We start from the raw sequence: 120,927 nt of genomic DNA, 5'->3' as shown, positions 1-120,927 counted from the left end.
GCAGGCACTGCAGATGTAGTGGCTGAACATACAAGCCAGAAGCCAGACTTGGGGTCAATGGTCAGTTTGCAAAAGATATCAGCAGATTGTTTGCTTTATCCTGTTTCTGCTGCATAGAGGCTGGATGGCTTCAGAAATAGCCAAGCAGTCCTCGCCCGGTGTTGCTGGATAGTTCAAATGATGAACTTTTTTTAAAAAAAAATTTAATTGGTAATTCCTCAGGATTGTGATCCCGGCCCCATTTCGCTTTAATGCAGGTTTGGCAAACACCGTCGAATGTGCTGTTTGGAGTTTGTTACAATTTGTGGAGGAACAGCAGGGATGGATCGAGTATCAGCAATTATATGTATGTTCATATATAAACGTTTTAGTAAATGCTAAAGTGTGAATTTAGTATTGGGCTGGAAGTAGGGCCAGCCTGGCAGCTCCAGAGACCGTCCTTTGTTTCTTCACAGATCAAGCCTGGGACAGGCATTGCCAGGGCAAGTATCTGCCAGTGGGCCTCAGCCATGCCTTGGAAAGACCATGTCTAGGAGTGCAAGTGGTATTCAGCCCTTTGGGCCGCTTAGCCATTGGCCTTGCCCCAGAGACTGCCCAAAGGAACCAGTTGTGGTTACTGTTTTGTGTCTGGGCACCCGTTCCACTAGGAGCCTGAATGACAGCCACCAAGTTGATTCAGCGTTGGACACTTTGATTGAACGACGATCGAAGAGGGATCCATTCCCAGCTGCTACCGCGAATTGCAGTGTAATATCTGTGATGGGCACTGAGCAGACACCACAACTGGTCATCCCAAAGCAGGGAAGGTGGTTCTCCAGGCCTTCCAGGCTGAGTATCCCTGAGATAAACTTTGTAGGGAGAGTGGGGATCCCTCACTGGAGCTTTGGGGAAAGAGTTTGGAAAGAGGCAGGAACTGGATTTTGAAAGGAGGAAAGAGGTGGGTGGGGGGGATTTCTCTTGGCCTGGCCCGCTTTCGTCACCATCTTTCCTCTAGCCTGCTCCATCTCTCACCCTTTCCTACTTGCTGACTTCCAACTTCCTTTCCCCTCCCTGTCACACCCTGTAATTCCCTTCTCTGTATCTCCCTGAGAGGCAGAACAATCAGGAGATATTTTGTTTGTCAGATGGGAGTTTTTTCTGGATCACTGAAAATAGCCAGCCTTTCCCCTGCCAAGTTTCCACCCCCTCTGGGCCTCATGTGTGTGGCTGCAAACTGCAGCATTGCAGAGACGTTCTCCTTGGTTTTGTTTTAAGCTCTTACTATAATTCACTGTTTCTCCTCTTTTGTCAGGGCTGTTTCCATTCCTGTCCTGGCAGTCGAGATCCTCTTTAATTTTTGGCCAACTTGATCCATTTGTGTTGTGTCTCTGCCTAGGTGCCTGGCTCTGATGTGATAACAGCACTGAGAGTGGCCTCCGATCGGATTAACAACCTCCGTGCCAGTTTGGGCAGGAGGAAGGTTGATCCCACGTGGTTTTTTATGCAGTTTCCCAGTAAACCACCAAATTATTCGCTGGAAAATGATATCGGATTAAAAACATCACTGCTCTTCCAAACTGGGTGTGCTGGAAACACCTGCCTTCACAGCAGAAATATACCAAGTACACTAGGCCCATGCCGAAAGCCAAGTGCCAGGCAAAAGGTGGGTACAGCTGCCAAGGCCTATGGGCAAACCTAGTTCACTTTTGCTTCCCCTCTAAACTTCCCTTTTTATTCCCAGAGCTATCTGAAGGTATTTATTTGCTCATTGGTGTAGCGTCCCTTTTGACATTCCCGATTGTACCTCGCTGGCGTTGATTTTTTGCATCCCAGCTCCGTGCAATAAAAGTGTTGTGGGAAAACACAAGGCGTGGAAGGAAGTTCCCGCTGAAGAAGCGCTTTCAATTGTGGCGCGTGTGTTGGAATGAAATGTGCTCTGCTGAGCTACAGCAACGGGGCTGGTGAGCGGAGCCAGCGGCCGCGCCTGTTGCACTGCTCGGCTGTACAAGGTGCCTTTGCTGTGCTGTGACAGCGCCATGCAGCTGTTATTCAGAGGCCTCTCGCAGTGTTTTGACCCCTGCTTGAGAGCAGCAGCATTGATCCCCTTTTCAGCATCATTCCTAGGGTTGGTCTAGTCCGGTCAATATCTGAGGAGCGTTGAAGTAAACACAATCATACTGTGTGTCTACAGCACTCATTTCCTCCCAGGAAATGAAGAGGCTGTGCCAGTTGGTAGGCTACAAGAGACGGGCTGGGGAGGTGGGTCCCAGTTTTAGTAGGATCCCTTGTTGACAGTCTTAGCAGAGAGAACGTGGCTCGAAGGAGCGTGGGGCGTCTGTTGCACCCTCAGGACTCAGAAGGATGAACCAGGCTGTTGTGCTGGAGCGGAAGGTGTGAGCAGAGTCTCTGCGTGGACACAAGGGTAAGGGCTAACCATAGCCCTCTGCACTGAGCAAGCCCAAGCCACTTTCCTCCCTGTTTCCTTGCTCATACGTTTACAAGGTGAAGGAAGGGGCAGGGCGTGAGTGGGGAGTGACATGTCTGAGAAGGCATGGTCCTGAGCATGAGCCTTATCCGGCCAATTCAAACTCAACTGGGCAGGAGGAGGCTCTTAGAAGTACTCCCTCAAGGTCTGGATTGATGCGTACAGATGTGTGTGTGTGTAAATCCTGCCCCCCCCCCCCCCCCCGTGACTGCTGTCTGTTCTGTGGACAATTAGAGGGCTCTGGGCAATAAGGATGGAAATCACTAAATTGGGTTTCTTTTAAAGGGTAGCATCCAAACCGTCCAGCAGTGATCAGCTCAGACAATACTCACTTCCTAAAAGCTTTTGAGCCTTAAAGTGATGGAGCATCCTTAGGATGCTGAAACTGGGAACTGCTTGACTGAATCTGTGTTTACCAAAACAATCTCACCTTTCAGCACACAGGGCCAGGGACTCTCTTCCCTTTTCTCGGTTATTAATCACGGATTACTTTTGTGTGGCGCTGTCCTGACAAAGATTCCCTGAGGGAACGGTACAAAATCTCCATAGCGCCGAAAGCAAAGAGTCCCTGTGCCAAGAACAACCAGGCTGCAAATAGAAAACCAGGACAATGAACAGAAAGCTGAAATAAACAAAAAGGGACAGATGTGACAGCCAGGGTAGAGGAAGCCAAATCAAAGCCATCCGGTAGATGTATAAATGTGGAAGTAATTCCTGGGCGTTAGCTGTATTACAATAGCAATTAGACCAGGGTCCCATTATGCTGACCGCTGTATGTACACACAGTAAGAGATATGGTGGCCAGATAGCAAGTGTGAAAAATCGGGACGGGATGGGGGGTAATAGGTACCTATATAAGAAAAAGCCCCAAATATCGGGACTGTCCCTATAAAATAAGGACATCTGGTCACCCTAGTAAGAGATAGTTCCTGCCCCAGAGAACTTACAGACTAAACAGCCAAGAGGTGGGAGGAGAAAGACAAGCAAAATGATTTGCCCAAGGGCACAAAGCCCATCAGTGGCAGAGCCAGGGTTAGAGCCCAGGAGTCTTGGCTCCCAGGCCAGTGTCCTATATACTATACCAGGTTGCAACATATAGTCTATCCCAGGGGTGGCCAACCTGTGGCTCCGGAGCCACATTTAGCTCTTCAGAAGTTAATATGCGGCTCCTTGTCTAGGCACCGACTCTGGGGCTGGAGCTACAGGTGCGAACTTTCCAACGTGCCAGGGGGTGCTCACTGCACAACCCCTGGCCCTGCCCCCACTCCACCCCTTCCCGCCCCCTCCTCTGTGCCTGCCATGCCCTCGGTCCTCCCCCTTTCCTCCCCCCCAGAGCTTCCTGCACGCCAAAAAACAGCTGATAGGGAGGGAGGGGGAGGCGCTGATTGGTGGGGCTGCTGGTGGGCAGGAGGCACTGGGAGCAGGGGCGTGAGAGCTGATGGGGAGGCTGCTGACTATTCCTGTGGCTCTTTGGAAATGTACATTGGTAAATTCTGGCTCCTTCTCAGGCTCAGGTTGGCCACCTCTGGTCTATCTCTTGAGCTGCGCCCTGGGTTGGAACCTAAACCCAGGATCAGATCCAGCTCCGCAGTTCAAACCTCTTCATATGATTGGCTGAATCTGAATTTGGGAAAGTTCAGACTCAGCATTGAAGCCTGGGGTTTTGGTTCTACCTATTGTGGGGAGGGGGTGGTCTGGATACAGAGTCCAGATCCTGGGGTTTGGCATGGGCTGAACTCTTCTAGTAAGACCACTGGTACCATAGCAGGTCCCAGTTAGAACCATGCAGTATGGGCCCTGGTCTTGATTTCTCTCTCAGGTATTTATCTGGGCCCCTATTACTCAAAATTTTTACTGTGTATATCTTCCCAGCACCCCTGTAAGGTAGGGAAGTGCTGTTATCCCCATGTTACAGCTATAAAGGGGATGTGGGGAGACAGCAAGGAAGGGATGCAAACTCTGGAGCAGTCCCACGCCAGAACCACTCAGCCACCTTGTCTGATAGAAACAGATGTGCCGGCCTTATCGGAATTTGAACTCAGAGCAGTGGGACCGGTCCAGAGTGCTGATCGTTACGCCATGTACTCAGCTGCTGGCTACGCTGGAATGCAGCTGCTGCCTGTTCTCATCGGTATAAAGGCTAGAGCTCTGTGAAACATGCCAGCTTTCACCTTTCATTACAAGCTCAAAGCAGATTTGTCAAAAGACTCCTGCAGGTTGGATAGCCTCGGCCTGGCTTAGTAATACTTAGCAGTATAACAATTTTCATGAGTAGATCTCAAGGCACCTTATAAAGGAGTTCAGTATCATTTTACAGATGGGGAAACAGAGGCACAGAGCCCAAGTGACCTGTCCAAGGCCACCCAGCAGGCCAGTGGCAGAGCCAGGCATAGAACCCTGAGCTCTACCAGTCCAGTTCTGTATCCATTAGTCCACATTGCGTCTCTGACTTCCGGTTTTTCCTTTGGTGACGGGGAAGGTGATAGTTTTGCATGATTTTTGGCACAAAAGCAGGTGAGAGTGGATTTCCCTGAGATTTCTGGTTCATTGGGGGTGTGGTGTTGGCAGATGAGGTGGGAGAGAGCCCATGGAGCTCAAAAGCAAAAAAAAAACCCCAAACAAACAAACAAAAAAAACCCGTGCAAGCCCATGCGAAGCAAACCTGGTGAGTCTGGTGCTACTCTAAAAAACTGCAGGTTATATCCCCAGCCGCTATAAATCTGCGAAGTGCAATGGAACTCAACAGAGCTAAGCTGATCTACCCCAGCTGAGGATCTAGCTCATAAAATCGACAGTTCTAATTAGCACTAGAACTCTCTGTTCTTCTATGTGTATATTTTCAAGTGTCAGTACAAAGGAGCTGCCATTTCTTTGCCAACACCGTGATGTATTTGGCCCCATGATAGGAGCTGGTTGTGAAGCATGGGCTCACTGAGTCAGCTGGGGGCTGTGTACTACCAGCAACCTCGCAGCAAACTGTGACGGAGACACGTAATCCTCAGACATGCTGAGCCAATGTCCACCCTGCGGGAACTTCCTTGACTTCAACTCAGTTATGTCCAGAGGGATTTCCGCCACAGGATGCTGGGCCAAGTTCCTTCCTGGTGTAAGTCAGGAGTGTTTTGAAGGATTAACTTGTCGACGTTTGCAGAGTGCTTTGAGATTCTGAGCTGAAAGGTGCCCCAGAAAGGCAAAGATTATTATTATTTCTTTATTTTTGTGAAGTGCATCCAACCCATTTTATTAAGAGCAACTGTGACTATGGATGGAGAGGTCCAGGATACAGCACGGTAAGTGCCAAAACTCTGTTCTGCAGGCTTTTTCTGTCTCCTGTCAGGCTTTAGACTGATATGGTTCAGCTAATAGAAAGACAAGCTTAGTTTAAGACAGGTGGGTGTGAGTAGAAAGGTCATTCAGCCTTCAGTCAGGGGGGAAGCTGACATTTCCAGATCTTCCAGAGGCTGGACACACGTTCCTTTATAGAACAACTCCCTGTGTCCCTGTTGCATCCATGCCCAGAACCCTCTTAGCACACACAGATCATTCTCCGGAGCATCCTGTGCAGCTGGCTGTGCCCTGCCGGGATTACCAGGGTGCTCATCTCCAAGAAGAGCGAGGCGCAGAAATCTGCAGCCTGAAGCAGGAAGGGTGCAGGGGGCCAGCTGGTGAAGCTGTGGTAGCCGACTGCCAGCTTGTTGGTCCCCCAGCAGGCCACAAACAGAACGACCAAGGCCAGGATGACCTTGGCAGCTCTCTGCTCAGAGACAAACCTGGCCGCCCCATTCTCAGCCTCCATGGCTCTCACGTGCCCCTTCAGTCTGTGTAAGGTGTACACGCTGGCGCCCGGCATCAGGGCTACGGGCACGGTTTTGTGGATGACTAAGGAAGCCGTGGCATAGGCCAACCCACTCTGCTGGGAGGGGAAAGCCCATGTGCAGCCCAGCAAAGGCCTGGTGGTACTGCTCACTAGCTTCAAGGAGAGAGTGCTATTCCCAACCACTGCATGGCTGGAATACACCAAGGCAGGAAGAAAGTACAACACATTCACTATCCAGAGGGCAGATACAGTGATAGCTGCGTCCTTGGCCCCTCTGGCTTCCCTAGCCCCTAGGGGATGCTGCTTCCTTACGATACGGCAATGGAAGATGCTCAGGCAGGAAGTGGCCCAGGTGCTCATAGCTCTCAAGAGCACCCAGGTGAACATGAAGACCTTACACCAAGTGGCAGACAAGGAGAGCTGTAGCCCCAGGTCAGCTGTGAAGATCAGCGTGTTCCACAGCACTGTGAGAAGGAGGTTGATGGCGGAGAGAGTGGCCAGGAGAAGGTCAGAGGCAGCCGTGGTACCATGCTTCACAGTCATGGCAAGGACCGTTAGGAGAACCAGGCTGTTGCTCAGCAGGCAGAGAAGGACCAGAGCACCATACAGAGTCGCCTGCACCATGTTGCCCTGAGACAGCTCATCCGGTGTCATTGCTCTGGCATGCCCCGAAAGCCTTGTGAAAGCAACACAAGGCAGGCCTGTTATATCCAAGTGCCCATGTCAGCAGTGCCTGTGCCAGCCTGAGAAACCCACCTCCTCCCAGAATCGGGGCACCTTGGCTGTGCAGGCATCCAGAGACGATCCCATCATGATGGATGATCCCATCATCATGCCTCCAACCTGTTCTGCTTCTCTGGGATCAAGACAGGGGCTTCACCTTCAACCCACATTAATGGAGACTCCCAACAAGGGACCAGTTGGGTTGGTTTTTTTGATGTGGATGTTATTTCTGGGAACTAGCCCAAGACACACACGGCCAAACTCATTATACGTGGGCCAGTGAATAACCAGAGCAAGGCAACAGCTTTTGCTCACTACTGTCCTAGGGTAGATCCAGAACAGTGATCTAGATACCCTAGTACCCTACCACCAATTCTCAAATCCCAAGAATGTAGATTCCACTTAGATAAAGGGCCTAAGTGATGGCTCATTATTCACTGTCTCAGATCCACTCACCTGTGTGTTGGGGTCCTGGAACCTGCACAGAAAAGCAAAGGCCCCTCTCCTTCAGTACTTACCATCCTTCCAATTCCTCTCTTCTCTGGTCCGCTCACTTGTTTGTGTGAAGTGGTCCTTTTGCCGACTCAGCTAGTTTTCCACTCATTTCATCTGCTCGTCAGATGCTTAGCAACTAAACAAGCATTTATACAACCCACTGATTCACCAGATGGCTACAGCTGGGACTTTAAAGACCTGTGAATACAGATTGATCCTCCTCCCTTGCTAGAATGAGACAGAATAGGCCTACAAAGAATTGCATTGTCTTTCTGTAACACTGGGAGGAGAGTACTAAAAGCCAATCGGTGGGAAGGAGTTTGCCAATCAAATATACGTTGCACCTCTGAGCTGGTGATCTTGGAGAAGTTAAAACCACTGATTCTCCCAATGCCCCCTCTGAAGCAGGTAGGTATGTACCTTTGCATCTACTTTACACCTGGATAGATGGGGAGGCACAGAGGGTGCAGAAATAGAACAGCCCACAGCAAAGCCAGGCCTGGAACCCAAGCATTCTGACTCCTGTTGCTCTGCTTTAAAGGCTAGCTCATGCTGATGACTCATACATTTTGGCATGGGAAGCATTGTCTTTGCAAGAGGGATTTGCTTCTGATGCATTTCAGCAACAGGTTTTATGCACATTTATCCTGAGGGCAGCCTTCCTTTACAGCAGTCTGATCTCCTCCGTGTGTTTCAGAGGAGCCTGATTCCAGGCCCTTTGTTCTCCCCTTCACCTCAACATGGCAGCTGAGGAAGGTTTAGGGAAGATCATGCTGTGATGTTACACCCCATATTCTTCATAGAAATATGGTTAGGATATGAATATGGCATAACTAAGAGGTACTTTATGCAAGATGGGTCTTGTAAGATGTCATTCAAAAGGTTATAATTTACCGAATGTGTTTATCCAATTTGCATGCATGTATCATTTTTGTATCTGAAGCTGGCAGTATTGACCATGTCTCTGGCCTCATCCAACATAGCCCATTTGAAATACAAACAATGTTAGTGGTTTATTGAGGACATGCACACGAGCATAAGGATTACCCTAGGAACGGTGTGCAATAGAAACCTCTCAGAGAGAGCTCTGTACAATGGGCATGGTTTGACTCAGGGCACAGCAAAAAAGCTTTCCAGGAAGAGGGGGGAACATATAAAAGAGGAACAATGACAATTCGAGGTGTCCTCACTCTCCCTACAACAACAACTCCCTGAAATCACCTGAGGAACAAAGACTGAACTGTGGGAAGTGATGGTCCCAGGCTGGAAGGATTTTTAGCCTGTGTAAGAAAACCTGGGAAAGCCAAGGCAGTTAGTGCCTTAAGAATCTGCCAGCCTGTTTATCACTCAGGGTAAGCATTTGCTAATTTGTATCCTATCTATCTAGTGTGTTAAAGCTCAGTTTGCGGCTTTTGTTTATTTACTAAGGTAATCAGCTTTGTTCTGTCTGCTATCCCTTTAACTACTTAAAACCTACCTTTTGTAGTTAATAAACTTATTTTGTTTATTACGAAACCCACTTTATGTGATTTCTAACTGGTTGGGGGGCAAGAAGTCGTGCACATCTCTCTTCACATTGAGGAAGTGGGCGGATTTTTTTGAGCTTGCGCTGTGCAGATTTTTCTATACAGTGCAAGACAGTAGTATTTTGGGTTTGTCTCCCAAAAGGGGTGGGCACATGAGTGCTGGGGGAGTCCTCTCACACACAGCTGACTTGAGTCTGTGTCTGCAGCGGGTGTGGTCCTACCTGTATGTGTGCTGCAAGAGGCTGGAGAGCCTAATTCTTTAAAGCAGGGAGAGGCTCAACCCAGGCTGGTTGAGTAGGAGGGGTCAGTGAAGTCCCAATATATCAGGTGGCATCCCAGAAGGGGGGTCCAACCCGTCACACATGTTTATTCTGCAACATTGGTGGGCTGCCATAATGCTTCTGCCCTACAGCAAAGGAGAGGACGTGGTGTGTGTTGGTATGGAACGCCTCTTCAGCAGACTCCGCTGACTGGATCGCACCATTGCAATCGATCCAGCCTTAAAGGTGATCTGCAAAAGAAAAAGAAACTGGGATTATGTCCCTTTTTTGCTTCTCTTTGATGGATAAAGAACGGCTGAAAGGATTTTTCCTGGTTGTTCTTACGTTAGGAATATGAGCTCTCTTCTCTGCTATTCTTGCTCGAGGACTCCATGGAGGACAGGCAAACTAGGACATGGCAAGAAGTGAGAGACTGAAACCTGATCAGTTCTTATTGTAGAAACCCTTCAGGGCAGCAACTATCTCTTTGTGATGTGATCTAGGATATTGGGGTCTAGCATTGTCTTTTAGGGGATGTCTTCACTGCAAAAACCAGGTGTGGTGTTACCTTGCAACCCTAGGCCCCCCTTGAACTGCTAACCGGAGTTAAAAGCCAAGTTGCCATGTCTTCACTTCTAGTTTAACCCGAGTTAGGTAACCTGAGCTAAGAACACACCCGTGTGCAGTGAAGATCTCCTCTTCGCTTCGCTGACGTTTTTGCTGACTCTCCTAGCCCTTCAGCATCTGCTGCACCTTTTCCTCTCGAATCGTTTTGCTGGTCAGTGGGAATTTCCAAGCATCCCAGCACATTCTGCTCATGACTCGAGCTCAGACAGCCAATCACCACATCCGCTCTATGCGATTCAGCTCCTCCTGGAGTAAAACAACGCTGCCGGCTCCCCTTCTTTGGAAAGACAGAGAGTTTGAATGGCAGCTTGGCTAGTGGAAATGCTGATGGGGATGTGGGGCTGCCCGCTCTGTGAGACCTTACCAAAGCCCTGCTTCTTAGCATGGCCTTACTGCAGCCCCCTGCTAATGCTCCTCTAATTGCTTCATTTGTCTATGTGTTAGCAAAGCTGCAAGGATGTGTTAGCTGGCTTCATGGACGGCAGCTCTTGATAATCACACAGCTTATGGAAGCATCAGCCACTAATTATGCCAGGACTTGCTCTCCCCCATGATCCTCTGGCCTGCAAAGGATGATGGGCTCATCCCACTGGGCCTGATGCAAACTGGGTTGTGTTACCCTACGCTGCTGTCACCCTGCTGCCAACCTTCTCTCAAGCTTTGGCATCTAACTGAAACAAAGCCTGGTCCTTAAATCATGGACGATGTCATCAGCGCAGCTCTAATCCTGGGGGTTTTGTGATTAAATCCAGGACAATATCACTGGTGTGGGCCCGATCCTACAGTTGCAGAGAGGCTGGCTACAATATGGCTGTGGCAAACAGATCCTGTTCCCTCCACGCCTGGGCCCGTGAGATGTTCAGTGCATCAATTCCTGTCTGTCACTGGGTGTCCGAAGTGCTCAGAAGAGGCTCCAGGCCTCCATGGATGTGAGGAGCAGAACTGAGGGTGGCTGTGGTGGAAGCCAGGCTCCCTCGCGAGAAGTCTGCTCCCTTCAGACGGGCACACGAGGAGCCACAGCACAGCCTGCTTCTCAGCAGGTGAATGTTTAATGTCGAGTAGAGGCTGCGTCTGGGCTGCTTTGACCCTTGTTTGTCTCAGTCCTGATGAGATCTGGTGGGCGTTGTGGGCAGGTACGGGGTCCCACCCCCGCCCCTCGGCCTCGCTGCGCACATCAGCGTGGGGACGTGCCTCTCTCTTCCTAGGGAGACAACGGGGCTTACGTGTCTGCTTGTTGACAGGCAAACAGCGCCTGCTCCTATGAGTCACGTCTGAAATCACTTTGTGCCTTTAGATGGCACCGTCCCCAAAGCTGGTCTCCAGGGCCAGCTGTGCTGCTCAGACAAAACAGAGCATCCCTCCAGGGCTGCTGGGTCAGACACCAGAAAACCCTGGCGCTGGTGCGGCCCGGGGCTCTCCCCTCCTTGCGGCCTCTGCTCCATCCCACCTGCAGTGACCCCTTTAGCCCTTTCACTGGCCCCTATACGCTGCTCCCCTGGCGTATAGGGGCAGCAAAGTCGTTTCAACAGCCCTGGGGAGAATTCCCACGGCATGGGGCCGACACACATGGCCCTATGCTGCCCCCACTCCCACTAGACCTAGTGGCTTGCTCTCTGGATACTCTGGACTGCAGTGCAGCTCATAGACAGCGCTGGGCAGGCTGCCATATGTTAGGGCAACCGTGGGGGGCTGCAGCATATTGGGGACAGCAGCATCTGGGAGGCAGAAAGGGGGCTTAAAGCCCCTCTCTCAATCCCTCCTTCTGAGCTGTGACTTCTGCACCTGCCTCCTGAGAGGGGCAGTGTGGGGTCTGACTCGTCCTGGGAACACTGAAGCGAGCTGAGACCGTGCAGGAACGTTTACACTGAGCACAGAGCTGAAGTGTCCAAATCAGTGCTTTTAATAAAGATGTCAGGACACGTTTCTGTTCCTCTTGGGATCGCCCTCAGCTCCAGTCAGGGCATCTCCTGGTTTCGAGCAGAACTGGAAGATCTGGCACTGGCTGGTTAAGGTTTGTGGTTCTCTCTTTTGCAGGTTGGCGAGTTGACAAAAGTGAAACCGTTTCCCTGAGGTTAGGTTGGAAGGTGACGGTCACAGTGTTTTATGTTGAACTAATGGGGTTGGATGTTCAGAACTCTTTCTCCCTCGCTCCCTTCACACACATGCTCCTGCGCTGGGCCTCACTTCGGTGGGAATTCTGTCATCCTCTGCGGGCAAAGGAGCAAGGATCACACATGGAATCAGCTTGGCACACTTCTTTCCTTTAGCTTTGAATAATAATAATACCTAGTTTTATCTAGCGCTTTTCATCAGCGGATCTCAAAGCACTTTACAAAGGACTGTGGTCTCATTATCCCCATTTTACAGATGGGGAAACTGAGGTACAGAGAGGTGAAGTGACTTGCCCAAGGTCACCCAGCAGGCCAGGGTATAGAACCTAGGTCTCCTGAATCTGAGTCAAAAAGCTTTTTCCAGTAGGTCACACTGCCTCCTTGTGTCACCCATACATGATACACCGAAAGCTTATGCTCAGATAAATTTGTTAGTCTCTAAGGTGCCACAAGTCCTCCTTTTCTTTTTGCTGATACAAACTAACACGGCTGCTACTCTGAAACCGTACATGATTGGTGCCCTTTCACCACTAAGGGACTGATTCAGGGTAACAGTTCCATTGGCATAGATTTAATACACCAGCCACCATCTTTGTAAGAGCTGGATTTCCTAACTCTTTCATCCAAGCTGTCTTGGTGCCATTTAAATCCCCACAGCATAAATCCAGCCACCTGTCACCTTCGTTCACTTCCCTGTGTACGGAGAAAACATGTGACAGGCTTTTAATAATTGATGGTCTTTGTTAGCTAGCTGTTTCTCACACAAACTATCCAATATTTATTTTTCTCCTCCAGTTCAGAGTTGCCTTGTTTCGTTTGTGCTCTGGCTGGAAAGCAGAGCTGCTGTTACACAGAGATACATTTGTTAATAGCAATGATTATGTTTGCACAGGTAACATCTAAACAAGTGCTTCACTGCCCTGTGTGTCGCAAACAGCTAATTAATCAGGAAAATATTAACAGCCACTCTTTTTCTTTCTTTGAGCAGCCAGCGCTGTGATGCTGTGCTGCAAAACACAAGAGTTGACTGCGCCCTAAATAATTGATAACACAAGAAATCACGTCTATGAGTGAGAGTGGCACGCGCAGAGTAGGTGGGTCTCTTTCTGAATGGAAGTGGGCTGCAGTTATGCACCTGGAAGCTGAGATCAGGAATGTAGGTGTCAGCTCAGAACTAAGCCCAAGGAATGCTGTTCAGTGAAACCATGCACAAGTAAAGTGTGTAATTGTTTGCAACGACTGGATCTTAGAACCGCGGGATAATGGAGTGCTTTGGGATACTGGAATAAATGCCAGTTATTTTTTGTTCTGTATTGCTAGGAGCTGAGGTTCTGGGGGGCCCATCCTGCAAGCCATGGAGGGCCTGATTCTGTTCCCCTGCAGCATGTGTGTCCTCACACTTACACTAATGCAAAGAGGGTGTCGAATTATTATAGCACTCGGAGACCTCAGCAGAGCTCACAGTCCTGATCTGGCAGGAGCTGTGTGTGCAGCGCCTTCCCCAGGTGACTGCATCCTAAACAGACAGCGGGAAGGTGGCGAGATGAAGGCACAGGGAAGAGAAGCCGCTTCCCCAGCTCACACGGCAAGGAGTGGCCCAATCAGAATGGGGGCATTTTACACCCACTTTGCACTGGGATAAATAACACCAGGAGCTGGGCAATGCAGAATCCGCCCCAGAACATGCCCTGGGAGGCGCTGGGGGCTCTCCACTCCCAGCAGTGGAGGCTCCGGATGTTTAGCACCTTGATTAGCAGGGAAGTTCGCTCTTCACCAGCTCGCGATGCCGTGGCCAGGCAGGCTGTGGCCCAAATCCCACGTTGCTTCTTTCTTCCCTTTCCTACCAGCCACCAGCTGCACGCTCCACTTCCACTTTGAAACTTGCCAAACTTCCCTGCTGGGAGGTGAGGGGTGATTTGGGAGGTGAGGTGATTAAAAGGACAGGACGTGGGGATGGGCGGGGAGGGGGGAAGGGTAGGAGGTACACGGGGGCACTGAGATTGCTAGAGCCCTACTTTGTGGGCTGTTAATTAAAAGTTAAAATAAACTGTCGATGGAGCCTAGGCTTGACTTTGACCAAGTAAATTGAGCGGAAAGGTTTTCCTGTGCATGTCCCCCAGGGGAATATCCATGGTCAGGTCGGGGTTCACTTCAACCTCTTTTTCCTAATCAGGACATACCTACAGAGTCCTCTTCTGGGGTGGTGGTAAGAAGCTCCCCAGAGCTCTGGCTTTTGGCATCAACATACCGCTGACGTGAACAGGGCCGTTCTCCTCTCTCAGAGCTATCGTTTCAGGCTCTCTGCAGATTCAGGCAGGCAGCACTGCATAAATCACAGTCAATTCCTATGTTCAGATTTTTTTTTTCACAACCATGAGAGCTAGAATCTTAATTTTTCTTTCGAACAAAAGCTGAGATTCTGACACATTAATATCTCCAGGAGCTGGAGCCCGAGGCTCAGGCCTATGATGTCAATGCTTTCCTGCGACCAGGCACATCAGGGGCACTCTTTGGGTCGGAGAAGTGCATCCTGTGTGATGAAAGGTGCCATATGCATGGATTAGTAACCAGAGAGAAGTGGTTTGCTGTGTAGGTCGCTCTCCGCACGGTACAGATGCAAAGTCGTCATTCCCTGTGTCGGGAGCCAGTTTGCACTTGGAGTAGTTTTCATTGCTGACTTCAGCCAAGGCACTATTGCAAGTAATTGATTTGCCCATCTGAGGACCTTCTGGGAAGGTCAGAGGCCCCAGGGGGAGGACACAATACCAGGTGACCTTCTTTCTGTGGACAATCCCATCAGTGCTGTAGCGTCTGGCTAGTAAATGAACCGCAACACCTGCCTACCAGCTGCCACTGGAGGTCCTGATGATTGGCTGATCCTTCAGCCCTGTGCTCATTTCCTGTCCCAGGCCAACTCTTCCTGCTTTAGGGACTATTCCGCTTCTCCAGGCAGGTGCCATGTGCCTGCTGCTTGCACTAACAGCTGTTCTGGTTCTCGGGGTATTTAGAGCTGCATCAACAGTACCAAGGCAAGGTTCTCCCTACCCCTGAGTGTCCTCCTTGAGTCCTGCCTTGCATGCAGGGGCCTGGACTAGACGACCTATTGTAGGACTGGACAGGACCTCACTTCTATGATTCTGATCTGGAGGGGCCACTTCAAAGAGGGTGAGACCCGTTTAATCTCGGTGGCTCATTCAGTCCTTACCCCCTCACTGCTGAAAGTGCCAGTTGTCATCGTGACTGAGAAGGGTGCGGTTAATGCACAGGACTGGGCTCAGCAGAGCGGCGTTCAATCCCAGCTCAGCCACACGTTCCCGGCAGCGTGCTAGGGCCAGTGCACTGAACTCTGAACCTTTGCCCCTTCATCGCTCCACACCCCCTCAGTAAAATGGGGATAGTATTAATATTTCCGAGGACAGCTGCAAGGCTAGATTCCTTCATATTAGCGAGGTGTTCAGATTTATGATGGGCTGGGCCATGTAGGTAGAGTATGTGATGTGGGCAGTTGCCAATCAGGAACTGACTGAGACCTGCCAAACTCATTTCACCCACTAGATCTGCTTTTTAAAAAGGAAAGGCTGCGGCAACACGCCGGCTGGGTAAGTATATCAGATGATATGAAGAGAAGCCCAGTGGCAGAAGAAACGATCTGTTACATTTCTCTGGCTGCAAGGTACCAGCAGGAGGATTTATCTGGCTGTAAAAGCTGTGACTTATTGCTTTAATATTTTACCAATGTTGCTGCATATTTAACCCCACTGAGTGGAGGAACCTGTTAATCTTCCTTCCCAGAGTGTTTTACAAGGGACTTCTGCAGAAGGATCTGCAACAACTGTGCTATTTCACAGCAGAGTGTAAGTGGTGCAGGGGAACTCAAAGGGAGTGGCAATGCGTCTCTAGCATCGCAACAGACAAAACGACGCTGGGTCAGTAGGTTTGTTTCTATTCCACTGTGACTATGGGAGAGGAGCACGGACTACCCAGCAACCCACTCGGCCCTTCCTTGCAGGCCAATGTTTAATGCACTTGTCCGAATAGCAGCTCTTATTCATCTGCTGCTCAAAAAGGACCAAGTCCTGTTTCCCTTACTTAGAGGATTAGTCCACTGTGGCCATCAGCTTTCTATCCTGATTAAATTGAGCAGGGCTATCTGTTCATGTAGGGTGAAATGATTGCAAGCTTCTGGGGGCAGGGACTCTCTCTTTATTTTGTTTGCACAGCACCTGGCACCCTGCGGGCCTGGTCCAGGACTGGTGCTCCCAGAGGCATCTGCAATAAAAACAATTAATAATAATATTCCCCTGTGCAGAGGGTCGGCTCCACCCATCCATCCAGCTTTAAGGTCACCATCACCACGGTATCTGTCTCCTCTAGATTCAAAGAGGACTATGCTTTCTTCACCTGCCAGGCGCTGGGTGTTCTGTGTGGGAAGGATGGCAGGCAGGTTTCGCAGATTGCTCTGAGGCTTGTGATTGTTCTCACTTCTTCCAGCCGTGAGTTCCACGTGCCTGGGCCAGCTCCGACAAAGGTTCTGTCTCGTGCCCGTTGGCTGACAGTAGCATTGTTCCAGTGGAACACAGCTGTCATTGGAATTATGGTCACAGAGGCCATCTCTGTGCTAGCCAGGATCAATGCCAAGATAGGGCTTGAGGAGGAGTCAAATGGGTTTGTGATAGCCCTACACAGGGGTGGGTTTTACCCATTGGCTTGGTTTTGGGGTGTCCTTTCCTAAATGGACGTGGGATGGAACTTGAGGGCCCTGCTCTACCCCCGTGTTACTCCAATTTTATGCCACTGAAAACAGTGGAGTTGCACTGACGTAAAACTGGAATTCCATTGACTTCACACTGGAGGTGAATCAACCTTGTTGCAACCTGTTATCCATTGGCTGAGATTTCTTGTGCTCCCTTTGAGTTCCGCTCACCTATGACACTCCTCTGAGAAGTGTCATTGTCGCGGCTAGTCATTGGAGATGCACACAGAGATTTGGGGTTGGCTGGTTTGATTAGCACATTTTTATCAGTCTAAACAAATATCACCCACGGAAATACTGCATTGAAAGAGCCTTATCGAGGTTCCAGTGTCAAGCACTCAAAAGCTACGAAATGCCAGATTTAATGCACCCTTAATGCAGCCCTCGTGTGTAGAAGCATTTTGATACAGCCACTAATTACGTGATCAAATACTGGTTTTCCACCTGCTTCATTCACTGCACAGGATGGAACTGTTCTGGGGATAATTTTTCAGAGGCTTATAACTTGGCCAGAGGGGGGGCAGATTTTCACAGGGATGGCAAAAAGCACGTGCCTGCCCAGTGTCAAGTCCCTGCTCCAAGGCAAAGAGGTTTGTGGACTTTTCAAAGAAACGGGCACCAGAATTTTTAAACATGGAGCAAAGCAAATTATTTCCTCCGGCCTCATTTTTGGAAATGGCCAAACTATTTGGGCTGAAATTTTCCAAATAACGCTTGGCCTGGAACATGCACCCCGCATAGTTTAACATTTGGCAAAGCTATCAGCAACTGAAATCAGGGTCTTTTAAGGGGACCTGTTGGGCAGCCTTAATAACTGGCAATCTCATACCAGCCCCACCCATAATATAATATAGATGGAGCTATAAGTGTTCAGGAATAGAAAGGGTTCCATTTTTTTCAAAAGCAGGCAGGCAAATAACCCCATGCTCATAATTAATTAGCTATGTACAGAAATATTTGCATAGCTTTGGGAGAAAGTCACCAAACCCATGACGTTTGCCGTTTGTTTTGCATGCTCAGTAATTATTATGCCCCACTCCTCCTGTCATGTTCCTGTCCTGTGCAGCTCTAAAATGTGTCTAAATTGGCCTGAGTGCTTCCTTCCAGGTGAAATAGCCTGGAAGAATTGGATGATTTGAGTCCACACTTCCTCATTGGAACATATTTGTTCTGTCTACTGCCATGTGTAAAACATCAAGTGTACTTGGCAGAAACTGCTCGAGACCATTAAAGAGGGAAAATTGACGCTAGGATTTTTTAAAAAAGTAAATAAACATCAAGCATTTCTGCCCCAATTGCAAACGAATTAGTGTGAACTAGAAGCGAGACATGCAAACGTGTAATACAAGTGGAGATAAGGCATTGTATGATCGAGAAGGTATAAGATGGAAGCAAGAAAGACTAATTGCTGGACATTTCGTACAGCATAAAACACCAGGCGAGACACCACTGTGCCAAGGTACCGAATGACATACTGGCTGCAGAATTAGAACAGAGGGAATATATACCAAAGGTGTACGTACACAGACACACCAGTACCAGAATACTAGTTCATACCACCCACTTTATGGTTATTTATTGATTTATACTGGATGTTTGCATGCTTCAGTGAGTTCACCAAGTATTTATGCCGTGACAATGAAAACCAAAGGAATAATAACAAATGAGTCACCATTTAGAACCCCCTACCGTTTTCAAAGTGGTGCTCCGCAGAGTTAGCATAATCCTAATAATAAATAACAAGGAACACGTTATGCATGGAGTACCAGGATTGCAAAGCACTTTAGAAAGGTGCGGGAATGTTATCACTCCTATTTTGCAGATAAGGAAACTGAGGCACGGGATGGTTCAGGTGAATGCTTTCTAACTGGGTGCCCAAAGTAAAAGCACCTGTCTCCATATTTCAGCACTGAAATAAGTGGCCTGATTTGGTTCAGAGCCAGTGTACTCAGCCCCTCTTGCTATCATCAGCCCTTGCCCGAACTCAGCCCTGGCATAGAGATCAGGTAGAGGGTGTGGCCAACTCATGCTGAACTGCAGCTATTCCCAGCTGGTGTACAATCCCTTAGAGACTGTGTCTCAGATGGTAGATGTTAGAGAAGCTCCTGAGACCCTCTCGTCTGCACTGAGGTAGGTGCAGATTCACCTTCTCAGGGCTTAGAGACACACCCACAGAGCAATAGGCAGCTGGAATTTCTGGCCAGGTGTCTCTTTAATCCACTTGGAAGGGACTTAGGGTTGTCCAACAAGAAAATATTCCTGATGAAGAGTGTCTGAATGATTAGATCTGTTCTCTAGCATTCGGTAGATACGTCCCTGGAATCTGGAAAACGGAAAAGATAAGGAACAAATTAGTATTTAAATATAGGAAACCATTCTAGTAGCGGGGGTTATATTTATGAGGACTTGCAAGAAATGGCTTCCCAGCTTTTTCTTTGACATATTTTGTCAACCTAAATGAGTATTGCACATGAAAATCTGCCAGGGAGCTCTGTCTGCGCTGGTGTAACGAGCTAGCAGGGCATACGCCCTGCTGCTTCTTACCTTAGGATTCTAGAGGCTGTGTTCTGGCGTGAATCTGCACTGCATCAGAATGCTAATGCCTGGGAGAGCCTGTGAAATGCACGATCCGGCTGCACTGATCTAACCTTTGAAATGTTCTGGACCAAATTCATCCCTGCCAGGGCTGCCATGAAATCAATTGTGGTTACACCAGGCGTGACTCTGGCCTCTCTGTCTCCTGATAGACTGGGGATCCCACCTTTGTCGCATGCAGGAAAGGCCAACGTGATCTTGCAGCACCCAAACAGGTAATTTTAATAGGCACTCCTGGGGTCCGATTCAGCTCTGGTTTACGCAGGTGCAGTGCACTGAATTTCTGAATTTGCCCCCCTCCCCCAGCCTCTTTGACTCCTTTCTCAAACTGGTTTGATGTATGGACACACGCCAGGGGAAGCAGCCCCTGCCCTTTGCTCTCACTGCACCTGGACACCTTTGATTAATACATGTATGACACCAGGCTAGTCCAGGAGCCCCCACTGAAGCCAAGGGAAGTTTTGTTGCTGACATCTGTGGGGCCAGGATTTCACACTCCCACTGTGGCCCTCCCAAATGCACACAGCTCGGGGATGCAACATGCCCTGGCTCTGTTGGACCAGTGCAGGGAGGGAAGGCCAAAGCAGACAGGCCCTTGTGGAGATACCCCTGACAACTACCTTCTCTCTGTGATGCCAGGGGGTGGAGATGCTCCCATTCGAGTGCCCCTGCTGAGCCCCATGGGGGTAGCATGTGAACAGGTATAAGCTGCTGTTCTGCCCACAATATTCACCCCCTCTTGGGCACTGTCCTCCACATGCCAGACAAGCCTGCTGTAGGGGGAAATGTCAAGAGAGCTTGAGGGATTGATTTAGGGAAGTAGATGCCAGGAGGTAACTGTGCCTGGCATAGAGTAGCTGGGAGCAGGGGCATGCAGCATGTCTGGAGGGATCTGAATATATATAAAGGGATATAAACACCCAGGAGGCAGATGAACTGTCTGGGGCGCAGTAAGGGGCGATAAGTAGGAGAAACTGGATGACCGTCCGAGAAGGAAAACTTGGTCTGAGGATCAGGAAAATGGTTCTATCTGATTGCAAGATGTTTCTCCAAGCCAGGCACCTGACAAAGTCACATTACTTCAGAACCTAAAAGCAGCCTGCACAACTCACTAGCAAAAGTCCCACAGTGAACAATCCTACACTCTCCAGGAGGCGAAGGAAACAGGCCCTCGGGCAAAATTACTTCAAATAGGTTTTTTCCAGTGTCGAAATGACATAAACTGGCCAGGAGAGTCACTTTCCATGAGGTTTGTGGTTTACGTTTGTGTACGACTCAGACTTTATGTGACTGTAATTGCTCCTTGAGATCAGATTTTTCAGGCAGTGCTGGCTAACATGCAATAGTGTGCGAGACAGGAGTGCCTGGTGCCTAGTTGACCACTGGCGTGTGCGAAGGCAGGGTTTGCAGCTCTCTAACACAGGTGCCTTTGTGTATTTTGTCTGACAGTTTCGCCTTTTGCATTTTTGTGGAAGTGAGAGACAAACAATCGCCATTTAAAGCCACTCTTTGACTTTTCCTCTTGAGGCTCTTTTGTGGGTCAGAAGAATTGAGCTTGGAACTTTAGGCCAGTAACCATTTTTCATGTTTAAAGATCTCTGCGTAATTAGCTTAGTGTCAACTTGATCGTTGGCGAGAGAGAGAATTTCTGACAGTGTAATATAGAATGGAGGCTGATTTACATTTCTGTAGCTTCATCTCTTGCAACATAGAGGAACAACTGCCATTTAATGTATCCAGTTGACTTTTTCCAACCACTGGGGATGTATACCTGGACAGAGGCGGCTGAGGGCTATCCACTAGCCACTGGCTCTTTAAAGGAATATTTGAGTGGTTAATGCTATCTTTCTGTCCTTGCTTAGCAAAACATTATAGAGCTCAAAGAGCATAGACTGCACTGCTGTGACAGATATATTTTGAAAGGTTCCCATTAAAAATGTACTGTACAGTAGAAACAAGGCATGGGGTAAAATTTTCAAAAGCACCTAAATGATTGCGGAGCATTAGTCCTTTGGAAAATCAATGGGCCATTTTGAAAACCCCGCTATAAATGACTGACCCATCCAGCTGGCCACAGTTATATCAAACCCCAGCAGAGAAGGAGGGGGTAGGGGAGCTCTTTGATCACTCCTGGGCATGTTGATTTACAAAGTTCTAACTGGACTTCCTTGGCTGACACCCTCATTAGTGACTGGCCAAGGGAGCTAACCAGGGATCTGTCTAGCTCACCACTCAGCGCATTCTGAAAAGCTGCCTCAGGTTTTCATGGCCATCTAGGCAGTGCAAAATATTTGTGTCCAACTTTAGTGAAAGCTTGGCCAATACAAAGGAATGAATGTTCACAGAGAAGCTTGGACTCAGAACCACTAGATTTCAGTACCAGAGTTGAAGATTTCATAGACGTCTACTAACAGTGGGAGCCATCCTGGTATAGTGGAGAACACTAGACTAGGAGCCTGGGGGGCTGTTCCTGGCTCTGCCACTGATTTTCTGAGTGACCTTGGGTGAGTCACTTCCTTTCTCCGTTTCCCCTCCCTCCATTTGTCTGTCTTGTACCCAGGTCACAGACTGTCTCTCTTTATGTGTGTGTAGCAACTAGCATGCTGGGATCCCAATAACTAATAACCCACTCCTATTTTGTCTAGCAACTCTGGATGGACTCTGAGAGTGCAGAGGGAAAGGGTAGGTTGTAGTCAGCTAGGAAAACATTTGTAACCCTGGAGTCACTCAGTGCAGCCAGTAGATTTAGACTGGGTTCAGAGGAGGGGGATGCATGTTTGTTCCCCCAGATCTGCTCTTGCTGCAAGTCAACAGCTTGGTGTTTCTTCTTACTTAGTATCCTGTTTGTGTGCCCTTGGAGTGACAGCGAGTATGCAGCCTACACAGCTCCATCAGCATGCTTAGTGGTGAGCTGCAGCATACTCTACTGGTCCAGGCCTGGTCCAACAAATATTTGTGACAGTGCACCATGCCCACAGTACTGCAGTCATGGGCCACAGCACAGACCAGGTTGCCAGTTGAGGACTAAACTGTACTGGGGTTTGTGGATGCAAACAAAATGCAGTGAGGACCTATGCTGAGGTCAGCAAGTGCCTGCTCACAAGTGGCCTGAACCACGATTTAATAAAACCAAATGGACACCTGGGATGAAAAAGTCAGACACTAGCTAAAGCCACTCAGTCGCCTTGTGGGGGCTACCACGTTCCATCTATAATGGAGCCCACTGGAAAGGGAACCAAACTAAACCTCTGGATTCAAACCCTCCCCACCCTGAGCTTGCAGAAGGTTCAGATCTGTCACTGAACTCTGCGGGTTGCACTGCAAACACTCCTGCAGGTTGCTCCTGCAAACATCTGAAAACCGAGTTTTGAAAAGCAGAGTTCTCCTGCTGCTCAAACAAATCAGCTGTAGAAATCCTGCCCCCCTCCCTCCCCCCCCCCCCCCCGTTGCAATATTTCCCTGTGGTTAAGCAGGGCTTGACTTATGGCCTTGGTCATTGTCTTAACTCCATTTCAAGTTCCTGTGGGTTTCATGACTGGTGCCAGCCTCCAAATCTTTGCCCAGAGCTGCTGCTGCAGGGAGAGAAGGGGCGATTAATGGCACAATTGAAAATCAAATTCACCTCTGCGATTGTGCTTCCTTGGCTCTGCCTGGCTGGGTATGAGACAGGCCGGTATAGAACACTGGGTGGAGGAAACCCAAACCAATTACGACTCGATGCCACAGCAGAGGGAGGAGGGAGCGTGTGAATCCGGCCCCGTTTGGTGGGCTAGCAGGGCTGTGCATTTTCTCCCTTCTGTCACATACAGCTGGGCCAGAGAAAGCATCCAACCTGCAGAGGGCCAGGCACTTGATGCTCCAATAGCCATTGGGCTTCCAAGCCTCCCAGCATTCGCAATGGTCTGTGAATGTGAATTAAACCAGGCTGTGCTCTGTGGCTATCAGGGATGTAAACAGGATGGATTTGGAAACCAAAAAATCCTCAGGAGCCAGAAATAAAAAAACAAAACAAAACTCCAGCACAAAGTGTTCAGCGTGGAACGAATAAATCCATCATTTGCTAGCATCGGTTTCTACTTACTGTGAATCCCTGACTCCCTGCACACCCTTGGCTTCCTCAGATTTTCCCTGCTCTGACGTGAGTGTGGTTGCCAAAGGGCTGTTTGCCTCTCAAGGCAGGGGCTCAGGATTGTCTGCCTCCATGTCGAACACTCTAAGGGCTGTGATTGACCTAAAGCCAGCTGTGGACCAAGCAGAGGACGAGGAGTCAGAAGAGCTGGATTGTATTCTTATTTCTGTCGCTGACTCCCCACAGAAACCTTGGACAAATTACAAGCTCTCTGTTCCCTGATCTCCCTGTCTGTATAAACGGGGGACAGTGCTGCTTACTCCTCTTTGGAAACTATTTGGGACGCTCTCTCTCCATCTGCCATGGGCAGCCCATGTTTGTTGCTCACGCTGGTGGAAATGAAATTAATAGGCAGCTGGTTTAAAACAAGCAAAAGGAAGCATTTTTTCACACAACGCACAGTCAACCTGTGGAACTCCTTGCCAGAGGATGTTGTGAAGACCAAGACTATAACAGGGTTCAAAAAAGAACTAGATAATTTCATGGAGGAAAGGGCCATCAATGGCTATTATCCAGGATAGGCAGGGATGGTGTCCCTCGCCTTCTGATTGCCAGAAGCTGGGAATGAGCGACAGGGGATGGATCACTTGATGATTCCCTGTTCTGTTCATTCCCTCTGGGGCACCTGGCATTGGCCACTGTTGGAAGACAGGACAGTGGGCTTGATGGAACTTTGATCTGACCCGGTATGGCCGTTATTTTGTTGTTCTTATGTCTTCTGTGTGGAGAGCCAACACAATGTCTTTGCACCATTAATGTCTCACTTAAGCTGTCAACATAGAGCTTAAATAGAGCGTAAGTGGTGCACCGTGCCATGTACCTTGTACACAGGGGAAAACTTTGTCCTCTGTTTCAGAGTAGCAGCCGTGTTAGTCTGTATTCGCAAAAAGAAAAGGAGTACTTGTGGCACTCTGTGATATATACACACCCTGCATCCTCTCTTGTAGGCTGCATGATGTTCCACAACCCACCACACAGCTGGAATATGTATGTGATCTCACCTGTGTTCCCTGTTCTCTGCTGCCCATTGGACCAGCAGCCTGGATGCAGGTTGGTCAATAGGATGTATCAATCTTTACAACCTGGACGTAAATCTCTATATGAGCCAATCAGCATCAAGGCTTCCTCTGTGTTCTCAAGCTGTCTGAAAGTCCAGTGTCTTGATTGGTCAGGCTGCTACACAAGTGAGCTTCTCCTCTTGAAACTTTCCATTATCTCAGGGTAATTTTCCCTACTTTTAAAATAATTTAATACAACCAAACAAGCAAATGCCACTTGTCCTGTTCTTCACAGGAGGTACCACAGCTGCTGAACTGTGCTTCAGAGCTCTTTCTGCCGTCATTCAAGGGAGGGACTTGCTTGCTCCAGAAAAGGTCACTTTCTTTCTACAGATGGACCTAAAATTGGATTAATCTTTTGGAATTTCTAAATCCAGATTTGTGCTTTCCAACTGGCCCCATCTCTATAATGGGCTGAAGCAAAATCCCAGATCTGACCAAAGGTTGAATATTGGGAAAGTTTGGATCTGAACACAGATCCAGCCTTTGTGTCCCAGGCCCATTGCTCCTTTTGTCTCTTTTATCCCTGATCAACTTCCAGAGGGTGGTGTTTTTCTTGTCTGGGTCTAAGATCCCCCCATACCACCTGACTTACTTGTTGGGAGCAACTATTTTAAACTGTAGTGATTTAGACAATGACTGTGGTAGAATCCTGCAGTGCGTTCTGCAAGGGGAGTTTTTGTCCTTGTATTTGAAGCCTTTATCTTGTCTGGGTTCTACATGTGACCCTTATTGTCAAGTGGAAGCTTGTCTCCACTGCTAAAGTATGCCAGGAAGTGGATAACTGCTCGTCTCCGAGCAGGGTTTTTTAATATCCAGATTTGAGAAATGGGTTACACCTTGTGTCTCTGATGCAATAAAATACAGTTAACAGGTAGATTAATTTCCATCCACCAGGTTCTGTGCCAGAAGGTGGCTATTAGCTACGGAGATGTATACCTGTGCCTCCAACATTGCCCAATAGCTACTTAATTACCCCACATGGAGATGCAGAGATCTATTTTCAGTCTGCTTCTGCAGGGACACCTGCCTGCTTGGTTTCAACTGGTGCTTCATGTAAGTCGGAAACAAATGAACAAATTCCACAGAGGAGCATGGTTCTGCTCGTACAAGAGTCCTGTAGCTCATGCATGTGAGTCCTTGCTGTTGCAATGCCAGGGGTGCATTTATCCTTTTGCTCTTAGAAGATGGTTATTCTGTTTCATACAAGAAAGAGGAAGGGAAGAAAGAACGTCTTCTTGTGTATTGATAGGATTTAGAGGACCCAAAAGGAAACCCCAGACTCAAAGAAGCTACCTAAGAAGCTTTCTGGAGCATTCATGCTGATTTTTCAATATATCTTGGAACACTGGGGAAGCTGTGTCCAATTCTGGTGTCCACAATTCAAGAAGGATGTCGATAAAATGAGAGGGTTCAGAGAAGACCCATGAGAATGATTAAAGGATTGGAAAACATGCCTTATAGAGACAGGCTCAGGAGCGCAATCTGTTGAGATTATCAAAGAGATTAAGGGGTGAATTGATGGGGATAGCATGAGAAACACGTTTAATAATAGAGGGCTCTTCACTGTAGAAGAAAGAGGTCTAACAAGATCCAGTGGTTGGAAGTTGAAGCCAGACAAATCTCTAACACTGGAAATAAGGTGCACATTTTTAACAGTGAGAGTAGTTAACCATTGGAATAATTTACCAACAGGGACATACTTCAGCCAAAACTTCTTTCAGTTAAAAATAGAACTTTGGCAATGCCATTTATGTTTTTTCAATTTTGTAAATAAAAACAAACAAAATTAAAAACCCAAAACAAAATTCCAAAATAGTCAAAATGTTTCTGATTCAAAATGTGCTTCTATTTTATTCAAAAACATTACAAAACACTTGAAATCTAATCAGAGTGTATAGTTCCACCCAAAACTAAATGGTTTTTTTTTGATCTGCTGAAAAATTTAAAAAAATTCATTTTCAGTTTGACACTAAATAATTTTTTCCCCTGAGTTGTCAGTGAACCGAAAAAGAACCGAAAAAGACATTAGTTGCACAGCTCTACCCAGGAGTAAAAGGGGCATTAGCTTTATGGCAAAGGGGTAATATATATATCGGAGTTGGTGGAGAGAGTTAGTGGCCTCCAGTTTTGCAGCACCTTGGGAAAAAAAACAAACCCTTAGCCTGAGATTTCCATTGTTTTCCTGCTAAATTTTTAAATTACGGCTGGGAGTTGGAATGTTCCCTGGCTCTAATAAAAAGCCATGCTGTCTGCACCTCAGTAGAGCAGTTAAGACTGTGCATATTTTACAGGGAAGCAACTTCCTTTTAAATTACTTCTCCTGCTTTGCAGGCGTTGTACAGAAGAAGGCAAGGGAGTTATAGAGCACTAATTGCACCATGATCAGTTTTCTAAGGAGAATACACTCTTTGTCCCTTTCTGTTTGCAGCTTGTCACTTCAAAACCAATCCTCATTTCCTTTAATTAAAAAGGTACCTGACTTCCACAGAATCACTAGACTTGCCCGTAATAGCTTCTTGTCATGCATGGCCCGGTGCAGTCATTGCAGCAGTATTGCCAACCCTACAGAAAGATCTTGAGTTGGGATTAAAAAACCCAACCCAGGTTATTAAAAAAAATAATAATTGGGGGTTCTCTTTATTTGAATTCTGGTTTCTGAGCTTTAAGGTGAACTCCATTCACATTTTCAAGCTTTTCTTGGCAACCATGATAGAACCTTACTAATTTTTTAAAATGAAATCTGAGATTCTTATCTAATCAGTTGACTCCAGGAGCTGGGGCTTTAAGAAAAAACACCAGCTATCACAGTAAACATCCAAACACCAAATATCATGGGATAAAGTCGTGAGAGTTGGCAACACACTGCAGTGCCTCAGAATAAGAACAGCTGAGCCTGATTGGAAACTGTGATTCAGAGGGCAGAGACTTTGGCTCTGGCTGTTGAGTTTGTCTTTTGAGTGGTGGTGGTGGGGGGCTTGCAGGAATTTGTCTGGGAGTTTCTGCCATCTTGAATGATCACAGAAATCTGGTGAGGTTAGCTATCTTTGAGATCTCAGCCACACTCTACTTGGACTCCTCCTCCCTTCCCGTTTTGGAGCCAACCCAGAACCAAAACCATAGAGGTGGATTTGAATCAGGGGACTCACATGTTAGGTTCCAGCATAGGCCCATCTCTCTCTCTTTTTTTTTTTTTTGCACATTTTTTTTTCTTCCCTGTGCTTCAGAGAGATGTGGTCTGAGTGAAGGACTGGGAACCAGGAATGGCTGAATTCTAACCTTGTTCTCATACTGACTCCCTGTGTGGCCTTGGAAATCACATAACTCCTCTGTGCCTCAGTTTCCCCATAAGTAAAATGGGTCTAATCCTGTTCATTGGGGTGAGGGGTTGTGAGGGTTAATTTGTGTTTGTAAAGTTATCTGAGGATGAAAAGTACTTAGTATTGTTGAGACTGGTGCAGGCTAAAAATCAGATTCTGTTTCTATAAACCATAATGGGAGAGTCCCCTACAGTGTCTTTGTCTCCCTTGAAGGGCTGATACACATAAGATGAGTCTACCTCTACTGCGACTTAGCTAGAGAGTCCATTCGCCCAGGTAGCCAAAGCTCATGCTCTTAGAGCAACGATCGAGATCTAGAATTGCAGCCTGAATGGAGGCAATTATGTTTAGTATCATGGCCACACAGCACCATCTCTCTGCCCACCCCACTCTGGTCTGTAGGATTGTCCCTAAGACATGGCAGAGTCCTGGGGGGATCGGGATCCCAGAGTTCCTGGGGAGTACCACAAGCAGGGTAGCTGTGGGATGACTCAAGGTGCTCATGTGGGCCCAGGAAGTAAAATCAAGGCAACAGACCGAATTTGAGATCAGTCACCAGAGCACCCCCAAAACAACAATAATAATAATAATTTAAACAATATATTTTGAAAAATGGCTTAACCTTATAGCTTCCCCTGAGGCTCCTTCTAATGAAATCTAATTATAAGCCGTCTCTTCTCATTATGGGAATGAGGGAACAGTTCAGCTTCGTAGCCCCCTAAATTTGGTATGTTCCAGAGCCTCTTTTTACTTTAGGTATAAATGCCCCCTGGGAATCGTATAACTGGGGATGGGACACTAGATGGGGAGGCGCTGAGTTACTACACAGAATTATTTCCCAGGTGTTTGGCTGGTGGGTCTTGCCCACAAGCTCAGGGTCTAACCAGTCGGCATATTTGAGGGCTGGGAAGGAATTTCCCTCCAGCTCAGATTGGCAGAGACATGGGGTGGGGGAGGGTTCACTTTCCTCTGCAGCATGGGGCATGAGTTACTTGCTAGTTTGAACTAGAGTAAATGGTGGAATTCTGTGTAACTTGAAGTCTTTAAAAGAACAGTTGAGGACTTCAGTAACTCAGCCAGAGGTGAGGGGTCTATTACAGGAGTGGGTGGGTGAGGTTCTGGGGCCTGCGATGTGCAGGAGGTCAGACTGGATGATCATAATGGTCCCTTCCGGCCTTGGAGTCTAGGAGTCGAAAGCATTTTGACTTGTGTGAGAAAGCAGGTGGAGGAAGAAGCCAGCATGCACTGGGGCCGGCAAATTTTGGAGTGCACATGCAACATAAAAACTTTGTGTTTGTGTGCACAGGTGTGTGTATTGTGTGGGGATCCCTTCCAAAGATTTTCAGCTGACATCAGAAGAACATTAAATGCAGCTAAGAGCAACTGTTGTGAAATTCTTTAACTAAACCACTCTTGAGCAGAGCCCATTAATTGACCCATCGAGGAGAAAGGTTTTGGGATCCATGCCCAGTGAGCCATTAGCTTATCAAAAGTGCCCAAGAGATGCTAGAAATAGAAAGAGTCAGTGAGAAAAATGCAACAATACCTACAATCATTACTGCAGCATTCTAAATGAGAACGAGGGAATTTTTTGACTCAATGTTTTTTTCATCAGAAGATTCCAATTCATCAAAAATTAAACTTTTTGAGGGAACGAATGGGTTGATTCTGATGCATTTTCAACTCAATAAGAAGTTTTGATTAATAACAAGAGTTTTGAAATTGTCATTGTTTTGTTTCAACATTTCCAAAATGAAAACATCCGATTTTTTCATTTTGAAATGACTTTTTGTTTTGAAATTTAAGATGATTTTAGTAATAAAAAAATTAAATGGTCAAAACTGAAACAAAACTGTTCAAAATGAAACCTTTCAGTTGGCCTGAATTGATTTTTTTTCTGCGTTTTTGGTTTGTGAAAATTGTCAGGATTTCGACTTTTCCTCCCAATTCGTAGTAGGATAATTTTGTTGATATCTTGAAAATTTTCAGGGGGGGAAGAAAACTTTGTCCAGCCCAGCTCTGTTTCAGTCACTAGGGCAGAATACTGTAAAATGTAGATGTTGTCAGCACGGCCACTAACCTGCTGTGCCTACTTCCCTCTCTGCCTCACACTCTCGGCCCACCAAGACAAGCGTTGACAAGGTGTAAGAAAGAGACAAGCTGCTTGTGGTATCTGTCAGGGGTGGGTATGGCCCATCCAGGGCTACACGCTGTGTTTATGGATTTCAGCAGTGCTCGCTGCTGTTGTGGGACACTGCTCAAAAGGTGGCTCACGGGCGCTTTCCTGGTGGTCTGCAGAATGAACCACTGCAGCTAGGGTGACCAGACAGCAAGTGTGAAAAATCGGGACTGGGGGTGGGGGGTAATAGGTGCCTATATAAGAAAAAGCTCCAAAAATTGGGACTGTCCCTATAAAATCGGGAAATCTGGTCACCCTAAGGGCAACATCAAATGGCAGGGGACTGGGAGAGATGGGTTGATGGAAGAATCTTTCTCTTGTGAAGTGGCTTTCTGAATGAAAGAGCTGGACAGCTACAGCAATGTAATCTTTCCAAACCTCTTAGGTCTACAGATTTGGGATGGAAACCTCACTAACCCTCGCTTCCTTAAAGTCATCGGGATGTTCCTGTAGGTGGATGATTTGCTGTTTAGGCTACAACTATCCTAAAGGACTCTCTAGTGGTATTTTGGTACCTTCTGGACCAAGGTCAGAACCAGAAGTCCAAGAGGGGGTGAATGGAAAAGCAAGAATAAGATAAGAAAAAAAAAGTATCCACACGTTTTTGAACAGATGTTTGATTGAAGGGAGAAGGGTCATTCAGCATTGTGGGAGTGTTTTAAAGGGGGGAGGGGAAAGGAGGCACATGAAGAAAGAGGAGCACCCAAGTATGCTTGTACAGTGATGCAGTCCCATATTGCATCCTCAATCGCCCCGTACCTTATGCAGTTATGTGCATCCACACAAGTGGGGGTCAAACGCTACCAGATCAGAATTGCCCTCTATGACAATCGATGGCCTGACTGCAGGTCACAGGAAGCAAGCAGAAGGCCCAATAAAACTTCTACTAGTTAGTGATACTTTGTGAGCGAGAAACCCAAATGTTGGAGTTCTTACTCCGGCAAAACTCATTAGAAAAAACCCCCATTTCCCTTTACCCATCTTAGCTCAGAAAACAGAAACAATTCCATAAATTGGTTGTTTCTTGTCTGCTGCAGCGTCAGGCTCTCCTGCACTAGCCCACCACGGCTCCATTGGGAGGGGGGCGGGGGGAGCAGCAGTCCATCAGCCTGTTTCCATTGGATTTCTAGGGGCCTGAAGTGTCAGAGAAACTTGTATTGAAAAAAACAACACCACAAAAATGTCAGTTTGGGAGCAAATGTGACCTGATGAATGTTTAACTCTCAGCTACCTCCACAACACGCAGAAGCTGCAGAGCATGACAAAATTCTCCCTTGCTTCCTTTACAATACTAATGGGACACTGAGCAGCCCCTGGTCCATTAACTGGAGCCGCAGGCACGCATGGTCCCCAGACACTGGGCCAAGGCCAAGCCCTCCATCTTCGGGGGCTTCTGGAGCTTGGAAAAAAACAGCCCACATATAAATATGCTTCCTCATAACAACAGTGACTTATCGATCCTGTCCGCCGGCCCTCGCGTCCTGCCGTTAATGCCTCTGGCACCGCCCCTTCGGCTTATCGACCTGCAGCTGGGCCAGCTTGGTTCTCTCTGGGGTGCGGGGAGAGGAGCAAGAGGCAGAGCCAACCCCCTGCTGCAGACAGCACCTCTGGCTTCTCCCCAGCACCACTTCCACCCCACCCTTGTTACCCCCTCAGACCAGATGCTCCATCCCCAGCCCCTCACCCTCTCTGCAGCCGCATGGTCGCAGTCTCAGCTTCTCCTGCAGCCCAGATACATTATCCCCAGAGCTGCCTCCAGCCCATAGGCCTGGGCCCTGCAGGATCCCTATTATAAGCTGGGCTAGTTTGGACCATTAGCCAAGTGAATCCATGTGCACACTTCTCCCACGCCCACCCCACATTTTCCCCACGCTACACCCCTGCCTGCCCCCTTCTCGGCAACACCCCATCCCCACGCTACAGCCCTGCCTGCCCCCTTCCCGGCAACACCCCAACCCCACGCTACAGCCCTGCCTGCCCCCCCTTCCCAGCAATACCCCATCCCCACGCTACAGCCCTGCCTGCCCCCCCTTCCCGGCAATACCCCATCCCCACGCTACAGCCCTGCCTGCCCCCTTCCCGGCAACACCCCATCCCCACGCTACAGCCCTGCCTGCCCCCCCTTCTCACCAATACCCCATCGCCACGCTACGGCCCTGCCTGCCCCCCCTTCCCGGCAATACCCCATCCCCACGCGACGGCCCTGCCTGCCCCCCTTCTCGCCAATACCCCATCCCCACGCTACGGCCCTGCCTGCCCCCTTCCCGGCAACACCCCATCCCCACGCTACAGCCCTGCCTGCCTCCCCTTCTCGCCAATACCCCAACCCCACGCTACAGCCCTGCCTGCCCCCTTCTCGGCAATACCCCATCCCCACGCTACAGCCCTGCCTGCTCCCCCTTCTCGCCAATACCCCAACCCCACGCTACAGCCCTGCCTGCTCCCCCTTCTCGCCAATACCCCAACCCCACGCTACAGCCCTGCCTGCCCCCTTCTCGCCAATACCCCATCCCCACGCTACGGCCCTGCCTGCCCCCCTTCTCGCCAATACCCCATCCCCACGCTACGGCCCTGCCTGCCCCCCTTCTCGGCAATACCCCAACCCCACGCTACGGCCCTGCCTGCCCCCCCTTCCCGGCAATTCCCCCTGCTCGCTTACATCCATCCAACCTCTTCCTCCCCAAAACCGCCCCAAGCCCCCCTATGCTACTGCAGCCTCCTCCTCCCCACGGCTCGGCCCCTCCTCTTTGATCCTTCCTGGGTCCCGCCGCCCCACGCTTTGCTTCCCCGGCCCAGCTCAGCTCCTCCCCAAATCACGCCCCCCCCCCACAGATCCTCCAGCGCCTCCTAAGAGGGCGGACTCTCTGCAGCAACCGCTCGGGTGCATTGGTCAATTTTCCTGTCAGTCCCCCCCGGAGCCCCCGGGCCGGGGGCTGTGGCTTCCTCTTTGAAATTGTTGCAAGTTTGAGGCCGGGGGGGGGGGCGGAGAGGCAAGGGCCGGAAAGTCGGGAGACTCCCGCAGGAAAGGGGGGGCAGGGCAGGGCAGGGCAGGCCGGGCCGGGCCGGGCCGGGCCGGGCCAAGACGCCTCCATCGCGCCGAGTTCGGATTATTCTTCTTCTTTTTTTTTTTTTTTTTTGCAGCACATGGGAAGCAAAACTTTCCCACGGCCCCCTTCCCCGCGGCTGCCTCCCGCCCCTCGCTCCAGCCGCCCCCAGCCGCCGGCCCCTTCCCCGGGACCCGGCTCGCGCGGGCGCCTCCCTGGGCACTTCGGCGGCGGCGTCTCTGGCCCCCTCGCCTGCGGGCGCTGAGGCGTCGGACCCTCGGGGCTGGGGGCGGGAGGGAAGCAGCCTCGCCCCGCAAGGGGCTGGGGCAGGGGAGAACTTGGGGGATGCGCCGCGGCGCCCGGCGGCTGCTCTAGGGGAAGCAGGGAGGCGGCGCAGCGGCGGGGCCGCTCGGCTCCGGGCTCGTCATGGGCACCGGCATGTGCTCGAGGAGGCAAAAGGGGCTCCTGCAGACCGGCTTCTGCCTGGTGGCGGTGGCGTGTTTGGGCTCCGGGGTTTTCATGTACGGCCACTTGCAGCAGAAGGCGAGGAGCGCCGAAGCCCTGGCGCTGAAATACCGGCAGCAGCAGGAAGCCCTGTCCGCCCAGCTCCAAGGTGGGTGAGCCCCTGTGTGCGCGCCCCTCTCGAGCCCCCTCTCCTCCGCTTCCAGTGCTCTGCTCCAGGCGGCTCCTTCTTTAACCTCCCTGCCTGGCAATGGGCTTGCTACGCGTCTCCGTCTCTGGCTGCGGATAGCGCCAGGGGTCCCCTGTGCCCGGGGTTCACTGTTGAGTTCAGTTACTTCTGATCTTCCTGGGTTTATGCCCTGGTAGTTTCCTTTGGCTCATTAGCACAAGCTTTTATGTGCCTTTAGTTTTTAATTATATCAATTAACTCTTATGTCGCTCGGCAGAATCAGACCCAGCTCCTCTGGGTGAGGGAAGTTAGGTGCCAGGATACCAAATTGTGGGAGGGAAGGCTTTTTTAAGTGATCATAACATCCGGTACAGCTGTTCTGAGCAGAGAAACCCCCTCAATTGAGTGAGAAAATTGATCTGCAGTTCTTGTAGTGCTCCTGCCTGTCTGTTTTGCTGTTGATGGATGCCAATATAATGCCACAGCAGTGAGGCGTGCTGAGGGGGAATTGACTATGCAGGGCCCATTCCTGGAATCCGAGGGGAAATCGCTTTTGTGGGGCTGTATCTCGCTCTCTGTAATTGTTCCAGAAGGACCACCCACTTATACTGGCAGTATAGCAGTAAACTTTTTTTAAAAATTGCCCCCCCCCCCTTCCCTTCAGACAAAATCTCCAAACTTGGGAATATTTAATTTTAGCTCCTGGAGAGATTTCCCAGAACGGTAGGATGGAAGACACGTGTTCTTGTTCTGAACTCTCTTCTTTTTCTGGACTGTGCATTCTAGACTTCTTGTCTTTTTGCTAAAACTAGAGCTCCCAGTATTAACACCAGCATTATCCCAAGGTCCTGAGCCTGTCTGTATCTTTGTTAGCTTTAAGTAAAGGGATTTATTCCTTGGAGTCCAATTCTCTGGAGCCAAGAGCTGTGCATCTGTAGGGTGGACTCAGCTATGGAATGAAGGCCCACAGAACACATTTCATATGGCTGCACGCCACTCTGATTCTGGTATCTGAAGGACAAGAGAATCACTTAAACATATTTCTAGTCATAAATAATAGACTAGTTTCTGGCATGTAAAGACAAGATTGTTCCTCAGGCTCAGAACAATTATGACCTCCATCAGATATAAAATTATATCTTATGGACGGTAGCCTGCATTGCTAAGAAGGTCTACTGGTTCTATCCCTGCAATTGCTTCAGCATAATCCTGCTCAAGGCATTTTCTTTTCTGGGTCAAATCTTCCAAAGTGTGTGCGTGCTGCATTGCATGCCCGCAGGTGCCAGTGTGCATGTGCTGTGCGGAACTTTGCATTCAACTCAGCACGTGCTCTTCTTGCAATGTGGACTCTGTGTTCCCATCTGTAAAATGGGTAGAGTGACTTTTCACCTGCCTCACAGGGGTGTAGCAAAGTGTAAATCTGTGGCGTGCTGTGTATGTGTTCAGTACTTACAGTTCGCTTCCGTTTTTCCTGCTAATCACTTGTGGCGTTAAGGCAGCAGCTACAGGTGGTGCCTCTGGCACCGCCCACCAGAGGCCTCCCACACGGATCTCTGATCAGAGACTGCAGGGTCCAGATAGAAGGATCAGCGGTGTAGATATTCAGTCCACACTATTTCTGCTGACGCTCACCATCGGGGTGGGGTGGATGTTAAAAGAATAAGTTGAGGCCACCGATCTCTGGGACCTGGTTCTGGGAGCAGTACAGAGGAAGTTACGGAAGTCAGGTTCATAATGTTATTCCACTCAGAGAAAGTTTTTGTTTGGATGCGTGAACGGGTAGCAAGTCGCCTGGTCGCTTTCAGCCTTACCGCGAGCAAATACAGGCATTGCCATGGAAACCCTTCATATTTTGGGAACGTTGTGTCCAGTTATTTTAAGAAAGATGAAAGTTTGATTCAAATTTTGTTGGCAAGAGAGGCAGAACAGGCTGGCATCTGCAAAGCTGTCAGCACCGTTCATAGGTACCTTCAGGTACGTTGCACATCTTGCTGTATATCTCATGCTGTCTTCCCATACCCCCACCAGCAGCACTGGTCTGGTGCTTAAAGCCGGGGAGTGGGTGCAGGGCTCCTGGGGGCTGTACCCAGCTCTGCAGCTGTCTTGCTCTAAGCCTTCGAGCATGTCGCTTTACCCACTCTGTGCCTCAGTTTCCCTTGTCTCTCTGTGTAAAACGGGGACAGTGTTTCTCAGGAGGCTGAAGCAGGTAATGTTCACCCAGCACTCTACATACTTCTTCCCATCTCTCAGGTACTTCCTGTTCCCTTCACAGCCAGCATAGCAAGTGGCCAACGCTTCTGGCTCTCCTGTAAATAAAGTTTTCAAGTGGAGCGACAGGCCACAAATTATTGCCAGGGGAAAGGAAAGGGAGGGGAGGAAGTGAGCCTGTTCTCCTTGCGGGGCTGCCCTGGAGCCAGTGACACGTGGCCCAGGTTATGTCCTCTTGTTGGCACAGGCAAATGTATCTTCCCTTGCTCTGCTGTCAAACAGGAGCCAAGCAGCTGCTGAAATTGCTTTGGAATAAAATGGGCGGGCTCTGAACTCTTGCTGCTTGTATCAGAAATGTGAAAGGAAGCGAGGTGGGCTTCCTAAGTGTGTGGGCGCACTCTGTCAGGTTGCAGCCTGGTGTGCCCTGCCTAAGATCTCATTCCCGCTGAGGCTCCAGATTTCCCCCGCCCCAGACTAATGCAGAGCCCTGAAATTTTGTGGCAAGTGGCTTTAAAAATGCCTCCCTTTTGCCTCTACTCTTTCCTCACAGGGTCAGGGAAGAGGGTTGTGTGTGTGTGTGTTGGAAGGTTTTAGATGCTCTTTGCCAATGACCGTATTGACTGTGGAGACTGAGACAGGTGTGATCTTATTTCAGTTATTTTATTAGCAAATGGTGCTATCAGCGCATTGGAACGGGGGGATGGAAAGGATGTACTTACCGCCCCATCCGGTTCTCCCTGACCTCTGCCCCGTGGCCTGGCACATACACTCACACGTTAAACAGACTTCTGGGCCGGAAGAATTCTCCATCTCTTAAAGAGCCACCATCATACATGGGTGACAATAAGACTTTAATACTCCTACCCCCGCCACTGGGCATCCGTCATGTGCTTTGTTGCCTTTGCCACCACTCGTGATTAGAAGGAGCTGCATGGTAATGCTGGCTCTCGTTCTGGGGTGTAATCTGCTGCCCACGCCCCCCTTCTATGTGTGATTTCTTGAAAGCAGCTGCCGCTTGGTGTTTTGAGAGGTGGGGGTTTGCTACGCCAGAGGTGGCGCCAGTGTCGCGGGCAGTAGGTTGTGACGTGACTGAAGCAATCTGGCAGGGGGACTCCATGGAGCTCTGTAGAGGAGAGCGCGGCAGAGAGAGAAGCGACCTGGGTGCTTAGCGTGGGGGGAGGGAGGGAAAGGAGCACAGGGCAAAGTACTACACTGACGTTGGTGTGGGACTCTGGGTGCTGTGACAGTGCCTGTAGTTTGCAGATATCTGTTCAGAATCCTGCCCTCGCAACGGCTGCAAACTCACTCACTCGTCCCAGCAAAGCAAGAGCCACGCCGGATTATTGTAACAAATCCAGGGCTACCTTGGAAATTCGCTAGGCTGCCCTTGGAACTTCTCTGCCAAAGCTGTGCGAGAGCCCTGGTGCTTCTGCTCCAAAGCCACTGGCTTCTTATCCCAAACTTGAACATAGAATCTCCATTAGCTGTTCGTGCTGTAGGGCATAGGATACACAGCTGAATTCCTGATTCCTTCCAGTAGAGGTCAGTAGGATATGGCCTTAACCAGGCCATCCCATAACGTTTGAAGTCTGAAATCGTAGATTTTTATTAAGGACAAAGCGATTTGTGTCACCAGGTAGCTGAGGACATGAAACAACTTGTCATAGGAAAAGATACACCAAGGTTAACAGCAGAGTCAGTAAGGTGTGAGGGAGCTCAGACCTGGCCCCATCAACACAGTTCACGTATGTTAGTATTTCTAAGCAAATCCTCCTGCTCAGGGGAATGTGTGTAATGGCAGGAAATGATTAGGAAAATTAGCTCTCATTTAATTTTTGTTCAAGTCCATTCTTTTCAGAAGTTCAGGGCTTTGTATTTTAGTTTGCTTGGCAGCATGTGACACTGCTTTAGCCCTGCAATTCTGGCTAAACTCCAGCTCTGTTAATTACACTCCGACCTCCTTAAATATCCTGCTGTAATTTCAACTGGCTACAGAGTTCTTCACTTCCTGCCCTAGGCTGCTATGTAAAACTGCTCTGCTCTGTTAAACAGCTGCTGTATTCCACCTCAGAGATGGGTGAAGTGATCCTTCAGTACAGGACTTACTTCCCGGTTTGTGCAAAACTTAATCCAAGTTTACAAGGTTCTGATAGCTTTGTGTGAAAGGTGGTAAGGAAGGCAACGTTTTGTCCTTCTCATTGGCTGCAGGGAAGGCTTACCTCGCTTTTAATATACCTGGCCCCGGGAGTCAGGAGATAGGGGGTTGTGTTTGGCTCTGCCACAGAGTTCCTGTGTGATCTGGAGCTTGTCATTGCCTAGAGATGGCCCTAATTTGTGAAGTGCGGATTAGGATTTTCGGATCTGGGTTTCGGTTCAAGTTTGTCACTACATATAGCTGCTCCATGCCTCAGTTTCCCCATTTGCATCATGGAGATAGTAGCACCTCATACCTTTATGGGGCTGTCAGAGCAGACCTATGCTGCACAAAGGACGTGGCTGAGTGAACACTTGTGTATTGCAGAACACATGCAAGTATCTCTTTTGACATGAAACTTCCCTTGCATGGTGCGCCATGCACTTCTTTCTGCTGCAGTTCCTAACAGCACCGTGTTATTTAACCAGAGTCGGGGGCCTTTGGTCTTGTCTGGGCTTGGCAGCTGTTCCCACTGTTAGGAGGTGGTTTTGAAGTGACACATAAAGAGGGCTTCTGATTCTACGTTTTAACCAATTAAACACTAATAAAACACTCTTGATTTAAAAATGTGTTTATCCAATAAACAGTAGAAATAGTTACTTGTATCTAAGGGGTTGTCTACATGGAGCAGTGATATGGATTTTGGGGGTGTGACTTTTAAAGCGCACAAACATGTGCATTAATTGGTCCATGTAGACCTTGCTGGTGTGCACTAGAGGTACTCTAGTGCGCTTTAATGTAGTGCTGTTTGAAAGAGTAGTATGTTAAAGCGCACTAGGGATCATTACGAGAGATTACTCATTACAGTATATACTACTGTAATGGGCAATGTATATAATATTACATGACTATACAAAGAGAGAGCCTCGAAAACCCCCGATTCTGGACATCTACATAAAACTCAAGAATTGCTAAAAAATAATCTCCCAAAGATGAAATGAATAACCCCCCAAAAACAGAAGCCCTACATATAAACAAGCCCATGTGGCAGGAGTTTGTAATGACTGTGTCCAGTATTGACCTCTCAGGTTAATGCATCTTGATGATCCCTTGCTTATGTCTTGAAACTATCAGTGTTCTTGGAAACTAGCGCCGTTGACTGAAATACCCTCATGCAAAGTACCCAGAGGGGAAATTTCCTCCTCGCGCATGGCTGCTCATGCAAATGTAACGAACTTCAGTGTGAAAGTGTGAATCAAAGGGATCCTAAAAACCAACAGTACCATTGCTTGCCAGTCTTCCAGGCATCTTCGTTGCTAACCAAAGCAGCCACACCTTCTTACTGCTGGAACACCATGTCCAATCTCCCACGCCACCAAAGAGTTGTTACCATCCCTGGCTGTTTCCTGGCTTAATTTAGACTGGGAGCTCCTTGTGGCAAATGAGAAACTCACAAAGAAGGCTAGTGCAGAGAGGGCCTCTGGAAGGTGGCTGACCTTCAGATGACAGAGTGTCATTGACTGAGGCTCCTTCATATGTGTCTGTGTGCTGACTTTGGCTTGGAGCGAGCAGGGCAGGGAAAACCCCCAGGGTGACCTCTCGCTGAGCAAATGGCTGGATAAGTGCTTCTAAAAATATAGTTGTCATTGAAGACTTGCGAGTGCTGTGCTCGTGTTCCGGTTGGCTGAGCCACTCCAACAGAGGGGGGCCTGCGTTGAAGGATGATTTCAGGTCCTCAGGATGGAAAGTTAAACAGCAGTTCCTGGCCTGAGTTACGAAGAGCCTGTTGAAAACTGAAAGGATCACTCTCTCTTCTCCCCCTTCCCCTTCAAATGTACAGTTTTTCAGGAACCAAACTGACAATCAAGCAGCTGTGACTGAGAACTTTAACCCTTCCTGATCCCAGTACTGACAATCCCAAGTGTTCAAACGTCATGAGCCGGGCCCAAAAAACTACAGGATTGGCTTGACAATCATGACAAGTTTTACGCGGTTTTTCTTTGTCTTTGGGTTTCTGAACCTTGAGGTTGCACTCTGGTCATGCTTTCAAGTTTTTCCCTGTAACCATGAGAGCTAGGAACTTTAAAAATGAGCTGAGATTCTCACCTAATCATCTGACTCCAGGAGCTGGGGCTTTAAAAAAACCCACCAGATAAAGAATCATAGAAATGTCAGGCTGGAAGGGACCTTGAGAAGTCATCAACTCCAGCTCCCCTGCACTGAGGCAGGACCAAATAAACCTAGACCATCCCTGACAGGGATTTGTCCAACCTGTTCTTAAAAATCTCCAATGACGGGGATTCCACAGCCTCCTTTGGAAGCCTAGTTCACGGGTTGTAAAACCTGCAGGGGAATGATTTAAAAAAGAACCAAGCATTTCCCTTGTTCTCAGAGTTGGCTTAGATTCTAGGCCACAATAGACCTGACAGCGTCCTGGCAGAATGGACAATGCCTTTATTTTTAGTAGAGTCTCGATGCACCAGCCGAGACCAGGTCCCTATTGTGCTGCGCATTGTAATGCACAGAATAAGAGACAGTCCCTGCCCTAAAGAGCTTACAGTCTAAATAGACCACATGGCCAAAGAGAGAATTATTATCCCTATTACATAGCAGGGGAACTGAGGTACAGAGAGATTAAGTGTTAAATGTTGTCCTGAGCACTGTAGTTAGGTTGACACCTCCCCCCCCCCATGGAGATCTGGCTAGGGGAATGGAGGGATTCTTCAGTTGACCTAGGTGCTGCCTCTCGGAGAGCAGGATTACCTACCTTGATTTAAAAACCCCCCTTCTGTCACTACAGGGGTTACGGGGGCCCAGCTGCAGCGCTGTAGCCGTGCTGCTGTCGTGTAGACAGAACTGAGACGTGACTTACCTCCCCCTTGAGGATGTTGCGAGTCTGTATGCATTACACTGTAGGTGCTACAAAAGGGCCAGGTTAATAGAAGGGACCATGTGATCATCTGGTCTGACGTCTGGTCTAATGAAGATCAGCGAATTTCACTCAGTGACTTCTGCATCGAGCCCCTAACTCCTGGTTGGGCTCGAGCACGTCTTTTAGAAAGGCTTCTAGTCTTGATTTCAGGACTTCCAAATTGTAGGTTAAGCTCATGTCCGTATAATAGAGCCGTGTGTGTGTGTGTGCGTATGTACACTCCCCTGTGGGTGTATAAAATAGCATACACAGACGTGTACGTAACCCTAGTTTGAAGCTTAGCGCAATTGGGTGGCTGCACGATAATATTTTAGACACCGTCAAAGCATTCCTAGCATTTCCTCTGGTTCGGAGTCCCTGCTGCCACGCGTCCTGCATCCATGGGATCCTGGCACCGAGCATGCTGTGTGTATGGGAGGCTTTTGGAGGAGGCGGGGGAGGGCAGTAATTGTTTTTGCCTGCTGCCGAGTGATCAAGCAGATGATGATGTGACAGCCTTTCAAGATTGATTATAGACATCTGGGGATTTTGGCTGCGGCCCGTGTAATGTGTTGCAAGGTTTCAGTGAGGGATGGTCGTGTGTGTGCAAAAGGGCCCAGCTGTGAAAGGATTTTCTTTGGAAGCAGCTGTTTTATCCCCTCTGCCACCCAGTCACAGCCCAGCACCATGCCCCAGCCTGGACAAGTCTCCTTTCTGGAAGCAGGAGGTATCAGCAAACCAGGGAGAGCTCTTGGGGAGCTTTCAGATTTCAAACTGGATTAAAATCATCATCCATCAGGAGGTTTCTTTGGCACTTTATCTGTCATGTGGCTGATACACAAAACAATCCTTCGCTTTCCCTCCGGGTTACCGCAGTGCACAGCATAGATGTTCTTTTGTGCGTGTAATGGGAGAGCAAGCTGGCTGGCCCATTTATCCTCAGTGGGTTGTGTCTGCTTTAGGACCAATTAGTGGGTCGGGGAGGGGGTGGGTGGGAGGAAGCATTCTTCTGGCTGTCTCCTGCGTGCGGCTGACACAGTTTCAGAGCAGCTGACCTGGGAGGCACTGGGCAGCTTGAGTCTTGCAGTGGACTCAGGTGGGAGCTGTTTCAGACTTGCTACAGAGAGGAAGCATGTGATTTGGCTGGCCAAAGAAAAACAAACTCCCAGGCTTCCTAGCTCAGGCACCAAAGCAGGCCTCCGTCATGATAGAATCATAGAATATCAGAGTTGGAAGGGACCTCAGGAAGTCATCTAGTCCAACTCCCTGCTCAAAGCAGGACCAGTCCCCAATTTTTGCCCCAGATCCCTAAATGGCCCCCTCAAGGATTGAACTCGCAACCCTGGGTTTAGCAGGCCAATGCTCAAGCCACTGAGGAGCATCCCCTTTGCAAACCTCCAGCCCAAGCAGCTTGTTTGCTGATGCTACAGCACAGGGCAAGGTATAAGAACCTGGAAAGAGAACTAGTTTGTACCCAAAATCTGGGCACTTTTAATGCAACAGTGATTTGCTTATTGTGCATACATAGCAACTCGTCGCACCTTGAATGTTCCAAAGCATTTTACAAACTGGGGTCTCTGTAGAAATAATAATGCATCTAGGGATCTTTTCCCCTGCCACTTAAATGCAGCCGCCTATGGTGTTGAATGCAATAGCTGCATGATCAATTGGGAATAGTCTCAATTAAAAGTACAGAGGGTGGCTGCTTGCTTTTTTTTTTTTTTTTTTTTTTTAAGGTAGAAGGTCAAATTGGAATCACTCAGACCGCAAAAGCTAGCCCCCACCTGTTGTGAAAAGTCTTTACTGATCACACCTGGTTGGAACATTCTACCTCTAGATGTGCAGTGCTCCCCCAACGCCATGCCAGTTTGGTGCCCACGCAGAGTTCGTCCTGTCAATTCACCGACACCCACTTTGTGCTGCACCCAGGATTTCCTTAGCGTCCTCCCAATCCAATTATTGGCCTGGCCTTGCTTAGCCTTAGAGATCTGGTAGGGTTGCAAATTCTCATAGCCCTGAAGTAAGCCCTGGATATCCAAACAAATGCGGTGTCTGTGCGCTGGCCTGTTTCCACTGGAATCCTCAGTTCAAATCCTATCTTGGGCCAAAAGTTCAAATAAACCTGGTTTCCCTGGTCGTGCCCAAAACGCCGATGGTGCGGCCTGGAATGACTTGTCCTCTTCAGTGGGAGGGGACAAGTCGGTGCTGCTGTCGGTCAGTGGAAGCTTGTGCAATGCAAGGCTCAAGTCCGGACTCTTGAGCCTCATTTTTAGGGCAATCCCACTTGGGATACAGTGGGCCCATAGAAGATTGACTGAGCAGCATGACTTGTCTTCTGGACAGGAAATACTTCCCGCCACCCGGTTCCTTCTGCTTCTGGGCACACTTGCATGGCTCTGTCACCCTCTTTTGTCATGCTGTGCCTTCCTTTCTAGGAGTGTTTTTCCCCTGCAGGAATCTTTGTCCAAATCAACACTATTTTAAAATGGTTTAGAGCAGACTGTGATGAAAACAGCCTTTTCTGTCGAAATCAGGTTCTGGCGATACTTTTCCCACTAGCTCTAGTTCCGAGCATGTCTCTGGCCAGGGGTCTATTGTCACACCCTCGATTCCCCTCCAGTCTCTCTCCCTTGGCCATTCCTCGAGGGTTCTCAGAAATGTTCAGCATTGGCCTACCTTTGCTCCCGTTGCCGTGCAAAAGTCCCGTTCACTCCAGCGGGAGCAGAATTGGGCCGGTGCTGAGTGCTTCTGAGACGCCCACCTAGGATTTGCCCTTGGCTGTTATGAACTTGCCGTTATTGCTAACGGAGTTTTTAAGACTGCGCTTTTGGTTTCCCATGCTGCCCTTTAATGTTCCATCAAACCTAATTGTCAGGAGCATTTGATCTTATTCATCGATATAAGGCGGGTTGGGGGAGGATCGACAGAGCCTTTAAAGACTTCGTTGCCGACGTGAAATCACTGGCTAGACAGATGTTCTTAGGAGCTGAAACTCTTTCCAGCTAAATGCAGGTAGAGATCGAAGTCTCTTTTACTAGGTTAAACTGATGACTTGGACCACCTGAACACTGTGACTGCTGCTCTGTTCAGGCGGCTTTTCCTTCGAGGAGCCGTGGCTTAGGCTCGGATGGTCACAAGCTACCGGGTGCTGTGCTGTCTGTTTCCCGGGGCAGTGAGGGGTGAGTGGCAGTGGGAGGGAGCCGATTGATCCTTTCTGCGTCTCAGTTGGGCTGCTCCTGCTCCCAAGTCTCATCCAGTTCCCTTTTCCGCCATCACTTTACAAAGAAATCTCTTAGCCCTTCAGCATGTTACTGCAGCCCAGCTGTACAGAGTGACTGTACGTTAACAAACTTCCTCAGCGTTTGCCCCAGGATATAACGTGTGGCTGACCCCCTCCAGAACTGGCAACTCTAGGCTATTTGTGCGCAAAACCTGCTCCCTTTAATTTGATCGCTGTTCACCTGGCCCAGACTGGATGCTGTGACTTGGGGGAGAGCAGGGGGAGGGTTCTGTCCCACTAGTGAGTCATCTAGTCCCATGTTTCTTTCCATGATGGGGAGACAATAGGATGGAGATGAGGATGGGAAGAAATAGAAACCATTTGTCCACTCGTTACAGACACAACTGCAGTCATTTGTTTTTGTTTATGAACATTTGGGGTCTCCAAACACCTGTTTGAAGGACCCCAGAACACTTGCAAAACCTGCTATATGGGATTTCATGTCCGTATTACAAAACCTCCCTTTCGTCTTTTGAGCCAGCTCCTCAACCAAAAGGCCCTTGCAAAAGGCCCAGCTCTCTTCTTATCCCACTGCTTCTCCTTTTGGGGATGATACCTGTTGGATTTAGGATAACTGGAGCTGCATGTTAATTCAACCTCTTTGCTTCACCTGCTTTGAAGTGAGACCTTCACTCCCTTAGAGGAACGGATTCCTCTGTTGAAATGCTGTCCAGTGATGTCTTCAGAGCTATATTCTATGAGGAATCATAATAGATACCCCTATGGCCAATTTATTGGAGGGAACGGGATTGTTTTGCTTTTTCAATAGTGGCAGAATTACATGACCCTCTGTGGATAACCTCCAGCACCTGCCATGTTCTGACTCAATTATGTAAGGTCAGAGTGCAGTAGGGTTGGCACATAAGAACGGCCGCACTGGGTCAGACCAAAGGTCCATCTAGCCCAGTATCCTGTCTTCCGACAGTGGCCAATGCCAGGTGTCCCAGAGGGAATGAACAGAACAGGGCAATTATCAAGTGATCCATCCCCTGTCGCCCATTCCCAGCTTCTGGCAAACAGAGGCTAGGGACACCTTTCTAATTGCTGGTAACCGAACCCCTGAGGCCCCACCCTGCCCCGTCTCTTCCCAGAAGGCTCTACCCCATCACTCGCTGGGTCGTCTCAAGGAGCCTGCCTTCACGTAGGAGGTGGCCCCTGCTGAGCAGGGGCTGCCATGGGTTAATGACCCAGCACCGCCCCACGGTAACTGGACTTTTGGTTTGGGTGCTATTTAGGGTTGCCAGGTCCCCTTTTCGAAAACCGAGCACCTGGCAACCCAAAATGGCACCCAGACACAGAAGCTAAAAACTGGACAGGTGGCAACCCTAGAGTGCAGGGATATTTTGCTTAGAAGGGACGCAACAGTGACTGTGATTATGATTGTGAAGGGCTCTTTGTCACCACAGTCCATATGCACAAAGGGTGCTTCAGGGTCTCGGGGACTCTGTACCATTGACTGGCTGACAAATAGCATGTGACGTATATACTCCATACATAGCATCCTTCAGAAAGCCATGGCTGTACTGGAGTGTCTGTCAAACAGAGCAACTAATCCCCTAATACCATAGCGCACATTTCACCATCCCTGAAAGCAGGAATCCTCTCCAGGGTACCCAGGGACAGAGCTGCCAGCAGCCTTTCTGCAAACTTGCTGGCAGGGTGGGGCCTTGCTTGTACAGCGGGCTGCTCCCTCTGGTACACTCTGGCTCTTGTTTTATTACTGGCGCCAGCTCATTGTTTCCCCGGAGGCAAATCTCTGACTTTGAAACCTCGCTTGGCCAGTGGGTCACCCTCAAGCGTGTCCTAGAACTGAAAGGGCTCAGTGCGGAGAAATCTTCTCCACGTCCTCAAATGCCTCTGCTATGGAGTTAATATCCATTGTAGAGAACTTCTTAAACCATCTAACAGAATTAAATGGAAAATTCTCCTCCTGCTTCAGAATTTGATAAATCCGTCTGCAAATTCTATAGGAAGATTATCTTTCTTTCTTGAATTCTCGAAGCGTTTTCCATAATTCATTGATTGGCTGTCATTCTGAAGGATCCTTCACAAGTTTAAACAGATGGAGAGAGACACTGAGTTGGTATAAATGTCATAGCTAAATCAGTAGGGTTATTAAAAGTTATACCAGCCAAGGATGTGCCCCTTGGTGAGCTAAGTGATTCTTAGACACACATGCGTCTCTGGGGTAGAACAGAGCAATTGTTCAAACGGTGCCCGGCAGCACTACGCAACAGTCTAGGACAGGAAGTGAAGATGCCTGTATCCAGTAGAAACTGCAAGTGGCCCTGATAGCAGGTGGAACCTCCACATGCTACCGTAGAACAAGTGTTAAGATTCAGGTTTCAGAGCAGCAGCCGTGTTAGTCTGTATTCGCAATAAGAAAAGGAATCCTTGTGGCACCTTACAGACTAACCAATTTATCTGAGCATGAGCTTTCGTGAGCTACAGCTCGCTTCGTCCAATGAAGATGAAATATTCAATCAGACCAGAAATGTGCAAAGAGTGAAGCAGCGGCAAGATGGTTGTGACAATGACATGATTTTACAAAGGCCCCGTATCTGATGGCCTGCCAGGCTGCACTGGCTGGAGGTATACGAATGCCTTCAACACCAATAAACTTTAGGTCTGGGTTTGTGATCACAAAAGAGCACTGTTAATGCAACCTTACCTGGTCCAGTATATTTTATAAATGGAATAGCCCCAAAATGCCTGATCGTCTGGTAAGACTGCCATGGAAAGTTCACTAGCCTAAGTGCAAAAACCTACTGGATATTTTGCTCACTGGTCTTCTAAAAAATAAAAATAAAAAAGGCTAATGGCTCCAAGCAAGGGGGTAATTCAGCCATCCCTTTATCTGGCGCACACAACCTGCAAGGTCTTGGAAGATAAAGACAATTCAAGTTGCTAGGTTAGGGTGGAGCAGCTCGGAATGGCTGGGTCTTGGAGCCAGCACAAGATGCTGGAACAGAGCCTAAATTCCGGGGATGTTTACTCCCAGGATTGGAGCAGCTTAAAAGAACCTGTCAAGCTGTGGTGGTTTTTAAAAAGTTCCATCATCTTTTATATCCCCTTGTGGGCTGGTAAACAATGGGCTGGAATGTGGTCCCTTCCCATTCAGCGATACAGGGGGTGGGATTCATAAACAGCAGCCTTGTGGTCTTTTGCTGGAAGCTTCTTGCAGAGAAATACAGTTGAGCTTCTCAGGTAATTGCATGCACCAGCCCTATGGTGAGCCCTGGGCTCACATGCTAGCTGGTGATCAGTGGAACCTCCTTTTAAAAATCACTGTCTGATATTTTTTTTTTAATTTTTTTCTTTCTTCCTCAAATACGTGGACAATCCTGTCCGACCCAAAGTGTCTCTAGCACTAAGAACAACGTTTGCGTTCTGTGTGGATTTAAAATACATACATGTGCGCCACCCAAATCTGCTGCTGTTGCTTCTAAAGTGTCTTAGAGCCAGGTCTAAGTGAGGATGAGTTGCACCAATGAAGTAGTGAACTCTGGGAGAATGGGTCCTCCATGATGTGACACGGCACCCTAGTGCTTGTTCTCTGGTATGTTAAAATTCGTCCACCATGTTTTGCCTCTTATCAGCTGAACTAGAGACCCTATAAATGTGTCTGCACAGCATCAGCCAGGTATAAAGAGAGACTTCTGCAGGCACTGGGTCTGGGAGGCAGGGAAGCGCTTTACGGCAAAGTGAGGCGAAGTTGGTTTAAGAGACTGGCTTGGCTCAGACAGCAGGACTGTGACAGAGCTGGGATTAGTACCCCGGAGTCCCGGCTCTTACTGTTTTGTCCTCCGTACTCCTTCCCTTTGACTCTTCCAGAAAAACAACTGAAATTGGTTTGGAGTAGCAGTGAGTGAGTGAAATTGACTTGAGTAAATCAAATCAGTGAATGCTATTACTTTGTATAGTCCCCCTTTTCTGACCCTAACCATGCTTGACGCACATATTGTTCCGCTTGACGCACATATTGTTCCACTTGACGCCCGTTCGGATTGCCACGCTCTGTGTGTCTGGGGAGGGTTACCTGGTTTGCTGAATTGCTGGCTGCGTTTCAGTGCTGGGTGGCATGATCCCTGTCTAGCTTGAAAAGCTCCTTGGGATGGTTCAGGTTGACAGGGGCAGAAGGTGTGTGTGTGTGTGTGTGTGTGTGTGTGTGTGTGTGTGTTTGTGTGTAAGGTGTGAACTGAAGCATTCTGTGAACTGAAGAGTGGCCTTGGTAACTTATTACAAAGTGGGACTTGGTTACAGGTCCCATCAGAAGAATAGAAGGATTGTATAGCTCCTTTAAATATAATCCTGCTTTAAAGGATAAGGAATCCCTTTTTAAACCCAATAAAAAACCGCTGCGAGCTTCTCAATATTAGAGGGAGACTCCTGATTCTTGTCACTGGAAGGGGTGAGCAATGGGGTGTGTATAACGGTTGTTTCTGGTGCATTTGAATCAAAGCCATACCAGCTTGATTTTTTTTTCAGGGCCAAATCCTCAGCTGGCGTAAATCAGTGTAGCTCTCTTGACTTCAATGGAGCAACATTGATCTACACTGGCTAGGGATCTGGCTCCTCAGAATCTAGATGTGCTTCTCAAAGTAGCATTGGGTTTGTTCCACTCTGGCCTCCCCAGTGCGAGAGCCATTTCCAAGTCCCCAATTCTCCATGCAGCAAAGGAGCAGCAGCATGGGATCAGCCGTGGGGGAGGCTCGGTGCTCTCAGCCTATAGGAGGAGAGCTTTGAGAAAGGGAAAGCGTTTCCTAGCAAGTAGCCCAGGGGTGGGCAAACTATGGCCTGAGCTGTTTTAAGCCAGCCTGTGAGCTCCCGCTGGGGAACGAGGTCTGGGGCTTGCCCCACTCCGGTGCTCCAGACGAGGCGCTGGGTCGGGGGCCGCACCATGTGGCTCCCGGAAGCAGCCGCATGGCCCCGCTCTAAGGATCGGGGGCCACTCCACGCATAGGAGCCGGAGAAGGGACATACCTCAAGCGGCTCCCGGAAGCAGTGGCAAGTGCCACTTGGAGCCTGCACCCCTGACCCTCTCCCCATGCTCCAGCCCCGTGCCCCAGCCCTGATCCCCCTCCTGCTCTCCAAACCCCTCAATCCCCGCATGGAGCACCCTCCTGCACTCCAAACCTCTCATCCCCAGCCTCACCCCAGAGCCCGCACCCCCTCCCCAACCCCAATTTTGTGAGCATTCAGGCCCACCATGCAATTTCTATTCCCCAATGTGGCCCTCAGGCCAAAAAGTTTGCCCACCCCTGCAGTAGCCCATACCTCCTGTAGGGGCCCACAGCGGGGGATATGATGCTCCCAGGAGAAGAGGTCATTTTCAGTAGAGCTGGTCAGGAGCCTTTTGATGAAACATTTGGTGTTGGAAAATGCCAATTCATCACAACAGAAACATTCCGTGGAAATGTATCAATTTCGATGAAACTTTCTCAAGTCCAGGGTGGAATTTTGGGGGAGGGGAGAGACACACGGAATAGCCAGGAGCCTAGTGGTTCGGCTCAAGTCTCTGCTCTCCCTGATTCGGAGCAGGACCTGGATCTCCCACATCCCAGGTGAGTGCTATAACCACCAGGGTATTGGCCACTGTGTACTGGGTCGGGTTCTCTCTCTCTCTTCTGTTTTAACGACAGATTTCAAAGGTCTCACTTGCATTGTGAAGTGAAATGAGACCAATGCCAAAACCTCAGCCCTGGTGAAATAGGGACTAGTCTGGCTGGCTGTCTGGTTTGCCACTCGCTCTGGGCTTTTCTCGAGGGAGACTGTGAACCCCCCTGTGCGAACTGCTTCTAAGCTCGGTCCTCTTGGGAAGGATTTTCTGTCTTCCTGGCATTTCCCCAGCAGGCAGGCCCTCCTGGCAGAATTATCTCCGGAGATGTACAATACTCTGCAGCCAGCCTCCCTTGTTTCTACAGCATGTCAGAATGGCTCCTGAGTGTAATTTACACGGGAGCCAAGGTTGGCTGTGCATCGCAGGGCGGTTGTTACACTTGTCTGTCTGTAGCCTTCCCCTTAAGCTTTATCCTCCACAATGGCCCATGTCCTGCACTGACATCCAGGGGTTCAGTGTTTTAAAGGCTTTCTCAGCGGTTCGGGTAAGTCTCGTGAACTTGTCCTCGCTAAGCCCTTATTTTTAAGGCAATGGCTGTGAGCATTTGAGTGGAGGGTTGGGCAGGTTTGAGTCTCTCACTGTCCCAAATATGGAAGCGTAGCCCACCCAGGTGGTTAGAGAAGGAAACCAGCGTCGTTCTCTTCCCTGATTCGCCCACTGACTTGCCCTGTGGCCTCGCGCCAGTTGCTTCCGCTCTTTGTGCCTCCGCCTTCCCCTCTGTAAAACGGGGATGGCAATACTTAGCCACCTCCATAAGGTGATCTGAAATCCTGGGCTCGCAGGGCTACCCAAAGTGGGCAAAGTGTAATAACCTTCTGTAGCCCCCTAGGACGTTGTTGTTAGTGCAACATCAACTCCCTCTGCACAGAAGTCTCCCAGGCCCTTGGATAGTGCTGATCTTGGGGCCTTTTGGGAGTGTGGGAAAGAATCTGTATTGTAGGGATTGTCTCTTTCAGGCTTCAGGATGAATTTCTGCTCCATCCCTCCCTTCCCGTGAAGAACAATAGAAATAACCAGGGGACAAAGACTCAATCAGAGGCCGTTCTCGTGCCCCAGGAACATCTTTCCAGTTCTGTGCCTTCTTGAAAAAGTGCCTGCACCTGTCTCTGTGAGCAGAGGCTCCATAAATCCTTTCTCCTTTCCTGCCTGCGGGAGTGCAGCCGTGCTGAGCAGCCCCATCAATAAGAACTGCCCTTAGCCAGAGATGTGGCTCAGCAATCTGTACCGAGCTGGTTCGCCATGGGCTGTTTAACCCCACAGAGCTGCTGATGCATAACCAGCTTTGGCCCCCCAGTGGGTTAGTAACTCCACCGTGATGCAGTCCCAGCCCTAAATGGAGCATTGAGCCCGGTTTTTGCTCCATTTGGCCCTTCTTCTTTGTTCTGAAGTGTAATTTACACGGGAGCCAAGGCTGGCTGTGCAGCGCAGGGCGGTTGTTGCACTTGACATGGGGCCTTGTTGCTACACCCGAGCCACCGTGGGCTAATTGTCCAGAAAGTCAGGGCCTGTTGTCTCCTAGTCATGAAATAGGAAGGGGGAGTTAGAAGGAGGAAAGACCTGTTGGCTCAAGTCCACTCCCCCTCTCTGCATGATGCTCTGTCCCACTGCAGGGGATGCTCAGGATGTACCCCCTACACACACTTGTACTCCGTGGCTGTGGGGAGCAAATGCAGGGGAATGCATAATTGTTTGGCTGGTTTATGTCATGCTTTCCCTTTCTCTTCGCGTCCCTAGTTGTGTATGAGCACAGATCCCGGCTTGAACGATCCCTGCAGAAAGAGCGAGGGGAACACAAGAAGACTAAAGAAGGTGAGTCTCTTGCACAGGCATAGCAGAGGTCGGCAGCAACTCAAATAGTCTCGCTAGGGAATAACGCACAGCACCTAGTGTGATTTCCACCTTCATAGCACTGTTCAAAGGTTAATGAATCCTCCCAACATCCTCATGAGGCGGTAGGTGGGAATTATCCCTGCTTGACACATGGGGAAACTGAGGCAGAATGGTTAGTGACTCACCTGAGGCCACAAAGGGAGGAGGTGGTGTGAGATCAGGGATTGGAACTCTGGAATTAATGGCTCCTACTCCTGTATTTAGTCCCTGTCTAAGCAATCCGTCTGTCTAGGCTCTTGCATTGACACCTGTGACGTAACGTCTGAGTTCCACAAACCTGTTAACTAAACCCAGCACTGGACCGTGCCTCTTCTTTTTAAATACGTAAACTTTACATCAAGGTGAACTAGCTTGGTCAGTTTCACAAAAATCAGTACAGCCATTACAGGTTCAGTGTTTGCAAGGTGCTCTGAAGATGTGCAGCTGCCTGGTGCTTCTTAATAATAATAATTAATAATAGCATTATTGCCAGCTCTTCGTTATTGACATTGGCTACAGATTGTAAAACCTCCCATTAGCTTGAAATCCAGAGATGAACATGTCTATTTTTAAGACCGCGGAATTGAATAGGAAATAAGACACGAAGGGGCTAGAGCCTGTATCTCGTAGCTCTGAATGCTGGATGGCAGATCACTTTAGCCCTGAATGTTGCTGGCAATTTAACAGCTTGGTTTGTATCTTCAAAGCTGCTATGTGGAGAAATACGTCTATCCCTTTTGGTCTCATTCCTAAGCTCCCTGCATTTCTGGAAACGTTGACATGTATCAGCCAAGTTTGTCATGAGTCTGTGGATAAATAGTTGACTCAAATGTTGAATGTCTGTCTTCTAATATTTAGATTTCTTTCATAGTTTGTCAGCGTTGCTCTAGGAAATGAGGCGACTGCCAAAGGGATTCTGCAGAGCGTGCATGGACTCTGAATGGCTCCGGGCTGCGTGCATTTTGGCTCTAAGAACGCTGAGGAGCTTTTCTCCATGACTGGATCCAATAGACCATTTATTTCAAGCAAACATAGCATTGGATGCTCGTGATGTGAAGGACGAGTAGCGCTGTCTTCAGTTAGCTTTCACCACACATGCCCCAGTGTCCTGACCAGCTGTATGCTCTGCAATTACTCTGCAAGAGGGTAGCCCCCTCTTCAGAAGCCTTATATAGCAAACCATGTAGTGGTTTGGTGACTGGGGCACAAGGACGTTGGCACGGTTACTCTACCAGGATCTGCGAGGCCAATGCATTAACTCCCTGTACCCATCCCTTCCCGGGGGGTTTGATTACCATTCTTTGTGTTGTGGTAGCACCTGGGAGTCCCGTTCTTGCACCAGGACCCCATCGTGCCAGGTGCTGTACAGACATAGATCCAACAGATGGTCCCTGCCCCAAAGAGCTTGTGCACTGAGCTGATGTGCTGCTGTGCCTTTTAAATGAAGGGTGGCAAGTCTGTACGATATTGGGCTACAGTTTGCTCGGCATTTTGGGGGGTAAAATGAAAAGCTTCACCCCCAGCACATCCGTGCAGAGTGGTATGTGCTTGTCTCCCAGTGACACAGCAGTTAGGGTCAGTTCTGTTTCTCTGAAGCTTCTAAGGAAGTTGGGGGCGTAAGTTTCATAGAGCCATTACCTAGCCTAACCAAATACCGTAGCCACTTGGCTGACCAAGATTTGGACCTCTTTGCACTCTACGCGACAAACTTACAATCTAAATAGATAAAGGCTGGTGAAGGGAAACTGAGGCACCACATCAGGAAATGACTAGTCGCAGCAGGTCATTCACAGGAAATAGAACCCAGGTCTCCTGATTCCCAGTTCAGTGCCTTATCCCCTAGGCCACTCTGCCTCCTGGCAGTAGTGATTTACACAGCCTTCTTGGGAGTGAGAGCACAGAGAAGGATTCTTGGAGGGGCTGCTCTCGCAGTGGTGAGGAGAAATCTGAGGCACACTGGTGCTCCCAAAGGTATCACCCCTTTGTCTGTTGCTTCCTAGGAGCTCACTTCTGATCTCACTGTGGCCCTGATGACTAAGCTGGGTAAGGGAGGGAATCTCTGGCTTTAGAACTGATTGGACAAAGCGTGGGTACTCCTGGCCCTGTGCTGGTCTCTGCAAGCCGACCAATGTGTTATGGGGTTTAACTATTCTGTGTTAACTCCTGCTCCCGTGACGTGGTACCGTCAGCAACGAGGGCTGGCACTGTCAGGTCCTGGTGTCTATGGGAGCTGCGTCTCTTCCTGCAGTGACAGTCCTTTGGAGAATGCAGGGGAACCCTGGTGATGGGAATTTGGGAGATGCATGAGAGCACCAATGCCATGTTCTTCATGGAAAGGCCCTTCTTATTTGTGTGTTTGATTCAGAGGGAGGAGCACGCAGGAAGACACCGAATAATTGAATCCCTTTCCCAATTCCAATGACAGATCTACAATACTGTGATCGGATCTAGTTAGTACCGAGGTGGGGTGGGGAATTCACCTAACCTCCCATCCTAAGAAGAGGATGTAGTGTAGCAAATAAATGATACACCTTCATGAGGCTTGCAGGAGCCGTTGGCTGGTGCAGACAGAACTGAACGCAGTGCTATTTATGCCTGTCTACTGGAGCTGGGTTGCACGTGGAAATGTGTGCATCTGGCTTTGCTGGACACTTCTTTACATCGAAGCATCAACCAGGCAGCTTAATTAGAGGCCCAAGCACGGGGATATCAGGGGATGCTGCAGAGCAGGACAACAATGAGGTGCGTTATGTGTTGTCCCCAGACTGGACTAATGGGGGATGCTGCAGATCAGGATTGATGGACATTGCTCGAAGCAGGCAAGGGGACGCAAGCCCGGAATAGCAGCTTGGTGCTGTAGGGCCCCACAGAGGTGCAGTGACGGAGCGGGCCCTGAAGGGAGGCGAGCAGTCATGGGAGTCTGAGGAGGCCAGAGATAGCAATTGGGTCCCTCGCTTGGCATAAGCAATGAAGCCTCAGGAAAGGACAGGCCACCTTTTCAAAGGGCTTTCTGGATCTAAGGCAGCTATACTTGTGTTTTCCTTAATCATAGACACTGTTATCTTCACGTTTTGCCTCTTGCAGTGGGTTAAGTGGAGTCTGTTTGAATCATTTTATTATGATCTGTTTTATGGTAGAGCCTAGGGACCCCGAGCAGGTGCTGTACATACAGTGCAATGACTTTTCCTGCCCTAAGGAATTGACAGTCCAGCCTTCCCGTGTAAATCGTGTCTGAGAGAGGATGAGGTGGCCCAAGGTTCTCTTTGGACTCCTGGAGCCGGCTTTGGCTCACTGTGGCTAGTGCTCACCAGCCAGCCCTTGGGGAAATTTGTGTGCAGATAAATCGGTTTGCTGTAAAATGCACTGCCTCCTCCACCTGTGTATGCTGCAGCTTGCCACTGATGTTTTCCTTCAAGCCCACCGCCGTGCTGGGAGTAATGCCACCGTGTAGCTTTAAAATGTATTTCTCGCTAGCATCTTTCGTCTCAAAGGACCCCAAAGAATTGCGCAATCTTTGCACCTGCTGAAATGCAGCCATTCCTGGGGTGCAGAGTGGCAGCGATCTAGAACACTATACTGTAGTGGGAAGAAGGGAAATTTGGCCAGGACAGCAGGGCGGACAGGTTTAGTGGAAAGTACTACACTGTCTTTGATCGCACAGAGTGGACAGGACCTCAGTGTTCTTTAAGTCTCTTAAAAGCTTCTGCATTCCATCTGGCTGGATCAGCCTTTTGCCTGGTTAGGAGTTTTTCTCCTTCTGAAAATTATAAAACAGATCCTTGTAAATTCCATCCAATTAAACACTCTCTTCTTTTTTCCTTTCTAGATTTTTTGGTGTATAAATTAGAAGCTCAAGAGGCACTCAACAAAGAGAAGGTAGGTACAGTATGTTCCTGTGTGTGTTTGAGAGAGAGAGAGAGAGATCCTTTCAGTATTTCCACAGCTGCACACCAACATACATTGGGGATGATGCTGGCATTAGAGTTTTGGGCCAGTAGGTATTGCATCAGGATGAATCCTGGGTCACTTCATCATTAATGGTCTGAGGGCTTGTCCATGTGAATGTTTAGTTCCTGGCAAGCTGTGGTGTGAATCCATCCCATGCTAGCCTGCTGTGGACTAAGTGTCCATGTGGACCCTGCTGACTTGCGTTAACAGTTTGGGCTTGTCTACATGGGGGCATACAGAAAAATTAATCCAAACTAATTAAAGGTGTGCATTTGAACTGGATTAGTTAAACCTCATTAACACCTGTGTGAACAGCTTCATTCAGAATTAAAGTGGCCTTAATTCGGTTTATTTGAATTCATTTCCAAAGTGAATTAAACTAAACTGAATTATTAAGGCCACCTTAATTCTCAATAACAACATTCATATTGGGATTTAATGTGGTTTAACTAATTCACTTCAAATTCACATCTTTAGTTAATTCAGATTAATCTTCCTGGATGTTCCCCTGTAGACAAGCCCAAACTGTTAACACGCATCAGCAGGGTCCATATGGCCAGTTAGTCCGCGACAGATTAGTGTGTAGTAGATTCACACCCCAGCTTGCTGTGAACTTGTCTACACAAACAATTAGTCTTATGTGAATAAGGGTCTATTTCAACTCAGTTGGGAAGGAGAAAAGAACTGTCTCTCTCTGGGGATGTTGCTAGCCCAAGTCCCTATTCTTGGTCCAGATCTGTAAATGGCAAACTGAGTGACTGGACTTCTAGCCTCCGTGGCATCATGGAGTCCTGCTCAGCTGCCTATTGGCAAAGGAAAGGCCAGTTGTCTTTGTATTGGACAGAATTCTATTCACCTGAGAAACAAAGCATGGGGACAGCCCAGAAGAGAGAGGAACTATACTGCAGGGAAGCTGTGGACACTGTCCCTGCGACGGAGGTAAATGGTTTCTCCTGGTCTGTGGGTGGGAGCGCGGCAGCAGAACTGAGTCAGGGGAGATCATGAGTAGCAACAACCTCTCCCCCTGCAGCCCCGTCCCAATGGGAGGTGGGTGTTTGTCACTAACAATGTGCATGTTAAATTACCAGCTACCTGGTGCAGAGAGCCAGAGCAAAACAGTGCGTCTCGGGGGGTGGGGGGGTTCATGGAGGCAGTTGGGCTCTGCTAGTTATTCAGCCTATCGTAGCAGAGTTGATAGGTTTTACTGCCAACCCCCGTCTGCTAAAAGGGGGGGTGTCTTTTTCCCCTCGGGGGTGGGGCAAGGGCATCTTTCAATGGAGATGGGAGTCCTTTGTCATCATATTCATAGCCCCTGACCCTTTGCAAAACAGAGAGCTTTGCATAACTGTTGGCCGTTGTTCACTGCATGTGATGGTGTGTGGCCAACAGCAATGAAAGTGTCAGTGCTGCTGAATTCAGGCAGAACTTTATTACTCGAGTCCCTAGGAGCCCAGATAGCTCAGCGTTTGCATCTGATTTTCACAGGCTTTCTATTGTCTCTATTTATGGGGCTGAAATAATGCAAGATTGGTCCCATTCCAGGGTTTTCAGCCCCATAACTACTCTTTGTGGTGTTAAATCCCCTGACAGCTGGACGTGCAAATGCTAGAGCCCCTCTTCATTTATATCCTCACTGCAGTTTGCCAAGTGCCATGAATACAGCAGCACAGAAAACAAAGGGGAACCTTTATGGTTAAATAGTATATTTACTTGTAATGAAGAAGTTAATAGGGTGTACTGGTGAGATACTCCTGTGAATGTGAAGAGCATCTACAGTTACTGGGGAGAAAACGACAAGAATCTTGATCCTCATGCTTCAGGGCTGGGGTCAGGAAGAAATACATCCCTAGGGTAACTCACTCACTTTAGATTATAGGACTTGTTACTCCTTCCCCGAAGCATCTGAAATTGGTCACTGCTGGAAACTGGGCGCCAGACTAGGTGGAACATTTAATCGGTTCCACTGTGACTGCTAAATACCATGCAGTAATGGAATTAGCATAGTGGATATACTTGCTGAACAGACTGATGGCTATGCAGCTCCATAGCAATTGTGTCCCTGAAACTCATTTGGTGGTAATATTTTGGGTCCTATTGAATATGTAATTTGAGTTGTGGGTTAGAAGATCGCAACAACTATGCACTGTGCTTAGTTTGCAATTCCATGGTGCTGCCTGTGATCTGTGCCGGGCTACTTAAAGCTGCCAAATACAGATCTGAGCAGAGATGCTTGTGAAAAGGCCACAATTCTGCATCTTGTTCACATCCTGCACCCTGCAAGCTCTGAGTTTTCACAGGGAAAAACAGAATCTGGGCCCTGCCTTCTGGGTCTTGGGCCTTGTCTGCACACTAACTGCACTGGTTTGATTAAAATCGAGTTGGTTTAAAGCAGTGCAAACCATACTCTGGATATGTGGTTTATCGGTAAACACATGGTTTATAACTGGTAGCTGTACCCATATCCAGGAGTTTAAACTGATGCAGTAAAACCAGCGCAAAGATTGGTTTTTAGTTAAATTGGTGTAACTTTCGCATGTAGGCGAGGCCTTAGGGTTTGTGTTGTCTGTCTCTCCCCTGCAGCTCATTAACAAGAGCCCTCATCCCAGTTCCCAGGGAATTCTCTCCTTTACAAAGCTCCTCCAGCCCATTGTGCTTGGGTGAGAATCTCTGGTCAGCGAGAATTACTCTGCATTTACACCAGAGGAATGAGAGCAGAATCCTGCCCCTTAATTTTAATTAACTTCCCTGTCTGCATCTCAGTGCATGTGCTCGGGAGCCAGATTCTGATCTTACTTACACTGGTGTAACTCTATTGAAGTCAGTGGAGTTACTCCAGTTTTACACCACTGTGAGCGCAGAATACAACCCTTCATTTTCTTTAAACTGGAAAAAATTCCTTGAAACCAATATTTTTTTTGTGAAACGGGCGGGTTCGATGAAACACCTGTGCTGAAAAACTTTTGGTTTAAAAAAAAAAAAAAGCTTCCAGGTTGCTAAAGTCTCTCATTTCAGTATTGTCAAACCAGAAAGTTCTGAGGGTTTTTTGGTCTCAAAACAACTTTTCACGTAGAAATGTAAGTAAATTTTGCACTAAAAAAATGAGTCAATATCAAAATGAAATGTTTCAAAATTATCAAAAAGAAACATTTTGATTAACCCAACCAAAGGGATGTTTTTGGATTTTTGGTTCACAAAATTTTCAAGCTTTCAAGTTTTTGTCCAATTTGTGATCGGATTTTTTTTTTTTTTTTAAATGTCAAAAAGACTTATTGGACAGGAAAACTCTTTCCTGCCCAGACTAAACAACTAGTTTAGTTATTTTAAACTAATCCATTCTAGCAGCACTCACTGAGAAGTGACCCTTCTTAGGCTAAATGGATACAATGCTTAGTCTTATACAGGAGACCAAACATCATGGACACTGACTTGCAGATACTTTTAATGGTATGATTAAGTAGCTACACAGATGTTGGTGCGTGGTTTTGATCTGCCTCTGTATCTTCTGCATTCTAATGTGTTTATGATATTTTGTTACAGCAAGATTCTATGAACAGATATGGGGCCCTCAGTTCACAGCATAAGATACTGAAGGTAAGTCAGTGCATGACTCCTCCTCTTTGACTGGTGAAAACTGTCTGTGCTGGGGTTATACCATGGATCTTGCCCTCCTATTGTGACCCAATTGGGGTCATGTTGGAAACAATGCAACAGTCATTTCCCCCTCGCTTTGAACCTCTCCGCCTTTCACAAAAGGTTTGACTCGCACACAGGTGCTGGGAGACTGTGCTGTCGAGTGGTTAGAGCGGCAGAACTGGGGGCTCTTGGCTTGCAGTCCCATTTCTACCAGTGACTTACTGTATGATCTTGGGAAGTCCTTAATATCTGTACCTCTGCACAATGGGAATCCTACAGTCATCACCAGAGCATGTTCAGGACTCTACCGGGGGCTGCGTGCCGAGTGAGGGGTGGGGCGGAAGCTCTTTGTCAGACAAATCTGGCTTTGCAGCGTCAAATGTGAGGGGGGGGGACACAAATTTCCACAAGTTTTTAGACAAAAATATGAAATGGGCCTTTTGTCAAAATTTTGCCCAAAAGAACCAAAATTGGAGGAGGGGGAATTGCACACAACACAGCAGGGCCTCCTGTGAAACAAGTCGCGTCTTGCACAGACCTGTCTGGGAGCAGAACTTGCCCAGGACAAATGTCCCATTGTCTTTTTCTACACTTGGCTTGACCCTCTCCATCACTCCCCCCCTCCCATTCCACCTGGACCCTGGAACACTCTCTGCCTTCCCGTTTGAGAGGGGAGCATGTACAAATGTTCCTTGGTGCTGTTACTGCACCTCCCATCTTCAGATTTCAACCTGCTTCACAAATGGGAGGGAATTAAACCTCACAGAATCCCTGCAAAGTAGACAATATCCCCCCTTCTACTGAGGGGAAACTGAGGTACTCTTCTGGCTTCCTAGAGGAAAGGGCGCATATATGAGAGATGCCACCAGCTTGACTCAGGGGCTGCTGCCCCCTCTGTATCTGCGTGTGATAAACATTTGTAACAGGAAATGAGTCTCATGGTGGAAGGTGCAGGGCTTTCTCCACAAGTAGCAGAAGCCTGTGTCTGGATTCCTGTTGTCTCATCAGCGATGTGATTTCTCATCTCTTTGCATCTCGAGTGGAGACTGAATTTTTTTTAAACGTTCATCAGAAGAATGCACATCGTCACCATTTACTGTCTGCAAAGGCAAAGAGCTGGATTCAAATGAAAGGGATTTGTAGACCAAGACCTCCTGACATTGCCATACACTGGGAACTTGCAATGAATGGCATTTTCCTAGGACTCGTGGTACAGGGCATGTATTATTTACCTCTTCATTTTTATCAACTGATATTTGCAGAGCTGCTTTGCAAGCCACAAGAGAACTGTTTATTTTGTAAAAAGAAAAGGAGTACTTGTGGCACCTTGGAGACTAACCAATTTATTTGAGCATAAGCTTTCATGAGCTACAGCTCACTTCACTGGATGCATGAAGTGAGCTGTAGCTCACGAAAGCTTATGCTCAATAAATTGGTTAGTCTCCAAGGTGCCACAAGTCCTCCTTTTCTTTTTGCGAATACAGACTAACACGGCTGTTACTCTGAAACCTGGTTTATTTTGTAATGCATGTCTCCAGATGCTGTCCAGAATTAAAATTGCAGCTGGCAGAGAGGTCTCAGGCACTGCACACCCTCTGAGCAGGAAAGTGAATGTGGAGGTCTTATGCTGTATTCTACATGGTGCAGATCAGTGATTCTCAACCTCTCCAAGACTAGATGTCTTTCTAAAAGATATACTCTTGCTCAGCTGCAAATTGAAGGGCTTGATGTAGGGAACACTGAGTGAAGTTTTATGATAGATCCGTAATACATCTTAAATACTTTATGGCTTCCATTACCATAATATCTGAGCACTTCACAACACCTCTCTGAAGTAGGAATGGATTAGCCCCCTCCCCCCTCCCTTTTTTTTACATGTGGGAAACTGCGGCACAGAAAAACTAAGTGAGTTTCCCCAGGTCACACAGAAAGTCTGTGGCAGGGCTGGGAATTGAACCCTGGCTGCCAGCTAGTGCTCTAACCACTGGACCATCCTTCCCACAGGTCAGATCTTTAAAATCAGTCTTTGGTCAGCAACCCAAAAACTGAGCACAAAACTTGCTCTGCAACCCACTATGTTTAAAATAAATAAGAAAAATTGATCCAAGGTTAATGAAATATCAGTGTAATTTAATTCAAGATGCATCTCTTCACGAATTCCTTTTTAAATTAAATTTAATAAAAATTAATAGTAAAAATTTAGTTTTATATTAAGTCAATCAATTATTTTAATGTAAGAAAGTAATCTAAAACTATATTTGGCTGAAATCACATTAAAAAGGGACCTATGTGAGTCCACTGTGAAATGTATTAGAGAAGGATTGCAGCTAAAAGTGCTAATTAATTCTCATTAATGTGAAATGTGAGCTTGCTTGCAGTACATCACTTTCTCTGTTCTTGGTGCAATGCACTATTCAGTGTGTTCTCAACCCGGCGTGTGGCCATTCCACAGCAGAGAGGAGTCTGTTATAGTTCTCAGTTACTAGACTTTCCCTCAAATTGCAGAGTGTCATGACTCAATTCCTGCTCACAACCAGGACGGTGGTGGTCATGCTTCTGCAACAAGTGGCATTGGGTCATTCTCCAGATTAAAACTTGTTCCTGTATTTTTGTCTATAGGAATTTGGTGAACCTGAAGCCGAAAGCAGTGGTCAGACCTTCTGTCTCTGGCTCCAAACTTGCCACTGGCTTCTATCTCTCTTGCTGAGTTTATGCTCGATGCCTTTTTCCACACATTGGAGCATGTCATACTCACTCATGCAGTTGCTTTTAGGTTCATAGACTTTAAGGTCAGAAGGGACCATTATGATTGTCTAGTCTGACCTCCTGCACAACGCAGGCCACGGAGTCTCATCCACCAGCTCCTGTAACAAACCCCTAACTTATGTCTGAGCTGTTGAAGTCCTCAAATCGTGGTTTAAAGACTTCGAGGTGCAGAGAATCCTCCAGAAGCTATGGATGCTGCAACCCTGTTGGAGCTATTGAGGGACCCACTTCCAGGCTGCTCCTGTGACTTGAGAAGTCCTCCTGCGCTCATAAAATGAACCATGTGCCGTGTATGCCAGACTTCTGGCTTGGTACACTGCAGTGTGTGAATACTTGGTGTACTTATAAAGGGTAGAATGGCAGCCAAGACTCCTGGCTTCTCTCCCTAACATTGACTGAGGTCTCAGGCAAGTTATTTAACCTCGCTGCCTCACTTTCTCTGTTTCTTGATGTTTCCCACTTTTGAATTACAAACCTTTTTAAACCATTAAGTTTGCTCTAAGCAGAATATTTTTCCTGAGGCTGATTTGTGGCTGACCAATCCCCCGGAGCATGTAAGTTTAAATTGCTTTGGACCCCTAGTAAGCCTTGTGTTCACAAACCATTACAGTTCTTTGTAGCTTATTTTTTAAAATGGCAGGTTGGGAAAGATGCTCCTGTGGTGAAGGAGCTGGACAACGGGTATGTCTACACTGCAAAAAAAAAAAAAGTTTTTTTCACTCAGGTTGGTTAACTCGGGTTAAAATAGCAGTAAGGACACAGCAGCTCGGGTTAAAGCCCATAGAGCAGCCTGGGGCTCAACATGAGCAGCTAATCCTGGTTAAACGCCAAGTTGCCATCTCTTCACTGCTATTTTAACTCAAGTTCGCTAACCCAAGTTAAGGACACACCTCTTTTGCAGTGTAGACAGGCCCTGCCACTCTGGAGATCTGGGTTCAGTTCCTGACCCTGCCACAGACTCCCTGGGTGACCTGGGCAAGTCAATTAGTCTTTCTTTGCTCAGTTCCCTATCTCTGTAAAATGGAGATCGTAATCCTTCCTTGGTCTGTCTAGACTGTAACTGTTTGGGGTAGGAACAGTCTCTTCTCTATACAGCACTTACATAATTGGGTTCAGATCTCAACTGGCACCTCCAGGTGCTACTGTGGTACAAATCCTAAATCAGCATTGGGACAACTCTGTGGATCCTGGGATACTATTTTCATCCGTACTATATGTACATGAGGACCTCCCTGGCGTCTCTCTCTCTACCTTATTGCTCTGAGTAAGATTGTTCAGCAGGAGACGGTTTGTGCTATGGACTTCCCACAGATCTGAAGGCCCCATAAAAGTACGTCCCATTGTTACATGAAGCCGCGAGGATGACTCCAAGCACTGATGGCATTTTAAAAAAATCATTTAAGGGAAACAAATTGGAATGATTGCTGCAGCCCTGCAGAGTTATTGTATTGAAAGGCCAGGAGTTCATCTGCGAGCCGGTCGATTTATATATGTAATTGGTGCTGGCAAACTAAGTGTGGAAGGACTCCATGGGTTACTATGGGAAACCAAAAGGAGGTGAATTCTGGTTCATTGGGTTTGAGCAAAAGGATGTCTTGACATGTTTTGTTCTCTAGTGTGGGGAGGGCAGGGAGATGGAGTCTGTTTTCAAATTATTCACCGTGCATTTTTGAAACTCCACTCCCTCTGAGCTCAGCCCATGAGTCTCATTAGGACCCCTCGTCCCAGTGCCCTCGCCTTTGTCTGGAGCAGAGCTGATATGTGGCCTGTTGGCCGTACATGTCCCCCATGGGTCAGATTGAGGCAGCAGATGTGGGACTCCCTCCAGCTCCGAGCTGTCTGTACTAGTGGAGAGGGGGTCCCTGCAAGGGGTTCTCTAGCAGTTTGGTGCAGTGGGGGAAAGCAGCTAGCAGGTTTTCAGAAGACAAACCCAAAAGAGAGAACAAAGGTAGATTTCCCATGCAAGAGCTCAGTATGTGTGTGCTTGGCAGGCAACATCGGGACACAAAATGGCAGCAGGAAGGGGAATTTGGTCCTGTTTAAAGGTGCAGGACTCAGGAAACTTGGCTTAGCAGATCAAACTACACACACCATGGAAACCTCTTCTGTCTTTCTGTGTAACGTCCCGCAGTGTGGCAGGAGCTCTGGAAAGGACGTCTGGATTGCCGCAGTGTGCCACATGCATATGGTGAGGGAAGGTCATGGTCGTTGGGTGAAATCCAGAACCATGTGCCAGACCAATGAAAACGTAACGCAGCAGGAGGCCACATGGGGTGAGGAGCATCCCAAGAAAACACATGCTAAATCCATCGGCCGGTTGGAGACTTTGGGACAAGTAACAGCACTCCCTCCTGGTCAACGTGCACCATGCGCTGCGCTAGGATGGGTGGCTTCCATGGAGAGTCTCCAGTTCTTTCTTCCCCGTACTGTTACTCTGAACCGAGAAGTTTTTTTTTCCTTGCCTTCTCAGGTCCCTCCTCCCGCAAATCCCTCCCTCAATGAGGGTTAGAAACTCTCTCCTTGATGTGTCTGGAATTGTTTGGCAACTCACTACAGGAACCAACTTCAAGAGGAAGCCTCCACTCTCTACCCCGGGGGAAAAAGAGGACAAAGAATCCCTGAAAATAGATCTCCGCGTCCCCTCTCCTCCCCTCTATCAGCCTCCAGTGAGATGACAGTGGGAAGTGCAGGAGGTGGCCTGCTTTCGTTGGCAGTAATATGAAGTTTTCTGGGCTTAAAGGGCCAGGCAGTTTTGTGGCTTGCTGCCGTTTTCATAATGGGTATGAGCCAAAAGCCTGGATCCAAATCCCCCATCCCGAGCTCTCAGGAGTTCCTAGTCCCATATGGGAACTTCACGGCCCCAAGCATCACCCGGGGCAGCGTTACTTGGCGGTTGGAACACATCAGAGGGCTGAATGAAACAAGCAGGTGGGTCACAGTCCCAGATCCTGTCGGAAATGCTTTGACAGCTTGACACCCACCACCGTGAGTGGCTCTGACTGACTGACTGGCCTTCACAGCCTCAGCCAAGAGGCCGGGATTGTGTGGTGCATGGAGGCTCAACCCTCTCGCCTGGACAGGTGTCCCTCCAGCTCCAGGGCATGTGTGTAAAGTAGAGGGTGTGGGTGACGCTTGTGTCCGGCAGAACAGATGCCTGCCAGGAGTGGGTGGGTGAGATTCTGTGGCCCGCATTGTGCAGGAGATCAGACTAGGTGATCATAATGGTCCCTTCTGACCTTAATATCTATGAATCGGTCCAGCCTGGTGAGATTGCACTAAAATAATGCTGTCTGGGTGGTCAGCACTGGAAATAGGCCAGGAAATAGCACTGCATAGTGGAGCTGAGGGCACTTCAGCGTCCGGTGTGGCTATTGCAGGGCATGGGGCTGTTACTCTGTAAACTACTCTAGCACGTGTCTAGGTAGGGAGAGGGCCAGGGGAAATACAAGCGTGGAATGGACTTTTGGCTTCGACTCTATTCCTGGGTGCCAGGGGGACTTTGGAGACGGGGGCGTGAGGCGGAGATGGGCTGCAGAGAGGGCCCTGTACTGGAGAGGTGTGATAGAGGCGGGACTGCAACTGCGTGTGCTGGCAGTGCGTTGGAAACGTCCCAGCGGAGGGGATCAAACAGCCGCGTGGGGGGGGGGGGGGAATTTGCACCAGCCCTGAGTGTTGCTTTTTTTTTCCCCCCCCCCCCCCGTTCAGAACCAGCACGAAGATGTCAAGAAACAGCTGCTTGACCTGCAGCTACAGCAGAACAGCTTGAAACTAGAGCATCGCAAGACGGTGGAGACCCACAGCCAGAAATACGCCCAGCTGCAGCGGGAGAAGGAGAGTGAAGTCACGGGCTTGCAGGGTGAGCGCGGCGGGGAGCTGGGCCGCTGGGAGCAGAAGGCGCGACGGATGGCGTGGGTGTGGGAGAGGGAGCCCTTCCGCCTGTGAGCTCCTGCTTGTTCCCTTCCGCAAACACCAGAAGGATCCTGAACAGAGTACAGGCTAGTTGGGCATGCGTGTATGAGAGAGGCAGGGGAGGGAGGCTGAGTCAGTAGAGACAGAAAGCTGTTTAATGGTCTATATTGAGTGAGTTTGGGTCTCAGTCTGGTTCCCAGGGTCCATAGCGTGCACCGTCCCCATTGGCAGTCTGAGCCAAGAGGCCAAGGCCTGAAGAGTTCAGCTCCACGAACTGCCTCTCACCGCAGGCGGTTCGGGATGCATCCTGTTGGCATGGGACCGTGGGGAAGCTTGCCTTGCTGCCAGCCATGCAGAAACTGTCCTGTGGGTAAACAGAAGCTGTTGGCCCCAGGGTTCTCACCCGCAGAGCTGGGCGAAGAAAGGAGTTTCTGGCTCGCTGGCAGTTTCCAAAATGTGTTTTGGGTCGAACACGACGTGTCATGCGACCCGAAGCAAAAGGCTTGGTCTCGATTTTTCAGTGGGTTTTACGCCTTTTTAAAACGAATGAAAGTTGAAGTCTCAAACCCAAAAAGGAGTTTTGACTTTCTTAATTTGGGGTGGGTTTTGGTTTTTTGTTTGTTTTACACGAACCATTTGGTGAAACGGATACAGAATCACAAAATGTTTTGGCGTCGCCACATCTGCATTTTTCACAGGGGCGGGAGGGAAGTTTTGGCTGAACCATGTCGCCCAGCATCAATCATGAGCGCTGACGGCTTCAAGCAAATCGTAGGGAAGCCCAGTTAAGGGTCTTCTGAGTAAGAATTCTGCCCAAGGGTGGCCCCGCTAGTCTAAGTGGTGAGTGTTTTAAGTTCAGCACAAGTTGCATGGAAGGCACATGGCCTCTGCGGCAGTGAAGTTTTCAAAATGCCTGGAACGGGCAGGACAGTACTGAAATTCCACACCTCCCACTTTGGGTCTAAGTATTGCTACCACACCCCTCACCATGGTATCTGGGCCCTTGTTCTGTTACCCAGAGTCCTCATGGTGCTGCATGGTGAGACACTGGCACAGCGGAAGGGAATGGCTTGCTCTGGAGGATCCTAAGGGTTCTCCAAATCCAAAATCGGAGGCTCTGAAGTGCTATTGTGCTAGCCAGTGTGTTGCCCACGTGGCATGAGCTTCTGCTGGAGCAGAAGGATAGAAACACACTGGGGCGGGGTCTAGCTGGGATTCTCCATGCCTGTGTCCCATAGTACACCTGTGTGTACCTACTTTCTCTGAGCACCGTCTGCGTATCAACATCTGAATTCTCGCCTCACTGTTCTCCTCTGAGGAGCTGAAGGCTGAGCCCCCATGTTCTTTCTCTCCTGACTCCAGTTTCACATCTCTTGCTTCACAATTGGCGGTTTGATGAACTGCATGTGCTGAGTTTGGTTCTGGGATGTTGTACACAGTATAACGCTCATGTCCTTCAGAAGGGGTGCTGCTCAGCACATGTGTAAAGAACATTTCAAAAAGCCAGCTAGATGGAGCCTTTGCCCTGTGGCTTATGGCACAGGGCCAAGGGATCAGGCTATTTTAACCTTGCGAAGTCATTGTCATCGTCTTTCTTGCCACTTCCCTGTTTGGGGTTGCCGACTTTTATAGAGTTTTTCCAAAACTCATGATTGTACACCTGGCTGTCTTGCAAATTGGTCTCTGTAAGGTCTGCTGATATCTGGTCCCTGTACCAAGTCTTTGGCCTCCACCTTGGTCATCTTCCATCCATGTTTGTTGCAGGGGCTGGCCTATCGCTATGAGTCTCAGATCTCTGCTGGACATGTCCATTCCAATGTAGCCTTATCTCCCTCAACTTGCCTTCAGTTGGGGCCCAATCATAGGCCCCTTATAATTTCATTTCATTTTCTGTCACATCTGACCATCTCAACACCTTCTTCTCTGTGATGGAGAGCATTCAGATTTATTTTCGTGTGGCTGGCCAAGTCTTTGTTCCGTACGTTAGGATAGGTTGAATTATAGTTTTATGTTCTCTTCCTTTTAACTTTACTGGCATCTTTTCGTCACATGTGGGTCAGCTCCCACCACTTGCACGAAGCAGCTTTTGCGCGATGCTGGGGGGCACTATTGTCCGCAACCACTGATCCTAGGTATTCTTTCACTCTCTAAGCCGTCTGCCTGTGATTTGTTTTTATGGTGTGTTCTCCTCCTTCAGCTTTCATCACCTCAGTCTTACCAGCGTTCACTCAACTTTCACTCTGTTGCCGCTGTTCAGAGTTGGTTTGCTGGGTCTCCATACATATCACAAAGTCACCAGCGAACCGTTTATTCCAAGGTGGCTCCCTTCAGATGTTCTCATTTATCACATCCAAGACAAGTGCAAAAAAAGTGGATCCGCAGTGCAGGCCAACATTTACCGGAAACTCTCTGCTGCAGCCCCATTTGGTTTTGACTGTGGCAGTTACTCCATTGTCTATATCACAGATAAGAAGGACGTATCCTTCTGGCACACCTCTCCATCACAAACTCCACCAAACTAATTCTCTTGGTACACAGAGGTGCTCGGATACTAGGTCTCGTAAATTCTAGAACCTACCTATATACTCGTTCATTAGCCCGTACATTTATAAGCCGACCCCCCAAGGTGGATAGGTAAAAATAGTAAAACTGTATGACCCTTTCATAAGCCGACCCTATATTTCAGGAGTTGGAAAACTTTGGCTCCCAGCCCGTCAGGGTAAGCCGCTGGCAGGTCAGGAGGTTTTGTTTACCTGGAGTGTTCACAGGCACGGAGCCCCTCAGTGTGCCACTTCCCGCAGCTCCCATTGGCTGCGAACGGCGAACTGAGGGGCTCCATACCTGCAGACGCTCCAGGAAAACAAAATGACAATGTATTAGATATTCAATTCAATGATTTCATAGAATTTAAAATCATCAAATTTTGGTGTAGGCCTGTTTATAAGCCGACCCCTGCTCTTTGATGCGTCCCTTTTTTACCAAAAATATTCAGCTTATGAACGAGTATATACGGTACATTTTGGAGTAAATTTAACCCTCCCTTTTCAATTCGCGGTAAGCATACATAAAACTCTTCTAATGGCAAAATTTGCTGCAGGGAATGCTGATACCTCTAATTCCTGCAGAGCATGTCTATTTAGTTCAATTTTTATTGAGATCGTGAGATTTTCGAGGTTCATTTCTAGCCCCTGGATTGGGTCTGAGAGAGTGAAAGCTGCTGATGGGTTTTTTTTTTTTACTAATATTTGAGTAATGCTGCTAGGGCGGAAAAATAAACCCTACGTGCAAGCTAAACAGATTACCCAAATATTTGATTCCATCTCTCTCTTGGAAACACACAGCGAAAAACAGCGAGGAAAATTATTTTTATCAAAGCAAAGGGGGAATAAAGCTCAGAAAAAACACTTAGGGGTGGGAAAAAATCTATTCAAGGAGTCTGACTTCAGCCTGAGATAATGGACATTCAGTGCCCATCTTCCCGGCTGCTCATTCACTTGGTACGATACCATTCCTGCATTATTAACTCTAAGCTGGCTGGTAAATCTTTCTTTTGTGGGAAGGTGGTGGCTGAAACCCCGGTCAATGAAAGAGCATAAGTGATCCCTCTGTCATTGAAAATAAAGGAGGCATCAGAGCAGCTGGAAACCAGGTGGTTCTTACCAGGTTCTCACCAGGTGTTGTGTCAAGAATTACCCACTCTTGGGCCAGGGAGGTGGTTAGAATGGGTGTTTGCCAGCAAGGCAGCTGGGTTGTGTTCTCGGCTCTTGCTCATTTGTGTCACTGGTCACTTTACTGCTTTGTGTCTCTGCCTCCCAGCTGGTAGCATGGAGATACTACCCACTTTTGTAGAGCACTTTGTGATCCTTGGATCACTGTATACTGATTCTTCAAAGACCTCTGAGGCTTGCAAATACTGCTGAGCGAGCTGGGGTCTGCTTCTCTCCCAGGCCCCCACGCGCATCCCCACTTTATGTTCCCTGCTGTTTTTTTCCACTCCCTTGTTATAGGACTTTATGTGTAGTAACACCAGGTCTCCCCCTTACAGGCCCTTGCGCTAATCCATGCGGTTCGGATTTCTCCCGCCATGTGGAGCTACCCCTCTGCTTTCTGCAGATTTGACCAGGTTTGAACTTGCACTAGAGAAAAGCTCTAAAGACAAAAGGTGACATCTTGGCCCCACTGGGTATGTCCATGCTGCAATAAACCACTCAGGGCTGGCCTGTGTCAGCTGACTTGGGCACAGGCTGCAGGGCTAGAAAAACCGCTGGACCCAGGCTATGACCCTCCCCCCCTCGGGAGTGACATGCACAGTGAATAGAGACACCATTGTAATTAGGTTTCAGAGTAGCAGCTGTGTTAGTCTGTATCCTCCAAAAGAAAAGGGAGGACTTGTGGCACCTTGGAGACTAACAAATTTATTAGAGCATAAGCTTTCCAGGGCTACAGCCCACTTCATCGGATGCATAGAATGGAACATATAGTAAGAAGATATACATACATACATTCAGAGAAGGTGGAAGTTGCCATACAAACTGTAAGAGGCTAATTAGTTAAGATGAGCTATTATCAGCAGGAGAAAAAAACATTTGTAGTGATAATCAAGGTGGCCCATTTAGACAGTTGACCAGAAGGTGTGAGGACACCTAACATGGAGAAATAGAGTCAATATGTGTAATGTCCCAGCCACTCCCAGTGGCTGTATGGGGAGTGAAAATACCACACTCTCGCTTGCCATGAGGTCCCTCCAATCTATTTGCAGGCTAAAATACACACCAGTGCAGGTTTGAGATTCTAGTGGTATTTGGGCAGAGCCCAAAATAAGGCCGGCACAGTCTGTCTCTTCCCTTGGGGATACAGAGTCCGTTCTTGTATTCAGTGCAATGCAGTATGTCGGAATTGGTGCGTAGCCTTTCATGCATTCATGAGGATACAAGGAGTTTGCAAGGAGTACAACCCTGATGCTTCAGGGCATAAGCCAGCCGCTGAACAGGTTAGGAAGTAACTTTCCCAATGGCCGGGTTAACCTAGAACTGCCTTCTCCAGGCTTTCTTGCACCATCCTTTGAAGCAACTGGTTGTCTGAGAGAGAGGAGACGGGAGGCTGTGCTGGATTGGCCCCCCGGTCTGATGCGCTCTGCAGTTGCTGTATGTGGTTGAGGGTTGACCGTACTCTGTCACAGATGCCCTGCCTGAAGCGCCCCCCTTCCAGAGTCGGGGCTCTGGCATGCCTGCCTGCCTGCCAATAAACGGCAGGAGAATAGCTGAGCTGCAAGTGAAGGAAAACCTCTTATTCTGACCAGCAAAGGGCATAAAAATGACGACGGCCCCTGACCGCCCCCGGCTGCCATCAGGTGTTTAGGTCCCTCTCTAGAGCAGGGAGTTACTTGGGTTGACGGGGGGGCCGGTGGCTTGTATCTGAGAGGATGCTCCAGTCATGCCACCTGCTCTTCCTCGTGCTTTGAGAGCCCCGGCGGTTCCATGTGAGTGAACGGGATGCGAGCGAGGAGCCGCGCTTAGCCCAACCCTTGTGTTCACCTGTGTTCTCTCTCTCCTCTTACAGATACCGTCTTCAAACTCCGAGAGGAGAGCAAGCTTCTCCGGCAGGCCCACCAGGATGTCCACTCTCAGCTGCTTGATGCTCAGGTAATAGATGCTGTTAACAAGGTAGCCAGAACGCAGTGGCCTGATCCTGAAGTCAGGTGAATGGTGTTTATAACCAGCTTAGAGCAAACACACCAACTGGATAAGGCTTCCCAGTTGCAGAGGGACTAATGGCAAGAGGCCTTGTGCTTGTAAAGCCGGTTTGATCTAGTGACTCAGCGCACATAGACCTTAAATCGGAGACTGGGCTTTGCTGCCGGCTGAGATGAGATGAGGAATCTCCTGACCTTAAGGTTTCCCAGGGCTTTCCACTGTTGTTGGTTTGTGCCTTGGCCTCTTGACCAGCACTAGTGACTTTCTAAAGTGTTGTGCTTGCAGAATGCTTTGAGAAGGTGCTGGGGGGGGGGGGGGGGGGGCTGAGCAGTGGTCTCATTTGAAGTGTGTGATACTAGGAAGGGAGGGGATTTATTTAGGGGCGGTCACAGGAGGTCTGGATGAAGCTGAACACAGGGAAATGTGAGCAGAGCATCCCAAGAATGAAAAATATCCCCCCGGGGAATAAACTCTGAACTGAAGTGACGGGAGCATCATCCTTGGAGTGCTTTAATTAGCCAGAGCCCTAGGGAATACTGAAGGGAACAGCTCTCCACTGGCTGGGGCGTGGCCGGCTCTCCCAGGTGGGGCTTGTCTGTGGAGTCAGTGGTGTACACTGAGTTGCACCATAGACTTTCCTGACTCTGGCTCTCCCATCCCAGTGGGATACCTGAATGGAGAGGACCGACTGGATTTCATGCATAGACTGGGAGGCCATCTGAAAACGAGGGGTGAGGACTCCCTGGCATCTTCCGGAGGTCGTTTGTTGTTAAACAGCAGAAAGAAACCCACCTTCTTTGCTCCCAGTGCCTAAGAGCTGGACGGAAATCCGCCACAACCCAGGCCCTTCGTATGTTCAGTATTCGTTTAAGCTTTGTTCGGGAGACGATTCTTGAAGGTATCTTCCATTCCATTTCCGATGCCCTACCTTTTGGGTTCAGTCTAGGAGGGGCTGCAGCACATCCTCCAGCTCCGAGGCTTTTAATAGAGCCCCCGGCCTTTCAAAAGGAACTGCTGCTCCATTACTACCTTGATGGATCATTCATTGGGGAAGCCTCCTGCCAGCTGAATTTTCTTTTCGTCTCTTCTTCTGAGGAGGGGAAGACAATATCCAGCCCCAGTGTCCAGATCAGCTCTGCCCTCCCTCCTCCCACCCCAGCTCGGTTCTATGGCAAAGAGACATGCAGCCTTCCGGCTGTAAGTGGGCTGTTCAATGCAACTGGAAGCTGTTACCCTTTGATGCTCTGTGTGCAGTGACTTGATGGTCTCAGCTGAGGGGTCTGCGTTACAAGACCCATGCTGCAACTGACTCTCCTCGGTGCCCTGCTCAGCAGTCTCAGCACAAAGATGAGGGTTGAGGCAGGTCTGGAGGGAGGTGTTGGGGAAGGTTGCTCTGATCCTGTTCATGTTGTGTCGACTTTGTTCGCTAAGGGAAGCCTTCAGCCTCCAGGGCTGCCCCTCAGTGCTCTTCACCAGCACGGAAATCACTTGGAACGGCTGTTTGTTTTTCCTCTCTCTGCTCTAGCACAAAAGTCTCAGTTACACAATTCACAGATTAGGCAAGGGAAGCAGCCGGTGTGGTTTTAATTCAAACCATCCAAAAGTGTCTGGCAAGTCCCCCAAAGATCTACTTACCTCTAGCACTCAGCTCTCTGTATTATGGAGCCTGGAGTCCTCCATGATCTGCTTTTTTCAGTCTGAATCCTTTGGAAAGAGCTTTGCAGGCTGTGTTCCTGCAGGGGCTTTGTGAGGTTGGTTGTACAGACATTTTCCCCGACATCTTTTAATTCTGCTTATCCCAAACTGACCCAACCCCAATATCATCCCAGAGATCAAAGGTTACACTGATCTGGGACTTGTTCTGTTAGGCCCAGAATGAGTCCCAAGACTATCATGCTACTAGAACGGGAATCAAAACCCTTGGCTTTGGGGAGGAAGAGATTCAGGAACATCTGCTTGGAAGGGGATGAACAAAAACCCTGAGCTGGGGAGAAATCTGGATCTGAGCTTTGGGGCTGAGGCCCCTCGCTATGCTAGACTAAGAGACCAGTATGGTCCTGGCAAGGTTTTGGGTCCCCTAGTATTAGGGACAACTGTTCTGCACTCTTAAAAGGTGGTAGCAGGGTGTGAGACCACTGACCGTGAGATCACGCCATTCTGATTAGCAGCTTGCTTCCTCCCCAGCCACTGGAGTTCCAACATATCTTTGCTAAAATCCTCTGAGCCCCTGTTCTCAAATGGTCTGAAGTCTCCACTGCTAATCCTAGCTCTTGATGCAAGCAGTTCTTCGGGGATTTGTGTTTTCATTAGGTGTTTGCGTGAGGCATATCAGGATGGGGAGCCTGGATCCCTAACTGAGGTCCATAGACACGACCATCGTGCAAACAACAAATGACAAATACAGGCGGCTGCTGAACGTCTCTGGCTGAGATGGCTGCAAAGGTGCTTTGGTTGGTGGAGCAGGACAGATGCTTTCAGGACCTGTAAACCTCTCCGAGCACTGGGCTGGGCCCAGCCCTTGGAGTCACAATGATCCCTGCTGCATGATTGAGACAGTAGTAAGCATTAACCAACCTCTCTGTGGGTTAATTCCTCCCGCAATAACCAGTGTGTGTCATTAAACCCAGCTCTCAGGAACGTTTCCATCCCGAGTGGTGTTCGGTCACCTTCTGCCGACGGCTATCCAATTAATTGCAGAGAGAAATAGTGCAGGGCAGTCCTGCCTGGTTGAGACGGGGACTCGCTTGGGAATACAAATAGGCACTCGCAAACGGTAGAAAATGGTTCTCCGGCTGCTTCGTGCGCTGATGCTTTTGCAGAGGGGGAGGCCTTGGAAGGGTTCCTAAGAGCGACACCAACAACATGTCCTTGTTCAGCTGTAAAAGCTGCCGAGCGGGGGTTGAGTTTTTGAGGCAGGGGGCAGAGAGGGAGGCCTGAAGCGCAAGGAGCATGTAATGCATGCAGGTTTCCTGGAGAGGCGCTTGCGATCAACACGGCCCCTGAATCCCAGCACATTGCAGGAGTCCCACTGCTCCAAGACAGGGCTGGGGGCCACGGGGCCCCCATTACGGGCAGGCACTGCGTTTCCAGTGCGGCACTGCGCAAACCGGACAAAGTTGGGACTTTGCAGATTATCGAGGGACAGGAGAGACCGAGGGGGCATCAGTGTCTTTCTGAGGCCCTCGAAATGAGCCAGACCTCCAGCTGCTTTGTCAATATATTTTCTGAAGTCATGTCACTGGCTGGATTAACGTGTTCTGTTGCTAATTAACAGCCTGCTGTCACACTCTCCTGGGCTGTGCGCTAAGCTCAGAAGCGGGGAGCTGGCTGTGGCTGGATGCGGCTGACAGCCAATCCTTCCCCTGAGCCAGGCGCCGGGGGTGCTAAGGGCTGGAGGGGAGGGGATTTTTCTTCCCCTTATTTGCAACACTGTTCTTGTTTCCTGGCCTGCTCTGCTCTGGATGGCTCCAGGGAGTGCCAACATCATGAAGAGTTCATCACTTCAGGTTAGTTCCCTGAATCCAGCGCCGGTTTTTGGCTCAAGTCCAGGTCTCTGGATCTGAACGCAGTCGCTCTGTGACAGCTGTTTGCTGGCCCATGTGACATTTAATTGGATGGATGAGGGGGTAGCTGAGTAAATTTCCCCATGGGCAGGTGCCCAAACAACCACCAACGTACTCGGAGACTAGCCTGGTGGTTGAACTGCCTTTCCCCTCCTCCTCATGACTGAGGCAGGTTGGTGGGACGGCTCGCACAGGCCCGGTCCGTGATGTGCCCAATAAATAAAGGACCTCAGTCAATCCAGCACCCTCCACTGGGGCCTACTTCTGTCCCTCACTGTTTCACAAATTCTGGACAGCATCTGCTCATTCCTTCAAGGAGTGGTGGGCGTTGTCCGGCGTCTTCTGCCTGGTGTCTCCAGCTGGTGCCCTTGTATTGACCCTCACTCCTATGCCTGTTGTTGTTCTGAGAAATCAGCTGGGTCCTGGTGCTGGTGCCCCTCCCTCAGTTTGGGGGCAGGGCTTTAGTTTTGGGTGGGCCTAGGCCCTCCCACCCGAGATTCAAATAGGCCAGCATCCATAACCAGCACCAAAACCAGCAGGTGATGCAAGCGGCTCCAGACATGTGCCCCCGCCCTACCTGACAGCACCCTTCCTGCAGATTGAAATGCAGCTCAGCTTTACATCGTTTTGGCCTCTTTACCAAAACTCTCAGAAATAGCCTCAAATGTGGATTTAGTGATGTGGGCACCTGTCCTCTACAAAGCAGATTGAGACCGAGCCAGCTCGTATAGGCCATTGAACAGCTGTTGGAGGGTGGCAGGTTTTCAGGGGCAGCCTCGGTCAAAACCCGAAGTGCTACCGGTGAGAGGCTCCATGTCCGTTACCAGACACCCTTGTCTGGCTCACTAAGTGCTGAGAGCATTTGCACCTTGGCAGCGAATGCAGGATCAAGGGTGAATAATTCTTTAGCTAAGCACCTCTCAAATGCTCTTTCGTGGATTCTGTGCTGGGGATATTATAGCAAAGCAGTTAGGAAAATGAAGCGTATTTTGTGTGTGTGTGTATCTCACACACACTCTCTCTCACACACAAACCCCTTTCTCTCTGACATTTAAAAAAACATGTTAAAAGATTATTATGGGTACAAAGTCAAGTACTCGGAAATTAGGAAATGCCAGAACTAAGGCTGCTTGTGTTACCTTATTTCACTCCCTTGTGCTGTGTCCTGTGGAAAAAAGAGTTTGTGATCACACAGTAAAAGACTCTCATAATCATGCACAAGGGAGTTAAATTTAGGTTGCCATTGACTTCACTGGGGCCAGGACTTCGCTCTTGGTAGCTAAGCAAGCAGATTCCTGCATCAGCCAGCAATTCTTGCTATCAGTGCGGTGCTGATCTGCACCAATCTTGCCTTCCTGTTGCAGATGACAGGTGAGTGTTCATGCAAAGGGAATTTACGGAGCGTGCTCATTATCAAAGGACTGCAAAGCACTTGGCACGCCTTAGTAAATTGACAGGAGCATTGACTAGCTGGTGTTCTGATAGTACAGATGGGTGAAGTGAAGCACAGAGGGGCGAAATGACTCTCACCCAAGGCCTTGCAGAGTGAATCAGTCTGTGCCGGGTTTGCTAGAATGAAATCTCTCTGGTTTGTTCTAATCTAGCTAATCTCCTACCAGCTGGGCTGATCCTCTGTGTCCCACAACCCATTCCCTACCTCCTTTCCTGTGCTGCCTTGTCTGTTCTTAAAAAACCACCACTGCCACCCCTGAGGTCAAAGCAAAATATGATCTCAAAGGAGAGACTTGAAATCAACAACCTCTGCTCAAGGAAGTTTCCTCCCAAACTTTCCTCTCTGCTTGGAAGACTTATCGCCCAACTCCGGTTTGGCAATCAGATGAAAAGAATTCCCCTCCCCTCCTCCCACGCAGACTTCCCTATGAATAAAACGGAGAGGCGTGCCAAGCCCCTCCTGAAAGGCTTTTTCAAGCCCTTTCGCTTTCCAGGGTGGGGAGGGAGGAAATGAGCTGATAAGCCGCAGCAAAGAGAAAAGTGTTACATTTGCCTTGGAGTCCAGGGGAATCCATTTTCATTGAAGTAAATTGAATTGTCAAGTAGAATTAAGCCAATTATTGTCAATCCCTCTGAGATGAACTCATCCACTGAGAAATGGTTCCATGGAAAAGAGCCTTGACCCGAACGTACATATGTACATGTGACCCAGAATGAAAGGGACCAGACAATCAGAGGTGTAAGTGCAGAAGGAATCCATTCTGCAACATAGGCTGTGAATAGCACTGTTTGAAAAGTCGGTTTCATGGGTCAGCATTTCCGATGTAAAAAACGGATGGTAAAAGCTGGACGCCATCGGGCTTGCTGGGGTAGGGAAAAACTGAGTCTGAAATGCAGGACATCCGTGCAGTTGGGACAGATGGGAGAATGACCGTGGCGGAGACTAGCTCTTCTTGGGGGCTTGCTGCAGTCAGTGATGGGGTGGTGCTGGACAATAGATGTGAATTCTCTCCAGCTCCTACTTGCACACGAACGCCCCGCCCCAGCCTAGAGGAGAGCAGGACTCTGTAGTGATGTCTTTTCCCAGCGGGGAAATATTAACCCTTTGTCACCTGAGTGTTTATTTGCCCTTCTCATTGCCCCAGACCCAGATGGAGGAGTTCAGGCAGCTCAAGGAAGCTCTGCAGAAGATGCCAAGTTTCAAGGAAGTGGGACCTGTGAAGGGGCAACAGCAGCTCCAGGCATTGAAGGAACAGCCCCCGGTGCTGGGCAGCAACCATTTACAGTTCTCTAGGCAGAAGGTACTTGGCATTGGGCCTTGCTGGGTTCCAACCTGGGCATGTGAAGTCTCCTGGGGAGAGGAATGCTGCTTGATGGGGTGGCTGAGTACCTGGGGCTAATTCTTCTCCCTTCCTGCTCTCCGTAATTAATGCAGCCTTGCAAAATTCTTCCTTCTCTCCTCCTTCCAGGTGTTTGCAGCCAACGGGGCCAAAATGCCGCTGAGCCCCGTGGATCAGGAGAAGCCCCCTGGTGGGAGCCTGATAAGACCACAGATCTCTGGGGTCAGGAGCCAGGGAGAGGGAACTTTGCCCCAAGGCCAGACCTCGCATAATAATGATGGCCCCAGGCCCCAGGGCAATGTGCTGTTCGCCCATCCCGCCCCACTGCAGGAAGCCAACCCACCACCAGCAGCCCTGCCTGCCTGGCCACAGGGGCACGGGGACAGCCCTGTGATCCGATTCACACGGACAGTGAACAGTGTGCAGAATGGGAACTCGGTAAGTGGAGCGCAGTCAGCTGTGTAATCCAGGCCGGGACCTAGGGAGAGCCTGTGACTAGACAGCACAGGCTGGGAGCTAGGGAGTGAGCGAGAACCACAGGGTCTGTCTGGGTCCAGCAGCCTCATTTTAAATTTGGAAGTGAAACCAGCCCCCTGTCCTGGGAAATAGACATCGTTCAGCACAAAAATGAGTCAATTCCTGCAGTCTGTAATGAAGCAGTGGTGCCCGCAGCCATACACACGTTACTCACAGTGCATACCCTTGGCAGGGGACATGGCTGCCCAGAGGGTGGGTCCAAAAGGGCAGTTTGCGCCAGGCTCCCATTTGAGGGGGCCCCCAAACCGAGTGGCATTGTGACCTGTTGTGCAGTGCCTCAGCGCCACTCAGGTTTGGCTCTGAAGCTCCTCCATCAAGACGGAGTTGCCAGGTCAAATTTTGGTGAGTGGCCCTGCGATCTTGCGTGCTGGGTCATGATGACCAGGGTGGGGAGTCAGGCCCCACCACCACTGCAGGGTGAGTGCGCCCCAGGTGAAAAATTTCAGGGGGTGCCTGTGCCATGAAGTGTGGCAGACTTTGAATTCTGAGCAGCTTTGCACTGGAATCTGACCGTTTCCCTAAATATTAACATGCACCCACCATTTTCCGGTCCCCAGAGTGCTGTGGCATGGTTTAATGGGCTACTCTGCAGCAACTGCTGCCCCTAGATTCATTGTGAACAAGCAGGGTGTTTTTATTTCTGTTGATCGTGAGAGATGACTTTTTTCCTCCCCTGGAGTCTGACCGCTTTTGGTTTCCAGCTTTGGTTTCCATTTGCAGATTTCTTCCCTCTGAGCTGAAGAGAAAGGTGGATCCCTCTCTCGCTCAGTCTTCAGGAAACATCCTTTGCGAGGTGTTTGCGTTTCCTTTTCCCTGGGTGCTCTCCTCCAGGGGGAGAGTGCTGACTGCAGCCTGCGGGGCAGCCAAGCAGGACTTAATGAAGTGGTCGGACTGTTTCTGCTTCTCATTTTCCCGGTTCTCGCTAGACTCTGAGTCACTCCCTTTGCAAACTGCTGGACAGTAGTTCAGAGAAGGGCTGGAGCTTGCAGTCCTATGGCAGCGGGGATTCCTGCTCCTGGGAGGATGCTCGCTTTGCAGATAGGTCACCGTAGGTGTCTTCATCTAACCTCATCCTGTCTACCCCTCTTCGTCGTCTAGCTACAGCCCAGAGGTGGACCTAGGGCTTCAGCCACATACTAGGAGGATCCTGTCCACTTGCTCCAATGGGCTTTGGATGAGGCCCATAAAATCCATGGGGATCAGCTACAGGCTGGTTCTTCTGCTGTGCAGTCAGTGGAGCTGACTCCACCGTCAGCCAATGGACAGGGAATAAGTGGGTGACCAGCCAAGTCCTCTCCTTCTCCTTTGCATTCATCTAGCTCCGGAGGGCACTGCTCATCCATATTTATCCTAGTTATTCATGGCCTTTTCTATTGCCCTCTTCACCATGGCATCGGAGTGCTTTGTGGCCATCATGAATTTATCTGCCCAACACCCCCCTTCACTGTCCCCTCCCCCCCCCCCCGCCCAATGAGGTGGGGGAATATGATCATCCCCATATTGCAGCTGTTTTAGAGAGATTAAGAACCTTCTTTCCCGAGGTGCTGAGCACCCACAGCTCCCATTGACTCCCACCAGTTAGCGACTCTCCTGGTACCACACAGCAAGTCTGCGGCAGAGCTAGGAACCCACATCTCGGGGTCCCACGGTGATGGGCAGGTAGAGCTAAAAATGCTGCCTTAGCCAGGTGCAGGGACCCGCGAAGTGAAGCTGGGCATTGGTGTATGCGGGAAGACTGGAGACGGGGGCAGGGGATACATTCTAGAGTGCAGGTGGGGGAAAGAGGCACCAGAAATCTTGGCTGTTGGCCGTGTTGGTCCCTGATCAGTCAGTGCCTATTTCTCTCTCTGTGCATCACTGTAGGCATCTTTTATGCAGCCTGTGGTTGGGGACCCCCCAAACTATATTTATGTTTCAAACCACATGTGGATGTGGATTTTCACGGCTGGCCTGGTCCAGAAACACTCTTGGTCTCAGCCTTGAGTAAGGACATCCTGTATGTACTCGGGAGGATGGTCCAGTGACTAGGGCCCTGGCCTGGGACTCAGAAGAATGGGTTCAACTCCCTACTCTGCCATAGACCTCCTGTGTGACCTTGGACAAGTCACTTGACGCCTCAGTTCCTCATCTGTAAAATGGAGTTGTTAATAGCACCGGCCTGTCTCACAGAGATGTTGTGAAGATGAGTAAGTGTTAATTACATCCTGACAAACCAAACCACAGTATAATAACACTAATCGCAATGTAGTTACATAGTAATTACTGTACCCTTGTTTTAAGGTGCCCTTTTGTCCCATGGGCACTGGCCTGCTGAGGACAGGGCAAGTACATTTCACATAGCCCGCCCAACAGAAAGGTATTTTTCTTAACTCGCTGGGACATGAATTACTTTCCTTTTCTCAGAAAATGGTAGCATGGCTGGCAGGGAATGCATCTCCCCTGCAGAGCAATTCTTGTCCCAGTGTTCCCTGATGAAGGATGTGATCCAAAACCAGGAACCTTCCAAACACAAGGCGGCAGTGCGGGTCCGAGAGGCCAGGTAGATTGTACAGATCTTTGTCCTCTCTGCAGGATCACAAGGTGGTGGTGAGCATTCAGGGGAAAACCAGTGAGGAAAACAATGCTCCCAGACGGGTGGTGCCTCATCTGAAACACCCATCTACGTTGGAGAAGGAGGCGGCTCCAGCCAACCATCCCTTGGCAGGGAACAAACAGGCGCAGATGCAAAGGTTTGTACTGCAGGGCTCTCCTCTTACCCTCAGAGTTTAGGGGGAAGAATGCTAAAGAAAGTCATCAAGACTGGCCCATTGAACTCTTCCCCTTGCTGGGGTGTTCAGTGTTATCTTCCATATAAAGAGCTGCAAATGAAGACTCCAGGTCCTAGCATGCTCTGCTCTTTCTTGATTTGCCCGTGAAACATCCGTCTTGCTTCAAGCTGCAGGCCACTCGTGTCAAGATGCAGCGCTGCATGCTAGGACGCATGGCCTGGTGGGTTCCATTTCCATGTGAAAGGGGAGGGCAACAGGGCGCCATGTTGTGGAGCTCTCCATGGGCTGCATTTAGCCAGCAGGGTGGGCTTTGTCTACCAGTCCTGTAGGTGTTGTGCAGTAAGGAGAGACTGAGGAGCTTCTGTTGAGCAGGGTGCAGGGCATGGATTGAGTCTTAGCTGGAAGAAATGGCAGAGCAGAATTTTGAGTTGACTTCTGCCAACCTGTCTGTGGAGGGGAACTTAAAAATAAAAATGGTGTTGTTTAGCAAGCTGAAGAAATACAGCAAAGTGGAAGCCAGACATCTTCAGCAGCAGGGCCGTTAAGGGATCCCATCAGCTTCTCTAATTAAGAGGCATTAAGCTGTGTATTAAAGCTGAGGTTCACTCATGTTTTCCACTAATTAATTAGTAATCCATCAAGCTCTGTGGGAACAACCAAAGCAAGATCTGAAGGCTTGTCAATCTCAAGGTTATATGGTAATCGAGAAGTAGCAGGCGACTGGCCCCAATTGAGATGCTGACTTCTCCTGGCTTTGCATCTGGGTTTGAGGTGAAGGTTCTATCCTCTTTTCATTTGTGGATTTTCTTCCATCTTGTGGATGGAGCTGCTGCTTGGGTCCATGTCTCCGTCATACCAGCAGGGGAAGCTTCTTTGAAGAGCCTTACATGATTGTAAGGTGGACACCTAGACCTTGTCTACATATAAACGTTGCACTGATTTAAAATGTTTGTTAAATCTCTTGAGTTAAATTCTGGCGCATTCTCCTGAATAGATGCACTTGAATTTAGGTGAGGCCTTAGTATGGAAATTTCCGAGCCTCTTGAGGGGCTGTAGTTTTTATTAGACAAATGCAGAAGGCCTCTTTGTACATAGCAACCTCCATCGCTCAGCCTTCATTCCATGGTATAGGGGAGAGGAGACGAATGCTCTCTGGGTAATTTACAAATAAAGGTGGATTCAGAAGTAGGTGGAGACCGTTACACTCAGATCATGAAATGAATACTTATTGTTTGTATTGCGCTCACGCTTAGGAGCCCTAGTCATAGACCAGGACCTGTTGTGCCAGGCGCTGTACAAACACAGAACAAAAATACTGTCCCTGCCCCCAAAGAGCTGACCATCTAAGTGAAGGTCTCAGCTGACCAGTTAGCAGAATGAGCATTCTGCATGTGAAAACACTTTCTGATACTGCAGTTCTTCCAAGTTTGGCTATGATCCAAAAAGAGCATCTTTCTCAGCTCATCAGCTCCCTACATATCTCCAAGTTACATCTACTTACTTTACTGAAACAAACAAGATGTAGTTCCTGTTAGATCTGCAGCTGCAGTCAAGCTGGGGGAGAGACCGCTTCTGAATTGTCAACTGAGTTCTGATGGGGATAGTAACAGTTCATTTCCTCCCCCTTGTTCTTGTTCACTTAGGTTGCCAGCTCCTCAGGGCAGGCACTGCCTCTTCTTATGTATCTGTAAAGCATGTAGCCCAGCAGGGCCCTGGTCTCAGTCTGGTCCTCTACGTTCCACTGAGACAGCAATCATACTAATAACCTGGCTTTAAGAAAATATACTAGACGGAAGGGGTTCTGTTGTTACGGGGCTCCAGAGCCTCAGTGGAGGTGGGTGTCACTAAAGGCACCAGCGCTATATGCGGTTGCATATAACACAGAGGGGAGTTTGTCACCAGTAAGTAAGTCCGAGCACGCAAGCGTTGAGCTGTTTGGCACATGGAGAAGGAGGCCACAGCATGGCACTGACCCAGCATTCTCCCTGAATGGATCTAAGGTCAAGAAGTCGTCAGAGCAGCTAGGGACTGTCCTATTACCTGGATAGTGTTTGAGGGGGTGGGGGAACATCAAGGTGACATTCTCTTGGAGATGTCCATGCCAAAAATAACACGCAGCCTGCCAGAGGCAAAGAAGCCATTTGTCCAACGCGAGGAATTATTGCAGGGGTGGATTAGATCAGCAGATTCCAGAGAGGCCCTTGATAGTTGATTTACATTTTGATTGTTTCTGTGGTGGGTGATCCAGGATGATATTCTGGCCGCAATTTCCTTTCTAAAAGCTTGCGCAGTGGCAGTGTGCTGGCTTTAAATGCAGCAGCTGAGCCCGGTGGGAACAGGCAGAAGGGAGCTGGTGTTGGCGAGCTGAAACCACTTCCACACAAGGGTTCAGGGAGGACAGACAAGTTCTACAAGCCAGGAACCAAATCCTAGAGTGGCTCCAGTTGGCTAGGCACCAAGAATTCTGGGATACGCCCAGAAATCCTTGCGCCAGGCATAGGTAGCTGCAGCCCCAGTGCGGACACAGGTCTACAGAGTATAGGGCACGTATGGCATAGCAATGTGGATTCTCGGAGGCGGGTTTAGCTAACGTGCTCACATGTGCATGAGCCAGGACCCAGGGCCAACCTGCAAAGTAGACATATGAGTTGAATGCACCAGTCCCACTAATTTTAATGGCAACTGGGTGTCCAAATCTCTCAGGCAGATTTGAAAATCTCAGGTGGTGTGTGCATCTGAATTGGGGATCTCAGGCTGTATAAAGGAGGAATCTGATTGTGAACTGAAGCCGTTTTTTGAGGTTTAAAAGTTCTGGTAGTGCCCATCATTTTTCACTCCTGAAAGTCTCCATGCCTCTGGGATTGGTGATGGAAGTGGTGAAATGTTGCAAAGGTTTGTAGCTGTTCTGGAGAGTTTCCCCTGCTGCTTTCGCAGGAACAAAGTGTTCAGAGAAGCAAACTGGTCTTCTGGGGGCTTTCCCTGGATTCTGAACCTTTAGGTTCACCCCCTAAAAATTTGAAGTCGTTCCTCAGAAATCAGGGCCACGTTCAGGTCTGGTGTAGGTAGGTGCCACTCGAGTGAATCTCAAGGTCTGGGTTTGGCTCTTAGTGTGTTATAGATCTTCAGAAGCGCGAGGCTAAGTGCTTGGGTGATTTGAATCTTGTCCATCATGTGGCGTTTCTGCAATGAGCTGGGTGGAGAACAGACCCCCTTGTTGGAGAAGTCTGGGCCATCTTTGTACCCTGCATAAAAGACACTTCCCTCTGGCACTGGATGAGAACGTCTGCATAGGTATTCTACCTTAAACACCCCTCTACAGCCCCCTCCACAATCCATCTCTGCATCTGTAATGCACATTTATAGACAGGGAGTGGAGCCTCTGACTAGCCATGTAGAGATGGGCTTGTGAGCTCAGTGGTTGGTACAGGTACCATGCAGAGATGGCAGCATTGAGGAGAAGAAGGGTGTGGCATTTAGCATTTGTCCTGTTGCCAACCATCATTAAAGCCTTGTTGTGCCAAGAGGGAAGCAGACAGACAGACAGTGGATCCAGGTAGCAACAGGCGCATGTTTGAGGCATAGCATTCACAGGGAAGGATCAAACTCCCAGCCTAGCTCATGGCTGGCCAGAAGGAGCTGCCCGTTCTTCCCCAGAGCTCAGAGTCAGGCTCGCAGGCTGGTTGCAGAGGTCGGGCGCTAACAGAGACAGACACCCCACCACCACCTCTCCGAAAGAGGACACCCAAGTAGACTTTTTCACCACAACAGCTGTCACAATTATTACAAAGAGCTTATGAGAGAGATTTTATTAAAATAGACAAGGAAAAGGCTATCTGCCGTGCTACACTACAAGAAGTTCCTTATACAGTAAAAGCGGAGCTATCTGGCACTTTACCAGCCAGAAGTCTCTATAAACCGGCATTTCTGATCTTCATTGAAAGTCTGGTTTATAGTCCGGTTGGTGCGGGGCTGGCAGGCTCTCTGCCTGGCTCCGTGTGGCTCCCCGGAAGCGGCGACGTGTTCCTGCTGCTCCTCAGCAGAGGAACAGCCATGGGGGGGCTCCGTGCACCGCCCCTGCCCTGAGTGCAGGCTCTGCAGCTCCCATTGGTCGGGAACTGTGGCCAATGGGAGCTGCAGGGGGGGTACCTGTGGGCAGAGACAGCTCACAGAGCCATCTGCTGCGCCTCCTCCTAGGAGCAGTGGGGACATGTCGCAGCTTGTGGGGAGCTGCCCAAGGTGAGCGCTGCCCAGATGTGGCACCCCGAAACCCCTCCTGTGCCCCAGCCCTGAGCCCCTTCCCACACCCAAACTCCCTCCCACGCCCTGCACCCCCTCCCACACCCCAACCCCTAGCCCTGTGCACCCTCCCACACCCAAACCCCCTCCTGCACCCCGAACCCCTCATCCCCAGTCCTACCGTAGAGTCAGCACCCTCACGCCTCCCACACTCAGCCCCCTGCCCCAGCCCGGATCCCCCACCCGCACCCTGAACCCCTCATTTCTGGTCCCAGCCCAGAGCCCGTACCCCCTCCCACACCCTTTCTCCCTGCCTCATCCCGGAAAAATGGTATTCCATCGGTAAGTATAACTCTTAGTGAACCGGAATATTTGACTAACTGGCACTCCCCCATTCCCCCAACATGCCGGATGACAAAGCTTTTACTGGATCGTTATTTTTCTTAAAAAAGCTTTCTACACTCGTAGTTCAAGACTCTAGAGTTCTCAATGATGATTCTTCAGAGTTTGGACCAATTATTAGAAGACTATGGTACACGTAGCATTATTACTTTTTATATCTCAGCCTTTATTTAGAGGACTTTCGGTTTGGTATTTTTCCAAAAAGGCAAATTTATGCCTTCTAATATGTGGGAAGCATGAAAATGTATCAATTTGGAGTTAGAAAATATTGCCACTGCTATATGGATAATTTATCACAGGGCATGAATAAGAGATTAAAGCAGTTCTAACAATACATTGCATTTATAAAGCATATTTTATTTGGCATTTGTGTAGCATATTAATTGTTCTGTAGCTTTTTCATGTAGCTTGCAGGGATAACTAATGCTATTGGCCCCTTTGCTGGAGACGTACAATTAGGCAGCAGTTTTGCATGTGTGGGAGGTGGGTTTCTCTTTGTGTTGGTTTGGTTTTTTTTTCCCCTGCTTGCGTTTAGATTATGAAATGCCAACAAGCTGTGTGGCTTGTTCTGTTTTTATTTCTTTCTTTGTTGCAGCTGGCAAGACATTGTTAACAAAGTGAATGCCCGAATGGATGAGGAACAAGTGCACGGTTACCCAAAGCACCTTCACTTTGACACCAGACCTGAGCAGAATGGCAATCTATTGCTGGCCAATCAACAAAGAGGGGCAGAGCATGCGATAGCCAATCGGGAAGGAGACAAGGAAGGGACGGATGATGAGGAACTTGAGATGGGTATGGTTTCCAAAATGCAGTGAAGTACAATAATGACCTGTGCTTACCAAGGGGGAGGTTTTTGAATAAAGGAAGTCTCTCAAAAACTCGAAGAGAAATTTTAATTTGAAATTTTTGTCAGGAGATATCATGTATTTTAAATAATCCAAACTTGGTCATTTTTGCCCTAGTTTCTAGTCCCTTTTGTTCCCTCTGCCTCATGCCCTAGCTCGGTCCTGTTTAGTTTCTCAGCATTGCAGGAGAATGCTTGCCGCCCCCAGTGTCTCTAGCATTAATTCATACACTCCCCCGTTGTTCCTGGGAGGACTCCCATTCAAATACTGTCATGGCCCAGCCCTGCTTAGGGTTAGCGCCGAGAGGCTCAGAGCACAGATAAACCAAGGCATGTTTCATTGCGAATGAGGTACAATTGCTAGGAATTTTAAAAACTCACTGCCTTGCAAAGTGCAGAAATGGAGCCTGGCTCTGGGAATCCCCTGACATCCTCCCTGCTCCTTTGTCCGGGAGGAAGCATGCGTAACATCTGCAGTCCGCTTATGGATGACTAAGGAGTTTGTTTTCCTAGGGATAGATGGAGAAAGGACCCGCCTCCTGTAGTAATTTACAGGAGAGGCTGTTGCCCTTATCCTCCTCTGTCATCGGAGGAGTGCAGCGCATCATCTTGTTATTGGGGATAGGGCGGCCCTTTCATCCAACCTTGACCTGTCCCCTTTCTCCAGGCCATGCACGTCATACGCACTAAAGCAATGTGCCAGGAATTCACACAGGCTGCGGCAGTTTGTTTCCCATCTATAAGAGAGGGATGGAGAATCCCCTTCCACTGTGTCTTGCAAAACTTGAGTTCAATCTCCCATGTGATTTTTTTTTTTTTTTGGAAGAGGGATTCCAATCTTAATCATGGCGATGAATTTCCCAGTATCCTTTGGGGGCAAAGCGCAAGCCATTTCAAAGGCCAGCTAATTCCTTTAGTCAGTCAGACAGCTGCAGCCGCTGCAACTATCTTGGAAGACTCAAAGTCTGTGCGTCTGAGCAGCTGGGGGAGACCAGCGCTCAAACCCATTTGGCACATGTTAAGTTGTACCCTCTGCCGCTCCAACTGCATTCAGAATCCCCGGACTGGCTCAGCCAACTAATAATGTATTTGCAAGGGAAGCCATTAAAAAGGGGAGAAGGGGGAAGCATTTGACCCGGTCTGACCCATCATCAGGCCAGGAATCTGGTTCATGAATAATTCACCAGCTGAGGTTTGCGAGGGAGGAGCCTTTATCTCTGCTTCAGTTCACAGGCACAATGTATAAATATTGTTACACTGAAGGTTGGGCGATGGTACCATGTCATTGTTATCATGCAGGACAGCTTCAGTCTTCCAAACAGGGAAACTGAGGGAACAATGAATTGCCCCTCTGTTTAGTGATAGCTGAAACAATAGAAGATGATTGCCCAAGGACTAGACTGCTTTCAAGCCTGGGCAGTGGGTGGGCCATGTGGTTCCAGGAGTTTCCTGGGGATCTGATAACAAATGCAAGGATGAGGGATATATTTGATTGTAGCCGTGCATCTGTGTGCAGGAGAGAAGCGGCAGAAACACCTCAAACAGTGAAGGCAACAAGGAAACCACAGAGACAGCGAGAGAAATGTGTGACCTTGAGGGGGAAAAAACGAAAGTGAGAGCTTTTGAGCAGAATGCTGGCTGGAATCTTTGAACAGAGAAACTGTCTCGCTGCTTTTTGATTCCTAGTGTGTTCAGGGAAACAGGACTTGATGTACGTTCTTTGTAAATAAACAGGATTGCATCAAAGAAATACCTGACTCCATCATCAATTTCTGTCCCTAACTGAAACAATCCACAAGATCCCAAATATTGATTAACTGCTTGGGTCTAAAAGGCTAGCCGTGTTAATGCAGATTTGATCAATGCAACCGCATGGGGTTACTAGACGAAGCTGAGCTAACAAAGTTTCTGTTGCCTTTGGTCAGTGACCTATATCTAACTGTCACTGGGATTCTGAATGCAATATTCCTTAGGTTGCCTAGTGGGTGGAGCAGGAAGTTTAGGAGTCAGGGCTCCTGGGTTCTATCCTCAGCCTCTGGGGATCTGGGTTCAAATCACAAGCGAAAATTAGTTTGGTGGTCTCAGCCTGAACCCTTGCCAGTGGATTTTGGCACAGTTTTCATTCTCTGCTCGGGAGAGGGCTCGGATTAGGAATAGCAGTGGTGGTGAGGGGCAGAGATGCAGGTCGGTATGACTAACAGAGGCTTAGATAATAAGGCCATAATAAAGATAGGGAGGAAAGGTCTAGATCATTGGGTCAGTGCCCTTCCAGTGCAGGAGAACCTCTCAAATACTGGACATGTTAGATATTAAACTGATCCTGTGCTGATCGGGTCCAGACAACTGGACACAGAGAAGTGTGGGGGTTGCATGAGAAAGAGAGGAGAAGCCATGTTCTTGTTTCAAAGCCCGGATGCTTTGTCCCTTCCCATAGAAGAACCCAGCTGGTATTTCATCTTTAAATGACCTGCTTTCGACAAGTTCCCTCAGAAGAATCAAACTAATTGCCTCACATCAAAGCAAACTCTTCTTTGAAGGAAACAGGCTCGCACTGGGGGGGTGGGGATGGGGGGAGTGTTGGGACCAGCAGGACTTGGCCTCCACGTCTTAATTGGGATTAACGCCCTAGGGAACGACTTTACAGCCCAGGCCATGAAACTATCTAATTGGGAGTCCTGTTGCCTCTTGGTCTCTTACTTAATGTTTCAAGAGGGAAAACTTGGCTAATGCTGATGACATACAGCACAGAAACACTGACCCAACTCCCTGCCTCCGGCCTTCGTTAAGGCCGTTCTTGTCAAGGATTGTTAGGAGAAGGATAATAAATGATGCGCTGTCAAAATGGGCGATTAGTGCTCAGCTGTCTTCCCACCCCCGGAGTCCTGAGAAGCGTTTCAGGCAGAAATACTACTTTTCTGTTGCTTGTTTTTGCTACTAAAAACGCATCCGGGCCTCAAAGACACCGGGTCTAATGCAGCCAGACTTGGACCACAAGCCTGGAGGGAGAACCATCTCTGCACCCCAGGATTAGAGATTACAGCGAATGAAGCTGTTTAATGGGAGGGGGGATCATTTCTGAATGGGGGAATCATCCTAGAAACTCATCTCATGATTCTGTTAGCACCCTGTGGTTCCCTCCAGTGCGCCCTGCTTTACACCCCCAGTCTGCCATCTTGTGGTCGCCATGATTCTCATTGGGATGTTCTTCACAGCTCATAAACCCGGCTTCTAACTGGCCAGAGCCCTATGGGATGCCCCTCCTTTGCTTTGTGCACCCTCAGGGGACCCGTGCGTTGCCTCCTCAGCTCTCCAAGCTCCTGCCAGACTGGGGGGTGAAGGAGTGGGCGCGGCACCTCGCGTTCCCTCAGAGAGCTACAGATTGGTGCTGCATCCGTCCCTTGGGACGCACCTGCCCTGTAGATTACACACCAGGCCGAATGGGGCAGCCTGATCCTGGAGGCTGCTTTGCATCACCCCTATCAACCTGCTCTGCTTGCCGCTGCAGTGGTCAGCATGACCATTGGAGCCAGCGCAACCAGATGCGGTAGCTGGACCCACTCGGATCTGGATCCAGATCTGGTGGGGTTTGGGCCTCCCGCTGGTCAAAACAAAGGGCTATCCAGGGTCCCAAATGTACGACGGGAGAAATAAACATAATGAGCCACCTTGCTTCCCGCAAACTGATGCTCTGTGCGGTTCCCCTTTCCTCTCTCCCTTGCCACATGGGGCGCCGGCCTTTCATTTTCAACCGCCAAGTGCCGACGAAGGGCAAAGTGGCGCCGACCTGTAACCCGCCGTGGCACAGCTGGGCCGGGAGCGATGCTCTGACTGGCTGCACAACTGGGTTGTTTCCATGGATACCGCCCAGCCTCTGCAGTAGCCCAAGGGACCGAGAGCGAGACTAATTCCTGAACGTACAAATGGAGTGACTGAGCATCCGGTGGCTCAGTAAGCCAATCGCCCTGTGGTGTGACTCCAGCTACCTTGCCACCTAACAGGAAGCAGATGGGTGTAATTGGCACATCAAGGATCGTTAAGCCTCCAAAAAGGCGGCCTTACAAATCCCTTGCCCCCAAAAGCTGTTACTGTTACGTGGAGTTGTCTGTCTTGCAAACTTGACATGGGGAGAACAATGAGTCGAGGCCACTGTCCTACGCAGCACACAAGACGGATGCCAAGATTTGGACCCTGAAACGTTGCACCCATCCCCCCTGCACTGCCAGTCTGTGCCATGTTCCTGGGAGTGTACGTTTGTTTTGGTGTTAAATGTGTTTTCCGTTCCTCCTCATGTCATCAGTTGTCAATAGTCCCAGAGGTTTTTTTGTTGCCAGCACGTATCTGCACCATAGATGCCAGGAGAGGTTTTGGCAGCTGGGTAGAGGGGGTTTCTGGCACCCAGGAATATGCAGGAGGTGTTTTTGAATTTTGGCACCAAGGAGGCGGTGAAAGTGCCCCTGCTAGTGACTTCAGATCTTGGAGGCAGGGGACTGAATTCCTCCTTTCCCTGTTGCCCTTGACAGCAACTAGCTCCCCGAGTGCTGTCCTTATATCCAGCCGTGGCAAATAAGCACGTTAGCTTGATGCCTACTAACGTGATCGTTGATGAAACAGTCAGTGTTGACATTTTAACATACTATTGTTAGGCACCAGGCTTAACCTGTTACAATGAATGGGGAGCAGTTCACACCCCTCCATGCTATTGTGTCAGACTGTCTGCAGAGACAGGCAGACAACACTGCATCAGTTTCCACTCTATACCTGTTCCATAGTGTGGTAACTAGCCTGCTCTCTGGTTCCAGTGATGCTTCATCACAGCCCAATGCGGTGTCTTTCCCAGATAGGCACAAGTGATCAGTTCACTTTCTTTCTCTAAGTGAGAGAGAACTTTCCACGGCACACGGGACCAAATGGTCACATTGCCAGTGCCCTGTGGGTTTTGCTGGGACGGATTTACTCATTTCATTTTTCTTGCAGATGCTGGGATGATTGAAAGAGAAGAGAGTATCCACACCCGAAAAGAGGCATTGGTCCAGGAGCCAATGGTAAGAGACGTCACCATGCTGTCATCACTTGAAGCTGATTGGACACCAAACTCTTCCATTCAAGCAGAACCTTTCCATTCTCGCCCCTGCCCCCAAGAGGTGTTGTTTTAATGAAGAATAGTAGGGGTTTTCCTAGCATCCATTCGAGTGCTAATGGGGAGGTATGGTCAGCACAGAGTGAGAGCTGGGAGTTCTAATCCCAATCCCTGCCATGCGTTCTCATCAGACAAGTCACTTCTATGCCTCCGTTTCTCCTAGCTTAAAAACAGGCAAAATTACCTCTCTCTGATGGGTGTTAGGTGAAGCAGAGCTGGTCAAACAGAGCATGTATGCACATGAGGGGAGGGGGGATAATTTATTTGCTGTTTGATGACATCTTGTATTTAATCAGTTGCAGAATCTCTCACCTTGGGGGCCACAAACCTGTTACTTCAGGGGGCCCTCAGCACCCAGCCTTTCCATATGGCTAAATAGGCTCCAGTTCGATCTCTGCTGTGTGGATGGGGGGAGGGATCCCAAGGAGCAGGTGCTGGTTGTAGAAAAGGACCTAGGACCACTGCCCTCATGGAAGGAGGTTGTTTCAACCATCTGTAAAGATGGTCAGATTGCAGGGGAAAAAATATACTGGCACATCATTTTATCTGACAAGCTCCGGGAACGCGATGCACTGACTGGTGTTTATGACGACGGTAGGGCTAGCTCGGCTAATTTGCTGGTGGTTTGTAAAGTGCTCTGAAGGTGAGACATGCTATGGAAGTGCCAAGCGATATTACTTCGGTAATCGATGTCCATCGGGAGAGCTTCAGCTCCATTTATCTGCCTTCTCTTGGCTTTGAGAGGCTAAAGGAGAGAGACCATGCTCCCCAAAGTGGAGAAAGAGGAGTAGTAACTTCAGAGCAAAGTGATCTTTCCCTACACATTTCTAAAGCCCTGGCTGGGATGATTTAGTTGGGGATTGGTCCTGCTTTGAGCAGGGGGTTGGACTAGATGACCTCCTGAGGTCCCTTCCAACCCTGATATTCTATGATTCTATAGCGTTCCTCCCTGGCCTCCATGACATCGGCAGGGCCTTGAACCTCCAGCTTGTCTGACTTTCTTTTGCCCACCATGGTGCCTGCAGGTCCGTGGGGACATCACACCTTTATCCATGACCTTGACGCATGCACAGGCTTTCACCTTTCTCTGCCCTCCCTAGAGGGGAGGACATCGATGTTTTCATTGAGGATGCCAGCTGGTAATTCCCCCTAGATAGGAGTCAACACTGATCCAGCTCCACTAGAGGAAACAGACTCTTCACAGGTGACCTACAGAGGAGAATACCAAAACAAAACGATGGTAGATATTAAGCACAGGAGATGATGGTGCCACCTCTCCCTCCTGATCCATTCTTTTATTTAAGTGACAGGGTATGTTTCTATCTGATCTGCTACAAGGCAGAAGTCTTGAATCTCCCACAGCCTGGAGCTGTGTGTCTGCCCCTCTCTGCTGGAGCTCAGGGTTCAATGTACCTCCTGAGAACATCTGTGCCAAGGACACCATCTTGGTTTATGGTTCCCGGAGCTTTAGATCTGAAAGCATCGCGCACATAACAAGGTGTAGAGCGTTGTCAAAATGCAGATTTGTTTTGGCTAAAGGCAGCTTTTTCTTCTGAGGTCAGTTTGATAAACAGAGAGTACAGCTTCTTCCTTTCCGGGGGGACTGATTTAGGGTCATCACACCTATTGCCAATGAGTTATTTCATTGCCTATGAGGGAAACCAAGTTTCTGATGTGAAGTGGTTTCCTTCCTTCAGTTGCTAAAGATTCCAGGCAATGACTTCCTAATAACTTCATTAAGACTCAACTTCTGCTGAGTGTTTCTTCATTTACCGACGTAGCTGGACCGATGGAGAGACCTAAAGAATAGACACACACAATGCCATGGGATTTCAGCAGGGGTGGAAAGTGAGGTGAAGGGGGCAGATTACTGGTAAGCAAAGAAGATTGCCTATTCTTGCTAGGCCCCATCACCTCCTTTAGCCGTAACTTCTCACAGTCTCATCTGAGGAGACTCTGATCTGGGGAAACCCCTGAGATCCAGCCTGAGGAGGACTGCTGCAGTGAGTTGGGAAGCCCTTCCTGGAAGCTGGCATTCCCAGCTGTAGCTTCTCCCACTCATTGGCCTGGGCTTAAGCAGTGGAAAAAGCCAGCTCATATTGGCCACCGTGTGTCCTGGGTGTGAGGGTGCTGGGTGCTCACAAGAGGCTTCTCTCACCCAGATGCCTGATGATGCCGCAGACCCTGCTCAGGACCCCAATAACCAAGGGGAAGATGAGTTTGAGGAGGCCGAGCTGGAGAGGCCGGACTTTGAGGAGAAGGTGGTGCAGTCAGACAAATACAAGGAACCCAGCATGCTAGGGAAAGAGGAGACAAAGAAGCCACTGAAGGTAATGTAATGTAATGTGATGGGGAAGCCATTTCTGCAGGGAGGGGTGTCGGGGGGGGGGGAGGATGATGAAGAGGGTCCTTGGCCCTACAAGTGGGAGGAGGGAGGGAGAGGATGCATGTCCCCCAAGAGAATTTTCACTCCCAAGCTCCTGTGCTGTATTGTGATGGGCTGGCAGTGAGAGAACCCTTCCCCCATCATCTCCTGCTCCTGGGCAGCTTGTAGCTATGGAGTCCCAGCTGGGTCATGACCAGTTTTTCTTTTGGCTTCCAGGAGTCACTGGCAAGCTGCCCTCCTTTCTCCCTCTTCCGCCTGCCCTGAGGCTGGCATGGCAGCACCTGTTCTCTGCCCAGCTATTGCGCAACATGTCCCACTTGCTCTTCGGCCTCTTCCGGTGCCACTTTGGGAGCGGGGCTTCCCAAGACCTTAATTCTTCAGGGGGTGAAGGGAAGGGGGCAGAAATGTGGTTGTAAGGTGGACTTTATTATTCCAACTATGGCCACTTGCCACCATTGGCAATAGGTGTAACCACAGGAGGGCTGAAAACTGGGAATCCTGGCATATCCCATGCAATCTCTGTAGCATTAGAGCCTTAAGGGCCCCGTGGCCCTCAATACACCCCCCCCTTCTGAGCTGATGCCGGGTCTAGAGAAGGTAACTCAGAAACTTCTCTCCTCTCAGTCTCGCAACACAGGAGCCAGGAGACGTTCAATTAAATTAAAAGGTGAAACATTCAAAACCGATCAAAGGAAATCTTTTTTCACAGACCCTGTGGCAATGAGCTTCACCGTTTAATCCCAGGGAGTTAAGGCCACGAAATTAACTAGACTCACAAAGGGAAACTGATAGCCAGAATATCCTACTTTGTCACACTTAAGGACAATCAACATTTTGGACAATCTTTCACTTTGGGGCTTAAGCCAACTTTAAACTATTAGAATCCAGGATGACATCGAATGTGGGGGGGCCAATTATCCCCTCTCTGCCTACTTCAGGATTCTCGTGACTTCCTCGGAAGCACCTGGTTGTAGCCATTGTCAGAGACAGGACACTAGACTAGATGTACCTTGCTTGGTCTAGTCTGGCAATTCCCGTGTTTCTGTGATGTGGCCGCAGCCATGGTGGATTGGTGGCAATTACGCTGTGCGAGGGAGAATCTTGTCTCCTCCAAGAAGATGATCGCTTGCATCTTGTGAAGCGCTTCTTGTGTCTGGAGCGAGACTCTGGAGCAGGGAAATATTAGCTTGTTTTGACAGGCTGCCGAGAGTTCTCTGTGTCACTTGTTTTTAAAAGGAGCATTTTTCTGTCAGGCTCTAAACCGATGATTGGTAGCAAGTCTAAAAACACTCCAAACCAATGGAATAGACATTGAAGCAAAGAGCCCACCACTGCAGGATTGCACCTGCTGAATAAAACCCTCCAGCCCCTTAGTAGGAAAAGAATTTGTACCTTAACTATTTGTCTTTGCATAGGGCTAGGCTGAGCTGTTCACGCTGTTTGGACAGAGTGCCGGTACCTTAGGAGGAAAGACCTGAGGGCTCTGGCAGAGAGAACTTGTGCAAACTTAGCACTCCTTTGGGAGGAAAATTTAAACTCCTTAATCAGCTTGGTCAGTTTCTTATTAATGAACTACTGGATGGAATCAGAACTGCACAACTGTGTGTCATAAGTCCTATACTGCTCATAGGAAGCAGTGATTCTCCCGTAGTCCAAGTGGGAGAGGCCTGTGCTTTTGAGGACGTTCTATCCCTGCTGTCGCTGTTATGTTCTGAATGGCTGTCCTCACGAGTTTGTTACGGTCTATATTGCAGCATCAAGATACTGCAGCAGCCAGAGCTGCATAAGCACAAGGTATAAATAGGGCATTGGCAATCAGATGGCTGACAAGAAAGGAAAAAGTGAACAGCCCTAGAGAAGACAGAACTAACCAGAGGACAGAACGCTCCCCCTGTCTGTTGTTTTCCCCCCTTTCCTTTCTTGTTTCCTTCCCTTTCTCTCTCTCACTGGATCTCCCTGCTCAGCCTGCGCCTTCCCACCATGTGAACGCTATAAACCTTAGCACAATGCCTGGCTTCTGTTCTCCTTTTCTGAGCGGGGCGGTCAGCTGGTTTTCATGTTGGAGCACTGCTCCCTTAGGCTCTGATTAGCTCCCTGGTGAGCCCAATGGGGAGGGTATTCGGGTAAGGGTAGCTGGTTTGGGTCCTATTTGTGGGGTCTGGAGGGTGGCATGAATCAGTGCAGCTCTGGGCAGGAGCGGATGGCCTCCTCGCAGCTCAGCCCATCAGGTAAATGAGGAGGTGCTGAATCGTTGCCCTGAGTGAAGGCCTGTAAATCAGAAGCTGCATCAGCATGTCTGAGTCCTTCTCTCCGGGAGGTGTAAATTATCGAAAGCTTTAATATTTCACGCTCGCCAGCAAGAGGCTCCAAGAAAATCCCCCTCAGATCCGGCTCTGTTTGTCTCTAACTCTGCGGCTGGGCAGGCTGCTGTGGGTGGAGTCAGGCTCAGGCGGGGCATAATACCTTGCCCGATACCACTCCTGGTGCTCTCCTGAGCCAGGGCCACTGGTGCCAACCTCTGACTCAGTGGAGGAGCTGGGCATAGAACCTGGGTGTCTTGGCTCCCAGCCTGTTGGACCATGCTGCCTCCTAGAATGATGAACAGCTGAACAGAGTCAGCCAGGATTCGAACCCGTGACTCCAGGGAATATGAATATTCCCATGTGAGCAGAGAGCCCTCAGCCATTGCTATTGAGAGGAGAATGATCCAGTGACTTTCCCCCTCCACGGACCCTTTCTCTCAATGCCCATGCCCTGTTTTAACAGGCTCGGCCATGGTGCCCTGCAGCAGCCCGGGCTCCTTCCCTGCAAGCCTGCAAACAGGCAGTAGCCATGGGCCAGATCCTCAGCTGGTGCGAATCACCGGAGCTTACTTACAGTCAGAGAAGCTGCATTGATTGACCCCAGCTGAGGCTGTGGCCCTACATGTGGGTGGAGAGAGTGCTCGATCATTACCCCCCTTGCGCTCCTGTCTTCTGTTCAAGACCTTCTCGGTGCGAGCTGCACAGCCCAGTGGCCTCCCCCGGCCGCAGGGGCACTCTGCAGCCCTCCGTGCACTAGGAAGGCTGAATTGCTATTCGTTTTCTCAGGCTGCCTCCCAAACAGCTGCCATCTCTCATTTTAATGGGCAGCAAGTAGAACTCATGGTCTTGGCTGCCGGCTTCTGGCTGGAAGGTCTGAGCTCGGCTGTGCTTTGCTAATGTGACTTGGGCAACTGCAGTGGGGTGGAGGAGTGGGGGACTGGTGCCTCCTCGAGCCCAGAACATCACTCCCCTGGCGCTTGGATGCTAGCTCAGCCGTACGATCGCTGCCCAGCTCTGCCAGCTAACTTGTTCTTTCTCTCTCTCTAACAGATGTTTCCCCACTGACTGTAGGGCCTGTTCAACCCAGGGTGACCACTTGCACACCCAGGGCTCTGGCACAGCACTGATCCCTACCGTAAGAGCGCTCCCATGCTCAGGCAGACGCGAAGGCGTGTGGCTGCTGGGCAATGACTTGGCTGCTTCCATCCGCTCCCCTGGCTGCCTGAGGGATAAAAGGGGCAGAAGCGTTGATTGGGGATAAGCACCCAACAGAGATGGGGTCACGTCTGATGTTCTAGGGTCTTGATTCAGCATCCTCCAGACCTGGGGCTCTAATACATGAAAATCTGGGTCTCCAAAGCTGCATTGCCACTCTGTCAGGATTGGGGTTGTGGGGTGTGTGCTTCTGAGAGCTTTAAACCAGGCTGACCTACCAATGTCTGCCCTCCTGTGTTTCCAGGATGCCGCTGGGCCAGACAAAGCCAGGGGAGAGCCAATGGACGACTACCAAGAGGATCAGGAGCAAGAAATTGTATGACACTGAGGTTCCTCTTCATTTCCTGTTCTGTCATGCGGCTGCGGGTGTGTTTGAGACCAGGAGCTGAGCCTGGTGCAGCGGTTGGGCAGACCTGTGTGTTGGGACAGCTGTTAGGGGAAATCTCACAACGCCCTAGGAATAGGAGTCAGGCTGCCTGTCCCTGTAAGCTCTTTGGGACAGGGACTGTGCCATTCTGCAGTGTAATGGTCAGAGCACTGGACTGAGATTCAGGAAAGCTGGGTTCTATTCCTGGCCCTGCTGGGTGACCTTGGGAAAGTCACCTCCCTGCTCTGTGCCTCAGTTTCCCCAGGTATAAAATGAGCACAATGATACTGACCTTTGAGATCTGCTGAAGGAAGGCACTATGGAGGAGCTAGGTGACATTATTATCCGATGCGGTTGTGCAGCACCTAACAGAATGGGCCCCGATCCCAATGGGGGCCCTCGGGTAGTAGCGTGATGCGCACACACAGGGCCTTCTTTCCAAAGTAGCTCAGCACCCCCCAAGTTGTCCTTCTCTTCAGTTAGACTCGCTGGTGCTCAGCGCCTGTGCAAATCAGGCCCTGGATGATAAATAGGATGAACAAGGCTTTTAATCTGGTTAATCCTCATCCCCTCCCCCCACATTAGTCATGACATACGTGAGCCGTTCCAAAGCACGGAGGCTGTACAGGTGCCCCCATGCTGTTCGGGCTCTTCTCTTCTGTCCCCCACCCTGAGTTAGCGTGGCTTTCCCACCCTGATCAAACCAAGGCCCGATCCTGCTAAGAGCTCTGCACTCTGGCTCAGCTTTTGGTTTAAATTGTCTAATTTTGGGAGCAGAGTTGAAAACCCCCCTCCGCCTTGGTGCGTCTCTGTGTTTTGCTGTGGCGTCTGTTTATTCCAGTTTATTAATAATGGACGAGAGATAAGTGCCTCCAACAGAAACTGTCCCCTCTGGGCTTCTGCCTGCTTTCAAAGCAGAGCGATTACCTATCTTCAGCTACTTCTTGTTAACTCTGCCGCAGCCAGAGCCAGGAATCCCAAGGCTCCTTCTGGGGATGCTGACACGGAGGGGAAAGCTGCTACATTGCTGATATAAACACATGATCAGTGGTTAAAAATGGCTTGTTGCTATGCAAGCTGAGATAGGTGGGTGATTGGATTTCACGCCTCGGGCCATGAAGGCCCTGATTCAGCAAAACACGCAAGCATGTACCCAAGTCAATGGGGCATAAGCACACAGTTAACTTGTCTGAACAAAACAAAGCTGCAGATTTCTGAGATAACCATCCTGCAACCGGGGGTAGCCTCTCTTCCTTACTTGCCTGCGTTTTCAAAAGTGAGCTGTGGTCTCAGGTGTCCAACTTGAGACAGCTGTAAAAGGGGGGCCTGATTTTCCGCCTGTGCTGGGCACCCGCCTTGTGACAATCAGGACCCTTTAAGGTGTCTGAAGCTAGGCAGTCTCAGTCTCAATTCATTTCTGGACAATTTAGGCCAAGGGTTTTCAGGGCTTAACGTGGTCTGAAAAATGTCCTGGTAGTGGTGATGGCTGTTGTCATCTGGGAGAAGCAGGTTTGGTCAGACAATGCTTAAAATTCACCCTACAGGAACCCAGCTCAATTTAAATTTTTTTTTTTGTTTTTTTTTTGCCAGGTCTGTGACCCTTTGCTGCCCCTCTTCTCCCCCTCCCCCATTTAAACCCTGGCTGGTACTGTCACTGGGCTACAACATCTCAGAGCCAGGAATAGAACAATGAGAGATTATTGTTATGCCAGAGACTTTTTAAAATAACAATTTTTGGTGGTTCTTCCTGTGGTAATACACATAATAAATAATAATATATAATATTTGTCTTCTGGTTATGGACCTTTTATGGGGTCACATTTTCAAAATTTTCTCCACAGCCAGGAGGGCTAGAAACTTTTTTTTAAGTAATTAAAGCTGAGGTTCACACCTAATCACGGGACTCCAGGAGCTGGGGCATTGTCAGAAATTGTCAACGCTACAGGCGAGTTTTATTTTTGGTGGTTTATTTGCCCTGCCCTTAGCTTAGGCAGTGGCCGCAGCCATGTCTGTTTCATTTCTGCTTGTAGCCATGTTGAGTCACTTTCGCTGCCTGGCATTATGCACTAGAATAACCTGATTGTCGCAGCCATGCTGGCAGAGCTTTCAATTGAACCATTTCCATTTAACTTCAAAAGAGAAAAGATTGCGGGAACCACTTTCCATTTAAACGGGGAGTTTTGTGTGTATGTGTATGGGGAGCTGTTTTATCAAGATCTAAGTTTCCTTCCCCAAAATGAATTCAGTATCTAAATAACAGCACCCCGGCAAGCTAATTTTGCCTTGGACAGAGCCTCCCTGAGGTCTTTGATTGCGAAGAGACAGGGAGATGCCCTTTATTGCTGCCTGTGGAGTCCTTTTGAATTTTTACTGCCATCTGATTGTAACATTTAAATGTAATTTCTACTTCAAAACCAGGACAAGAGGGATCTCTAATTCGGAGGTGCAAATGCAAGGCTGTGGGGGAGGATGACTTGCATGGGGGTTAATGAGCAATTTCTAGACAATGCCCAGCTCTCCTCACCTGCTCCATTCTGTGCCTGAGGAACCGCCATCTGTGGAAGCTGGATGTGTCCTCGCAGGGGGGGATTCTGAGGTTTCCTGGCTCACAGTTTGGGAAATGAATGACCTGCAATGGCAGAAAGGGGCCAGATTTTCAGAGGCCCCCCTGAGCCTCAGTGGGAGCTGTGGGTGCTGAGCCCTTCTGCAGATCAGGGGCGGCTGATCCCAGTCACATGGAAATTGCTGAAATAACTCCCTTGACCTCGGTGGATAGTGGAGCAGCCCCCACAATCTGCCAGTCTGGGCTGAGTTTGAGGGTGGAACGTGGAGGAGCGCTGACCTCAGCTCTGCAGTGCGACCTCTGTCATGGAGTAAATAACCATGAAAAGAGGAGAGCAGCTGGAAAACGTGAACCCTAAACACACCAAAGGCAAAGGCCTCACCCTTATGTATTTTTAATCTCATGGTTTTGAAGCCAGTCTCATGATTTTGGGGCCCCACCTGATGGTTTTTGATCATTTAGGGTTGGCAATGCTGTTCCCCTTAGTGCCAGCTAAACCAATGCAGTGTCCCCTTCCCTTCCTGCCTCTGGCTAGGGGAGGCTTCAGTTAGATCTCTTTCCCCATCCCCCCTCCCCCCTTCCATCTCCTGCCTCTCTCTTACCACTGCCCTTTGGCTGATGGGATCGACTTGCTCCCACTGTTTTTACTTAAGAGCTCGCCCCAGGCTGGCCTGAAGCACAAGCTGAATAAACAGCTCCTTGGGGCTTGCACTCGACAGCCAGATCCCCACCACAAACCCTATAAAAGCTTGGGACTGCTTGTGCGTAACACCATGCATACTGTGAGGTCAGCCCTTAGCCGTAGGTCTGGCCCTGCGACTGGGTCAGAGGGGAGCCCTCAGCCCACCATCTCCACTGAGCCCATTGAATGTTCTCTCACAGCACGTAAGAACAGTAAATAGTTAATAATGTCGAGCTCTTTTCATCCATAAATCTCAAAGCACTTTACAAATGAGGTAGCATTATTCCCGTTTTACAGATGGGGAAACTGAGGCACGAAGAGGCACGGTGTCACCCAACAGGCCAGTGGCCGAGCCAGGAATAGAACTCAGATCTGCTGATTCCCAGTCCAGTGCTCTGAACACTAGGCCCCTATTGCCATATGCAGGGAGGTGGGCTTCCTTGGCCCAGGAGGGGCATTATTTCCTAATATCAAATGACAGTGTTACGTGAGAGAAGGCTGTCTCCTCTGGGGGCGTTAAGTCATTTCCCTCTGTATCCGAGATCACCGTGTGGGGCGTTTGTTTGTTGATTGATGGGTGGTAAATCTGTGGGCTCAGCCTGAAGTTGCAAGGGAGGAAGGCAGCAGTCCTGTACAATGTAGGACACGAGCTTTGCTATTCCTCCCTGTGGGAAGGGTGGTTGCCGGCAAAGAAAGTGACATGATGGGATGCAGAGTGTTCCTGACCTCTTTTGCTCCTCTCCCCGCCCTTCGTAATTGACTGCACTGCTTTAGAAAGCTTTTCCTGGAGGCCTGGGTGGTGTGACATAGCCTGCCTCTCTCTTGGGGTCATTTGGGTTCCTCCAGGGACTCCCCTCCCTCCTCTAAAAACCTGGCTATTCATTCACCATTGTCAGGGACTGACTCCCTTTGTAGCGAGATCTAGCCGTCACAATCTCTGCATTCTGTACTGGAGTTTTCCTGTAGTATCAGGGCAGCTCTGCAATGGCGCGCCAGCTCAGTGTTTGGTGGGGATGGAGCCCTGGCATTCACTCTAGAGCCGCGCTTCCCAAACCGCATGGAGCTGGTGGTTGTTGGAGACCTCATGATGCTGGCTCCTTTTCTTTGATTCCAGCCACTGAATTGCATTACAGTGTGCTAAAGTTCGGCCGAGTGTTGTTTTCCCATGTAAGTGCTGTAGTTGTCACAGGGATGTTATGCGATGGCAGATGGGAGACGGTGGGGTGGGGGCAGGAAATGGGAGGGGAAAAGTCCCCAAGACCATCTCTGTTTAGATGTTGGCCCCAAACAGAGGTTTGCAAACCCCTAAGCTAAGGTGTTTCTAGGCAGTCAGTCCCAATAGCCTCTAGGCAGCGGATCTGGAGTGGAACCTTTCCAAAGCCTGGGGGTAGGGTTCCGAGCCTGAGCTGCGCTTTGTACCCGATTCGAGTGGCCCCGTGCCGTCCGGCCTGCGCGGACAGGGATCTGAGATTTGAGAGGGGCCTGGAAGCACTTTTTGACTCTTCTGCTATTTTAACGGCTAGATGTGCTTGTTGGAAAGTGGGTCAGAGAGCAAAGCTCTAGGCCTGGCTGATTCAGTGAAGCTGGCGACAGCAAAGCCAGCAGCAGCCTGTCTCCTAGAAACCGAGGAGGAGAGAGAGAGGCCAGGCTGCTGGCGAGCGTGGTTGGTAATAAAAATCTACCTTGGAGCCCCCTCCCCCTCCTGTGCCCCAAAGTGTCCTTGCTGGTCAGAAGCCTCCCAGGGGGAGAAAGCCCACCTTGCTTGTACCCTGTGGGTGGTGGGGTGGGGGGCTGTCCATGGGGCAGGAAGCAAGGCGCCTCAGGCTTCAGCAAAAGAATTTTAACTGCTACATCAGCGCCAGATTTGGCATCTTATTCAGACGGACCCAAGCTGTGCCTGGCTCTCCCTAGCCTGCTTCCTGGTCAGTACCAGTCCGGGCCCACACGTGTGATGAGCAGTCGCACGGCTGCATGTAAGCACCCTGCAGGGGAGAGTGATGCTCTCACAGGCCAACAGCTCTCATACAGCTGGCGCTCAGGGCCCTAGGCTGCCTGGAGAGGCTCCCCCTGTGGAGCTGGGGCCAGCTCGAAGGTTGCTGAGCTCCAGAGCAGTATGAGGCCCTGCAATGTTTTGTTTGTGCTAAATCTTGAGCGCCGATCTCTGAGTAGGACAGCACAAGCCAGGTGCCGCTTAGTTAGAGCTACCCCCATTTGCTTGCCAGCTGTAGGTGGTTGGGTATCCATGCCTGAAGATGCCAACTCAGTGCATCAGAACCCAGGGAAGGACAAGGTGTTAACTGGCCAATTAACTGTAAATCACAGCCATTTAACACCCTGGGAGTCTAGCCCCGCCCACCCTTTCCCTGAATCCCAAGGGTATGTTCTTGTATGCACTGCCTGTAGGAACTGAGTATTTTTCAAGTAGTCCTTGAAAAATCGGACTGTGGTCAGTTTGCACCTGTGGGGTTCACACAGTTAAATACAGGGGGATGTTCATTAGCTGTGAATGACAGCCAAATGGCCCGTTAGCACCCCTGGCATTCCCCAGAGTCCAAAGTATTGGATCCTGTGGACATGCCCTGGGGCCAGGGCCCCAGTGAGCGAGGCACTGTGCAGACACACAGTAAGGGCTTGCCTCCACTTAAAACACTTCCACATGGACCCTACCTACGCTGGTGGGAGGGGTTCTCCCATGGGAGTAGGAAATCCACCTCCCCGCAACTTACACAGGGACTTAGGTTGGCTTAACAATGCCACTCGGGGGGTGGAATTTTCACAACCCTGACCAATGTAGTTAAACCAACCTAGTTTTCTAGTGTAACCTAGGCCTAAGAGATGGTCCTTGCCCCAGAAAGCTGACATCTAAACCGATGAGACAAGACACAGGGTGAGAGGGAGGAAAGTTAACAGGTGGGGTAGAGACTTTCAGTGACTTGCCCAAGGTCACCAGGGAAGGCTGTGGCAGGATTAAGAATCAAACCCAGACCTGGATCCCAGCCCACATTAACTGGTGGCGAAACCATGAATGTTGGCCAGCCCTTGGCTGACTGGGTTGGGCTCTTGCTTTCTGTTCAGTGTTGATTTCTCCATCTCTCCTTTCTCCCTGCACATAGGAGGATCACGGAGGGGAGGTGGATGATAACGGTGACCTGGAGCTGGTGCAGGAGCATAAGGACCGTGGGGGCATCCCAGGAGCTGAGATCAAGAAGGACGATTACTACTGAGGGTGCCAGCGGCTCAGAGCGCCTGGGAGGAGAATGGCGTGTTATGGGAGCAGGAGGGAGGAGTTGCAGGAATCTCCTCGAGCGACATGGGTCCAGTATGAACTTCCAAAGGCGGGGCTGGAGGAATGTGTGGCCAGCCCACAAGCAGGCCACTTCCAAATGCACATCTTGTGTGTGTGTGTGTGTGTGTGCCCGGTGCAATCCCAGCCGCGCTGCCCGCTGGCGGAGAAAGCAGAAGGGCTCTCTGACCCCCAGCATGGCCACATCTTGTTGCTTCTCTCGGGGGCGCTTATTGATTTTTTTCCCCCTCCTTTTATTATTCCTCTCTCCCGTTTCAGATGAAGGGTTTTTTTTTTAATTTTTTACTGCTTGGGGCACGGGAGAGGCAGATGTTTGCAGAACTACGAGACACCAGTGGTTGCACTGGCCCAGGCTGCTGCCCTGGACTCATTTGACTGATCTCTAATACAAAGGAATCTCTTTCTAAATCCTTTGGTTAATGGTGCTTCTTTAAAATGGTGTCTGTTTGCTAACTTGGATCATGCCTCCTGCTGCAAACCCCACCTGGAAATGGTGTTGCTAGGAAAAAATGAACATCTTGGTCGTTTAAACACTTGGGGTCCATCAGCAACTGACCAGCCGGAGCCCAGAGCAGGGGCAGTGGGAGTGGAAACTAAAACAGACCTTTGGGCGCAAGGGGCAAATATCTCAACTTGGTAAATTTTTGGGTCGCTTCTGGTGGCTCGATGGGAGCCTGACTCTCATGGGGACTGTGGGCGGGTGGTTAGGAGTGGGGGAGGGATATACCAAAATAGACTCCCAGGGTGGATTCATTACTGTCTCTCCTGACCAGAATGATCAGCTGTGTTGAACGTATCCTTGATAAATCTCTGACAAAGGGTAGATAGAGGCAGCAACCATTTTTCTACTTCGCAGCTGCCAATGTTACCAGGAGCTGGGTTCTTCCTACGGATCCGTGGCTAACACCGTAAAACCGGCTCTGCCACTGGTCCTGATTAAATGCTGGTGGGAGGCGGCAGCTGTGGCGAAGGGAAGGAGCAGTGGTGAGTCTTACTGAGCGGAGAGAGTCGTCTGGGGTCGGGGTGGGCTCTGACTGGGACGTACTTTTGCAGCAAACCCCGCTCTGTCATTCTTGGCTAGTTTGAACGCTCTTGTGCATGGTTTGGAAGGGACCATGGAGGGGAGGGGGAAAAAGAGCCAGACGTTTCACTGTGGCAAACAATGCTCACCTCCCTGGCGATTGTACAATCATCTGTCCCCCTCTCCTGTACCCTCCCCTCTGAACTATTCCATTAACAGTGCTACTGGCCCTCAGCAATATTACAGGAAGGTGCGTTTCAAAACATGCTAGGGAGCAGATGTACATAAGAACAGCCACACTGGGTCAGACCAATAGTCAATCTAGCCCACAGTGTCCTGTCTTCTTACTGTGGCCAGTGCCAGGTGCTTCGGAGGCAATGAACAGAACAGGGAATCATCAAGTGATCCATCCCCTGTTGCCCATTCCCAGCTTCTGGCAAACAGAGGCTACGGACACTTCAGAGCATGGGTTTGCATCCCTGCCCATCCTGACTAAAAGTAATTGATAGAATTCAATAAGTTCATGGAGGATAGATCCTTTCTGAACCCTGTTATAGTCTTGGCCATCACACGAAGTCCACGCAGGAGTGTGTTCTCAGGGAGATAAGGACCAATCACTCCCCAGGTGCCTGCCTTTGAATTTGTTACAAGGCACTTGCTTGCTGTGAGCCCCTGCCGTTGATCTTGGATTTATTATTAGAGCAAACTGTACTAATCCCTGGCCACTTGGGACCAGCACAGTTCCGTCAGTGCTATTCAGAACTTCCCGGAGACGGTGGGGATGCAGCTTAGCTGCTCCAGTTCCAAACGCACAAGCGCACACACATCCCACTGCTGCGTGCCTGCTACAGAACCCCCTCTGTGCCAACCCACAGAGGACGTGAGTGGTTGCAGCCACCAGCTAAGACACCCTGACTCTGGTTCATGCTTTTAGCTCTGGAGATGCTCAGTTCAGTCCCCAGTGTGTCAGCCAAGATGGTGGCCATTGTACCCCCTCCCACCCAATTCTGTACCCTGGGGGGGCTCAATTGTGTTCTGTTAAGCCTGCGTACCCCCACTAATTGCAATGCAGTTGCCTAGGTGTGAGAGCAGAATTTGAGCTTAACAATGGCTTTAAGAAATCTTATTCCCTGATTTTATTTGTCTTGTCAAAATAGCTGCTATTCCTTAGTCGAATGAAAAACAGCCTGAAGTTCATGGGAAGACGATGTGCCACCTCCAGACGTCCCCACGCCATTCTCAGCAGAAACCCCCCTGCCGGCCAGGGGAGCGCTCCGTGGGAGTGGAAAGGGTGGCTAGTTAGCGTGTGCTGAGGCTGTGTTAATATCTCTGCACATCACGGAGCCGCTCCCCTCTCCTCGCCACACACCACTCGTAACTGGAGTACTTCCCCTTTTCCAGCCTTGGGCCAGAGACCTACAGCCAGGAGCTGTTTACTTGCCCACGTGAGTGAAGCTTTATCTGAGCCCTGGGGTTTTGGAGTAATTCCACAAAACCCCAGCTACTGAGCATTGTTCCCAAATCTCTCTGCTTTGTACAACTCAAGCGACTCACTGATATATCCTGCTGTTTTAAATATAGTGGGGAGTTGAGTGTTCAGAACTTGGGCAACCCGTATAAATATTTTGGAGACACAAAATGTTGTACGAAGGCTTTTAGCTGGGGCCTAGGGGACAGTTGTCCACATTGCCACAGGCACTAACTGGTACCTTAGTTGCCCCCCTCAGCAAAGAGGCCAGGGACAGAATGGCAAATTCCTTGCCTCCCGTAAGACAGCCTCTTACGCCAGGTTGTCCCTGGAGGTCAGGCTTGAGGCGCGTTAGCCAGTCTCCACTGCTGCCGGTGATGCATTCTCCCACAGGAAGCCACACCGTGATCCGTTAGGGAGTTCAGGGTAAGCTACAAAGGAACAGGCGTCAGCTAGCGTGATTTGGATGAAACGGTTAATAGTGGGCCTACGCTTTGCATTCGCCTCCTCCAAACCCTGCGGCAGGAAGCAACACGATTCTGTCCCCACCACCTGCTATAAATAGATTAATCAGAGGAGAACGTATCTGCCCAGATGCATCCCTAATTCTCAGCTGGGCCCCAGAAACGTCAGTGTTCTACAAACCAAGATAAGATCAGCAGTGAGTCGTAGGGTGATGGTTTCATCTCTGCGTCCCCCAAGTCAGCACTGTGAGATGAATAATGCAGGTAGCTTCCTCCTGAACTTTTTCTCCTCCTCCATTCCTTTCCATGTTCTCCTTCACCTGTGGCTCCCAGATGGTGGGAGCAGGGACAGGCTAGGCTAAGTGCTGAAAATAAACTCCTAGTAGTGATGAGACTGGTGTGCTGATTCAGAGAGACTCAGCAGAGGTTATCTAAATTAGGAGGCTAATTCCCTGCCTGCATAGCAGCAATGAGTAATCTTTGAAATTAGGGCTTGGAAGGAATATAGCAACTCAGCCCTAAATGCAAGGCTCCCTCCTAAGAGAATTCATTTAACATCCAGCCAGCGTATGCTGGCCTTTGCTGAGACCTAAGTAGCTCCTCTCTGTGGACTGTCTACCAAACCCAGGTGTGGGTCTAAAATCTACACAGCACTGTGCTAATTTTGTCAGCCCTGGGTGACCTGGACCCTAATTGTCTGGATTAGAGCCAACTGCCCCCCATTATAATACCTCCTCTAGTGTCCCCTCCAAACTGTGGGCTGGAATAGGAGGTGTATTCTACTCCCCTTACTCTGCCCTGGACAGGAAAAATGGAAAAGCCACAAGATGGTGGGGATACAGCTGTGTGCAAGAGCACTAAAGCTTGTTCGAAGGCTGCTTAAAAGCAGATGATGGAGCAAAGGGTTGGACCAGGCAGCATGGCCAGAAAGTTTACAGCAGATTAGGGACAAGCCTGAAAGTACAGTTAAATGACTGAGATGTCAAGGGAACAAATGTTGAGCCAAAGCTTTGGCTCAAAACCTTTCATGACAACTTCCTGGGGAAGCCATGCCGGGCTTAGCCATTTGACCCAAAGTCAGGGAGGACCCAGGGTTTAGTCCTGTATATATCTGACTGGCTAATGCGAATGGGAAACTGTGTGACCCAGCCCAGAATTCTCCATACTCCTGTTTTGAACTTGAGGGTGCCTGTTGGGGAGGATGATCTGGGACACTCAAACCAGAGCCCACCAAACCCAGCTCCTGGTCCCCAACCAATACTGAAGTTAGCCCATGATGTCCTGTGGGCAGGTCACTTGGGCGTGGAGAGAACTCGGGAGAGGGCGCTGGTCCAGTTCTTTCAGGCAGGTGTTTATCAAGACACTAAGGATTATTATGCATCCTGACCAGAATGCCAGGTGAGGGGCTCTGCAGTGTATATGCAGGTGACATTTTAACCACATCAAGCAAATGCAACAGTTTCAGGACAACAGATGCAAATGGATGCACACTTGCTGGATGTAGGATAAGGTGTTTCCCGATGTAAAGTCTCCGATTGGCTGATAAAACATATGTCTCAGGAATTGAAGTAAAACTTTGTTTTTTTGTTGCTTTTGTTTTTTCCCTTCTGGCCCTTCCAAAACTTGATCAAAAGAAAGCTTGGATTTTTGTAAACAAGCACATTTCAGGGTTGGTATGAGGTCAGAGTGTTAAGTGCAGCTTCTGTCTCTGGTATTGACTTTCACTTACAACCTCACTGCTGGAAAAACACAGGCACAGCACAAGGTCTTATTAGCCTCTCTGCAAATTTCTCCTGCTATGGGGCTGGCTGTTTAGGGCATGGCTTTTAGCAGCCTCTTTGTGGTTACAGGCTCACAGCAGGGTTGCAAAATATAGTCAACCTCTTACTAGACAGAAGGCAAAAAGAGAAACGTAGAAAATAAATAAGGTAGGAAAGGAACAAGAGACACAAGGGAAAAGGGCCACAAAGGTTCACATCTCAGGGGGCATCTGGGACTTAGCCAAAGCCAGCAGAGGTGGTGAAGTCATCTGGGTTCCTCCCTCTGGCCAGGACGTGTCTCAGGGTCAGCACAGTGCAGGCCCAATGGAAGCCTGGGTCCCAGGAGGTGGTTAGGGCAGCAGCCACGATAGTGAAGTTCGCTCCTTTGTGTTCTCCCGTCTTTCAGTCCACCAGCATGTGTGTCCACTTCTCTCCTAGGGGAAGGATGCCAGAAGGGAGCAGTGGGTGGTTTCCTCTCATCCTCTCATCGTTTTGTCCACCTACTTTCTTACACACCAATTTTGGGTCACTGAGTTCCAGTTCTATGCTTTTTCTTGTTCACCACGCATGATCTTAACACAGTCCTTGAGCTACAGCAGGAAGACTTTTGTTGTTGTTAATGACTCCTTTACTCTGTCTACCTTTTGCACCTTTTCCCTTCAACATTTGTTCTTACAGGTTATTGTGACACTTTATTAACTTTCACTCACTCTTCCCAGTTGAGCTCACAAACAGGGTCAATTTGTAGGCCCGATGATCACAACAGCACAGTGCGCTGTCCCCTTGAAGAGGTCTTGAACTCACAGCAACTTGTTCAATTGAATGCTCAGCCAGAGATGTTGCATAATTCAAGGTTCGTTTAATTGTTCTGGAAGGAAATTTGTCCCAGCTGGAAGACCCCCATATACCTCGATGCTCTGCATTCCGGAGCTGGCTGGCAGAGTACCAGTGCTCTGGGATTTGAGAGAGGAAACTACCATGCATAGGTATAAAGAAATTGTAAATAACTGGAAACCATTCCCCACTACTCTTTCCAAATTCACTATGAGCCGATTCTGTATTCAGGGGTCTCCAAAGGCTCTTCCCTCAATGACTAACACTTCTAACAACCTTACTGAAGCCAAGGGTCTCCTTTGGAAACCCTTACTCACTCAGAGTAGCATTTTACTCAGTGGGCAGCCTCAGTGCTTTCAAAGGGATTCTTTGTGCAGTTAAAGTACTATTCAGCATGAGGTAGTAGCTGAATTCCTTCCCAAAGGAAGCAACATTACAATATTGGCCATAGAGTGATTAATAAAAATCCTTAGCAAATCCCAAACACCTGTTCTGAGGCATTCTCGGGCAGTCCCTTCTACTGCAGTAGACGAACAGGACTTCTCTGGTTTTCCCTCCCCATAGGATTTAACAGGGACATAAAATAAGGCCCAGGCTAGGGCCACGTCTACACCGCAGGGACTCGAGTGGCATGACTATGGCAAACTTTGCAAAGATTCCTTAGTTAGGCTTGACAAACCGCCCGCGAGGCAGGTACAGAATCACATCCTTGACCACCAAAATGAAGCCAGCTTTAGAGTGGAATCTGTTTTAATAGCGGATGGCAGCGCTACACAGACTTCAGGGAAGAAGAACGGAAGGTGGAATGGGCTCTGAGCACCTGCCAGACACCCCCATCTTTTACTAAAAGTGTTATTGGGTCCTTAATGACAATACATTTTCCTCAACAGGCTTCTGACCTGGAAGAGCTGAGGAGGCATGTCTAGCAGCATAGCACTCCCTATTCCTACCCTGGTGTAACGGTTCAGTGCTCACTTAAAATGACGTGGTCTCCGACAGCATGTGTGAGCCCTGCCTGCTTAACAATCTGCCCCACCTTGCATTTCGCTGACGCTCGGATTTCCTTCCCCAGTCCTGGGGAATAGCTCTGGGTAGCTTGAAAACGTGTACATTTCACCAACAGAAGTTGGTCCAATAACATATTACCTCACCCACCCTGTCTCACTGATAGCCTGGGACCAACAGGGCTCCAACACTGCGAACGACAATTGAAAAGGTAAGTCACTCAGAGAAGTTGGCTCAACGGTAGACAATTTGGTCATATAAATGCCCAACACATTTAAAATGAGGCTACGTTTTCATAAATCTCAGACAGGAGTTAATTATGCTTTGAACGCATTCAAGTGACTGCTTGAATTCAGGCCAAGTCATTTTCTCAGGCAGTAAAATACATTCAATCAAACTTCAGTGCTACAACTGCTGTTATACATCAAACTTTCACACGCTAATAAATGTTCCTCATAGAAAAGCATAAATACTCATCTATCCAGATTTCTCACTCCTATATTGTTTATATTAGGACACATTGCTTGCATTTTCCATATTCCATTGTTATTTCCACTTAAAGTATTTGTTGCACATTCTGCTGTTAGAATAAACGTCCCAACCGCATATACCAGTCATTCTGCACAACACAGCTAAGATTCCCTTTTCTTCTCATTCAAAGGGACGCTTGTGACTGCTTCCTTATAATAACAACAAGGAGGCCGGTGGCACCTTAAAGACTAACAGATTTATCTGGGCATAAGCTTTTGTGGGTAAAAAAAACCCCACTTCTTCAGATGCATCATTCCTTACCATGGCTTTTCGTTCTCATTTTCTGCTCTCCTGTTTGCATTCTGGTCTCATCAGCTTAAGCCCATGCTGATGTTTCCCTGCATTTGCCAAACCTTGATTCCCCCGCCCCACCGCATTTGCAAACCTTGATTTTTCCCGGCCGTCTGTGTTCTCAGTCAGAAGCCAATACTTCACCTTTATGTTTCCTCTCGTGTGTATGTGCGTGTGCAGCATTACTGATCATGTAATTGATGCTGACCATAATATATGCATAGCAGCAGGGGCAGCACACACATTATCTGTGACACCAAATGGTAGCTATTTTTAAAACCTAATTCTTGGCATCAAAAGCAGCAGATATAATAGACAAAGAGGTAATATAAATCTCTATACATGGACTATATCATTATTCACTAATGGTGTAGGATGGGGGAAGAGGAAGAAACCATACATTCTCAGCACTAGATATTTAATACTATGCCACTTACACCATACGTTCAGAGAATGGTCACTGTTATAGGTGATATGGGCTAAATGAGTTAATATTGTCACTAAAGAAAACATTCAACTCTTGATTAGGGAACATTAACCGTATTCTTGATTATAACGTTTTTCTACAAACTATCATTTGAAAATTCTTCCTTGCAAGATTTTGCAGTGATCGGGCCAGTGTTGGACCAGGAAGTATTTCAAGGTAAAAAAATCAATAACAAAGTGAAACATCTTGTCCTCCAGCAATATTTATAGTCTCCCTTAACTGGTGGAGGAGGGGAAAGTACAAGTAGTAACTTCCGGCTTCTCTGCTGCTTAAAACCTCTAAAGACTCTTCATAAAGTTGTTTACAAAACAATTAGAGCAAATTATAGTGTTGGGTGGAATCTGGGATTAGGCAAGATTTAGAGCAGCTTCCACCACTTTAACTGTGCAAAGGATCCTCAAACAGTTGAGGTTACATGTGTATTTTTATCATCCTTTAGTTATTCAGGAATCTCCTGCTTCCACATTTTGACAACGGCAAGGCCGGCAGGAACACACTCCCAGCATAAATCTTTCAAGAGCTTTCTGAAAGCATTATGCGGTCCAGCAAACGTGCCCGGTGTTATGTCCCCACCAGTGGTTGTCTTCGCCTTCCCTCTGTATTGCAGAAAATGGCTGACCCCAGGAGATTGAGTGAATGGATGATGAGTCCTTCTGGTGACTGGAAGTGACTTGGGATTACAAGTCTCTGGGGGGGTGTGTACACTGGTAAAAAACCCACAGCACCGAGTCTCAGAGCCCCTGACAGCTAACTCCCGGGGCTCAGGCTGCAGGGCTATAAAATGTCAGTGTAGACATTCGGGCTCTGGCTGGAGCCTGGGATCTGAGACCCCAGGAGAGGGGAGGATCTGAGAACCCAGACTCAAGCGTCTACAATGCAATTTTTAGCCCTGCAGCCTTTACCCCTGCCAGCCCGGGTCAACTGACCTGAACTCTGAGGCTTGGTGCCTCGTACATTTTATTGCAGTGGAGACAGGACACATCTCCAGCCCAAGCCCCCCAGTCCCGAGGCAGCTACTGGAGCCAACCACGGCCATTTATTAGAGCGCTGATGTATCCTGAGCTAGCAATGGACTGGACTAAATGCCTTAACGAGTGCTTTTTCTTCTCTAATTGCTATGATGACTGTAGCCAAGCTATGCCACTGACTGCCTTTCTCCCAGTCTGTCTCTGACCCAGTATGTCATGCTCAAGTTCCCCCCCTCCCCCATTCCTCTGCAGAAAGGCCAATAAACCCTACCTGCTCCCCAGGGCCATGCTTAAGATTGAAATTCTAAACCTGAAAGCATAACCTTTAGTTTATAAGAAAACCCAGACAAAACCATGTCCAGGACCAAGATACCACTCACTCATCTTGACGTAGCCTGGTCCGGGCGGGCGGGACACCTGGGTTCTATTCCTGCTATCCACTTACTGTGTGACCCTCCAACAGCATTTCTGTTTTAACTTCGGGTCAATATCAGTCTGGTCCAAGCAGGGTTAGGTGATGGGGTGTTAGAAACACCCGTGGCAGCCCTGCAACCTGTCTCCACCAGAGCTCTCAACGTTGCTAATGCCGGTGGAGCTGCATGAGTCTGAGCAGGGCCAGGAAACTTTCTACAATTTTCCCTAGCAAAGGGCCCTCTAACAAACATTTCCTAACCAGTACAGTGCTGTCAATCAATGGGATTACTCTGGGCTACATGGCAGGAAGTGCCAGCTGGACTGGGCCTACCCTGTACAACATGCAGCGAAGGGGTAACCCTGAAAAACAGATCCGTAGTGATACTTTGTTCCAAAGGGAAAGGAATTCTGTTACTCCCCATTTCAGTCACAGCTCTGTAGATTTTAAGGGCCAGGTGGGACCATTAGGTCACCTATTCTAACCTCATTCTTAAGCAAGGCCAGAGACTTTCACCCAGTTACCCTCTATCAGGCCCAGTTACTTGTTTGACTAAAGCACGTTGTCTAGAAAAGCATCCACCCTTGATTTGAATCTACAGGAAGGAAACTGGTCCAAGTCTCCTCTCATTGCCACTGTGGGCAGAACTGCGCAGGTGCAGGGATCATTTAAAAGCCAAGCACTGATGGAACTTTTGGGTAGAGGCCCTTGACTTCATCCCTCTCCATAAAGCACAGTGGGTGTTGATGTGATCCAAATTCGGGGTGCCAACCCTTTAGGATGGTCCTGGAGTCTCCAAGAGTTAAAGATGAATCTCTAATTAAAGCTTCGCTCATGTGACGAAGCCTCCAGCAATAGGTCCGACCAGAACTGGCAACCCTAATCCAAATGCATGTGGGTCTGCTCTAAAACCCAGCTGAAGCTAAGGGGAATCCTTCCCCTGGCCTCAACGGGCGTGGGATTGGGTGCTTTGGGGCGGGGGGGCTGGAAGGACAGGAGCAAGCCTTATTCCCCCCACAGTCTTGCAAGCCGGACCGTGTTCAGCGCCTGCCCGCGGGACGCGGGAGGGTCTGAGCTATTCGTTGCCGGGGCTGTGGTTTCACCACCCGCTCTCCCTTCGGGTTCCGGCTCCAGCCTCTCCCCGCTTGCGCGCTGCCCAAGCGCGGGGCCGGCGGGTTTGTGCGCCGCAGCCCAGCGAGAGTTAACGCCGGAGCCGCCTCTCCATTGGCGGCCGCCCGGGCGGGAGGGGCGGCGCAGCCCTTGGGCTGGAAGTTGGCGGGTCCGACAGGCGCCTGCCGCCGCTCGGCTGCGGGAGGAGGCAGGAGGCAGCGCCGGCCCCCTGCCCCGGGGACGCGCTGGCGGGGCGAACTTAGCCGGGGGCTCGGCGCACGTCGCTCGCGGCCGCCGGCGATGCCTGGGGCCCGCGGACCCGCAGGGAGCCAGCGGGCCCGCGAAGCGCTGCCCCTGCCCGCCTGCTAGGGCTGCGGCGCCCGGCCCCGCTCCCTGCCCCGGGCGCCCGCCCGCCCGCCGGCCGGCCCAGCATGCTCCGCCCGGGCCCGCTGCTGCAGTCGCTCGCCCTGCTCTGCCTCTGCCCGCGCCCCCCCGGGCCCGCCTGGGGCAGGCTGGCCGCGGGCGCCGCCGCTGCCTGGGACCCGCCGCCGGCCCGCGGCCCCGGCGCGGCGCCCTGGTGCCCCTACAAGGTGTTCGGCGAGGGCCAGGCCAGCGGCCGCCTCTGCTTCAGGAGCCCGGCCCGGGACTTCCAGTGCCCGCCGCCCAGCTGCCGGGCGCACCGCTCGCCGGGCCGCGCCCTGGTGGCCAACGTGCTGGCCAACGGCAGCGTGCTGCTGCAGTGGGGGGCGCCGGGCGGCGACCTGCGGGGCTTCGCCCTCAACTGCTCCTGGGCCGGCACCTACACCCGCTTCCACTGCGACCGCGTCCAGCTGGGGGCCGCCTGCCGCGACTACCTGCTGCGCGAGGCGCACGGCAGCGTGCGCTACCGCCTGTGCCTGCAGCCCCTGGCCCGGGCCGGCGGGCCGCGCGCGCCCCGCGCCGAGTGCGTGGAGTTCAGCCTGGAGCCGGCCGGCCTGCGGGACATCGTCATCGCCATGACGGCCGTGGGGGGCTCCATCTGCGTCATGCTCGTCGTCATCTGCCTGCTGGTGGCCTACATCACCGAGAACCTCATGCCGCCGGCCGCCGCCCCCCCCCGCGCCGCCCCCGCCGCCGCCAAGAGGGGCACGTAGGGCGCGGGCCCCGGCGGGGTGGGGGCCGCTCCGGAGCCGGGGCCTGGAGTGCCCTCTGCAGCCGGGGGGAGCCTGGGACCGGCCCCTAGAGCCGGGGGGCCTGGAGCGACCTCTGCAGCCGGGGGGGGCCTGGGACCGTCCCTGGAGCCGGGGGGGCCTGGAGCGCCCTCTGCAGCCGGGGGGAGCCTGGGACCGGCCCCTAGAGCCAGGGCCTGGAGCGCCATCTGCAGCCGGGGGGAGCCTGGGACCGGCCCCTAGAGCCGGGGCCTGAAGCGCCCTCTGCAGCCGGGGGGGGGGCCTGGGACCGGCCCCTGGAGCCGGGGGGCCTGGAGCGCCCTCTGCAGCCGGGGGGGGGGACTTGGGACCGGCCCTAGAGCCAGGGCTTGGAGCACCCTTTGCAGCCAGGGGACTGGAATCTGCCCTGGAGCTCTAGAGCCAGGGGGCCGGACCCAGCCTCTAAAGCCAGGGCCTGGAGCTCTCTCTGCAGCCAGGGGGATGGAACTGGCCCCTGGGACCGAGGCCTGGAGCTCCCTCTTCAGCCAGGGGCCTGGAATCCTATACCCAGCTGGGGCATGGTGGATCCCTCTCTATCCAGAGTACTGATGGACACTTCTCTTCCTAGCTGACTCCAAAATGCATATTGATCACAGTGCTGTAGGGGGTAGACTTTGACTAAAGCGTTATCTGCGGGTTACCAAAGCCTATAACCTTTCTAATCCTGCTAGCGGTGACAATGAAAGTTTAAATCCAGAGGAAACCAATGCTATCACTCAGAGCAGATCTGCAACAACCTGAGGCACCTCAGTACCATTGTATGACTCAAAGATTTTTTGAGTTGTATCCGGTATTATTTTCCATAGAGGACTTTCTATAGATCAGTCTTGACTAGACCAAGGGAAGTTTTAAATAGCTAAAGAAAACTGTGTTTAGAAAGAAGCAGGGGAGAAATAGTTACACATTCAGGTGTCTGAACATCAGTGTTCTGTGATAAAGAACTTATACTGTGAAATATTTGTGAGGTATGTAATTGTGGTTTGGGCATGGGCATGCAGACATTACTAAGAGAAAAGTAAGTGTTGTCACGGAATCCTGAAAGATTGGGTTATAAGCTGCCTTTGAGATAATGTTGATGTGTGCATTTTATTGTGATTTTTAGAACTAAACATTCCGCAAGACGATAAAAGAGATGGGACAAAGAAAGCCCCAACTCCTCACACTATGTGCCATAACCTAGATTGTTACATTGTTTTGCAATCGTGTTACACAGGAAAATTCACAGGAAAATAGAGTAAATTTAGTAATAGGATCAAAATTAGGCATATTAATTAGTGCTGATTTAAAGCATTCAGAAATATAAGCCTGTTCTTTAGCACATATTTCTTTAGGTACCACCTTCTTTATGAAGGTGTTTTTCTTCATTTTATTTGCAGAGCAGTTGTTAAAATACCAAGGTCTTTTTGTTTTAATAGCAAATTTGCCAAGTGTATCATTTAAAGGTTTGGAATTTTTGTTTTCTATTTTTGGTTTAAAAAAAATAAATTACAAAGCAGCTATTCTGCCTGAGCCATACCCAGTTTTCAAACTTAAAATATCTCCGTGAGTTAAAAATAAAAATCAGGAATCTGCATGAAGTGCCAGCAAACCTGCAGTTTTGAAAAGTAAACGAACTTATTTTTAGAGGCCTCAAATCAAAAAAGCACTTAAACACATGTTTAACTTTAAGCATGTGCTTAAATCCCATTGATTTAGATGTGCCTAATTGCTTTCCTGAATTGGAATGCTATCCTGAAACTTGGCCAAAGAACGTAGATCAATACAGCTTAAGAAACTCGGGGACTGATGCAGAGTCCACTGAACTGAGTGGAAAAACTCCCATTGACGGCAGTGGGTTTTGGATCAAGCCCTATGCTGCGCAGCTCAACAACTCAGAGGCCCAGGCCTGCCCCTATTGAAATCAACAGGAGTTTTGTCATTGGCTTCAACAGCGCTAGGCCCTTTCAAAAGTCACAATGTTTTTAGAAAAAAAAAATGGATCTAGCCAATGAATCTCCGGTTTCTGCCTGCTGCAGTTTAAAAAGGCCAATTGAACAGAGTCTGAAAACTGGGCTTCATAATGGAAACATGACCTGAGCTTTAATTCTAACGATGTGAAAAATACACAATAATAACTACTATGGCTAGTCTTTGCTACCCCATCTTTGACAGATGCAATACACCTTAGTTCCACTAAGGTAACACTTCCTAAACGCTGAATTCTGTCATGTAGTAGCTGAGTATTTTTAATACAGGAACAAGAGCTGTAATCCACTCATTCGAAGTGATAGTAAACTAGGATTTTAGCTAAACTCTAGTATTCATTATATTGTGCCTTAGTGTTGAAAGTTTGACCCACTTATATTGACCTTTCTGTTCTTGTTGTAAATGTTATAGGAACATGTGTACCTCCCACAGTGTTTTGTCTGTTTGATAGGAAAATAAACTTAGACTCGCTGAATATTACTTGAATTTTAATGTATATTTAAAATAGAGTAAATTACCTTCCTAGAGCTTCTGTGTTAGTTTCTGTTTAGTGTTGTCTCCACATAGTTGACTGGTGTAACAAAAATCTCACATTATATCACATTAAAAATAACGGTAGGGGGAAAATAGGGTTTGTGTAACGGTGTATTATTAATAGATCACATATGAAACTCAAGTGTTTGAATAAACACATATGTTTATAATCCGTAAATGCCCATTGGCCATTTCTTAGGCAGTATGGAAGACCTAAAACTTGTAAGTAGATGGCATATGTAGAAACCCTCTAGGATCCGTTGTTAAAATACAATATTTGTACTAATCAGATGAGCGCAGCCATACTACAGCCTACATTTCTCTTTTTTTCTACATTGTGTGTTTTAAATCCAGCAAGCAAACTTATTTCCCTTTAGGACTGAAATAATTTGAGGGTGGTCAGGAAGCTGAAGGTCTGTATTTTGTCAGACAAAAATACCTTTCTTTTTCGTTATTTCTTCATGTTTTCCTTCTCACAAGCAGCTTGCTGTAAAGTACACTTCTTCCCTTCATGAGTTTCTTGCCTATGAACCTTGGTTTAAAACCACCTGACTATTTAAAATATAATTGCAATCGGGGGATGAGCCCTGACAGAGAATTTCATTCACTTTTCCCCCCAAACAGAGAGAATGTGTGAAATCTGAAATTAGTCCAAGAATATTAAGGCAAGTTGTACCTAGTGAAGTCATGTCATCCTTTGTGTAAATCCATTGAATTCAGTGGATTTAAACCCACAGTGAAATTTGGCCCTGTTTCCTTTGAAGGCTTTGCATGCATCTACCCTATGACCAATTCTGGGCAGGATTACTAGAGTGGAACTAATATTGTACATTTCGACCAATTTCTGTCACTCGCTGTTGCTGTCTTGTCCTTCATCTTGCCATGAATTGCCAGACTTGAAAGTTAAATGTATAACTAATGAGCCTTGTATCACCTTGGAGTTGACCTTAATGAATTAAAAGAAAATAATAAAACCGTAATAGATTCTGACTGATACCTTTTTTGATCAGGTGAGTTAGAAGTCCTTTCTGATTCAAGTAGTGGATAAACCCACCAAAGGCTTGTCCTACTTATATTGCTTGCTGTAAAATTATTGCAACATCGTTGGTTATACAGGTAGAAACACATGGAATTTTGGAGCACCTGGTTTATGGAAAACATTGTCAGCATAATACTCCTGCACAAAGATTTTTTCCACCCCCCAAACAAACAAGTTTTCTGTACACACCTTTATTTTTTATTTGTTCTTGTTCAGTGTCCCACATATCTATGAATCTGAAACAAAAACACAGTGAGGTCAATAGAAAGTCACTCATGGACGTCACTGGGCTTTGGATTGGGCCCTATAGTGCTGCATTTGTTGTCTGCGTTTCTCAGCAAATTCGTTGTAAAAATATTTCCTTAAAAAAAAAAACCACAGCAACAACACTGGTGGTTCAGCTGCACAGCAAGAATGTTCTCAGCTCTGCTGGACTTTTCAGCTGTGGTTAAACTTTCACACCCATATTTTTGGTTTGATTTCTGGCCAGTATAATAGAATTGCAGCATTGCTTCATTTGAGGTTCTCAAGTGATTTGCAAGCAAGCGTAAGTATTTTTATTTAGATTTTAAAGATGAGGAAACTGAGGCACGGAAAGGTTATTGAATGACTTGTCCAAGGTCACACAGAACTGTTCTGGCAGACCCTACATTAGAATCCAGACCATCTGACTTCTAACCTGCTTTTAGTAAATAGAATTCACTTTAACAACTTTTATTTTCCAAATAATGGGCCAGATCCTCCGCTGATGTAAATTGGCATCATTCCATTGAGATCAAGGGAGCTATGCTCATTGACATCAGCTGAAGCTGTGGCCCAATCCATTTAGGTCTTACTCAGTTTGATATTCAATGGTTCATTCAGATTTATTGCCATTTAAAATAAGAGTATTAAAAATTAACTTTTCATTTCTCATCATCCATCATTGATGAACCATAATTTGGGACAAACATTACACAATTTCTTTTCACATATCTTCTCCTTGAGCTTCTTTGTAAAGAGGAGATCACAGTATCTACCGCATTTTAATAGCAGAGTTAAATACA

At 49.2% G+C, this 120,927-nt stretch overlaps 3 protein-coding genes across 4 annotated transcripts; 2 read left to right on the top strand and 1 right to left on the bottom strand.

Moving 5' to 3' along the window:
- Positions 1-5,990: 5,990 nt before the first annotated feature.
- Positions 5,991-6,935, bottom strand: LOC141974381 (olfactory receptor class A-like protein 4). Its single transcript, XM_074934056.1, has one exon. It carries the CDS (start codon positions 6,933-6,935, stop codon positions 5,991-5,993), a length of 945 nt encoding a protein of 314 aa, XP_074790157.1.
- A 26,501-nt stretch (positions 6,936-33,436) lies between these two features.
- LOC142000755 (uncharacterized) lies at positions 33,437-105,146 on the top strand. Of its 2 annotated transcripts, XM_074975280.1 has the most exons (14): positions 33,438-33,714; positions 51,620-51,694; positions 55,581-55,630; positions 59,240-59,293; positions 65,807-65,957; positions 71,570-71,652; positions 77,864-78,019; positions 78,188-78,496; positions 81,167-81,324; positions 86,597-86,796; positions 91,823-91,890; positions 94,148-94,315; positions 98,134-98,205; positions 104,615-105,145. In XM_074975280.1, exons 1-14 carry the CDS (start codon positions 33,528-33,530, stop codon positions 104,723-104,725), a joined length of 1,842 nt encoding a protein of 613 aa, XP_074831381.1. In that variant the 5' UTR covers positions 33,438-33,527; the 3' UTR covers positions 104,726-105,145. The 2 variants fall into 2 exon arrangements, with proteins under 2 accessions (XP_074831382.1, XP_074831381.1); XM_074975281.1 differs by lacking the exon at positions 51,620-51,694 and having other exon boundaries at positions 33,437-33,714; positions 104,615-105,146.
- A 10,441-nt stretch (positions 105,147-115,587) lies between these two features.
- Positions 115,588-116,289, top strand: FNDC10 (fibronectin type III domain containing 10). Its single transcript, XM_074934055.1, has one exon. The coding sequence runs from the start codon at positions 115,588-115,590 to the stop codon at positions 116,287-116,289; it is 702 nt and encodes a 233-aa protein (XP_074790156.1).
- Positions 116,290-120,927: the final 4,638 nt, after the last annotated feature.

The sequence above is a fragment of the Natator depressus genome, chromosome 18 (genome assembly GCF_965152275.1).
Source record: "Natator depressus isolate rNatDep1 chromosome 18, rNatDep2.hap1, whole genome shotgun sequence".
NCBI lineage: Eukaryota > Metazoa > Chordata > Testudines > Cheloniidae > Natator > Natator depressus.
Note: the sequence above shows the minus strand (reverse complement) of the source record. Positions and strands in the feature narration are given on the sequence as shown.

What these genes read in the sequence shown, in the direction of transcription:
- LOC141974381 (XM_074934056.1), bottom strand. Translation starts at nt 6,935, where the DNA reads ATGACACCGGATGAGCTGTCTCAGGGCAACATGGTGCAGGCGACTCTG.
- LOC142000755 (XM_074975280.1), top strand. Translation starts at nt 33,528, where the DNA reads ATGGGCACCGGCATGTGCTCGAGGAGGCAAAAGGGGCTCCTGCAGACC. An exon ending in AAACAGGCGCAGATGCAAAG is followed by an intron (nt 81,325 to 86,596) that starts GTTTGTACTGCA and finishes TCTTTGTTGCAG; the next exon opens with CTGGCAAGACATTGTTAACA. An exon ending in AGACAAAGAAGCCACTGAAG is followed by an intron (nt 94,316 to 98,133) that starts GTAATGTAATGT and finishes CTGTGTTTCCAG; the next exon opens with GATGCCGCTGGGCCAGACAA.
- FNDC10 (XM_074934055.1), top strand. Translation starts at nt 115,588, where the DNA reads ATGCTCCGCCCGGGCCCGCTGCTGCAGTCGCTCGCCCTGCTCTGCCTC.